The following is a 108,444-nucleotide window of genomic DNA, read 5'->3' as shown; positions in this document are numbered from 1 at the left end:
ATGCGCCCTGCTCATTAGTCCGTTTAAATCATCACGTCTCCCAGGCCCCGCCCCTCCCCCTGGCAGGCCCCGCCTCCTCCGTGAGGTCCTGTTAATCAAGATGCTCTGAGAGCGCACGGCCGCAAAACAAAAATGGTCGCTGCTCAGCCCGCCCCCTGGCTTCCACTCCAAAGTTGCAGATTCGTCTTGAGCTGTATCTTGAAACGACTAGAAAAAAAGATGTATATAGGGTTCAGCATCGCTCAGGATTCATGCAACGGTATTTCATTTCGTCTGCTTTGATCACTTAGAAAATCTGTTAATAGCAAAACCCGTGGGCTAGGCCGCAGATTCGTCACTAAGGGGCTGCTTTAGAATTGGAGGGAAATTCCTTAGGTTCAAAAAATTTGACCTTAAGCCCGCAAGCTCTTTAACCTGGCTCCGGCGTTACCACTCAGGGGCCCAATCACGCCGCTGAAGTAGAGAGTCAGGATGATAACAAAGATGTCTTCGTCCCCAAATTACGTTCTCCGTTCTGGACCTTGAGATCCATTTCAGGGTCATTAAAGCCCCAGTCTAGAACGTTACTATTCCGAGGAGCGAGAGGTATATAATACTTTGGAGAATGAGCTTTGGGATCCTGAAATGTTTACTGTGGAGTCCCAGGTCCACCACCTAATAATTGTATAACTGTCCCTGTGCCTCAGTTTTCTCATCTGTAAAATGGGAAACAAGTACCTATCACACAGGGTTATTAGGGGTAAATGAATTGATATGTGAAAAGTCGTTAGGACAGTCTGGCACACATAAGCCCAACGTTAAGTGTACTCCCTTGGTGGAACTGGGTGGGGCTGACTCAAGACTCCCAAATCATAATTGAAGGTAACTCTGAACTTTCTGTTTAAATCCACAAACATTTGTTGGATACCTAAAATTTTCAGAGATCGCTATGGGAACAGCTAAAGTTTACCCCACCATTCATTGTAAATAGTCTTCAATCCCTGCCACAGAGTGTTAATAACCAACTGGAGATCCAGTCCCCAAACTACAACAAAGCCTGGCTTCTCTAAGGGAAACACACAGGGAACAGCACAGTCCACCAGTAAAACATCAAACAAGTTATCTTTTGTCAATCCATGTCATGCCAACCTCTCCCTTACCCTGCTTTTTCAAAAATTGTGGCTAAAATATACACGAGGTAGCAGCCCTTGTAAGTATAATTAAGGGTACGGTAGGTAGTATGGCATTAAGTACATTCATGTTGTGCGATCATCACCATCATCCATCTCCAGAACATTTCGTCTTCCTGGAACAGGAACAGAGTCTGTACCAGTTCAACACTAACTCCCCACTTCTTCTCTCCCCACCCAGCCCTTGGCAATCACCATTCTACCTTCTGTGGGTATGAATTTGACTACTTTATGTAGCTCATGTAAGTGGAATCACATAGTTTCTGTCCTTTTGTGATTGGCAAATTTCACTTAGCATACTATCTTCCAAGTTCATCTACATCATAGCAGGTGTCAAAATGTCCTTTTAAAGACCAAATTGTATGTATACACCACATTTTGTTTATCATTTATCCATGTCTGGACATATGGATTGCTCCCACCTTATGGATATTGCATGCACACAAGTGTACAGATATCTGAGTCCCTGTTTTTGCTTCTTTTGGGAATATACTCAGAACTGGGATTGCTAGATCATGTGGCAATTATGTTTAATTTTTTGAGGAATTGCCATATGGTTTTCCATAGGAGCGGTACCATTTTACACTCCATCAGCAATGCGCACGTGTTCCAATTTTCCCACATCCTTACCAGCACTTGTTTTGGTTTTTCTTTCTGTTTTATAATAGCTATTCTAATAGGTATCCAAATAGGTTTACACCAAGTGTTTTATCATTGGTATTATTGTCAGAATGCCAGTGCTGAGACTGGGGTGGTGCAGTGATCACAAAGTGGTTTTGTTGGAGTCTGTTTTATTAGAACAAATTGCTATTATTTTAGCAAACACCGTTATTTAGTATTATGAATGAGGCAGAAGTATTCTTGTTACCAGATTATTAGGTAATGAATGGAACTAGCCATAGTCAACATGTCCAGGCAGGCAAAAAGTTCAGAACAGACCTTCCAGGACTTGGCCTGGTAGTATAGTCCAAGGCCAATATATGGATGGCCACTGAATGAAGACTCTCCCCACCCAAGGTGAGAGTCATATTCTACCTGTCTCCTCACTGGAGCCTCAGCTGACACCTCTCCTCTATTTGCTCATTTATTCATTCAATATTTCAGCCAACAGTGGCCAGGTGCTTGTAATCCCAGAGGCTCAGGAGCCTGAAGCAGGAAGATCAAAAGTTCAAAGGCAGCCTCAGCAACTTGGCAAGGCCCTATGCAACTCAATGAGACCCTGTCTCTAAATAAAATATAAAAAAGTGCCGGGAATGTGGCTCAGTGGTTAAGTGCTCCTGGGTTCAATCCCCAGTATCAAAAAAACAAAAGAAAACAAAAAACCAGAATTTTCAACCAACACTGTCTCCTAGGAAGGAAGTAACTTAATACTTGAACTTCTAGTTCACTTTTTACTGGACAAGTTCAGAACTTCTGCCTACTAGAGCTTACAGAACCTGGAATGCAAGCTCTGAGATACATTCCCATTTGATAACTCTGAAGAGACAATATGTGTAATAAAACTATGAGAAGCTATGCAGACAAAAAAGGATCCATTGACAGAAAAGGCAGTTATTCCTTTTCTCTGGAAATGAAATATAGAGTTGGATGTGGTGGTATATGCCTGTAGTTCTAGCTACTTAGGTGGCTTGAGGCAGGAGGATCACTTGAACCCAAGAGATGGAGGCCAGCCTGGGCAACATAGTGAGACCCTGTCTCAAACAAACAAATAAACAAAAACCAATCTGTGGGCTTGTTGTCATACCCAATGCTTAATTTCCCCTTTGATTTTAGTTGTATTTTGAGAAGTAATCTTTTCCTTCTTCATTGCTTATGTTAAAGACAGTAAAGGCAGGGATAGAGCATGTGCTTACCAGGCCCAAGGCTTGAGGTTCAACCCCCAGCAAAACACACACACACACACACACACACACACACACACACACACACATAGGAGGAGCATAAGTTCAAGGCCAGCCTCAGCAATTTAGTGAGGCCGTAAGCAACTTAGTGAGACCCTGTCTCAAAATAAAAAATAGAAAAGACTAAGCCAAGCGTGATGGCACATGTCTGTAATCCCAGTGACTCAGGAGGCTGAAACAGTAGAATCACAAGTTCAAGGCCAGCCTCAGCAACTTAGCAAGACCCTGTCTCAAAATAAAAAATAAAAAGGGCTGGGGGTGTGGCTCAGTGGTAGAGTGTCCCTACCCCAGTACAAAAAAAAAAAAAAGAAAAGATTGAACATGTACCTCAGTGGCAAAGGGTCCCTGGGTTCAGTCTCTAATATGAAAATAAATAAATAAATAAAAGGACAGTCCCTGTTTTACTGATCATAGGAAAACAGAAAGGTACTACTCTTTGAAGACCCTTCTAGGAAGTTAAAGTAAGCCTCTTTAATTTAAAAAAAAAAAAATGTCTATTTCCAATCTACTGTCCTGTCACTCTAGAAGAAAGGACAGGACAGAAATTCCATGTACCTTTGGTTGGTTCCTGTATAACACAGAGACTGAATAGCCTGCTTGAAGATAATCCCACAGTTAAGGCTCCTTTGTCTTTTTTTTCTCAATGTTTCTTTCTTTTCTCCAGACTGCCATCTTTCTGTTGGCTTTGAAGAATGTTAAGACCTAAGTTTTGGTAAATTTCTGCTGCTAAAACAAAAAAGATGTACAACTTGACATTCCTTTTCAGTTGAAGAAAAAAAGTCAAAAGACCAACACTTGCTGTTTTATTGGATACCAACAGAATCTATAGAAAATTTGTACTCATAATACTAGGTAGCTTTACTATATGTCACTGACAAATGAATATATGATGTGAACATTGTTGAAAAGAGAGGCCCCAAGGTATAATAAAAAGAGCACAGAACTTGTAATCAAGAACATCTGTCTCTGAATTTTGTGACTTACTACCTAGATGATCTTCAGCAAATTTGAAACACCCTGTGCCTCACCTTCTTCATCTATAAAGTGGGGACAATTATGTTGGTTCTGACCTACTTTGAAAGGTTAGCATAATAGCAAGACAAGTGGTTTCACTGATGCAAGCAGTGATATGAAGCTTTTGGTTCACATTGTCTTCACTAAAGGAAAAACCCAAATTCCAACAGCAGGTTCACTCCTCCAACAGAGCACTACCATCCCTGAATCCTGGGAACAGTTACAAAGACTGCCCATAGCTTACAGATAGAGGAAAAGTGACAGCAATTAGTGGTGACAACCAGCTTGCAGCACTGTTAATGTCTAAGTTATTGATTCTTTTTCTCCAGAACGCCTAACTATTCCTAGGAGAACTGGTCCATTCCAACCATGACCAGGATGGGTGATTCCAACGATTGCCAACCTCTCAGCCTCTCTGTGGAGTCCAGCTCAGGACCCCTAACTGCCCACCACATATTTCCACTTGAATGCCTAGTAGCTTATTTATCTGTGCCAAATGAATTCTCTCCTACCCACTTTCATTGTCTGACTCCCTCATTTCTGTCAGTAGTATCATCTTCCTCCTGCCCCAGATTTGCTGAGGGATAATTGACAAATAGAAATAGTATATATTCATGCTGAGTACAGTGGCACATGCCTGTAATCCCAGTGGCTGGGGAGGCTGAGACAGGAGGATCAAGAGTTCAAAGCCTGCCTCGGCAATAGTGAGGAGCTAAGCAACTCAGTGAGACCCTGTCTCTAAATAAAATACAAAATAGGGCTGGGGATGTGACTCAGTGGTCCAGTACCCCTTATTCAATCCCCAGTACAAAAAAAATATATATATATATATATAAATATACACATATGTGTTTAAATCATAAAGCATGATGTTTTCTATACATTATAAAACTATTACCACAATCAAGCTGATGAATATCTCCACCCCCTTGCCCAGTTACCTTTTTCTTTGGTGTGGTGAGAATCCTTCAGATTTATTCTCCCAGCAAATTTCAAGTATGCAATGCATTTTTAACCATAGTCATCATTCTGGGCATATGTCTCCAAAACTTATTGATCTTCTGAAAGTTTGTATGCATTAATCATCTCCCCACTTCCCCCACACCCTGGCTCCTCATTGCTACCTTTCTACTCTCTGCGAACTCAATTTTTTGAGATTCCACATATAAGTGAGATCATGCATTTTTCGTCTGTGTCTGACTTATTTCACTTAGTATGACGTCCTCCAGCTTTGCTAATGGCAAGATTTCCTTTTTTTCTTTTTAAAAGCTGAATAATATTCCACTTTTACAGATGTCACACTTTCTTTATCCATTCATCCATCAACAGACAGGTTGGATCCATAACTTGGCTATTGTGAATAATAACACAATGAATGTGGGGGTGCAGAGAGCTTTCTGAGATACTGATAGCATTTCCTATGGGTATATAACCCAGAAGTGGGATTGCTGGATCACAGGGTAGTTATGTTTTCCATTCTTTTGAGGAACCTCTATATGTTTCAATAATGGCTGTATCAATTTACATTCCCAACAACGATACATAGGGTTCCTTTCTCTCCAACTCCTTTACTTGCTCTCTTCCAATCTTTTGATAACAGCCATCCCAATAGGTGTGAGGTGATATCTTATTGTGATTTTGATTTGCATTTCTTTGATGATTCGCAAGGATGAACATGTTTTCAGATACATGTTGCTCATTTGTATGTTTTCTTTGGAAAAATGCCTGTTCAGGTCTTTTGCCCATTTCTTTATGGGAGCATTTGGGTATTTTACTATTGAGGTCTTTTTTTGGGGGGTGGGGAGTATTTTGTATTTTGATTTTATTGTGACTCCAGCTCCATACCTCACTGTTAATCCACAATATGGAAACCTCTTGATTCCTTCTTTATTACATTTCTCAAATTCATTTTTTGTTTACTGTCTTAGTCCATTTTCTATTGGTATAACAAAATATCCGAGGCTGAGTAATTTATAAAGAAAAGACAGCACCTGTAATCCTAGCAGCTTGGGAGGCTGAGGCAGGAGGATCGTGAGTTCAAAGTCACCTTCAGCAACTTAGCTTAGGCTCTAAGCAACTGAGTGAGACCCTGTCTCAAAATAAAATATAAAAAGGGCTGGGATGGCTTTTCACCAAGATGGCGCCGAAAGCTAAGAAGGAAGCTCCTGCCCCTCCCAAAGCTGAAGCAAAAGCAAAAGCTTTGAAGGCCAAGAAGGCAGTGCTGAAGGGTGTCCACAGCCATAAAAAGAAGAAGATCCGCACATCACCTACCTTCCGGCGACCCAAGACGTTGCGGCTCCGGAGGCAGCCCAAATATCCTCAGAAGAGCGCCCCCAGGAGAAACAAGCTTGACCACTATGCCATCATTAAGTTCCCCCTGACCACTGAGTCAGCCATGAAGAAGATTGAAGACAACAACACACTTGTGTTCATTGTGGATGTCAAGGCCAACAAACACCAGATCAAACAAGCTGTAAAGAAGCTCTATGACATTGATGTGGCCAAGGTTAACACCCTGATTAGGCCTGATGGAGAGAAGAAGGCGTACGTTCAACTGGCTCCTGATTATGATGCTTTGGATGTTGCCAACAAAATTGGGATCATCTAAACAGAGTCCAGCTGTCTAATTCTAAATATACCCTTTTTTTTTTTTCAATCTAAAAAAAAAAGGGCTGGGATGTGGCTCAGTGGTTAAGCATTCCTGGGTTCAGTTCCTGGTACCCCCCACCCCCGCCACAAAAGAAGAAAGAAAAGAAAAAAGACAAGATGGGTTATTTAGTTCAGTTCTGGAGGTCCAATAGCACTGCTCCTGCATCTTAGTTTCTGGTGAGGGCCTCATGTCATATCAACTCATGGTGGAAAAGTGGAATGGAAGTAGGTACATGTGTTCGAGGCAGACAGACAGCAGGCAGACCCACTTCAACCACCTAATCTGTAGATAGCTAACCTAGATGCACAACACCTAACTCACTCACACAAGACCTAATTCAGTCTTGAGAGAGCAAACCCAGTGTCTAGGGAACCCCCTCCCAACTTTTATAAATTTTGAGATAGGGTCTTGCTAAATTGCTAAGGCTGGCCTTGAATTTGTGATCCTCCGGCCTCAGCCTCCTGAGTCACTGGCATTATAGGTATGATCCACCATGCCTGGCTTGAGGTTCTGCTTCTTAAAGGTCTCATCGCCTCTCAATACTGTCATGTTAGGGGCCAAATTTCCAGCACATGTGTCTCTGGGGTACAAACCACAGCCACACAATAGTGCTTGGCACTTCTGTTGTCAACATTCACATGTGAACTACTGTAACCACCTTTTTTCTCTCCTTTTTCCATAATCTGTGGTAGGTACAACAGACAACCCTGCCTCCATAAAGCACAGCTCTCATGTCCATACTCAAATTAAGTGCATACAGCTTCCACAATAAAGTCTAAACTTCTTAAGCCAGCATTCAAGCTACTACAGAGAGATTTCTTTTTAAAAAATTTTTTTTAGTTGTTGATAGACCTTTATTTATTTATTTATAAACAGTGCTGGGAATTGAAACCAGTGCTTCACCCAGGCTAGGCGAGTGCTCTACCACGGAGCCACAACCCCAACCCCCAAGGAAGATTTCTTAATCATAAATCTAATAAGACTTTGCTAAAATCCATCCATGAATTGGGGGAAATATTTGCAATGCATATGACAAAAGATTAATGTCCTTAATATACAAAAAAATCACTAGAAGGGGCTGAGGGTATAGCTTACTGATGGAGTGCATGTTTAGCATGGAGAGGCCCTGGGTTCAATCCCCAGCACAAACAGACACAGGATAGAGACAGGTGACTAACAGAAGAAATAAAAATGACTAATATATTTTAAAATATGCTCACTTATAACAAAATAAAAATCAGACATTTTTTTTTTCATTTTTCACATCAGTAAAGAAAATTATCTTGTTAAGGGCATTGGAAAATTGGTCTCTCTGACCCTAGTAGTGGGGGTATATATATTGATACATTTTAAAGGGAAACTTAATACAAAATTTAAAGTGTATATAGCCTTTTGGAGTATTTCTAGGAGTTCCTAAAAAAAGTTTTCACATAAATTCATAAATATACAAAGATATTAGTTCATAATAGAAGAAAAAGGAATACCCCAAGTATCCAATGACAGGTAACTAGATATATAAATTATAAGACCTCCATACAATACTATGTAGCAAAGAAGAATAAGGGAGAACCCTGTCTTCTTAAGTGGAAAGATATCCAAGATACATTAAAAAGAGAAATGTAGAAAAGTAGGGGTTGGGGTTGGGGCTCAGTGGTAGAGCATTTGCCTAGCACGTGTGAGGCACTGGGTTCTCCAGCACCACATACAATGAACAAAATAAAGAAAGGTATTGTGTCCATCTGCAACTAAAATATACACACAGACACACACACACAGACACACACACATATATGCAAAAGAGAAAAGCAAATTGCCAAAAGCCATATATGAGCATGTTCTTATTTTTTTTTTGGGTGGGGGAGGGGTTCACAGCTGGGACTGTATATGTAGAGAAATACCTATAATAATATTCAATCTCTTAAGTTTTATTTCAGAGATGAAATTACAGAATCCTATCACCTTTTTTAAAAAAAATCTGTATTATTTGAATTTTTTAAAAGTCTTGGCCAGGTGCAGTGGCGCATGCCTGTAATCCCAGTGGCTCAGGAGGCTGAGGCAGGAGGATTGCGGGTTCAAAGCCAGCCAGCAATGGTGAGGTGCTAAGCAACTCAGTGAGACCCTGTCTCTAAATAAAATACAAAATAGGGCTGGGGATGTGGCTCAATGATCAAGTGCCCCTGAGTTCAATCCCCATTACCAAAAAAAAAACAGTCTTTATTCTTGGTCCTACTACAAACTACACAAGTTTCTTACCCCTTCTACTATTTAGTTTTTCCATCTGTCATAAACACTATGATCCCTGAAAATTTTCTGTGTCCTCATTCCTAGAAACTATCGCTATGTGAGGGCAAAGTAAAGCTGCTTATTAGTTGATCTTGAGATGGAAAATTAATCTTGATTATCCAAGTGGACCCAATGGAATCACAGGGGTCCTTAACAGTGGAAAAGGAGGGACTGGGGTTCAGCTCAGTGGAAGAGGGCTTGCATAAGGCCCTAGGATCCATCCCTAGCACCACAAAACAACAATAACAACAACCAACAATCAAAAAAAACATAGGAAAAGGAGTCCAAAAAGTCCAGAGTGATAAGACGAGAAATAATGGCCAGTTATTTCTGCTCCAAAGATGAAGAAACAGGGTCATGAACCAAAGAAAAGGGGCAGCAAGAAAAGGGTGCATCCCTATAACTGAAAGGAATGCTGTCCAGCCCACACCTTGAGTTCAGCCCAGTGAGACCATGTTGGACTTATGACATCCAGAAAAATTAGGTTAAAAAACAGGTGTTTAAATATGACACTTAAAAATAGTATTTATGTATTTTTCAATAAGAAAAATATTTTTAAAAATCCCTTCATAGGTACTACATCCCTTCACTTGGTACTACAAGATGAAGTCCAAATGCTTTGGCATGGCCTGCAAAGATCTCCTTTATTTCACCCCACTTTCCTCACCTGTATCCTCACAATGGCCTGACTGTGCCCATCTAAAATACATATGTTGAAATCTAATCCTGTGTGATGGTGTATCGAGGTGAGATATTTGAGAGGTGACTATGTCATAAGGATGGAGCCCTCCTGAGTGGCATTAGTGCCCTTAGAGCACTTGCCTAGCATGTGTGAGACACTGGGTTTGATCCTCTATACCACATAAAAATAAATAAAATTAAGGTACTGTGTCCTACAACTAAAAAAATAAATAAATAAAAATTTTAAAAATATACCAAGTCTAACACTTTGTTACAGCAGCCTGGACAAACTAATACAACCTTACAGCCCACTTCCGGCCCTAGCTGTGATGAATATCCACTACCTTCTGAGCAAGTTGCGCTGTACATTTCCCCGTGCCTTCATTCCCTTTATTCCACCTTTCTGAAATGCATTTCCTCCCATAGCCCTCCAGTTGGCTTACTTCTTACTCAGTGTGGCTGTCCTGTCTTTCATAAAGCTTTCCTCATCTCTCTTCTCAAGCTCTACCACTCTAAGACGTAAAGACTTGGCACTTATGACTCTGAGACACAATTCTTTTCAGTCCCTCTGCTTCCTGATCACCCTTCCTGGACAATAGCCTTCTCCTCTCCAGCCTTGCATCCTACCTACCTAAAGAAGTATCTGGCACAGAATGGGCATGCCATATTGATTAAATGAATCACCTACACAGCTGCCAATCATTTTTCTAACCTTGTTTTTAACACAAACCCTTGGGTCTGTTGGCCACTTTCCAAACTTGCATGAGCATTTTAAGCTCCCTTTGTGCCCAACCTGAAATCTTTCCTCAATCACTATCTATCTCGAATCCTACTTTAAGAACTCTTTCTTGACCTCCTTCTTCTTTGGATTTCTAGGGCACAGATCTTATATCTCCTACAACTCCTGCTGCAACCCTAGATACATAAATAGCAGGCAATCAAATGTTTCAAGTATGAAAACAATTGAACAAAAAAAAAATCTTTGCATTAAAAAATTAACTGAAAGCAAATGTACTGAAATAAAAATAGAGGTCTTGGTTGGGTTGTGGAGCTATGGGCAATTTGGAGTCTTCCTTCTCATTTCCTTAATGAGCAAGTTTAAACATATTTATCATAAAGGTACTGGAAAATGTATCTACCCATTTAACATGTTACTCTTTCCACCACACTGAAAACTTGTTAAATGACAAAACTTCAAGGATGCCACCACACACACACACACACACACACTGCAGAAGGCAGTGTGTAGGGGTAGAAAAGATCTATTCCTGCAGTTGATTAAATTTAAAAATCACAATTTTGAGAAGTCATTTTTTGGCTCCAGTTTTCTCATATATTTATCTCATAAGGTCAGTGCGAAATAAAAATTATCCATGTGAAGTGCTCAGGAGAGTATGTAGTTTACAGCAAACAGGCATATTAACACAGTGACTGGCAGCAACAGTTGAAAATAGAATGACTGCTAAAATTCCTGCACTTGCAAATAAGGAAAGTGACATGCAAAATTAAATGACAGTCACTGCACATGGTGACACATCTTAGTAAGTGGAGTCTGTCAATTAAAGATCTCAGGACACGTGTACGCTGCATGCTATTCAGGTTGCACTGAATTTGGCCCCCAATTTAACCACATGCCACTATACCACATATGAGCATGTTCTCAAAAGTCATCTTTATACAAACCAAGAGTTTCAAACCCCAAAGGGCTCAGTTCTATTTCTCTAAATGTCTGGGCTTATTTTCTAAAATGGGTTTTCCAGACCAAATGTTTCCCAGAAACCTAAATGACAGAATGGAGATGGGGAGTTAGAAGACGTGCAGTCATGCCTTGGCTTTATTACAAATGCAACCAGCTGCCTTTCAGTCAGTCAAATTTTGAGACATTTGTTCCCTCAAACGGAAAATGGGAAGAACTGTTGGCTTTCTTATTTCAAAGATAGTATAAGAGGATATACAGCTTGAGGATCTGAGGGAAGAGTCCTGTACAGAATCAGGTGTTGGATTCCAGTGCTTTGGGCCAACTTTGGATCGTTAGTACTGCTGAGGGCCTTCCCTGCCCTATGATGGCTTTGTCTCTACTTATTTGGTCACTTGCTATTCTGTTCAAACAACAAAGGTGGGGCAGGCATCGTCCCCCAGCTCTGTTCTCAACCCTTCCTTGGGTTACTCAGAACACCCTGTAGAGGATTCTTATGACTTTTTAAATTTTTTTTGGACCAAAGATTAGCTGAATGACTAGAGGACATTTTGACTCAAACACAGAAATGTCTCTAGGTAGGGACTACAAAAATGTCCATGTTCTAAACAATTTTACCAAAGAGGTAGCATCCAATGATATGACCTAATTATTTTTAGGTCACATTTCCATTCATGCAAATATTTTTTTCTTCCTTCCCACCTCCCATGGTACCGGGGATTAAAAACAGACCCTTGGTATGCTAGGCGAGACTTTGCCATTGAGTTATATCCCCAGTGTTTTTTATCTTTTTAAAATTTTTATTTTTGGTACCAGGGATTGAACCCAGGGACACTTTACCACTGAGCTACATCCCCAGCCTTTAAATAAAATTTTTTGAGACAGGGTCTTCCTAAGTTGCTTAGGGCCTTGCTAAGTTGCTAATGCTGGCCTTGAACTTGCAATCCTTCTGCCTCAGCCTTCAGAGTTGCTAGGATTACAGTCATGTACCACCATGCCTGGCGTTCTTTTATTTTGAGACAAGGTCTTGCCAAGTTGTCAGGCTGAACTTAGAATTGGTGATCTTCCTGCCTCAGTCTCCCACGTAGCTGGGATCAAGGTGGGTGCCTTTTCTTTATGGATAGGGGCATAGAGTAGAATTACTTATATTTCAGTTCCTTCTTTAATGGTTTTCAGGCCTATAATTCACCAGTTGGGAGAAAAAAAATCCAGAAGGGCTGGCAGGCCAGCCTTCAGCAATGTTCAAAAAAGCAGGCAAATCCTGAGTCAGGAAATGGGAAAAGAAAACATATTTGGGTTTAAAATGGTCCCATCTCCAAGCAGTATTTGGGGTATTACATCAAGTTCTGAACTGGTACTAGGCATCTGGACCTAAGCACTGGTACTAGCAAATTAACAGAAAACAGAACATTTATCTTCCTTTAAAACAGAGGTTATAAAGATAAAAATCTCTATTTCTACAATATTCTTGAACTATTGTTATAAAATTGCACCTTAACAAACTGACATTAAAGGCCAATAACTACTAACCACCATGAATATGAGACCTACTTCCCATTTATTTGTGATCTTGCAGGGATTCAAGCCAGCGAATAAAAATCAATTTTCTCTACACATAAAGGGAATTTGTTACTCCACTATTATCTTCAGAATCACTGTCATCAAAATCTTACCTGAAAATGGTAATACGAAAAAGAACTTCAAGGTCTTAAAAGATCAAGCAAATTATACTAACTGGCACTAAAATACAACAAGGAGCTGGGCACGGTGGCACAGGGCCTATGGTCCTAGTGACCTGGGAGGCTAAGGCAGGAGGACGCAAGTTGTAGGTCAGCCTGAGCAACTTAATCAGATCTTGTCTCAAAATAAAAAAATGATAATATTAAAAAAGGGTTAGCAATGTGGCTCAATGGTAGAGAGCCCTGGGTTCAATCCCCAATACCAAAAAAGAAAAATAAGAAATGGGCTGTAATGTAGCTTAGAGGTAGGGTTCTTGCCTTGCATGTGGGAGACCCTGGGTTCAATATTTGCACCATAAATCAACAATACACCACTGAAGGCTTGGCCCACTATGTCCTTCTTTTATTTGGTTTCTGGCCTCTTCCTAGGGACAATGGCTTTCAAAGTCTGGGTGTATGAGAATCACCTGGAAAGTAACCAAACAAAAGCAAACCCAGGATTTTTTTTTTTTTTTTTTTTGTACCAGGAATTGAACCCAGGGTGCTTAGCCAGAGTCACATCCCCAGTCCTTTTTTGTATTTTATTTACATACAGGGTCTCGTTGAGTTGCTTAGGGCCTTGACAAGTTGCTGAGGCTGGCTTTGAACTTTCAATCCTCCTGCCTCAGCCTCCTGCGCCTCTGGGATTACAAGCATGCACTATCGTGCCAAGCAAACCCAGGATTCTTTACATAGTAAAGACCTGACTCTCAATTTTTACAAAGTTCTCCAGCTATGGTTTCCAAATCTGGTCATTTAGGACCCACCTGGGAAGTTTTAACAAGAACAACACATTGCCAAACTGGGAAGTTTGATTCACTGATTTGAGACTGGGATCCCTAAAAATCTTAAAACATTAAATTTAAAAAAATTTCCCAGGTGGTTCTGATGAGCCAGATCTGGGAATCAAATAATTTAGGACACTTACTGAAGGTCTATCAAAGAACTTCAGGCCTATGAGTTCACTAAGAATATGCATAACATTGGGTAGGTTGTAAATCACTATCTTAGGAAGAATTGAACAAGTTAAACTGTCTAGAAAGTGACTCGATACTAAAAACTCTGCTCAATTTAGCACTTAAATTACCTAATGATTTTCTATCTATCCGCTCTCCACCCCCAGGCCATGGCCTGTAAATAATATTTGTTTTTTATGTCTAAGTGCTAGCCAATCACACTGCTCCTAAAGTTGAAGCAGTGGATTCTGTTCTGTTAATCTCGCCCCTTTCTTCTTCCATTCAGATTCTTCAAAGCTGCAAGGAACAAGCCTCCTTCAGAGCAAGCCAACTGACAATACTCACAGCATCATGCCTCAGAACATTAACCCAGAAACCTCAGAAAATCCTAAGGTGGATTAATTTCTTTGTGGAAAGAAATGCTCTCATCACACAAGATAGGCAGTTTAAAAGCTTGACTCTTTTTGAAGCTGAGAGAGAAATTAATCATGACTAGAAGTTTCAAAAATACAGTGACTATGATTCACCACCAGTAGCCCCCAAACCATAGATGTTCAGCCTCCACCTTCTATATCCCAGAATCAGATGTTTACATTCCATGTTCAGGACAGAATCTGAAAGCAATGACCTATGAAAAGACATTTGATTTTATTTTCCTCTCAATCTGAACATGGTATCATCATACAACAAGTGGTATAATAAGGTCAAAAGTAGGTGACCATTATGTGTGTGTGTGTTTTTTTTTCCTTTTGTTACTGGGAATTGAACCCAGGAGCAGTCTATGGAGTTACAAATCCAGTCCTTCTTATTTATTTATTTTTACATTACTGGGATGAACCTAGGGGTGTTTTACTACTGAGCTATACCCCTCAGTCCTCATTATTATAATTTTTTTAAATTTTGAGACAGGATTTCATCAAGTTGTCCATGCTGGCCTCAAGTACTTCTTGTTCTTTTCTTTCTTTCTTTTTTTTTTTTTTTTTTCCCCTCCTGTACTGTGGTCTGAACCCAGGGCTTTGTGCTAGTCAAGTGCTCTAACTGCTGAGTTATATCCCCAGTCCTTCTTTTGTTTTTTTTTATTTTGAGACAGGGTCTTGCTAAGTTGCTGAGGTTGGCCTCAAACTTGGGATCCTCTTGCCTCAGACTCCTAGGTCCCTGGAGTTTCAGGTGTGCACCACTATACCTGGCAGAGAATTTTGACTTTTAATTTCTAATTCTTCCCACAAAGTTCCAGATCACAAATTGAGGTGATCATTCTTACATAGAAGTCACTGACTGGGCCACATGAGCAAGTCAGAGCCAACATCCAGGGGATGTAGAAATACACGTGTCCCAGGGGTATTTTTAAGTCACAATGGCCCTTCTTACTGGATCACTGGCAGGAGACAGTTCAAATGTTCTTAATGAAATTGCTGGGTGGGCCCAATGGGAATAAATGGAAAGACCTTCTAGAACTGGGATGGAAACAAGTCAAATTCTACTAGCAGCAGGCCCAGCTGGAAGAGGACTTGGTTTGCAGATTGATGTAGTTCCCTTGGGTGGACAAAGACATAGTGTCTTCTCTGGAATTGCTCATCATCTTTTCAATGAGGACTCTGCAAAAAGAAATAAAAAATCCTGAGCAACTGGATGGAGAAAAAGGAGATATGGTAGAGACAATTTTATTAGCAGATGACATACTATAAAGCTATAGGTTTAAAAGTCCTTGGTCCCCAGTCATAATGGGAGAGAAGACAGTATTACTGATGTTCAGGAGTGGGCATTCCGGTGGCTCAGTCTGTTCTTGTTTGCTCAAAAGCAAGAAAACATGGTACATAGGGCCACAGTAGAGGATGGGTAAATCTCTGCCTGTCCCCAGGTCAGCATGAACTACTCACCTCATGGCTTCATTAATATTTTTGTTCTCCTTGACAGATGTTTCTGTCCAACCCGTGAAACCATTCTCTTTACTGAACCGGTCAATCTGGTCCCGGTTTACTGCCCAAGGAGACAGATCACACTAACAAAGAAAATACATAAAATGCAACACTATAAACTTCCTAGGAAGAGGAACATACCACAGATACATCTGGGCTTAAAACAATTCTCCACCACTGGCTAAGAACATCAGTATCTAAACTCTGCAGTCAACATTGTTCCCAAAGTCACGTTCTCCCTTGGGGGAAGGGATGGGGAATGGGAATGGGAAAGAGCAGAATGAATTGGACCTAACTTTCCTATGTTTATATGTGAGTACATGGCCAGTGTAACTCCACATCATGTTCTATCATGAGAATGGAAAGTTATACTCTGCATGTATGATATGTCAAAATACATTCTACTGTCACATACAACTAAAAAAAGAACAAATAGAATAAATGATAAAAAGGAGACTAAGTGATAAAATAAATGGTGAGTTAAATGGAAAAATAAGTAAATACATACACACACTGGACCAGAATACATGTAAAACAGCTATAGTTTAATTGTTAAAATATAGAAACAACCAAGTAGTTGATGTATTCTAGAGTGGATAAGTTTTCTTTTTTTGTTTTTTCTTTTTATTTGTTCTAATTAGTTATATATGACAGTACATATGTATTTTGACGTATACATAATTGGAGTATAACTTCACATTCTTCTCGTTGTACATGATGCAGAGTTACACAGGTCATGTAATCAAATATGCACTTAGGGTAATAATATCTGATTCATTCTACTATCATAGAATGGATAAATTTTCATCTATATAATGAAATGCTATAGAACAATGAAAGTGTGTAAACTTTTGCTGCATTAACCCATTCACCCACGATATGGGTGAATTTCACAAATGTGACATTGAGCAAAAGACACACAGTAAACCGCATGCCATGTGATCCTTATGCGTAAAGTTCAAAGAGGCAAAAGCAATGTGTTACATTAGGAATTAGGATGAGGTCACCTTTGGGGAAAAGGAGAATAGTGGTTAGGAAAGATCACCAGGGAGTTTCCTGGGGTTATTTCTGTATTTATTTATTGTTCCAAATGCAGATGAATAGGCATATCCATTTAACGACAGTTCATTAAATGTCTACATTGCAATTAGTATAACTCTTGGTAAATTGTAAGAATATAATACTTTAATATAATATTTATTATTATTAACAAAAAGAAAGAAAGAAAGAAAGAAAGTCACATTCTCTATATCCCTTGAAAGAAGTAGAGATGATTCTGCCAACTTTGAAAGGGGAAACAGAGGCCCACGATCAGAGAACATTTTAGATTCACTTTTTGACCACAGAATCAGAGGTCATTTTCTTTTTCTTTTTCTTTTTTTTTTTAATTGTAAACAAATGGGATACATGTTGTTTCTCTGTTTGTACATGGCATAAAGGCATACCATTTGTGTAATCATAAATTTACATAGGGTAATGTTGTTTGATTCATTCTGTTATTTTTTTCCCTTTCCCCCACCCCATTCCCTTCCCCTCTACCCCTCATTTTCTTAAGATTGGCCATGTACCTTGTTGGCCAAGAGCAGGCAGGGCAGGGGCTCTCCATTGGGCAGTGTGATCTTGCTGTCCAGGTCCTGTTTCCATCTCTGGCTGTTGCTGAAGGTAGTGGCATTGGTAACATCAAACATAACAACACAGGCTGAGGCATCTCGGTAGTAGAGTCGTGTCATAGATGTGAAGCGCTCCTGCCCTGGGGAGAAAAGAAGCTCTCAAGAAGGTGACCCTGACAATCACTTTTAGTGCCCTCTGTGATGCCCTGCCTGTCCTTCCTTCACTGTGGGTGAAAGCAGTTTGCATATAGGTGGTAGAGGACTCCTGGCTTTCTACTTTGGATTTTCTATCATTATTAAGTCCAATTATCTACAAGGCAGATTCCACACTTGGATTGCCCTAAGTCCAAATCCCTGCTCTGCCATTTGTTATCTATGTGACTGAGCAAATCAGACTCGGTGCTTCAGATTTCTCATCTGTAAAGTGAAGATAAAAGCTTTTATGATAGGGCTATAAGAATTAATGAATCAATAAATCTGAAATACTTAGAAGAATGGTAGCACATAATACAGGTTCGCTATTATTATTGTCTCTATTTTCTGGGGATCTTGCTTCTAAGGTCAGCTGAAAACCTACACAAAGCACCCACCCTCTGCTGTGGAAGCATCTACCTAGGGTCTGGACAACCCACTACTTCACAAACTCTTCCATACAGACTGCTCTTCATTTATTCAGGGCAAAATATCTAAAAAAAAAAAAAAAAATCTGCAAAAGCTCTGTCTACTCCATCCACATGTTCTCAGAGCAGCTCAATCATTGCAGCTTCAGAAAAAAAAAATTCTGGTTCTGTTGCCCCCCACTTTTTTTCTCAGATTTTGCTGGTTAAACCAATATTTCTTCCCTTGTTCCTCTCTGGCCTTCCCAGTTTACCTGCAATATCCCACAGCTGCAGCCGTACCATCTCGGAGTCAGACCACTGGAGAACCTTCAGAGCAAAATCCACTGAAAAGATATGTTTATTAAACTTTAATAAAATTTACCTGTTAAAAAATCCAGGGATAGGCCAGGCACAGTGAGTGGTGCACACCTGTAATCCCAGTGACTTAAGAGGTTGAGGCAGGAGGGTCACAAGTTCAAGGCCAGCCTCAGCAACTTAGAGAGGCTGTAAGCAATTTGGGGAGATCCTGTCTCAAAATTAAAAAAATAAAAAGGGCTGTGGATGTGGTTCAGTGGTTAAGTTCCCCTGGGTTCAATCCCTAGTACAAAAAAAAAAAAAAAAAAAAGGAAGAAAGAAAAAAAGAAAAAAAAAAGAAAAATTCCAGGGATAAACTCAGATCACAAATGCAGTTACAACCCAAGAGACATGCAACTCCAATCCCATTTATGAATTTGTAAGCCCTCATTAAGCTGAGTTCACACTTGTACCTTAAGTGTGGGACAGATAATTCATACTCTCCAAAGGTATCTCCAGCTCTTCCCCTCCTGTCAAGCCAATTTATTTGAAACTACTTGTCTCTAAGTCTGAGGTCAGAAGGTGACAGTGATTATGAGTTCAACTATCCTCAAGTTAAACAGTTTCAGGAGACTTAGGGGATTTTCTCAGGGAGGAGTGGGGCGGGGAAGATGGAGGAAATGAGGTGGACATGGTCCCTTTTCTACCTTCCACATTCAATTTCACTGTTGGTTTCTAATCAAATTGTATTATGAGAAAACCACCCTGGGGAATTCTACATCCATAAGGCTGTAGGACTCCAGGTATGAGTGTAATAAATGGAGAAGGTCCCCAAGATTCCTAAGAAGAGAATACTATGTAGATGATGCTTAAGAGTTATGCTGAAACCTACCACCAAATCTGGAGATGCTGAGACTCCAAGAATTAGGGATGAATAAGTATGGGGTGGAGGAAGCTTTTAAATAAGGAAAGAGAATAATTCCTGAGGTTTGTAAATATATTCTTCCACATCTGTGTTAGGAATAAAAGCCAGGGGGAATTGAGGATAAACACAAAAAAATTAGCCAGAGCCAATTATATTCTTTGCTACGGGAAAACTAGAACAATTCATAAAAATGAATTAGCAGGACATTTTAACCTAAATCTATGAATTAAGAACATTCACAGTACTTAGGAGCAGTCGGCAGAATGGTCAGGAAACAGTCTGAAACTTAAACAATTCTGTTGGATATACATATACATATATATATATATATTTTTTTTTTTTTTTCAGTACTGGGGATCAAACTCAGAGCCTTGTGCTTGCGAGGCAAGCACTCTACCAGCTGAGCTATCTCCCGAGCCCTTATTATTATTATTTTTTAAACTGGGTTTTGCTAAGTTGCCCAAGCTGGCCTTGAACTTGTGATCCTCCTGACTTGGCCTCCTGAGTGGCTGGAATTGCAGGAATGTGCCCAGTTGCTGGATATTCATAAGGAGGATGTTTTAATTGCAAACTAGGTGGTTATTAATTAAAAAGAAAAGAATTTCATATGAACACCAGGACACATTTTCAAAATTTACATTAGTACAAATTTTTTTCTTTAAAAAAGTTATCGGGTGTACATATGTGTGTGTGTGTGTGGGGGGGGGTTACTGGGGATGAACCCAAGACCTTGCACATACTAGGCAAGTGCTCTACCACTGAGCTACATCTTCAGTCCAGAATATTATTTTAATAGAGATAGGTTTTTAAGTTATTCTTTCCATCACCAGCTCTTCCTAGTTAAATACCTTCTAATTAACAAAAAGGCTTTGTGTGTGTGTGTGTGTGTGTGTGTGTGTGTGTGTGAGATGTTGGGGACTGAACCCAGGGCTTTGTGCACAAAAAGGCTTTTCTACCTCTAGAAAACAACAAACTGTTCAGTTGATTAGCAAGGCTGCACTGAGAAAGAAATGAATTAACTCTTAGTGCTCCCTTTCTCTCTCTCCTCCCCAGTGTGAGGGAAAAAGGGGTGGGAAAATAGGTCAGAGAACGGGTATATTTTACTTACTTTGAAGAATTCCTCACATTCTTTAAAGGATCCCTAGGTTACCTTTATTTAAGCGATCAATGGATAGAAAGCACACAGCTCAAGCTCTGATGGGCATCTGACAGTGTGGAGTGGGGCGGGGGCTTGTTTGTGTCTCCAATGCTCCCCCGATCCTTGAGTCCTTCAGACCAGTTCGCTCCCTAAATTCTCCTCCCAAGGCCATATTAAATCCTTCTGTTCCTTCTTCAACAGCTGTCTGTAACCTCCCGTGAAAAGACGGGCAAGAGCCCCCGCTGGCACCTAACCGGCCCTACTGAGGGTCTCAGCTGCTTCTGTTCTTCAGATTGGCCCTGGACTGCTGGAAGGCTGCGGAGTTCGCAGTTCGCCGGCGGTAAATAGCAACTGCTCACTTTGACTCTCCCCCATTTTTCATCTTTACACCTTTGCCCTCTTTCCGGGCAGTCGGTTCCGACTGAGAAAACCTGGCTGGGGAGACCCAAGAGAGGAATACAAACTAAAACTCGGTAATTACTCCCTTGAGGATCCCAGACACCTACTTCCTGACCCCAACAAGGATCCACGGACACCACCCGCCCCACTTGGGTCCCTGTTTCGGGTCCTCGTGGGGGCCCGGGTCCTGCCCGCCCCTCCGCCTGGCGACGTCTCACCTCCCACGGTGGACTTGTAGTGTTTGCTGAAGCTGTCCTGGGAATATCGCTGGACCAGCGACGTCTTGCCCACTGCGGCGTCCCCCACCACCAGCACTTTAAACAGGTGATCTCGGCTGCCCATGGCTAGCAGGGTGAGCGTTTTCGGGAAGCGGGAAGTTGCTTATTTTAATCCCTTTGGCTTTGGGCCCTCTTCAAACTAAAGTGAGGCATTCTCAGACCCCCGCCCTTTGAAACTGCTCTGACGAGAAAGCAGAAAAGGAAACTTTGCGCCAAACCTATGTGCGCTTCCTCCCCGCGCGGCCGCAACCTGGGTGGGGCGCCGGGCTCCAGCTCCAGTTCCAGCTCCGCGGTTTGCACCTTCTCCCCCGCTTGACCCGACTGCAGAGAAATCGGACCCGTACCACCGAGCCAAACCCACCGGGATTTCCCCCGAGAGGCTCCAGGCAGCGCCTGGGCGCGGGCCAGCTTATTATACGGCTAAGGGACAGACGATGCGGCCCTTCCCTCACTGCACACAACAAATTAGGTAAAAGGTGTAGCCCACACCTCGATACCCCAGACCCAGTCCTGCCCTGCAGCGCAGTGCCTCTTGCCTTCCTACGTAAGCGTCACGTGCGGGTCTGTCCCGAGAACTACATTTCCCAGCGTACTTCGCGGAGAAGAGAGCTAGCCGGGTGCGGACACTTGACGCCAGGCCTCCTGGGAAATGTAGTTTCTTCACTACTTTTGTTTTGGAAAACCCACTAAGTTTGAAGTCTTTCAACCTTCAACCTTCCCGAATCCCGTTTTAAAACAATTGTAGGTCGGTAAAGATCCTTTCAGGAATTTGTTTATCCATTCATTCTCCCCCCCCACCCCGCTCTCTCTCTTTGGTGCTGGGGTTTGAACCAAGCACTACCATCTGAGCTTTATCTCCGGCCCCCTGGAAATTTATTCGATGTGATCTCGCCTGCCTAAATCTATACCCAGATACTTTTCTCATATCTTTAAACGTTTTATAGTGTTAAGATTAAAAATTATTCCACTAATAAAAGCCCAAGCTGACACTGGGCTGGTGGCACACACTTGTAATAATAGCTACTTGCGAGGTTGAGGTTGGAGGATCTTGCAAGTTCAAGATTAGCCTCCGCAACTTAGCGAGACTGTCTCAAAAAGTTTTAAAAGGCTGGGAGTGTAGCTCAGTGGTAGAGCGCCCCTGAGTTCAACCCCGACTACCGCAATCAACAAAAGAACAAACGAAACACCCAAGCCTCATCCATCCTGCTCCAAAAGAAGTTCATTTCCTGTTCCTTCAATTAGAAGGACAAGTCTAGGACCTTGTGAACATGGCCTCATATTTTCCGTATGACTCTATGCCAGGCAGATTCAGAGAAACTTGACCCATGAGACTAACCCTTAGGAAAACTCACACTAAAAGTTATAACACTTAATAATTGGCCATAGCAATAAAGACTGGCAAAAACAAGAGACAGTTCCTCATTCACACTTCCATAATCCCTATAGCTGTATACTAATCATATATCATTCTAGATGAAAGCCAGTTTGAGTACACATCTCCATTTGTTGCTACTATTGCTCCTGCATAATAATAAAACTACAACTTGGCAAATAATTTTAATTTTTCAGCCTGTGATTTTTCTGATCGGCCTGTCATATAAGTAGGTGTTAGTGAGACATGAGTTCCATGACAAGCAAAATGAGGTCCACTTTCAATGTTTTTCTGAGGAATAGAGGAAGAGAACCTTGGGGCTGTGGTATAACAACCCAGGGCCTAACACCATGAAATCCTACCCAGTGCTCTTGATAGAGAGGCACTCTTTCTTCCTGAGTTGTTCATTCTATGAACTCTTTTAGGGAATTGCCTTTGGCTTCAAACATCTCTCTTTGTCCTCACTTTATTTATTTTTTTTTTGGTACCAGGGTTGAGCTCAGGATCACTCAACCACTGAGCCACATCCCCAGGCCTATTTTGTATTTTATTTAGAGACAGGGTCTCACTGAGTTTCTTAGCACCTTGCTTTTGCTGAGACTGACTTTGAACTGGAGATCCTCCTGCCTCAGCCTCCTGAGCAGCTGGGATTACAGGTGTGTGCCACAGGGCCCAGCTATTTTATTCTTTATCTCCAATCAATTCTGTTCAACTGCCGAAAAGGTATCCCCACTGAGATGTCTGACTACAGCCTCCCTCACACTATGTTACTGCAAAAACAACTCCTTTTCTCAGCTTCCCTATTTTTGACTTTGGTCTCATCATTTCTTCCCTCCAGATAGATTTCTGACTTGGAGCATTATTAACATTTCTTTTTACATACATCCATTTATAGCCCCTTCCCCTTTTAGAAAGTCAGTTACCGCAACCTACTGATTCTTCAAAAAAATTTCTCCCACCCATTCCCTCTGCTCCTTATCCAGGACACTTTCCTTAGGCATCCTCATCTCACATCTGGAGATAAGACAGGCCATCTCAAAATATGCCAGATTGGTATAGATCCTTTCAAGCTGAGATCACTTGAGTTTGTAACTGCAGGAAGTGCCATTTGGTTCATCTTTTCCTATATGCAGCAAGTCATAAAGATCCTTTTGGATCGGACATTATTACCCTATTTGACTACAGGAGGGGTGTGATTCTGCATCATATACAACCAGAAGAATCAGAAGTTATATTCCATTTATGTATGATGTGGCAATATGCATTCTACTGGAACTGTGTTTGTGATTCAGTGGTAGAGTACTTGCCTGGCATGTGTGAGGCCCTGGGTTCAATTCTTAGCACTGCCTATAAATAAATAAATAAATAAATAAATAAATAAATAAAATAAGGGTCCATTGGGAAAAATATGCATTCTACTGTCATGTATAACTACTTAGAACAAACAAACAAACAAAAAAGATACTTTTGGGAGGAATGTTCTTCACACACCAAAGCTGGAGAAGAGTTTTGATAATCAAAGATGAGTAATTGGGGCTACAGTGAACCTGAATAAATAGTTTCTCAAGTAACCCTTGTCTTCTACTAGTTTCTACCTCCCCTGCATAGATCTCTTAGTAGTAGTCCTAGAATTTACTACCCTAAACCAGATATCCACCTGTCTTGTCATTCCTTTACAAATATACACCATTGTTTGTTCCTTCATTGTCAACCAACTCTCTTCCCCACACTGGTCAATCTCCCCGCCTGGTGTCAGAGTTTTCTATGCACCTGCTTCCTTCCTCCCCCAACCAACTTTATCTCACCTGATCTTAAATAGGAATTTTCCTCCTCCAACAAGATGAGGTCCCTTATACTCTTTGAATACTCAGTTTCATTTTGTATCTTTGTCTAGGATGCTTCACCTATCAGAGTACTCCAGGTTTTAGCTGAACATGGTGGCACATGCCTATAATGGGAGCTATTTGGGAGGCTGAGGCAGCAGGCTTTTAAGTTCAAGGCTAGCCTTGGCAATTTAGTGAGACCCTGCCTCAAACCAAAAAAAAAAAAAAAAAAAAAAGATCTGGGAATGTGGCTCAGTGGGACCACTGGATTCAATTCTCAGAACTGAAAAAAAAAAAAAAATACTTTCAAGTTTCTTTCCACACATCTAAATCTTACCCCAACTGAAATTCTTAAACATCAGCATGCATAAGGATCATCTGGGGGTACTTGGTAAATACGGACATTCTGCATTCTGATTCTGTAGGGCTACGGTAGGGCCCAGAGGAACCTGTTTTTGGCAAATACTCATGTGATTTTCAGTTCAGGCTCTGTGTTGAAAAATGGCACTTTAAGACCTGACTTCAACATCAACTCATTTGTGAGTATTTATATCAGCCATTATTCATCACCTGTGGATTTACATTCTATTTGACTTTTGGTCACCTAAATATGTGACCAGTTTATAATTATTTACCTTATAAATAACCCTCATGTTGCAAAGTAGAAAGACTTCACAATTTTGGCTTTGATCCTGGTCATCTGTGAGAGGAACTACTAGATCCTAGAACCACAGGGAGTCAAGACTGGCAAGTCTCAGCTCCTCCCCTAAATCAAAGGGTTTTTATCAAATCAGTAACTTTATCATTCTTTCGGTGGAGATGGGAGGTGCATTTCTTCCATACTAAGTTACAATTCTGATTGTGATTTCTCAGAGAGACAGTTATAAATAAGAGAGGGGAAACACACAAGGTGCCAAACAAATGCTTTGCATCTGCATGTTTGGAACACTGTGCTTTGGAGCCAGGCCAAACTGTGAGCCTTGCTCTCTTACCATCACGCTTCTGATGGGTATCTGCCCCTCTCCTTTTATGCTTCCAACTTTTATTTCAAAAAAATTTTAAACCCATAGAAAAGGTAAAAGAGGAGTACAATGCATACCAGTATGCCTTCCACTGGTTTACCAGTTACTAACATTGTATGATATCTGCTTTATCTCTTTGTGTATGTGTTGAACCGTTTGAAAGAGAATAGTAGACACTCCAGCCTTAAATGTGGTAGCATACAGTTCCTAAAAATGAAATTCTCCTACAAAACCAAAACACCATAGTCACACCTAAGAAAATTATCCTTGGGCTGGGGCTATAGCTCAGTGGCAGAGTGCTTGCCTAGCTCTGGAGAGGTACTGGGTTCAACCTCAGCACAGCATAGAAAAGTAAACAACATAAAGGTCTGATGTCCAACTACAAAAAAATTAAAAAAGGAAATTACCCTTAGTTCTATAATGTCAAGTAAGTAATTTACGTTTATATTTATTGTTATGATTTGGATGTGAGGTGTCCCCCAAAAGCTCACATATGAGAGAAGGTTCAGAGGAGAAATGATTGGGTTGTGAGAGCCTGATAGGAATTAACTGAGTGGTAACTGAGGGCTGGCTGGTAGGGTGTGGCTGGAGGAGAGGGCATTGGGGGCGTGGCTTTGGGGTATACATTCTGTATCTGATGAGTGGAGTCTCTCTCTGCTTCCTCATCATCTTGTGATCCACTTCCATCTGCCACACTCTTCTGCTGTGATGTTCAGCCTCACTTGGAGGCCCCAGTATGGAGCGGGACTTCTGTGAACTGAGACCTCTGAAACCGTGAGCCCTCAAATAAACGTTTCCTCCTCTACAATTGTACTGCTCAGGTCTTTAAGTCACAGCATTGAAAAAGCTGACTAAAACATTTATCTATGGTTTTCAACTATTTCTCCCCCACCAACTGATCCAGAATCCAATCGTGCCTTATGCATGACATTTGGTTATTCTATTTCTTCAGTTTCTTTGAAATCTAGGACTATGCTTTATCTAATAAAGGACCCAGTAGCCATGTAGAATTTACATTTACACTATTTAACATTAAATATATTTAGAAACCAATTCATTAGTCACAAGTCACATTTCTATGCTCAACAGCTACATTAGGCTAGTGGTTACTAATCAGACTGCATGGATCTACGCTATTTTTATCATCCCAAAAGGTCTATTGGACAATACCAGTCAATAACACTCCCTAACCTTTTGTTTGTTTGCTTTTTATAATATTGACTCTCTTTTTAAAGACTCCAGGCCAGTTTTGTAGAAAGTCTCACATTCTGGCCAGGTTGCAGTAGCATACACCTATAATCCCAGCTATTCCAGAGTCTGAGCAGGAGGATTGCAAGTACCAGGCCAGCCTGGGCAAGATAGGGGGAACCTGACTCAAAATAATTTTTAAAATAAGAGAAAAGAAAAAAAAAGGAAAAAAAGTCAAACCTCACATTCTGTATCATCTGTTTCCTCAAGATTAGGAAAATATGAAAAACTTTTTTTGTCACAGAGGATTTGGTGTGCACCTTAGTGTGTCACTCATGTCAGGTGATGCCTGTAGAATGAATTCAGCAAACATTTGCAGAAAGGACCTCGTGCCAAGCCATCTCCTAAGGGCTTGGAAACTTGATTTCAAATCACTTATGTGGGCTCCAGAGCCTGGAGATTCACCAGTGTCCTAGGAACAGAGTGGAAAAATGCTTTGAAATATGAAGTGAAGACCCAGGTCAGTGGCCCTGCAGCACAGAGGAGAGGGATGGACCCAGAGAAGGGTCAGGCTATGAGGCTACAGCTGTCCCCCAGCCCCATGCTGCAGACTCCCTTCAATGATCACAGCATTTTGGTGCTGCTGTGGAGCCCAGAAGGCATCTTGGTGAAATGGCCAGGGCCTAGCTAAGCATTCAGCAGGAAAGCTGTGCCGCAAAGTTCCAAGGACACTCTCTAGAGAGTTCAAAGGGCAATCTGCTGATCACTCCTCTGCCAGTTTGTGCCCCAGTCTAGCGCTAGTTTTGAGGCTGGGAGTGTCTAGGGGAAACACCAAATTATAGTTTTTACTGATTTTGTTGCCACATTCCTCCTTGTGTGGACACCTTCCTTCCTACTCCAAACAAAGGCCAGGGAAAGAAGAGAGGAAAGCAAGAGAGAAGTTTGGTTTAAACAACTGCATGTGTGGTCCCAGCTGTCAATGTAGCAGCTGTCAAAGGAAGGAGCTGGAAGGATTCCGTTCAAGTTTCCCATGTCCTTCAAACTCCCTGGGACATGAGGAAGCAGAGATTGTTGTTCCTATGGGCCATGCACAGCTCTTAGAAATACTAAGGGACAACACTGACAGAAGGTATAAATATATCTAAAGAAGGAGTGTTGATCTGAAGGGAAGTTAGTGAGCCTGAAGGCAGAGAAAGACTCCACAAGAATCCTGCCACATGTTTTAGGGTTCTGTCTGGCAGAGGGACCAGAGTCTTCCAGGAATAGCTGGCCCTCTGTTAGATGTCCCTATTAAAGAGACTCATGCAGTCAACCAATAAGACTTAGAAGTTCTAAAACGAATTTCTCTGTTAGAATTTCAGACTTCCCAGGTGCCTCCTGGTCATTTGCCTTCCCTTGTAGCTTGCTTCCGGGGAACAGATGTGACTGGCAGGCCGATGTGTCTGTCTCACCCACTGACCGGTTGGCATCTGGGCTTATACACAGGCTTCCATGGGGTTGTGGGTCTGGGTCAGCCTCCCGGCATGAGATAACTTCTACACGGACCAGGTTTCTGAGCCTCAGAGGATAGGCCAGACTCAGGGTCATGGTGCATGTACCCAGTGGGGACCTCTCTGTGAAGTTGGCTGTTGTTCCACTCTGCAGAGCTGTGCCCCACTTCAACTGTCCTCATGTCATGGGTGAGTAAAATCCCAGGTTAGCAGCACGGTAGTGCATGCCTGAAATCCCAGAGAAGAGGTATCTGAGGCAGGAGGATCACCAAGTGTTATGGTTCAGATGAGGTGTCCCCCACAACCTCACGTGTGAGACAATGCACGAAGGTTCAGAGGAGGGTTGTGAGAGTCTTGACCCAATCAGTGAATTAATCTCCTGATAGGGATTAACTGGTAACTGAGGTGGTAGGATGTGGCTGGAGGAGGTGGGAATTGGAGGTATCTGGCCAGTGGAGTCTCTCTCTCTGCTTCCTGATCACCATGTGAGCTGCTTTCCTTTGCCACATTCTTTCACCGTGATGTTCTGCCTCACCTCGAGTCTCGAGGAATGGAGCTGGTCTTCCATGGATTAAGACCTCTGAAATTGTGAACCCTCAAATAAACTTTTCCTCCTCTACAATTGTTCTGATTGGGTCCTTTAGTCACAGCAGCAAAATAGCTGACTAAAACACCAAGTTTGAGGTCAGCTTTGGCAATTTAGTGAGACCCTGTCTCAAAAAATAAAAAGGACAGGAATGTAGCTCAGTGGTAAAGCACCCCTGGGTTCAACCCCCAGTATCAAAACAAAAACAAACCCCCAAACAAACAAAACCCCAAAAGTAAACAAACCCAGGGTAGTACCGGGTCTACCAACTTCTTCACGTAACAGTTCATTCACATTATCCTACTCTTATATTCTGAATATTTCTCTTCTCACTGTGTTAATTCAACCAATCAACCCACATTATATCATCATCATAATAAAAGTATCTATTTATTGACTCTTTCGTGTGCCCAACCACCCCACAGAGAAAGCATGACTGTCCCATGGTCACACGCTGAGAGAGCTGGGATCCAAATCTTTGTCTAACTATAGACACCCCTAATTATTACTATGTTTTAAAATGAAGCTGTGTGTGGGAACTTCAGACTTCCCAAGAGAAGAGTTTACCATCTTCCATGTGTTTTTTAAGTTTTCTCATTCCAAAAGTGGACAACAGGATCCTTACTTACTGAAGGAAAAAGAGTAAGAATATGTCCTGTTTGGAGAAGGCAGCCTGGCAGTTGGATCTAGCTGGAGGAGAATTCTAGGAAGGCCCTGGTGTATTGCAGAGGATTCTGGCTGCCAACTTTGACCCTGATACAGAAAGGAGATAACCTAGGTGCTGAGCCACGCAAGAGAAACAGAACCGTGGGTAGAACAATCCATCTGAGTGTGTTGCATGATGGATCATTCTGTCTTCTACAGAATGGGAGCACAGGGTGAAAGATGAGTGGCTACACTTAGCTTGGGAGTGGCAACCCCAAGACTACCTTGGGTTGAAGTGACATCTCCCTCCATCTTTCTGAACCTGTATGAAAGGGCAGTTTGGTTTTTGGCCTGCCACCCAACAGACCATAGTTAATGTTCTGTTTAGTTGGTTTGTTTGTTTTTTGGAACCAGGGATTGAACTCAGGGGTGCTTTCCACTGAGCCACATCCTCAGCCCTTTTTATTTTTATTTTTAGACAGGGTCTTGCTAGGTTGCTTAGGACCTCACTGAGTTGCTGAGGCTGGCTTTGGACTTGTGAGGCTGCCTCAGCCTCCCGAGTCACTAGGATTACAGGCATGTGCCATAGCACCTGGCTAATGTTCTGTTTTTGACACTTGAGGCAGGTCGGTTGTTCTTTTACATATTAGTTTCTCTTTCTTTAGGTTTCTAAAAATCAAACACTTCATTTCTGCATGAAGTTATGCATGTGACAGCTGGGGCAGAGTCCAGGGCAGGTAAACATGTGAGTGTCTCAGCAGGTCACAGCCTGGAGTTCCCTTAAAGCAATACTCTCTATTTGTTCATTCCTCTACCTCACATTTGAACATAATGCAAAATATTTATGTTCAAAATAATGAATTCATACCATATGAAGATGATGCAGTCTGACATAACATTCAAACTTACTTGGACTTATTTTTCATTTACCTCTTTTAAATGTCATCAACAACTAGATAGTATTAGTCATCCATACTTAACTAAGCATGAATATAACCATAAAGACTTTCAAATTATGTTTAAGAATTCTTTTCTGGTTGGCCAAACTGTCTTCACTTTTCTGCAATTTCTGTTTTCTTTCTAGTGCTTAAAAAAAATTGAAGTCAGACATTTCCTTGGGAGCCAAATTAAAAGATTTTATATTTAGATAATAAAATACAGCACAGTGAAAGCACTGTTCTGTGCATTATTCAGTTTCTGAGTGTTAGCTGAAGGAGACCACTAACTTCCGGACACTGTCAACTGACTGCACTCAGAGTTGGAAATGTTGCTGTAATTATGTTGCCAAAATATCATCAGAGATAGGCGGGTGCCTGGGAGGTGTGTTTTAAAATGTCCATTGGAAGATACTATTTCAGTAGGCAATTAACATTTTACAGTAATGTAAGGTGTCTTATGAGCAAATGTGAGATAGTAGGTACCATATTTTTTATTATTTCAGCAATGTTCCGTGTTCTTTATAGAGCTCACCCTGGCCAGTCATTTCATCTGGCTTTAAGCAGAGTAGGAAGACAACAGGCTGAGAGAGACCTGGGTGTGAGTGTATGATGTTGGGCCAGATAGTTAACCTCTGAACCTCAGTTTCTCACTTATAAAATGGTGATAATATCTATTTCAAAGTTATTAGGGGCTGGGGAGATAGCTCAGTTGGTAAAGTGCTTGCCTCATAAGCACAAGGCCCTGGGTTCAATCTCCAGCACCGCAAAAAAAAAAAAAAAAAAAAAAAAAGTTATTAGGGATAATATTGAAGTTGTAAATAAGGCTATTATTATTTAAAAACATATTATATAGCATAATATGCTATATTGTAAAACATTATATAAATAGTTAACAGGCAATTATCCTCTTTCTCTAACTTAATAGCCTTGTTAACACATGGCTACTTTGAAGAGTTTTCTAGAGCCCAGGCTTGCTATAAAGACTGATTTCTGAGATCAGCATGTGTTCAGTACCCAGGATGTGCCCTATAATATTTTGCAGTCCCCTGTAGGGGCTGTGTTCTGGGGCGACAGTGGTTCCTATCAGAGGCTTTGCAGTCAGACAGACCTGGGGGGAGCAGTACTCTGACTCTGTCCTTTTGTATCTGCCATCTTCAAAACATTGCCTCATCACAAACACCTGCCTCTCCTAAGGTCGTGTGGTTGGTCACCCGCGGCACTCGGGCTTTACGGTACTATCTGTGGTTCCCCAAAGCATCAGGCTCCCTTGCTTGCATAGCGCATTGTTTCCTCTGCAGGATGGCTCTTCCTCCTTGTGCTTTCTGCTAGGTTAACTCCCGTTCTTCTCAGCAGCCTCTAAGAGGCTTACGTTCCTGACCCCCATGACTTGACTAGGTGCCCTTTCTATCTATCTGCTCCCTGAGCCTCCTTCCATTTGGTCCTGTGGTCAGCGTATGGACGTGGCTTAGCCATTGGTCTACAGTGCTTTCCCACTGCTATAGCTTGGATCTGGAACATCTCCCAAAGGTCTCTGTGTTAAAGGCTTGGTCCTCAGCCTGGCATGATTGAAAGGGAGTGGACTGTTAATAGGTGGGGCCTAGTGGGAGGTTTCAGATCATTGGGGGTACGCCCTTGAAGTGGACTGTGGAAAACTGGTCTCTTCCTCTTTGCTTCTCAGACACTAGGAGGGGAGTACCTTGCTCCACCATGAGCTCCCTGCCATGATGTTCTGCCTCACCACAGGGCTGAAGCAATGGGGCCTACTGACCATGGACTGAAACCTGAAACTGTGAGCCAAAACAAATCTTTCTTCTTTAGAAGCTGATTATCTTAGGGATTTTGTTACAACGATGGAAACCTGACCAACACATTCACTGTAATACTGAATAACAATTTTGGGGTTCGTATATACCAGGCACAGAACTTGGTGCTTTATGTTCACTATCTCGTTAAAGTCTCCTAACTGTCCTATAAAAAAAGTTATTTGTACAGATGAGGAAACTGAAGTTCAGAGAGGGTCAATGATTTGTTCAAGGTCCTACAAATACAAAGCAGTAGAGCTGGGATTGAGTCCAGGACTGTCTTGACACCAGACCTCTTGCAGTCAGTTGCATCTTTTTTTTTTTCCAGAGCTGGGGATTGAACCCAGGGCCTTGTGCTTGCGAGGCAACAGTTGCATATTTCTGAGGGCTCATGAGGTTGAGCACAGTGAAGACACATAGTAAATAATCAACAAATAATAGCTGTTATCATGTTGACCCTGCCCAGTTATAGATCTCTGAATGGAAGAGACCATAACTCAAAGGTACTCACACCCTGGCACAAGAAGGCTGAGGTAATGCCTAGTGACCACAAGATGATCTCCTGAAAGCAAAGATCCTGCCTTTGCCTTCCTGGAATGTTCCAGAGCACCACTGTTTCTCAACAAATGACTAATGTGTGTTTTCTGTCACACAATTTTTGTACTGAAGAGATGTTTCAGCGCTCATTCATTCACACTTTGGTCTCTTCCCACTTCTGAGTGTGGAGGGGGTGTGACTTCAGAGGGAGCCCAAGAAATGGTTGGAGTTGCTTTTTGATGAGCCACACAAGAACATCAACCATTTAAATAAACGTCCTCTTTATTTTACCAAATATAATTTATCAGTTAAGTTGACATTTGTCAATTCAGTTATAGTAACTATAAATAATTCTCTTAAGACACAGTTCTGTAACTTTTGAAGGATACAAGAGTAAACCAATATTGCTCCTTGCAGCCAGGCCAAAAGTACATGCAGTTGGTGCAATCAGGGGGAAAGAAATGAAATCTTCTGTTGACGTCAACTTCATTTTCCTTCCCTCTTGCCCCATAGTCCTCCTCTGCTCACACACTCAGACCCTGGGGTCTTTTTGCTTTCTAGGCAAAGGAGGACTGATTCTCCAGGGACAGCCTGGCTGAACTCCAGAGATGAGGAAGGTGTGAGAGGCTGGGGCAGGGGTGGCTGGAGATCACAGGGGCACAGCCTCAGGGTTTGGTGTCTGTACAAGTCTGTGGGCAAGTGTGTACTGAGGTGGAGGAAAAGATGAAAGGAGGTCAGAGGGAAAAGAAGGAACAGGCCCAGGTTGGTGTTAATGAACTCTGCTGGACACAACTCCAACTAGATAACCTCTATGACTCCTTCCAGTTCTAAGGTTCTATGATTCCAGAAGGTGGACTGGGAGAAAATGGGAGAGAAAGGACAGTCTCTAGAGGTCTAGGGCAAGTTCCCAGGGTAAGGCCTGGTGCTGGTAGAAGCAGGCCCATGGCCTAACCTTCTTCCCTTGGATGTGGCTCTGTAGGTTACAGAGGAGAGTGTTTATGGGGAGGTACCTGACAGGCTAGAAAAAGTCTGCATCCTGATGTCCAGATTGGCACATGTGAGTGTGGACAGCTTTCTGAGCTGTTTGGAGCTATGTGTTGGGAAGAGGCAGAGGCTCTAGATTTCTCTCAATTTTTTTTTTTTTTTTTTTTTTTTTTTTTTGCTAGGCTGAGAGAAGCAGAAGCAGCCAGTTGGTGTCCGGCCTGCTAGTTCTAAATCCTCTTTTGGGTGCGTGGGGAGGAGAGGAGGAAGGGAAAGTGAAGAAGGGTAGTTTAGAGATACAGACACTAGTTAAACAATGGGACTGGTGGCTTGAGTTATGGTCAGCACTGCAGGGTTACAGTCTAGAAAGAACAAGGCGGACCTGGCTTGGTGAAGTAGAAGCAAATATCTACATTGAGGGAACTTGTCTGCCATATTGAAAGGGGCATATGACCTTTGTAACCTGGGGAATGAGGCGAGGTTATAGCTGTGATTCCCTTACCACCGGCTAGTCAGTGCCTGGCATAGTACCTAACACATAGTAGGCACCCAATAAACATTGCTCAGTACACGGTTCAGAACATGTTAGAAGAAGAGCTCATCTTGGGGAGGCTGGGAATTTGTTGAATGAGTGAATGAATGCGGGCAGGAACCAAGAGAGAGAACAACTGACCTCCAAGGAAGGATAGAATGAATGATTTTTAGGAAGTAATAGAGGCCAAGGTGACCACATGATTACGTCCTCAGGAAAAACAGCAGCAACGAAACACCCCTGGTTGTCCTCAACCTCCTAGTCATTCTCCACATAGCTTTGCTCAGTCCCTAATCTTGGAACCCCTCTTGGCAAGCTCTAGGGAAGGTAGTGCTTAGATGTAATTAGAGAGAAGAGCCAAACAGAGACAAAGAGTCCTCGGGCCCAGGGAGGATGTGGATCTTGGGAAACCCATGGGGAGACATGAATTCGCAGGGAGATTAGGCCACTGCTTATTTCTTCCTGGATGACATTCAACTGAAAAACAATCAGAAGGAGCACTGGTGATGTTGACCAGGCAGTCAGGCAAGAGGCACGTGCACAAATTGAACCGTTAGTCCACCTTATTCTTTCTGAGAGCAGGAGGGCTCAAGTTCAGAGGGCAGAGAGTAGGGCTGGGATTACAGGGGGCCTGAAGCAGCTGTCTCTTGCCCAGTGCTTTGAAGTTGGTCCATTTCTACAAGTGTGTATGCATGTGTGTGTTTGTGTGTGTGTTATTTATTTATCCCTCTGTTCAACCAAAGAAAGAAAAAGAAAACAACATAACCAAAAAAAACCAGAGCCCACTCACAAAGGGTTTCTCATTAGGGCCACAACTGAGGTTGCTAAAGCTAAGTCATATACCCCCAGATTCCAGACAAAAACCCCCTGTCCCAGTCCACCTCACCTGGAGGCACCCACCATGAAATTGCACTTGGTGATTGTCTCAAAAATCTACTTGTAACTGCTTATCTCAGTCCATCTGTCCTTCCTGAATTCTTGCTATTCAAACGGCTCAATGTATAAAAATTCCCATTGAAAATAATGAGAATTTGGTATCAAAGTGAAGTCCTAGAAAGAGGTGAGAGTGGTGGGGTGGGTTGGGGAGAGGGGAACAAAAGAAAAAATTCAAATACGAAGTGCAGAGGGAAAAGGTTGAGCGGCCAAGTTAGTCCCCGACATCTGTGTCTCGGTCCCCAATGAGCCAGAGGACATGGAAGCTGAGTGCCAGGAGCCCAGTGCCAAGCAGGTCTCCCAGAGCAGTCAAGTACGGGATGGAGAAATTGTCCGGGTCCAGGCCCCGGCCCCACATCCAGTGCACCATCCAGTCTGCGATGTACAGGAGAATCAGCACCTGGAGAGACAGAGGTCCTGCTTGTAGCCATCCACTCTCTCCAGGGGGAGCCAGAGGCCACACGATTGGACCCATTCAGCGTATCACGAGGCTTGGCCAGCCACAGTGACTGTGCTGGGACAGTTCACTTTCCCACCGTGTTCCTTCACCCACAATTACCAACAGGCAAAATGAGAGCTGTTTAAAGGGAAGATGCTGCCGTGGCCAGCAGTGGCATCACGTTCAGCTCCCAAACTTACCAAACCAGGGGCTTCCTAACCTCAGTCCTTCCCCACAAAGGCATTGAGCCCTCTTGCCTCTAATTCTGGGTCAGCCCATTCTCGGGTCACTCCTTCCTTGCCAGGTTGGCCTCTCTAGGAGCCTGGCAGGAAACTGGCAGTGAAATGAGCTTTTCCTGCAGGGATTTCTCCTCTGGGCAGAGTGGCACAAGAATATTGTTTGAGGTCACTGCAGGCATGTTTGTCTGAATAACAGCTGACCATTCCAAGCTGGCTTTCTCCTGACTCTTCCCATTCTGCTGCTGTGGGCTCAAAGATGCAAGTTTATTTTAACATTAGTTCTAGCAAAACAGAATTGTGGATAAGTCAACTAAACATAAAGCAAGACGATGCACTGTAATTCCAAAATATGTGAATCATCTGGTGCTTTGATTTACTGGTGCCTTTACTTACCTTCTATTACTATAGATAATTAAGAATGATCTAGAGCAGAATCATGCTAGGGGGCCCAGAATCAGTGGCACCAACTACAGCTGGGAGTTTTCAGAAATGCTGGATCTCCTGAATGAGAATCTGCATGTTAATGAGATTCACGCACACTTTAGAATGCACTTTGACCTAGAACACTGTGCTGGGGCAGGCCTGTATCTGCATGGTGCCTGACATTTGGGTTCCTTAAGTGACTGCACTGGTGTGAGAACATAATGGTGTCTGATGGTTAAACCTGACATAATCATCTGGGAAGTTTCACTCTCGACTCTACTTTGCAAATACTGTGGTATGAAAATTTTGCCCTAAGGGACTCAGATGCAGGAGCAGAGCCCTTAACAGAGGCAGAAGCCAGAGCTGTTACCTAGTTTTAGACAAATGTGGTTGCTCTCTTGTCTTGTCAAGGAAGTCAGGGGTGACAGTTCCAGCACCTTTCACGTTCTCCTTGCCCTCCACACAGGTGCCTTGAGCTATAGCCCTGACCCTGGGTGAAGTTCAGCGTCCCTTAACTTCACACCCTTTCCAGCTGCTGCAGAAGAGTCCCAAATAAGGAGTATAGCCAGGGGGCCTTTGGGACATGCTCCAGGATGGGAACGGCAGCAGCTGTCCTCACTTCTAGCCTCCAAGCAGCCTCAGGACACATGGCTGGGAGGCGGCGGCAAAGGGATCAGGGAGAACTTTATAGGGGATTAAGTGTCATATTCTGCTCCTCCACAGATCCAGAGAAAAGAGCAGAGGCGAGAGTGTCCCTAGGGTATTCATAATGGGTAATGGAGCCAAGGCTTAGCCTTCCAACCTCAGCCAAGAGATGAACTGAAAGCCTCCCCTGCAGACCGTCGGCACACACGCCCTGCCCTTTCCCACAGTGGTTGTATGTGACCCCACTTGCACAGAAGCGTGGCCACCTGAGTAACTGCTGGGAAACAGTATATGCTTGGTTCTAAGCCTAGCCCACGCCAAGATTCCTAATGTACAACCTTTCTGAAGTTGGGGGTGGGGAGGTTTAGCAAAAGGGGAAGGGTTAAATAGAAAGTGTCATGGCAGGGTGGAGGGGATCTTATAGATGGACTACCCAGTGCAAGGGTTTTGACACTTCTTCAAGCGGTGGAGCCCTTTATTTAAATGAAGCCCAGCATGCAAAACAGAGGGAGCTCCAGGTGGAACTCTGTGGCCAGTGGTGGTGGTGGCAAAGCACACTGGCTGAGCAACCCCACCTCTGGTCCCTTCCTCTCAATTTGCAAATGTACATCGCTGAGGCTCAGAGAGGTAAACAACTAGGTCAAAGTCACGCAGCATGTTAGTGATTCTGCTGGAAATACTGTCTGTTCTTCTGAACTCTGTTCAGTGTTTATCAGCTACCCAGAGCCAGAGAAGGAGGTGCCTGATGGGCCAAGACCAGGCCTCCTTTCCTAGCAACGCAAGGCAGCAGCCTTGGCCCTTCCCTGTACTCCTGCTCTTGCTGGGCTGTACCTGGAGCAGTGCAGCTGTCATGTAGAAGATGATGAAGATGAGTGTGAGGGTGGTGTGCCCGCCCTGCATACAGCTAATGGTGTAGAGGAACACCAGGTGTCCTGGGACCACAAGGAGGAAGAGGACCCGGGCTGAGCGGGAATTCACATCTGTAACCAGAGAAGAGAGGGCATGAGGTGGGTTGGGAGAAAAGTCCTGGGCCCAGGCCACAGTCAGGAGGACCCTCACCACACTCCCAGGCTGCAGACAGCTGACGGTCTCTATTTCTCCATCCTGTGGTCCCCAGTTCTTAGGGTGTCCCAGGGAAAGACAACCTTCCCACCTGAGCTCTGCCCTCCAGAACAGATGGCACAGTTTAGCAAAGGAGAATCCTGTACCTGGGCCTCCCCAGCTGTTTCTTAAGCAAATGGCATGATTATCCCTCCACTCCCACCCACCCCAACTCCCAGGCTGGAATGGACCAGCAGGCTATGAATCTGCTGTTACCAGGACTGAAGAAGGTGGTACAAGGGCTGGGGCAACGGCGAGGAGCTTGCTCAGAGTTCTCCCCTGGCATCCCATTCATGTGGAGGAAAGTGGAGATGCGGCTGGCCTGCACTGCCACCAGATTGCCCCCAACACCTGAGGAGACACACAGGACTTAGGCTCAGGGTGGTGGGGAGAAACGACCTTACTTTTTGGCGTTCTTCTGTAAAGGCACTGCCCTCTGTCTTCATTTACGGTCTCGGTAGGCACTGCCTAGTCCCCAGTCCCCAAGAGAAGAATGAGACACTAAGAAGGAAGACAAATACACTCCTGCTCCCAGGGATCTTCCAGGGTCCACCCTCCTGTGGTGATGTGGTGGTCCCAAGGGACCCCAGTGTGGCTATGAGAGCAATGGCAAGGAAACAGGCAGATGTGCAGACTCAGAGCCTGACGTCCCACCAGGACAGAGTGCGCACCTGCCTGCCCACAGAGCAGAGGGGACAAGGCCCTGCCTCGCCTCATTTGCTCCAGTGCTCTGAGCAGACCTGGGCACCTAGTGCTCATGATCGGATTCCAGTAACAAGTTTTAAGCAGGTTTGAGCTTCAAGCTCTAATCTGGTGCTTCCAGGAACTGTGCTGGTCCTCTCTTTGCCTCACACCCTGACCAAGTCTTGCTCTTCAGCCTTGCCCTGAGTCCTGGGTCCTGGGAGGCTGGCCTACAGACCACATCCCCTGGCCTCCTGTGCTGGCTGCTTTCACTTGGGTTTGTGCAGTGGGAGGTACCCGTAGGTGAGCAGATGGTGGGGGGCAGAGGGGTCAGGTATTTCTTTCTGGATCCTTCTCTGCTTTTTGGCAGGGGCTTACCCGTGTTGGTGGGCTCCTGCAACACGATTCCCCAGTCTCCTTGGCCTTCAGGACCAGAGGCTCTTCCCTTGTTGCTAATCTCTGCATGCCTCAATATCCCTTTTTGGTCCTTTTACCCTGCCCCTACCTTGTGAGCAGTCTCTTCAATAAAGTCTTAAGCTCTGAGCTGAATTCTCTTGCCTGCTGTAACTTTGACTGAAACAGAAATCTACCCCCTATATCCCCTTCCTCTGTCCCTCTCCTGCCCCTTGGTAGCTGATGCCCAAACCTTACCATTGATTACAGGTGTGAAGACAGCCATCCCTGCAAAGTTGGGGTCTGAGACAGTCTTGTCCAAGATGAGGCCTCCCACACTACAGAGACACAAAGACAAGATGACACCAAGACCACCGAAGCGTTCTGCCCTGGTCTCTGGGATGAAAAAAGTTCACTTAGCCTTGGGGACAAAGGAAAGCACCATGGCTCCTCATCTTTCAGTTCTCACCTCCCTTGCCAGAACTGGCTGCTGCTCAGAACACCCTGACTTGGCACCATGAGCCCAGAACAAGCTGGTGGTGCCAGGTCAGGCAGCCACCTCACATACCCATCCCCCAAGCTGGTTTGAGGAGCTGCCTGTAGGACTGCCTGCCTGTGAGGACCCCTTCATTCCGACTGCTTGGCATTCATTTTCGTTTCTGGTAACAGTACTCCTCAGGGAACCACCTCTCTCAAATTCAGTCACTGCTGTCCACATGACACTGTCAATGATGGCCATGCATTGGTTCAGGGATAGAAACGTGACCAGATGAGAACCAGTAAAACTCTATTCTAGGACTTTGTGCAAGTGTTGGGGTGAAGAATCTCTCTTCCTGCTGGAACCGGGTCAGCAAAGTGTAGACCTAGGCTGTAAGCCATCACTGTGAAAAGCAGACCCAAGAGACAGACTCTCCTGGGGCCCTGATGACATCATATGTGACCCTGAATCCAGCTGTACTTTTTCAGTTTCCTTGGTCAAAACACAGTGCTTTGGGGGCTGGAGTTGCAGCTCAGTGGTAGAGTGCTTGCCTAGCATGTGTGAGGCACTGGGTTCGATTCTCAGCATTGCATATAAATAAAATAAAGATCCATCAACAACTAAAAAATATTTTTAAAAAAACCCCACCTAAACAAACAAATAAAAAACCCCACCATGCTTTGGAATGAAATCCAGTTCAGATGGTTCCTATTTGTTGCATTGGAAGAATGTGTGACTGATGTACTACTGAGTGCATTTCTGGGGTATTCCCCATATCCCTTCTCTCCGGGGTTTAAGTAGAGTCTAATGCAGGGCGTAGGTGTGAACTCAGCGCCTGAGCCTACCTGCTGATGGCCATGGCAATGATGACAGGCTCCCAGCCTGAATATAACACCTCCCTCGTAGCTGGGCTCCGTCGGGCCAGCACCACCCAGACAGGCAACAGGGCCACGAAGAAGGCACACACCAGGGGATAGATGTATCTCCAGTGATCTGAGGGGGCAGAAATCAGAGGGAGATGAGCACTGTGGCTCTCTGCTCCCCGCTTGCCCCAGGTTCAACCTGCACATGTCCCCATAGACCAACAGATCACCAGCAATACTATGCTAAACACCCATACAACCTCATTTAGTCTTCACTGCAAGCCCAGGAGGTAAGCAGCACCAGCCTTGCCCATTTTGTAGACAAGGAAACCAAGGTAGAGAGCTACCCAGGCACTAAACTTATTAGAGGCCGAGACTAGACAACAGGCCTCTTGATCTCAGAGATCATTATTTCCTATTTGCTTCTTCAGTTTGCAAGAAGGTGCCAACCTTCAGTTCCTTCCTTTATCCTTTCTGTCTTACGCCTCCCAGGGAAACAAAAGCCACAGCACCAGGTGGGAATATATTTCAGATACCTTATCTCCTGTCCCTGCTGCCTGCATGAATTTGAGATGAGTTCTTAGCCTCATCTCCCTAAGGTCAGGAGGAATGACGAACTGTTCAAACCAAGCAGTTTTGAATACACAAGAGACCCCTGGCACATGTGCACAATGACCACATCTCCCAATCCCACCCTAGAGTCCACCTGAGCCACTCTTGGTGGCCTCAGCCTCACTCAGTTCCAGGTAGAGTCCCCAGCTGATGCCTGAGAGCAGTGCCAAGGTGATGAGGTCACCCAGGCTGGCAGCAATGGGTGTGGCCACGTTGTCTGGGTTGATCCCAATCTTTCGAGAGCCAATGATGACTCCAATCATGATCATACCTAGAGAGAAGGGGGAGGTGGGCCAGGAGGGGTGAGTGGAAATAAAGGGGTACCAACAAAGGAAAAGAGAGTAGAGGTGCCAGCCATAGTCAACAACTTTGGGGCAGCCCTCCTTCCTCCTGCGCCCCCTTTCCCTCCTTACCCAGCACCAGGGAGGCAATGAAGGCTGTGGCTACACTGCTGGCACACAGGAGGAAGGCATGTGGGATGCTAAAGTGGCCATCAGGGATCCAGCCGAAGACGACGGCTGCGATGGATGCCAGGAAGCCCACCACCGTGGCCTGCACCTGAGGAGGAGTGGTGTGGAGGCTGCTAGCCGAGGTCACCGAGCACTCAGCAGACTCTTCCTGGCCCTACGCAGCCCCAGGAGGCAGCCTGGACTGGACTGTTCAGTCCTCCCATGCTGGAAGGATGTCTTTATTTATTTAGTTTCACACCAGACACTCGTACTGGGCAGGGCACCCTGCGGGAGCCCAGGACATGTTACTGGCTGAATGAGTGTTCCTCTGGGAATGGGGGTAGAGGTCAACAAACCAAAGACTTCAGCCAGAGTCAAGACCTGGGACTCAAGGGGAAAGATATCCAGTCTGGAACCCATGTGGCCTCCTGGGGAGATGGGACAACAGTGGCAGAGGACACTGCAGCACTCCTGAGACAGCTCCTATTACAGGGGCTTAAAGGCCCCTACACCCCGTGGATGGGAGATGCTAGGGCTCTCTCCATTTTGGTCATTTTTCTAGTTACTTCCTAGAGCTACTCTGCAGAATGCTGGAGATTCACTCAGGAGCCAGCTGGGCCTGACCTAAGTCTTTTAGAGATTCATGATTAAGGGGAAAGCTTAGTTCACTGGCTTTTATAATGGCTCTTTTTTTTTTTTTTTTTTAATAATTTTTTGGATGTTGACAGACCTTTATTTTATTCATTTATTTATATGTGGTGCTGAGAATTGAACCCAGTGCCTCACACAGGCTAGGCAAGCGCTCTACCACTGAGCCCCAGCACCAGCCCAGTGCCGGCTCTCTTACCTGGATGAGGGCCATGTTCCCAGTGATCATCCTCCAGAGCTCCTTGGGTGTGTCCATTTGCCCAATGTTGGCCTGAGAGGAGGAGGAGGAGGGGCTGAAGTTTCAGGCTGGAAAAGGCCTGGGGCTCCATGTGTTAGACCCCTGACCAGATCAAGAGGCAGTGCATGTGGCCTAAGACTAAGGCTAGGACATGAAAGTCCTAGAGAGTGAAGCAACGGTGGGCCCAGTGGCACACACCTATAATCCCAGCTACTCTGGAGGTTGAGGCAAGAGAATTACAAGGTAAAGGCCAGACTGGGCAACTTAGACCCTTTCTCAAAATAAAATTTTGATACTCCTAGTATCACAAAAGCAAAACAAAACAACATGGTGGAGAAGAGGGGACCTGGGGGAGAGGGAAAGGGCTGAAGAGTCTGAGCCCCTAAGCTGAGAGGGTTGGGAGCAGGGCTCCCAAAGCAGGTGCATCTCTTTCTTACTCCCAGGACAGGTGAGTGGCTGGTGTAGGGCTGGGGCTGCGGTGTTTGGGAAGTACGGGGTGGCATGGACCAGGGGCAGGGTAGAGGAAGTTGGATGCTTTAGGTTGGTGCCTCCCTCGCTCTGCTGCCTTCTTCAGACTCTTGGCCAGTAGGGATATCCCTGGCCACTCGAGTTTTACTGCCTCCCACTCAGCAGCCCTGTATCTGGCTCAGTCCCTGAATGGTCACAGCCGATCTAAGGGATTATAGGAGGTGGAAGTAATCAGCAGTTCCTCCTTGACTATTTCCTTAAAGAACAAGCTGCCTGGGGGAAAGGGAATGGGCTGGGAGCGGGGCTGGGAGGGCCTGGCTCTGCTCCTGCCCAGCTGCAGAGTAGGGCTGGAGATCAGAGGAGGCCCCCACCTGTGCGGGTTGAGGGACCAGCATGGTGCCCGCCTGTCAAAGCTGTACAAACAGTCACGAGGCAGGTTGCAAAGCAGGGGTTGGGGCAGGCATCCAGCGAAGGTTGGGACATCCAGAAAGCAAGCCTGGGAACCACCCATCCTGGGATCTCCCTACACCTGCCCAGCCAGGCCCTCCCTTCCCACCCTAGCCCTCGCTCCAGGAAGGCAGTCGAGTGGCCCTCTGTGCTATCCAGAGTCGTCTGTGTCCCTCCTCCCAGCCAGGACACTCACTGCGGTAGACAGCCTTGATGCCAGGGTCATTTCCAGGTTCCCCTTGAGCCCCAGCAGTGCAGGCACCAGGATGAAGACCTCCGTCACCTTCTGGAAGACCTCCCAGTGCTACAAGGTGAAAGCAGAGCTCAGGAATTTCAGTGTCCCAAAGGACTGGCGTTGAGGTTGAACAGATGGTGTGGGATCAGGGTCTTGGGAAGGAAATGGGGTCAGAAGGGAGACAGCATCCAGCACCTTCCCTCCAAGAACCCTGGAAGCAAAGCAAGCTTCCTAATAACATAGTTCCCATTCCGTCCCCAGATTGGGGTGACCCTTGCATGGCTCTACTTCCTCTGCCTGCTCTTCTGCAGCCAGGGGAGAAGGTGGTGGGGACCCACATGGCTGAGCTACCTCAAGCTGGCTTTCACCCCAGAACTCCTTTGCAACCCCCTTCAAATTGCGCTTCCAGCCCTTTGCCTTTAGTCTAGTTTCTCCACAGCCTCAGCTTTGGTGGTGTTGTCTCAGCTGTGGAAAGCTGGGCTCCACGGGGCTGGGGAGATTAGAGCATTTGTTTGGTTTCTATCTCCAAGGGCTTTGGGCCTCAGTCATAGCGACGCTCCTGGGCAGGCTCTGAATTCAGACTGTGCCCCTTGGCTCTATATGCTGGTTGGCAAGGGGCTTTCTTATGCCTTGTCCGCACTCCCTCAGTCTATGTCCCCTCCCTAGCTTCTTAGATAGGAAAGGAAGTGCACCCTTGTGAAGACCCTAGCCTGGGAGTCAGGGGACATGTGTTTTAGTTCCCAGACAAGTTCAGTACTGGTTAGTATTGTGTTGTAGTTCCCAAACAATCAGTACTGGATCTTTTTACCAATTTCTTTGGTTCACGTCTATTAATGTACTTTCTCATCTGATCATCTCAACAACCCAAGGGAGGGAGGGGCTATTTTAATCCCCATTTTGTGCATGTAGAAACGGAGGTTCAGAGAGTATTACGCTCACTAATGCTAAGAGGGAACAATGCAGAAGCCAGGATGGGCTACTTGAAAGTCTCTTTATTATAATTCAAACTTGCAAAAATAGTCTGGGAATGTGTCTTCCCTGCTGGCCGTAATGGGCAATGTGATTTCCTTTATTTGTTTTAAGAATGGAAAGTCTCCAGGTTTGGAGAGGGAAGAGCAGGTGAGCGGCAGGTGGCCAGGTGGATATGCACAGGTTGGTCTGGGTATCGTGGCCTGGGGGTAAAGTGCTGTAATAGGCAAGGGCACGGGTTGAAAGCCTGGCATCTCCTACAACAGATGCAGGGAGGGCCCTCATGCTAGCTCCCTTCAACTGCCCAGCTGGGTATCTCAGACATGTCACAAGTGCCTCAAACTCCTGACTAAAATGCTCAATTCAGGAATGAGATTAAATGGTCTCTGGGGCAATTCCAGGGTCAGGACTCTATCATTAAATATGAGCAAGGTTGCAAGTCACCACTGCAGGGAGATATCACCCACACCCATTAGGATGGCTACTATGAAGCAAGCAAATGAACAAACAGAAAATAATGAGTGTTGGCAAGATGTGGAGACTGGAATCTTTGTGCACTGTTGGTGGGATTGCAAAATGTTGCACTAAACAGGGAGATGGGGCGCCGTGGTGCAAGCCAGTAATTCCAGCTACTCAGGAGCTGAGGCAGGGAGAGCACAAGTTCAAGGTCAGCCTGGGCAGTTTAGTGAAATCCTATCTCAAGTAAATAAATAAATAAGTAAATAAAAATAAATAAATAAATAAAGAACTGTGGACAGAGTTCAGTGGTAAAATGTTTCTGTGCTAAATTCCCAATACTAAAAAACAAAACAAAACAACAACAAAAAAAGAATTCAAAGCAGGATCTTGAGTTATTTATATATCCATGTGCAGAGCAGCATTATTTACAATAGCCAAGATAGGGACATACTCAAGTGTCTGATGAGATGAATGGATCAACAAAATGTGGTACTTACACACCATGGAACATTACTCAGACTTAAAAAAGGAAGGAAATCCTGTCAGATGCTACTTCATGGATGAATTCTTATGACATTATAATAACCTAGTCAGTTGCAACAAGACAAACATTATATGATTCCACTTATATGTGGTCTCTAAGGTAGTCAAATTCATAAAAAGGAAAAGCAGAACAGAGGTTGCCTAAGACTGGGATGGAGGAGTAGTTAGTGTTAAATGGATATAGAGTTTCAGCTAGGGAAGATGGAAGTTCTAGAGATTTGTAGTACTCCAAACACTTAAGACACTTCAAAATGGTTAAGACAGTAAATTTTATGTTATGTGTTTTTTTTTTTTTTTTTTTTAACCACAATAATTAAAAAAAATAAGTTAGACTATCAGAGGGGGCTGAGGCCAGGGATAGGAACTAAATGGGCTGGACACTGGGCAGTCCCAAAAAGCAAAGATCTCTCTTTTTTTTATGACCTCTTTTCTCATCAGAGTTCTGTGTGTGTATACTGGGGACCCTAATAGGACCCTGGGGAAGGAATCACGTCAATAGGGTTAGAGCATACACTTGTCTGTAGACCCTACTAGTTTGAGCCTCCTAAAGGACCCAGGACTCTCCTCAGGGAAGCCCCACTTTGAGGATGTTGGAGGGGGAGGAGGCACCTCCCACCTCAACAGCAGTTCCTGAGCTTTCAGGCAGCCCCTAGAAGAGGCGGCTCCTTCCAAACACTGGAGGGATGCAAATCCCTTCTCACCTCTGAGGCAGCCCCAGTGAGCCCCATTGGTCTGGAGAAGCTCAGGGACTGTTACTCTTGGACGTGGCTGGTGCACACCACTGGGCTTCCAGCTCCCTGTAGTCCTGACCTCATTTGGTTTTACGGGCTCCTTCGTCCCAAACTGGACAACAGCTCCAGGAGGGGGAAGAGTTTCCCTCCTTGCCTCTCCCCTGATGAGGGTGCTGACTTTGGGCTTTCAAAGCACAACCTCACCTCCTATCCTCGCCTCCACACATCTGCCCTGTCTGCTTCCGAGCTGCCAGCTCCATGCACAGTTGAGCTCCTGGTTAGGTGTGTGCAGTGGGTATGGGTTGGCAGAGTGAAAAGCCTAGAGGGCTTTTCTGAATTGTTTGTAAGGAATTATTGCTTATCTTTATTTTAAAAATATTTTTAGGTATAGATGGACACAATACCTTTATTTTATTTATATATTTTTATGTGGTGCTGAGGATTGAACCCAGTGCCTCACATGTGCTAGGCAAGTGTTCGACCACTGAGCTCCACCGCCAGCCCCTCCTTGTCTTTAATTTAAGAAATGACCTTATATACATGTATGACTGCATGAATGGTGTGACTGTACAGCATGTACAGTCAGAGAAATGAAAAGTGGTACTCCATTTGTGTACAATGAATCAAAATGCATTCTGCTGTCATGTATAACTAAGTAGAACAAATAATAATAATAACAAAGAAATGTATACAGTTTAGCAAAGCCCCTCTGGCTACCATTTTAAGCATCCCCAAATCTTTTTAGTTCCTGGCAAACATGTACCCTCTCTTTTTAACTACAGAAAGACCTAGAAGGAATGGAGTTTTAGGAGGGATAGGCTGAGATATGCAAGGAGAACAAGCAGCCACAGGAATAGCCCCTGTACAACAGCCTGGAACTCACTAGCTGACCCCTGGCCCAGCAAAGCCTGTAGCTGGCACTTGGGTAAGAGCAGTCAGTTCCTACACACATACATTCTTCACCCACAAAACCCTCTCAAAGGTGCAGCTCAGTCAGGGGAGGCTGTGACGTGCAGGCATGCACAGGGCTCCGGGAAGAGTGGCTGGGAGGCTGGTGATGTGGAACCAGCCTAGGAAGCAGGCTGTCCTGGGGTTAGGAGTGGGTAGGATGTGGCAGGGACAGACAGTGAGTTGCTCTTCTTCCTCCTTTGACCTATTTCAGGCCCATCCTGTTCATCCTGGTTGGGAGTGTATCTGCCACTGAAGTCCAAGCAGTTGGCCAAGGTGCCACCTACATTTTTCTGCTCTGCTGGGGATGGAAAAGGGTCCAGGACACCCGGCTCTGCTTGGGGGCGAGGGGAGCATCTATGGATTTTCACTGCTTTTCAGAAGTGCAGCCCCCTTCCCTTCTCTCTCTCCTTGGGGTGGAGGGCTCATCACTCCCTGATGTTCTAGAAGTGAAGGATGAGACTGTGCTTCCCACGCTCAAAACTAATCTTGATTCTGTGCAATCACCCTAAGTCCTGCACCTCAGTGGCCCCACCAGCACCTCTTCCTTACACATCCAACCTGACTCTTCCACCCCTCATCTCCTCCAGCCTCACACATTCACCCCAAGCTGCCTTCAAGCTTTCTGGCCTAAGGCTTTCTGCTCCAGGAGGGGAGCAGTGAGGAGGAAAGTCAGAGCCAGGAAGAGATGGAATCCAGACATTAAGAAGACTTGAGTTCTTAGACTGAAGCTTGAGGCACCTGGCTGCACAAGAACCTGGGACATTTGGGCTGGAGGTGACCTTTCAAGGTGAGGAATGGGTGGGACATTGGATTACAGCATCCCTGCCTCGACAGGTCTGAAACGTGTTCCAGAGGCATCCGTGAAAGGTCTCAGGGTAAGACCTGGGCAAACAGTACTGTACCAAGTGTGAGAAGAGCAAATGGGGTGTCCTGACATCAGGCAGATGCAGAAGGGTGGTCAAGGGAGACGGGATCTGAGTGTCCTGCCCAGGAACAGTGGCAGCCATGAGGCCAGCTGCCAGGGAACTGCTCCCCACTCTTCCCTGAGGCTACACAGTCATCCATTCTCATCTCTGTAGACTCTTTGTAGACACAGAGGAGAAGGTAATGGGGCAGGTGTCTGTCTACTTTTCTTGGAATCCTTTGCAAAATGAGGAGTTAAAATAAGGTCCTGGGAGTTCCCTATCCTCACCTAGCTGAGAATTTTAGTGCAGGTCGCCCATCTCTTGCCATCTCCATCCCCCACAAAGGCTGACAGATTAAGGGAGTGGGATGCCTTGCAGGGGGTGGACCATAAAGTATTGGCAGCATGGAGTTCCCTATATAATCCCCTTCTGAAGCCGACACTGGGCCCAAGCCTGCTTCCCTTCCAAATGCTGCAGGAACTTCTGGCTACCGTGGTCAAGTTGGAGGGAACTGCAGTCCACTTAACCTTTTTTCTACTCTGGCTGGTACACCAGCTCCATATTCACTGCTGAGGCTGCTGTGCACATGCACAAGAGGGTAGTTAAGAGGAGACAGAAATGGGCCTTTCAGGAACAGACTGGGTCTTCAGCAGCAGGGGGACCCTGGACCACGGAGGCATCTGAACCAGGGCCCACACAGACTTCTGTCTGTTGCTCTGACACTAGAATCCTCTACAGCCACCTCCTCCAGATGATCCCTGTCTCTTAGATACTTTCAGACTGTCTCAGTGACAGCCATCTTAGTGTATGAAGGGGGAATATAGGTGTGAACTCTTAGAAATCCTTCTGTATCTGAGATCATTAGAACAAGAGTCTTCCTGTAGTGCCACATCCCTGTCCTTATGCACCCACCCGCTTCTGTCTGTGATCTTGCAGCGGCCATCTGCAGGGCCTGCTCCAGCTCAGCTGTAGTGGGAAGGCTGGGGGAGGGGGATAAGGACAAACCAGCCATTGTCATCCACACCAACTGGACCCTCTGGGGTGAGGTGAAGTGCCACACTGAGGGCAAATGCTGGTCTTCTGTGGGCACATCAGGCAGCATTAAATGTCCCCTACTACCTAGGCTTCTCAATGGCTCAGGTTGACAGGTATAGGGCAATATGTCAGAGGCTGTTCAGCTCTGGAATCCTCTGACGTGTAGGATAGGTGGGTCACAGGTCCCTCCCTACCCTTCAAGAACTTTTGTTCTTGCTCCTTTCAGAAGCTAGCTCCATTGTTCCAGATTCCAGTAACTCTTCTTCAGGGGAAGATAAAGACTTAGGCTTAACTTAGCTGGCAAACCTCGGCCATGCTGAAGGTCTCAGAGGTTAGTGACACAGGCTCTGGGGACAGATGACCAATGGCCAAGTTACCTACTCACTTTAAGCCATAGTTTTCCTATCTATAAAATAGAGGTGATTATACTTTCTACCTCATGGGCCTACAGAAAAGTCCCCAAAATGCTCCTCACTGTCATTATCCAGAAAATAAAACAACGCTCTAAGTTCACCAGTGGATCTTGGTTTGGCATCCCTCCCCTTTTCTTTCTTTTTGTGGTGTTGGTGATCAAACCCGGGACCTTCTGCATGCTAGGCCAGCACTGAACTACACTCCCAGTCTCATACCCCTCTGTAGGGCCAACCAGCCCCAAAACGCAAAGAATGATACCAAGGCCACAGGAAAGGGATGGAAATGGTGGAGAAACAGCATCCTAGCTCATTTCTTCTCTTTCTCCTTCTCCAGCTTGCTACCCTAGGAAGGGAACCCTAAACTCTGCACTAGCTGCCTCACCTCTATGTAGAAACTATCCTCATGAAAACAAGTTTGGGGAGAGGGGAGGCAGTATTGGGCACTTTGACATAAACACCATTTTCATTAGCAACCAAATATACAGGGTCCTCCTGAAGGGTTCAAGGTCTATGTGGACAGTGCTGGAGGAATCACCTAGAACCAACCACCTTCAGTACCCTGGGACATAGGGTGAACTCTACTAGCAGTCATTATATGCATGGTTGTAGTGCTGACGTGGCACAGGGGAAATAATGCCGAGCTTTGTGTTCCTCTGGGAGATGTCACAGTCAGGAAATACTAGGCGAGTGGGTGGCGACATTGGTGGGGATGTCCCAATAGGCGCAGGCCAGGTCTCCTCCTGCTTCCTTATTTCTCTGAGTACCTAGGACAGAGCCCAGAACTTGGCAGGAACTTGAAACACATTGTTGACTGAATTAGATAAACCTAGCACCTGCAGGGCTGGTGGCTCACACCTGTAATCCCAGTGACTCAGGAGACTGAGGCAGGAGAATCATAAGTTTGGAGCCAGTCTCAGCAATTTAGTGAGCCCCTGAGCAACTTATTGGGAACCTGTCTCCAAATTAAAAATTAAAAGGCACCTTCATACTGTGCTTCAAAACTTTTACCCAGAAATGCAACTTTCTCTCTCCGACCTGGAGTTTTGGGGTAAGTCCTAACTCACAATAAGCTAAGCATGTCCCCGGCTTTTAGCTTCCAGGTCCTGCCAACATCTATGCTTCATTCTACCCAGTACCCTCATAAATAGCCCTCTTTGCCCAGGGCAGGTTCATGACAGAGAGTTGAGAAGCAAAGAGGAGAGACAGTTCTGCCCAGGCCTGGTCACACCATGTTCCGATTTACAGCACATAATTAGCTCTTTTAGGTCTTATTATGCCAACGCCCCAAATCGTGTATTAGGCTGCATGTGCCCATCCCCATTCCCCAAGGAGACTCTGCCAAGGTTGCAGGAAGATAAGCAGCACAAATGCCTTTAAGAGCTTTCTCACTTCATCTGAGACCCTCTTGGCAGCTGAACAAATTCCTGCCCAGCAGGGGAATGGAGGAGAGACTTGAAACCGAGCTTTCTACCATGGGTATCCTTGAAACCTCAAGTGAAGGGGAAAGAAGGCACCACGAGGAGACCCAGTTAGATGTCTCCTACTGAGTTGGGTTTGGCAGGAATGCTCAGGAGGCAGCCCTGTCTGTCCTCTCTTCCCTCCCCAAGCTTGAGCTCTGGAACCAATTCTGTTACCGTTAAGCAATACTACCCTGACTCCTCCCCACGGCTACTCAGCTTCCTCGAGGCTTCTGTAGAAAGTAAAGAGACCAAGAAGAAACTGAAGATGTGATCCAAAGGGAAACAGTATTCTAGGAAGCAGCAGATGCCCCTGACAGGGAGGTGGAGAGGAAGTTCCAAAAGCTGTAGTTTCCCCGAGGCAAGGTGGCCCTGGTTCCCAGGGAGGAGTCGCCCTGCTCAGGCCCTACCTGCACGATGTCCAGCACCATGCCAGCAGCCACAGTCCCGAAGCCTGCCAGGAGGAAGGGGAACAGCACTTGCAGCCCGATGGAAAAGGAGGTCTCTTTGAGTGGGGAGGGTGGTGCAGGGCCACGGTCCGTGCTGACGTCGTCACTTTCATTGCTCTGGCTGCCGTTCTCCAACAGGGCGTCCTCTTCCCGAACCCCCTTGGCATTGGCACGAGACTCAATCACCACCACCTCCACCCCAGCCCCATCAGGCCCCAGGAACTCTGAGGTCCCGGCCAAGGGCTCTCGCCCGGGGCCATCTGAAGAGCAGGGAGAGGGAGTAGGGCCAGTCCCATTCAGTTGGTGGACGTCCTTCGGCTCCGGCTTAGAGGACATGACGGGCAGGGAGGAGAGGAGGGGAGAACTTTCTTTTTTCTGCTTTTTCTCTCCCTAACTCAGGAAAGAACTTAGTCTTGGGGGAAACCCAGGCTTGGGTGCCGCGGGTCCTCTTCCCACGGCTCTCTGCTGCTACCAGGCAGTGCAAAAACTGATCCACCAACAAGCAGCCCCATCAAGCACTGGAGCCGGGAGCTGGAGGGGAGAAGAAACTCCTCACCAGGCTCAGCAGCCCACCACTAGGGGTGCAGATGCCCGCCTCCAGCCACCCGGCCCAGTGCCTGGGGGAAGTCTGTCTGACCCCTTATCTTCTTTGGTTCTCAGCGGCAAGCTCCTCAGGGAAGGGGGCATCCAGAGAAGGGCCCAGCCCAAGGCTGCAGTGCCCCCTGAGGCAGCCCCTCTCTCGTGAAAAGTAGACCAAATTCAGATGGTTCAGAACACAGCTTCCACCTGGGTCTGGGGCTCCTTCCTGCTCCTCCTGATTGATGCCTTCGGTTTCCCACAGCACCTCAGGCTTGGGTGGTCCCAGGGCAGTGTCTGCTGTCTTTCCCCTCTCTTCCAGAGATTTCCTCCCTTCCTGGGAAGACTTTGTACCTCCCCAATTGCCTGGTCCTTAAAGTCACGAGGATCTGTGTGGAACACCTTATGTGGGAAGGAGAAAAAAAGACAGAGAGAGAATGTTATGATAGAGCAAAGAACAGCTCATACTGGCAGAATTCTTCCCCAAGGCAGTTAACAGTTTGTTATAGAGTCTGCTATTTGCCTTCCTCTTTCCAGTTAAATTACTCAGTCCAGCACTGCTACATCTGGAGGCCCAGCAGGTGCTATTCCCACCCATCCTCCCAACCAATCACCCACTGCCACAGGAAAACTGTGCAGAAGACCTAGTCTTCTCAGCAGCCTGGGGTGGGGCAGGGGTGTCCTCAGGGAGATCCCTTTTGAATTCCAGTAAGATTCAGGATTATTTAAGTGTGAGTTCTCCATGGGTTAAATTGCAAATTCAGTTGTAAACTTCCTACACAGCCACCTGGCTACAGAGAGTTACTGTTTATCATCACAAGACAGTGGGGACACAGGATCAGAGTAAAGGCCCCCAGGCCCCTAAACGCTGTAGCCCCCAAGGGGAAAAAATACAACACAACAAAACTAGGAGGACTCCCTGGGCAGTGGGGCAAGCCTGCCAGACCAAGGCCAAGAGCCAGAGGCCTACCCACTCCTGCCCTTGAGAGTCAACAGTGTTACAAAAAGCTCAGACGCTGACTTGGATCCAGGCCTCTGTCTCTGCTTATTTCCCCCTGTGCTTAGCCCCATGAGCTTGTCAGATAGAACAAGGTAGTTATCTCCGTTTGAAAGGAGAGGGTAAAACCATTCTTCATTATCACTCATACATTTCAGTAAGCTAGGCTCCCCCCTGTTCTCCAGGATTACTGAGAGTCTGATAGAGTGTAATCCTAAAAATGAAAACAAAACCCCCAAAATATCAATAAAAAAATAAAAAGAAAAGCAACGAAGCAAAACAAAAACTCAAGCACCACAAGCAAACACACACTTGCTCCCAAAGCAGGTCTCTGGCTGTGGTGGTCCTACTTTTCTTTGCTTAAAGGACTCCCTGAACCTTGATTCCATCGTATTTCATTTCACCAGAATGACTCTCACTAGTAAAAAATAAATTGAAAGAGAGTTTCCACAGGTAGGATGAACAGGCCCTTAAGTATTCCGAACACTCACAATTAGTCAACCCCAGCTGGGGAAAGGCTGGATCAAACCCCAGGAACTGATCCAAGAGAATTCTTTCTCTTCCTATCAATTCAGTCATCACCAAGACCCCTTTTCCAATCACTGTACTGAGTTTCTTTCAAAGATCTTCACTTAGAGGGCCAGGAGAAACCTCTGAGTTCACTGCTCCAATGCCAGAAAAGTTTCTGAGTTCGGTAAAACCTGACACCCCGCCCCCTCTTGGTTTCCTGGCAGGCCACTTAACCTGAAAGGGGGGCTCGCAGGAGAAGCAGCCAGTCCTTCACCCACTCCTGCAGAAAGGAAACTTGGGACGGCCCTCAGGCCCAGGGATACCCCATACCCTCCTCCCTTGCGAGGACAAAAAAAGACCCGTTTTAGTGTTCCCCAACCCCAGGGAGGGGGAGAAGTAACCGGGTGGCCTCCGACGTCTCTCCAGGACTCACACTCAGCAAATGCGCTGCGCGCCAAGGCTCCCGCCCTCCCGCCACCTACGCACCCCCACAGACTCAACAGCACTGACCTGCCCCTCGCTTGGGAGGAAAGGGGGCGCCTGGCGAGTGGCAGCAGGGGCCCGTGGTCTCGGGGGGTGCAGGGCACACCCTCTTCTCATCACTCCTCTTCCTTGGCAGTCCTCCTCGGCCCCCCGTGTGCCCCCCCACACCCCCAGCCAAGGCGAGCGTCCAGCCGCGACACCCGGCTGGCTACATTTCGCTTCTGCGTTACAGCGAGGCCGCGGCTCCGCTTCCACGAGTGGGAGGTGACCGGGGAGGGCAGGATATACCGCCTCGGGCCCGGCGGGGGGGGACCCGGACCGGGGACTGGGGAGCCGAGCTCACTCGCCCCCAATCGCTTGCTGCCCGAGGACTTGGGCCCGACTGGTTGGCTGCTGGTGGCAAACGTGATCTGGGGCAGACTGGGAGGCACCCCCTCCTCCATCAAAAAATAGATTCTGGACGGACAACTGCAGCAGCCAATCCGGGGCCAGAGAGGGGGCGGGCCGAGCCGAGGTTCGGCCCCTTTCCTTCGCTTTGTACTCTGGAGGCGGGGCGCCGGGGAAACGCAGTGTGAGGAGTGACGGGAACTGGGAGCCGGCTGTTGCGGCCGCGGCTCGCAGGTCCCAGCACGCATCGGCCGGTGGCCCCAAGTCCCCGCTGCCGGAGGATCACTGCGCTCTCCCACCGTTCTGTCCTCCGCTCCGCGGTGCCGGAGCTCCGGCCGCCTTCGAAAGGCGAGTGCGCCTGTGCGCGTGCACTTCTACATCTTGAGTGTTTCCTTTGAGCCTGTGGCCTTCCAGAAGACCGGCAAACGTCCCTGTGGAGCAGCCGGCCAGCTCTGATCCCGCGGGTTGCAGCAGCCAGGCCGTGCTCCTTCCCCGTGTCTAGTATCCTGACCCAACCGTCCTTACCCTGTTCTTGCACCCAGTCCTCTCTCGCTGACTGGTCACTTCGCTGTTCCTCCAGGTTCCGCGTTCCTCAAAGCAAATGACTTGGCCCTTACGGATCCGGTCTTAATAAAGTCCCAGCCTTCAAAGGGGTGGGGATGGCGGGCGGGAGGGAAATAGAGGTCAGACACACGGCCGGGGTCCCACACATACCTCCTGAGGTAAGGGCGGAGGGACCCCGGCTTCCTTTGACTCTCTGAGCCTCGTGGCCGCACGGGTGGGAGTGGTGGGGGGCATGCCTCCATCCCGAGCGAAATGAAATCCAACTTTCCCTGACGCACCTTGTGGGATCAAAGAGGGGTGTTCCCAAGCTCGCTGTTGCCACTTCCTCCCTGGGGTGTCCCCACCTCTCCAACGCGAACTCACAATATTCATTCTCTTTGGGATGTTTTCGCGCAGGGGATGTGACATCCCCCTTCCCCCCCACGAAAGGAACCCCCACTGTCAGGTTTTCCTCTTTTGTCGGTGGAACCTGTGACCAGAGGTTCCTTCCTGCCCTTTTCCTCCTGGAAAATGGCACAGGGGGCATTTGTACAGGGTTTGGAACAGAGATGTACCCGAGAAGAGCCAGTGCTGGCTATGGAGTTATCAGCACACGTACACATCGAGAGTACATACAGCAACTTGAGCAGGTCATTCCTTTGGACTGCGATCATAAATATATGTACTCAACCAACCCCTACCCTCCAATCCAGTACCCTGGGGGAACAGTCCAACTCAGCTGCTGGGGCATTTGCATTAAGGGCCTACAATCTTTTGGGACCTAGCAAAGCAAATTTCAGCGTCTTAGAACCCTAATTTTGGCTTTAAATAGCCAGTCACTCCTCCTGGAGACAAAAGTAGCTCTGAGACTAGGAAACACTGGCCTCCTCCAGAATATCAGGTTTGTGAATCCCTAGGGTTGGGTTGGGAATTAAAATTGATGTATCTGTCCAGTCAGGGACTGGAGACAACTTCTCCCCTACTCCATTCAACAGTCCCCCCACTCCACTTAATCTTGCCAGCTTGTTCAGCTACCTATGTATAAAATCTTAATTTCCTTCCTACTTCTTCCTATTTTCCATTTTTTATCCACCTGAAAAGTGGTGGATACTTTTTCAAAAGATTGATACATATTAGACATGTAGGATGGTGTACAAAATCTAAGTGCACAGATCAATGTGTTGTAACAGTGAACAGACCCACATAGCTACCACCCAGATCAAGAATTTGATCATTATGTGTATCCCAGCAGCCCTCCTTCTGTCCCCTCCTGGTCACTTACATCACCTTTCTTCCCAAAGGAAACCTCTGTTTAACTATTGATTAATTTCATCTGGCTGCTTTTGAACTTCATATAAATAGAACCATGCAGTAGGTGTTATTTTGTGTTTGACTTCATTCACTCAATAGTATGTTTGTGAAGATCATCCATAACATGTGGTAGCAGTAGTTCACTTATTTTAATTGCTATATAATATGCCATTAAGTGAACATACCACAATTCATCTGTTATTTTGTTGATGGTCATTTGGATTGTTTCTAGTTTGGGGTTATTACATGAGGCTCCTATAACCTTTTTGTTGATATCCTTTGTGCACTTGTGTTCATATTTTTATTGGAAATACCCACAGGAATAGAATTATTAGGTCATAGCATCAGCAAATGTTTAGCTTTAGTAAATGCTACTAAACAATTTCCCTTTGTGCTTATATTAATTTACAGTCTTCCAACAGTGTCTTAGCATTCCAGTTGTTTCATATCCTTATCAACACTTGGTTTTTATCAATCTAAAAAGATTAAAATTTTTAATCATTCTATTGGGTGTGTAGTGGTATTTCACTGTGGCTTAAATGTGCATTGCCTATAGCCAGGTGTGGTGGCACACACCTGTGATTCCTATGACTCAGAACACTGAGGCAGAAGGATTGCAAGTTCGAGGCCAGTATGGGCAACTTACTGAGACCTTCAGCAACTTAATGAGAACTTGTCTCAAAATAAAGAATGAAAAGGACTGAGAATGTAGCTCAGTGATAAAGTGCCCCTAGGTTCAATCCCTAGAACTCGAAGAAAAAAATTGTATTGCCTACTAACCAATGAGGTTGAACACCTTTTCATACATATTGCCATTTGGAATCTCTTCAAGTATTGTGTCAGTTTTCTATTTGGTGTTCTATCTTTGTGCTTTATGGGAGTACTTTATATACTCAGATATGAATCCTTTCTTAGTTATTAACATGAATATTTCTGAGTATATAAGTACAGAAGACTTTATTTGGGGATCTTCTGAAGTGTCAGGGTCACTGGGACAACACTATAATCTCTATATTTTGATCACTAATATATCCTTGGCTCTTGGCACGTAGAGATTTTCAATAAATGTGTTGAGTGAATGATGGAGGAGACAGAGGAGACTTATCTAGGTAGTGTGCCCTTCATTGTGCTTATCCCTAGATTCAAACACCAAAAGGCCTCGGGGGGAACAGATTTCTTTCCAGCCCAGGCAGCTGTAACCTTGGGAAGGGGAAAACATCCCAGCCCTTCTTTACTAAAAGAGCAGAAATAGCTGCAGTCTGTAAAGCAAGAAGCACAGATGTAGGGAGCAGAGGTCACAGATGAAAAGACAGGAACTAGCAGCAGGTAGCAAGCCAGTCAGATACTTCAGAAGGAGAGACTCGGTTGGGGGTGTCAAGAAGATAATGAGGGTCCACGAACATTGTTGTGGACTTTTGGGACAAGAACCTTCAAAGATCATGAACTCAAGACAAATCCACTCAAAGTTTGTTAGCTGAGAGCTCTTCCACACTTAGAAACATGTTCCCCCTGCAAAGGAGGTCCCCTGATACTTTGGTTGCAGGTTCTTACTCCTAACTTCTCACTGGGACCTCCCCACCCCATCTAGCTTGAACTTCCTTATGACTTAAAATGTCCATACTGAAGATGGAAGGCCATTAAGTCACTGTTAGTCCCTTATTCTTTACAAAGTCTTCTCACAGGCCTGTTGCATTCTGCAACACTTCCTGCTTGCTGGTTTTCTCTCCAGCATCTTCTGCTCCTTCAGCTATAGTGCAAAGACCAGCTCTGATCAGGAGTCTGATTCCTATTCCTAAGGGGAGGAGAGATTGCCCCCTTGCAACACCTTAACAAACTCACAATGTCTTTTCCCTAGATCCACCAGAAGGTAAGGTGGAATTTATCCAGAAGCTAATGGTAGCTCTAAAAATTTCTGAATAGGATAGGCTTGGGGCAGCAGCTAGTTAGAGAGAAACTGAATGATTTGCCTTGAAATTGCATTTATATAGTAAGTGCAGAATTCTCACTTAGAATATGATCTACTTGGAGGTGGGGGGAGTGTTATGGGAGGAGGGAATCATTGATCACTATCAGGGTCCTGTGAGTACCCTATGAGGGAAGGGCCTTTTTGGGTAGCCTTCTTCAGTCTTGCCTGAAACTTGTCAGTCAATTAACCTTTATCCTGAGGTCCTCTGGCCCCATGACCTTCCTTTAGGGATATCTACTATCCACTAAGGGCTTCTCCATGGACTACATGGATAGTGAAGCATCATTAAATTCCATAGCCCCATGGATCCTAGACCCCCTAACCAGTGTGGCAGAGTCACAAGACTAACCTAACATAGTTGGAAACTTTTCTTTTGTTTTGCTGGGAGAGGGTGCCCCCTCCCATTTTCCCCTTGCTGTAACCCCTCCCCTGCTATCTCCCTCCCAGAGGTCAACTTCTTTCCTGCTGCCCAGAGCTGAGGTGATATCCCCTTCCGGCTTCATTCAGTTCTAGGAGGATGTAGTGATGGGGGTGGGATGGGGAAGTGTAGCCATCTGTGCTCAGCCAGTTTTGTCATCATCCCCTTGACTTTTCTCTAATGGAGTTCCCCTTTCCCAAAGCCCCCTCAATACCTACCCTAGGATTCTTCTAGGCAGGATGGTTCTGGTGTTTGGAAATTGCTGAGTATAACTGAGAAGCCTCAGCAGCAAGCAAAATAGTCTAGTGAGTTATAAGTGGGGATAGAAATTAATCTTTGAGAGGTAAGTGCTGCAGAGCGGAATGTGCCACAGCTGTGTAATCACATGGGCTGGATTCATGCTCAGCCACGTATTAGGTATGTGACCTTGGGCAAGCTCTTTTATGTTTCTGAGCCACATCTATAAAATGAAAACACAACTCACTTTCTTCAAGATGCTGGGAGGATTAGTGATAAAATAACATTTGGAAAATTCTCTGCACACAGTAGGACAGCTATGATTTCACCAAAGAGGAAGAGCCACAAATAGGGATTAAGCATCCTGAAGGGGCAGCTCAGGTTCTCTCTGGGCCTCATATTGAATTCTGGACCTCACCGTGTATGTGGGCATGACTAATTGGACAGGGTTAAAGATGAACAATCTCAGTTAATCAGGGCAGCACCGCTACAGGGGTCACAAGCCAAAGACAAGTAAACTTTATCTTGTGAGAACCAAGTTGCAAGAAGACATATCTTGCAAACCAGATGATCTAGTTTCAAATCACCCTCTGTGTTTATTGCCCTTTGCTTTCCCTAGCCCAGGGTTTCCCGGTCTGCCCTGATCATAGAAATCACCCATGGGCACTTTTTTTAAAATAAAGATTTCCAGGCCTCACTTCTGGAAATGGTGTTTCCAAAAGTCTGGTGCTGGGCCAGAAAATCCACCCTTTTAAAATGATCTGAGTTGTTTGGGGGAGCGGTGCCCCAACTTGGTGGTTCTCCATACTGGCATATTAGAGCCTTCTAGGGAACTTTAATAAAAACATACCTTTGCTGTTGGGGGACATGCTGATCTTTGCCTGGGAAGGCTCAGGAACTCTTCAAGGGTATGGAGGTGCTTTGATTGAATCTGACTGTGTGGGTTTATATGTGAACTCATTTGCTCTGAGTAATCACCCTAGGAAGTAGTGTGTTGCAATATTACAAGTGGAAAGTGGATTGAAGAAAAGATTGATTTAAAAGTTATTGAAATTACTCATTAGGAAAATGTAAATCAAAACCACAGCCAGCCTGGTGCAGTGTAGCACACCTGATTTCCCAGTGATTTGAGAGGCTGAGGCAGGAGGGTCACAAGTTCAAGTTCAGCCTAGGTGATAATAAAAAATAAAAAGGGCTGTGGATGTAGCTCAGGAACAGAGTGCCCCTGGGTTCAATCCCTAGTACCAGGGGGAAAAAAGCATAGAACTACCATATCACTGAGCAATCCCACTCCTTAGTATGTGCCTAGAAGAATTGAAAAGAGCCAAAAAATGATTTTTATTAGAGGAAACAGTAAAGTATTCGGCAGGTAGAGAGAATGTGGCGTTTTCATGGCATAGCAGGTTATTCAATGTGTCTGGGTGCACATAGAGAGGTCCAAGATGAACAGGTAGATTTTGATGATAAGATCAGTTATACAGCTTAAGACTTCTAACATGAACTTTATTTTGTGGTGCTGTGGATTCAACCTAGGGCTTTGTGCATGTTAGACCAAGTGCTCCGTCTTTGAGCTATATCCCCAAAACTTCTTGCTTTATGTGTTGGTTGGGTTTTCATAGCTAGATGAAGTCCTTGAGCATGGGGATTTATATTTTTAAAATTATATTAATTTTTAAAAATTACTTTATATTTAAAAATTTCCACCATTTTGTTGTCAACATTCATGCACAAACTTTTGAGTAACTTTTGTTTTCATTTCTTATTCTCTCTCTCTCTCTCTCTCTCTCTCTCTCTCTCTCTCTATCTATCTCTATCTCTCTCTCTCTCTCTTTGGTACTAGGGATTAAACCCAGGGGTACCTTACCATTGAACTACATCTTCAGCCCTTGAAAACATTTTTTTTTTAAATTTTGAGACTAGATCTTGCTAAATTGCTTAGAACCTCGCAAAGTCACTGAGTCTAGTCTCAAATTTGCAATCCTCCTGCCTCAGTCCCCCAACTCACTGGGATGACAGGTGTGTACCACCATACTCGACTACCTTTTTGAATATGACCAAACTAGTGAATGTAAAGTGGTATCCCACTGTGATTTTAATTTGCATTTCTCCAATGTCTAATTTAAATAAACTTTTAATCTACCTTTCTTCAATTCATAGCCTGCATTTTCCATGCATTTCTATATTCAGTTTTGAAGTCTTGGGCTAAATCATAACCTTACCACAGAGGTTTTCCTGATTTCTCAAACCAGGCACAGTATATATGAGGTATATAGAATAAAACCTTTTTGTGGGCATGGTGACACACACCTATACTATAATCCCAGCTACTCGGGAGGCTGAGGCAGGAGCATTGCAAGTTCAAGGACAGTCTGGTGAAATTAGTGAGACTATCTCAAAAAATAAAAAGCGCTATCTCTCAGACTTGGGTAAGAGAGCCACCTTCCCTGGGCTTCTTACTTTGGAAGCCACCATATATTATAACCACAAAATAACTATACATATCAAAAACCAGGGGATGTCTTTCCACTTGGGGTTCAACACACAGTGCTGACACAGAGCATCCAATAACCTTGGTCACACATTCCTGAGGATAATAAATATAGTTTAGACTGAGGGAAACACTTTTCACTATATTGCCCTATTTCTTATTTATTTAAATTGATAAGAATTGTATATTTTCTGTGTACAGCACATTTTGAAATATGTATATATTAAAATTATGAAAGGCTCTATGAATTTTCATGCCATCCTTGTGCAGGGGCCTTGCCAATCTTCTCTGTCTCATTCCTTTTAAAAAAAAACTGGGGATTGAACCCAGGGATGCTCTACTACTAAGCTACATCCCCAGCCCTTTTTAATTTTTATTTTAAGATAGGGTCTCCCTGAGTTGTCCAGGCTGGCTTCAAACTTGTTATCCTCCTGCCTCAACCTCCTGAGTCGCTGGGATTACAGGAGTGAGCCACTGCGCCTGGCTCTTTGTTCCATTTCAGTATGTGTGCTGCCAAGGCGAGAATGCTGTAGGTCTTCAGAAAGCAAGGTAACCATGTCTGAATGCCCAAAGGTTTGTGGGTTGTATGGCTGTGAACTCTGGAGACAAATGGCTTTTGAGTGCAGGGAGGAATTGAGCTGTTAAAGTGCTTAGCTAAGAGAAAAGAAAATTAACTTGTCAAATCCTTCCTTTCAGATAGTATAGATTCTTGCATGACCTGTTATTTACCCACAGTGCTAAGGGGCCATTTTCTTGCTTGTCCTTAAGTTCCAATTTCTGTTTCTAGAGGTAAACATGAAATACTGTGCTGTTTACAAAACTGCATGATGGTTTAGGAACATTTTGTAGTATAAAATAATTTATATTCTTCTCTTTCTCTCTCTCTCTCTCTTTCTCTTGTTTTTTTTTTTTTTTTCTTTCTTTCTTTTGGGTTGAACCCAGAGGCACTTTACCACTGGACCACTACATCCGTAGTCCTTTATTTGTTTTTTGATTTTGAGATAGGTCCTCACTAAGTTGCTGAAACTGGTCTCAAACTCCAGATCCTCCTGCTTCAGCTTCCCAACTCACTGGAATTACAGGCAGGCACCACTGCACCCAGCTTCTTATTCTTTTTTTATTTAAATTTTCAAGAATATTTAATGAGCTGGACTTGGTGGCAGAGGCCTGTAAACCCAGCAGCTTGGGAGGTTGAGGCAGGAGGATAGCAATTTCAAAGTCAGCCTAGCAATTTAGCGAGATTCTGTCTCCAAATAAAATATTAAAAGGGCTGGGATGTGGCTCAGTGGTTAAGTGCCCCTGGGTTTAATCCCCGGTACCAAAACAAAACAACCCACCCCCCCTAAATTTAATGAAATATTCAGCTCTTAGATAAGAACTTTTGTTTCCCCTGAAAGAAAAAAAATACTGATGGCCATGTTTTTAACAACCCAGGTTCAAAATCAAGGGACTCCAGTTTTTACACCCTTCCTTTCCCATTCTCTCTGCTTATGAGTATTTTGTTTTCCTCCCCACAAACAGGTGAGGTGTAAGATAGTTGAACCAAGTCTTTTTTGGGGCATAGGGGGATGTGTGGGTGCTTACCTGCTGGAACTCTTTCAAGGTAGATTTGGGGAGTGGTAGATGGGTGGAGGCCGGAGTGGGGGAAGGCCCCAGATTCATGGCCCCATTGAAGTAGCCCCCTTACCACCAAAGAGTTATGATTAAACTTTTCCAAAGACCCTCCCCATAATTGTTCTTGTCAACAGGATTTTGCAGGGGGCATCGACAGGATTTCACGAGTTCTGCAGAGAGTTCAATGTGGCTGGAGCCTTCCTCTCACTGTAAAGGCCTGGTTTCTCTGTCTTAGGTCTGCGAGCAAGCTTGTTGCACCACAATTACTATCTCCATTTTCCGTAGCAAAAACTTGTGAAAACCTCTCTCTAGTCTAAGAAAGTGGGAAAAAAGCACCTGCCTGCCACGTAACCACTCACTGTTATATAAATCCCCTCCACTGGATATTAAGTTCAAAGAATTTTTAGACTCTGGGGTCCAGAGAATTTTAGGCAGTAGCTTCTATGGATGGCAGCCACTAAAATAAAACTACTTCCTGGAAATTCCTCAGGTGTTCAGCCTCATCTGACCTACATCAACCATCCTGCCCAGAGTCTCGGGGCTCACGTTTCCTGGCCAGGCCAGCATTTTGAGCCATTCTCTTCAGAAAGCACCCAGGGACCACTAGGCAGGAATATGTGGTCATAGAGCTGGGATTTGGAGCAGTTCCCCCTCAAGGACCTTCCTTCCCACTAGAGGGTTTGATTTATAAAGGAAGATTATCCTTTATAAAGTTGGAAGATGTGGTGAGGCTGGATGGGGACAGGGTTCCCTGTTCATTCTTCTCCCAGTTACTCTGTGGATCATCAGAGACCTGGCTTCCTCAAACTCAAAGAAGGGAAAAGAAGGTGGGAGAAGCCGGAGGTTGGGGTGGTAAGAAATGCCAACAAAGGGAGAGGCGTGCATGAGAGGTCAGTCAGGGAAACTCAGAGCTAGAGCTAAGAACGAAATCCACTAGAACAGGCTTTGTCCTTACAGCTCCCTGAAACACAACGAATGAGCCAAGTGCCACCAGTTCTTGGGGTAGACAGCGTGGTGGAATTGAGCCATCACTGAACTTGGGGGGTTTTGACCTGCATTTTAATTCTGGAGTTGCCCCTTAAGAACCATGTCATCATGGGCAAATGGCTTCTCAGAACTATTAGCACAGGCTTTGAATTCAGAAAGGCTCTGGCCCTAACACCTCCATGACCTTCGATCACCTTGAAGTTACCTAACCGTGGAGTCTTAGTAAAATGGGCAATAACACCTTAGAGTTGTATTATTTTCTGTTTCCAAGAACAAAATACCACAAACTGGATGAGTTATAAAGAAAAGAGGTTTGTTTTGACTCCAGATTCTGGAGGTTCAAGGTTCAAGAGTGGGTGGGACAGGGGGAGGTTATCAGGTGGCCCTCTGGTGAGGGCTTTCTTGCTCGCAGAGTACCCAGATGGAGCACACAAAGGCATTTTTCTGTACCTTCTGCTCTCTTTGTTTTTAAACCAGGTGCCATGTGATATTTTGATACACGCATACATTGTGTAATGTTTAAATCAAGATAAAAAACACATCTCTTCAAATCCTCTTCTTAAAATGCCAGCAGTAAAACAATCATGGTGCTCCACCCTGATGACTTTCATCCTAATCACCTTCTAAGACCCCACCTTTAAAGACCAGAGTCAGAGTAAGTTTTCACTCTCTTAAGACCATTCACATATGACTTTGGGGATTAAGTTTCCAACTCGTGAATTCTGGGGAGACACTCAAACCATAGCAGTGGTTGTGAGGATTAAATAAAAGAATTGATGGAAAGTAGATTCCCTCGGTGACTTGGGACCATGTAGGAACTGAGCTCGGGGCCTGGTCACGTGGGTTCGAGCTGATTACCCCCGGCTGGATGTGTAACCACTCTGAGGATCCAATGGTCCCCTTCGAGAGGGGAAGCATTACCTTCTTCATGGGGTTCTTGTGGGGCTCTGCGGAGATAATTGAGGTCTATGGGACTACTTTGTACAGCTCTGCACAAATGTGAAGGATTATTTTTGTTCTTCAGCTTGCCCTCTAACAAAGGCTGAATAAGTACTGAATTGGCCAAAAAAAGGGAGGGCTGGGGAAGGAATGTGAATCTTAGCAGGAGCAGCAAAAAAGCCGGAATAATCCCCACTCTGTGTTTCTAACACTGACAATTAAGACCCAGCTCCAAGGAGCAGCTCACATTCCCAGGAGGGAGGTAAGGAATTGGGGGTTGGGGGGTGCTCAGCGGGGTTATGAGGAGAGGGCAAAGGAACCCACTGCTATCAAGCCCCAGGAAGGCAAGCAAGGTCCTTGCGTGGCGAGGGAAAAAGAGAGGGAGTCTCTCAAGTCCCAGTTCCCTGTGTCTCCCTCTGTGACCCTGACTCCCTTGTGATCCACAAAGTACAGCTCCTGGCCTTGAGCCAAGAAATGCTCTTTCCAATGCCCCCCACCTGGCAGCTACTGAGCAGATTCAAATATGCTCAGGAATGGAGTCCAGGAAAAAAAAAAAAAAAAAAAAAGACAGAAGCTTTGCTGTCGCCTAATGGAGGCTATCTTGTGCCTCCTTCTACCCCACTGGCCCAGGGCAGAGCCCCTCAAGCCAGTCTCCCCCCCACCACTCCTGCATGCCCTCCATTTCCCCTCGATCAGTCTGAACTAGGACCTGGCCAGGGCCAGGGTTCTGCTGGTCCTGAGCTCCAATGAGAGGCTGGGTCATGAGTGCCCTTCCCTGGGAAGCTCAGCCCCGAGATGTGCCAGGGAAATGTTTCCACAGATTAGTGCCTCCTGGGGTGGGACAGCAGCAGCAGGTGGCAGGAACAGGGCAGGGGAGGGAGCAAAGCCCAGAGAGCCCTTGGGAGGAACCCAAGGACAGAGGATTTCTTCTCTAGGCCCCAGCCTTCAGAGACAGGAGGTATGGGGTCCCCCAAAGCCCTCACCTGAGGTTCACCCCTCAGTGTTCAGTTGGTGCTGCACAGATCTCTATTTGATCATTGTGGTGGCAATGACGGTAGCACCCGTTTGACTAAGTCCTGTTCCAGACGTAGAATAAATCAGAGGGTACAGGGAGGAATGCAGAGGCAGGAGAGAAGAGACGAAGAGGCAGCTCATGAGTTTGAGGAGAGAGGGATGACAGGGGAAAGGAATTTCTAGCAAGAAGAGATACAGGAGCCTTGGAGAAGGCAGTCCAGCAAGAGTGCCCTGGATGAACACTTCTATCAGGTAAAACCAGTGGAGAAAAGTCAGGTCTAGAGGTGGAGAAGTGAAATAAACAGCAGAAAGCAGAGGGGTCCTGTCCCTTCCAAGATAGGAGGGACAGGAGGCAGTAAATGCCAGTCAGTTGACTGGCCCTGTCTTAGGTGAGTTGAGGAATGGGCCACATAGTGAGAAGTGGGCGAGGTGAGCCACGTATTACAATGTGGTTTTGACCATGACTCTCATCAACCTTGGGTTTGTCTGGGCACTCCTAGCCCAGCTGGCTCCTTGACTTCACAGTTCATGCAGGTGAGGAATGGGCTTCCTGTCAGTGTCAGAATTCTGGATCAACTCAAAGATGAATTTCACCTGGGTCTGGTAGGCTTGGACAGAGATTTTCTCGTTGACTCCATGGAAGCTGAGGGAAAAACAGATGCATTGTGGGAGGAGGGAAGAGCCCAGTGCTATCTCGCGGGTCTTATTACCCAGCACTCTCCCCACCTCTTTCCATTCTCTGTTATTGCTGGCCTTTGACCCTTGGGGAATGGGAGAAGCCATTTGTGAGGTTTCATTTGACATGTTGGTCATCTCTAAGGGGGCAGATAATGAATCAAATCCTGGGAGTTCAAATCTTTTCCTGCTCTGAGGTCCATTCAATAATTTCCCTTCCAGGGGAGCTATCTTTCTAATTCTCTTTCTCTTAGGATAGAATCCCCAGCTAGACTTTTCTTTAAGCCTACCACCCCCACCCCCTGCATCCCTCAGCTTACTAAGGGCAAGAGAAGGTAGGGAGGGCAATGCCCAGGGCACCTGTTGGGTTCTCTCTTCACCAAGGAACCTTGCTATCAGATCACATGCTCACTAACCTGCCTCCCACAATGGAACACAACAAACAACAGAGTACACTTGTAACCTCAAAGATGGTGGAAAAGAGATAGCTCTCAGCCCTCCCTACTTGGTTTAAAAAACAAAAACATGAAAGCTATTCTTAAGTTCATATTTAAATATTTTTCACTCTGTTTATAGGTGATGTATGATGGGGAAATTTTGTCTGGATATGATAAGTATCAGAATTCAATGGAAATTATCATCCCATACCCCAGGGTTCAGAATTTGCTGACGAACCCACAAAATAGTAGATTACACTCAGAAGTTAAAATTAGTGTCCTATCTTGAATTTCCATAGTATTTCTTCTGAGAAGGCAAACCACATGCCTACAGTTGCCCTCGTGTGTGTTTGCCTTCTCAAAAGAAATACTATGGAAATTCAAGATAGGAGCACTAATTTTTGTAGGTAGAGGAAATGGGGTCCAGGGGGTTAGCATTCTTTCAAAGGGAGGAAGAGCACCCAAAGATCCTAATTCCACCAGGTTCTTGCCAGTCACCTGATTATCTCTATTCTTTTTATTTTATTTTATTTTGTGGCAATAGGGATTGAACTCTGGGCACTCTACCATTAAGCTACATTCCCAATCCTTTTTAATTTTTCAGATGGGGGTCTTGCTAAGTTGCTGAGGCTGGCCTTGAACTTGTAATCCTCTTGTCTCAGCCTCCTGAATCACTGGGATTACAGGTATGTGCCAACCTGCCTGGCTCCATTCTTTGAAAAGAAGGGCAATTCATATAAATTCTGGGCAGTGACAAGACAGGCAATGAAGACAGATGGCTTCTAAGATGTCTCTGTTTTAATTTGCTATACCCTGGCTTCCTCTAGTTTGTGGTCTGAGTGAGAAGGTACAGGTCAGATGTGTCTTCTCTCTCCTCACTGAGGCTCGGATCTGTTCCACTCACCTTTTGAAGGCCTGAGGCTGCAGGTAGACAGGGTTGAAGAGATAGATGCCAGTGGTGAGGTTGGTGTAGTGTCGGCTATCTGTGTTGCCAATACAAGTACCTAGAAAGGGAAGATTAAGAGGAAGAGGGCTTTCCATGAGAAATCAAGCCAGAAAGTGGCAGCAGTCTAAATGGCTGGAAAATTAGGACCCCCCTAGGTAACTATAGGGCAATGGCTGGGCTCACTTATGAGCTATGGCTATGTTTGTTTTGTCTTCCAAGCTGCCCTTTATCAAAACATCAAGAAGCATCATTTTTGCCAGGAACATGGAATCCTAAGGGCATTGGTGAGATAGCCTTTGAATGGTCTGAAACTAAGTGTCCTCTAACTAAGTGACCTCCAGGGAGGTCAATATCTTTATTTCATCCCCACAGCCATGGTCATTTGCTATTTTAGAACTCAAAAATGTGGCTAGGCATGGTGGCACATACCTGTAATTCCAGCAACTTGGGAGGCTGAGGCAGGAGAATCACAAGTTCAAGGTCAACCTTAGCAATCTAGTGAGGTCCTAAGCAACTTAGAGAGACCCTGTCTCAAAATAAAAAATAAGGGCTAGGGATATAGCTCAGTTGTGTAGAGTGCTTGCCTTGCAAGCACAAGGCCCTAGGTTCAATCCCCAGCACTGAAAATAAATAAATAAATAAATAAATAAATAAATAAATAAATAAATGGGGCTGGGATGTGGTTCAGTAATAAAGCACCCCTGGATTCAATTTCCAGTACAAAAAAAAGAAAGAAACCATAAATGTTCTTTATCACTGGGTCTATATTTTGTATGCTAGGTCAGAAATAAACCCTCTGGGGAACTTTACTGCTATAAAATCCAATCTTCTCTAAGTGGAACATGATTTCCTGTCATTCTTATCCTCAGTTTTAGAGTCAAACCTCAGATTTGGAAAGTTCCAGAATGTTTTCTTCTCCTACTCTTCTAAAGACAGAGGAGTAGGTAGGTCACCCATCAAGGGCTGGGATTTATCCCTGAAATGTACAAAAGACACCTCAGAGCATCAATTTAGGTGCAGTGGGATGATTTGAAATGGTAATTTGTGTTTTGTTCTATTTTCTTCTTCTGCTTTCAAATGTAGTTTCATGTGTGGGAGTTTCTGCCGGTTGATATCTGCCCATCTTTTTTTCCTGTAACAGCTTCACTACAGTGATGAGATGACTGTAAGTGTCCCAAAAGATAAAAAAGTAGGGGTTAGGGAATCTTTGAAGGTCAAGAGGGGTAGACCTGAGACTGTGAGGGCCACGGTCCATAGATGTTAGCAGAAATCCATGATTAAACCCAGATAGCAGGAGAGTGGACATAGGCCTTTATACTAGAACATCTCCTCCCACACTGTAGACCAGAGAGTCTCACACTGGTTAGCCATTGCTCATATCAGAACCACCTGGGAGTATTTGTCAGAAAGGTAGGTTCCAGGGTCCCATCCAGATCTGGCTAACTGGAATCTCCAAGAGTGGGTCCAGATGTTCTCTAGGTGATCCTCTTCCACTCTTCATTTTGGAGAACTACCATCATAGATTTGGATGATATGCTAGAAGCCTGAGGTGGAGAGTTGCAAATATTTGGGTCCAGGAGGTTTCTCTGGACTGATAATTGAACCCTGCTGCTGAGCTGTTATCCCAAAGTGAATCAGAACTAGAATCTGGGGGGAATCTTGCCCCTTTGTGACTCTTCCAGAGGGGGAGAATTTTATTTTATTTTATTTTATTTTTATTCCAGATGTTTCTGTTTTTTAATTTATTTTTATTGTAAACAAATGGGATACATGTTGTTTCTGTTTGTACATGGAGTAACAGCATACCATTTGCATATTCATACATTTACATAGAGTAATGATGTTTGATTCATTCCGTTATTTTTTTTTCTTCCCCCCCACCCCTCCCACCTCTCTTTTCCCTCTATACAGTCCCTCCTTCCTCCATTCTTGCCCCCCAGAGGGGGAGAATTTTAAACCAATCCTCCTTTCTCTGCCAGAGGGGCACAGGTCTTTGATAGACTAGGTTAAGTAAGGACCCAGGCTGGGCTATTTAGTTTATTGTTTCTGCTCTTTTCCTGTTTGCTTTCTCACTTCCACCCCAAAGGGAAAATACAGTTCCAGTCCCATCAGGAGGGGAAGAAGCCAGCTGTTTCCAGGATGAACAGCTGGGGTGGGGGGTGGGGCAGTGGACTTTGGATAGGAAACAGTTCCAGCCCCCGCCTCACTCCAACCACAGCTGATGAAGTCATTACCTGGAGTAACAATATTGACTTCCGGGAAGACAGACTGTATGGTCTGGCGGAGCAGCTGGTAGCCCAAGGCTTGGTCATCCGTGGGGCTGATGGGTAGCGGGTCAAAGGCTTTCAACACGTGGAACTGGACTCGGTCATCAGCCACAATGTTCTTGATGAGTTCTAGGACCTCCATTGTGGAAACAAAGAGGATTAGATTTCTTACTGAGCTGCAAGTACCATATGAATTTACATGATCCTGATTTCTCTCCAGCAGAGCCCTGGAGTTTACAGAAAATACCCTTTTTATTTTCGGTACTGGGGATTTAACCTAGGAGTGCTTTACCACTGAGCTACATCCCCAGCCCTTTTTATTTTGAATGTGGTCTCAATAAGTTGCCCAGGCTGGCCTTGAACTTGTGAGCCTCCTGCCTCAACTTCCTGAGTTACTGGGATTATAGGCCTGCACCACCACACTTAAAAGGACTCATAATTTTTAGCAGTAGGACATCAATTTCAACTGACTGGCCATAGCTGGTGTAAGAGATAAGCCTTTCCTACAGCATGGTAGATTTAAGTTAAATATTTGGGAGGCTTGTCTTCTAGTTGTGAGTCAGGTGGGGAAATTTTGTGACTTTCCCCTTAGGTCATGAGCCACAGACTGGGTTAAAGTGCAAAAGAGTCTGCGGAATGGGAATCTTGACAGCAAAGGGGATGATCTTGCTTGTTCCAGAGAGTCCCAGGTGATGAAAGTCCATACATTTTTCTTTCCCTTCTCTGGGCATTCCTGCTTCCTGTTTGTTACCAACTGCACTGGAGCCAGGAAGATGAATGAACTCAACACAGACAAAAGCCAGGAGTTGGGATGCTTGTATTCAAGTCTTCTCTCTTTGCCTCCTTTCCACAGGAAGGAACTTTAAGAAACTCTAGAAAATTCAGCCTAAAATGACTCAAGGCAATCCAACAAAATCTCCGATCCCAGGAAGAATGCAGAGCAGACCCTGATTCTCCCAGTGGCCTACTCATTGAGGGCCATTCAGAACAAACCTCCCTTTCCACATGGTGGCCTGTTAAACTTCTGAAGACTCTTGTTCCTTACAGAGAGGTGTTGGAGCTGATCAACATCTGGAACATGGGAGAGACCAGCGAAAGATGGAGAAGGAGGACTCTTGGGGCTGCCTGTGTTCCCACCAGGCTAGCACGAAGCTCTTTGCATGTGGCCTTAGCCCATGCTCCTGACCCATAGGGCTGGGGCCCTAGGGAGAGCAGTGACCATGATGAACGGGCCTTGTGAGCTTTGATGGATGGAAGTTTTCCATTCCTCTCTGGGCAGCTGGGCAGGGTGGGCCTCGGGATCCCAGGGGTTTCATCAGATAGGCAGGGAAGGAAGGCCTCTGTGGTGGGAGAGAGGAGGGAGAGTGCCAGGACCTGGGGAGACGGAAGCCTGCTGGGTGGAAATCAGCCCTTGCAAAGGGCATGGAGTTGGAATGAGGCTGGAAAAAAACTGGCGGAAAGAAGCTCAGTGAGGGGAATTCAGTGATTTCCTGGCCGTATGAGCCCCTAGGGAGTGGACAAAGGCTGGCACCTGATGAAAAGCAGCAGAGTCAGGGCTCACACTGGTCCTGCCTACGCCCTCACCCAATGCTGGGTGGCTCTGGGCAGGCCAGGACCCACTCCCCGATCTGCAATGAGGAGTGTGTTTCCCTCCCTGTGCGAGGACAGATGAAATTCTCCAGGGGAATAATTTAGGGGAAAGGACCACAGAATGACCCCTCATGATGTGTCAGGGACCCGTCCCTAACCCATCTGATAGTCGTTGGGTTGCCTTTTTTTTTTTTTTTCAATACTCTAATAACTTTTGTTTTCCAAGATAAAAATGATCAGTGTTCTTCATTACAGTAAACCCATGTGCAAGCTGTTGTGTCATTTATAAATCCCTTGGTAAGAGACCAATTCTATTTATTGCAAAATAGAATGTTAGCACTAGAGGATATTTTACAGTTGATCTGATGCAGGCTTCACACTTGAATCCCTGCAAGAGCTTCAGAAATACTGATGCCAGGGTGCATCCTACACCAATTGAATCAGGACCAATTAATCACCAGTTAGTCCAATTTAATCAGATGGGACACTGTCACTGTATTTCCCAGGTGATTCTAATGCACAGTAAGGATCAGCTACCACTGATCTGGTCCAAGCACTCTCATTCTCCAGGTAAGAAAGCTGAGGTACAGAGTGGTTACATGACATCAGTAATGTCACAGAAGTAATTAGTCACACAACTGGGATTAGGATCCAAATCAGATTCTTTCTTATTACATTATCATCTTTCATAACTCTTTCTTCTTATAAAATTAGATCTCAGAATTTGATTCCAAAAAGGGACCACAATTTGGACAAGATTTCCTAGAGCTTCCAGAGACCAGCTATTTAAGAGCCAGCCTGACTTCTGCTATAATGCCAGCAGTTTACTGCTGGTATGACAACTAGATCACCCAGGAAATGAAACCCATCCCTCCCACCATCCTCCCCAGAAAATAGCAGCCTAATTTTCAATGGTTTTCTTTACTGCTTCCATCATGGGTTGCCTTTCTGGTTAATTTTTTTTCCAGTGCTGGGGATCAACCCCAGGGCCTTATGCATGTTAGGCAAGTGCTCTACCACTGAGCTACATCCCCAGTCTATTTTCAGTTCATTTTTGAAGGGTCAGGTTAACCTTTTGAATTCTTTTTGGCTCAACCAGATAAGCTGGCAGATTAGCTTACAGATATCAAACATTTTGTGTAACTTCTGCTCACCCTTAAACTTTCAGCTCAGATGTCACTGACTCAGGGAAGCCTTGCCTGACCCCCAGAGAAGGTCTGGTTCCTTGAAATATTCTCTCATAGCACCAGGTTCCTTTATCATGACACTCATTGCTGCCTAGGAGGTTCCAATCATATTAATAACACTCCAGTTTGTACCTCTGGTTCATGTCTCTCTCCAAACCTGAGGTATTTATAATTGCCTATTAAAATGTTATACACGTCTTGAACCTCAAAACCATTGTATTTCTCTTTGAACTTGCTCTTCTTCCTGAATTTGCAATCTTGATCAAAGGCATTAGTGCCTGTTCAACTACTCAGGTTAAAGACTTTGGAGCCATCTTGCCATTCATTACATATCCGTATACATACCCTATCCCGTTAAACCTTTCTCTCTTGAAAGGGAATGCTCCTTCTTCACCCTGTGACCATGGCCTCAGTTCAGACCTTCACATGCCCTGCCTGAGACATTGCGGTAGCTTTCTGTCTCTACTCCAGTATGTCCTCTGCATTGCCACAACATTATTTCCCTCACACCAAATCTATCATGGTGCTTTCTGAAGATTTCTGAAAGTTCACTCCTGTCCACAGATTAGAGTTCCAGTCCTTAGCATGGCACACAAAGCCTCCATCCCCAAGCTAACAATTCCATCTTCTACCAAATTTTCATCTCCTACTGTTTTCCCCCAGTTTATCTTCCTCCTTAGTAACAAGGAATGTCTTACTTCTAGAAAATTCCTAGTGATCCTTTAAGGCCCCTACTCAAATTTCCAGAGGTCAGAAGAGGTTTTTGTTGACTCTTTAAGGTAGCATCAGTCTCCCTTGCAAAGGTCCTATGGTAATTTGTTCGTCCCTAATTGTTACAATCATAGTGTCAAGCTGTGGTAAGAACACTCTGGAACTGGACTGCTTGATGTGCACTCATTGAGTGTACTGCTCAGCTGCTCCGTTGCTTTCTCTCACCAGGCCAAAGAGGATAACGCAGTTGCCACTTCACCGTGTGGTGGTGAGGACCTGATGAGTGTGTGCACGTGATACCTCAGGATGCTACCTAACACATGGCAATCCTGCTGTATATACTTACTACTATTGCTATAATTCATATGTACTTGTCTCCTACCCCCAGACTCCAAGTTCCCCAAACCAGAGGTCTCCTGTCTTAGCCAAGTAGCAATAGGACACCTTTAAAACAAAAGGTGTAGCTTGAACAAAGGAGAGACTAGCTCTGTCCTATGATCATAGTTTAACCCAGGTCCTAAGGGCCCCACCTCTTTGATGATGAACCTGTTGTCTGGAACATATGACACGTACCTCCGTGACTGTCTGTGTAGGGTGAATCCGGATGTTGACTGTGGCCTTGGCCACTGGGGGGATGACATTCACCTAAGGAGAGAACCACAAACCCTGGCCTGAGCCAACCTCAAGTTTTCCAAAGCTCAGCTCCGCCCAGGAAATACCAGTTACCATCAACAGGGGCAGAGTAAGCTGATTTGATTTAAAGAAACTGCATTTAATATTTTTAGTCGGCCCTTGTCTTCTCTGGGTCATTGGCATGTGGTTATATTCAGGCCAGATCTCCATGTTTCTTGGTCCTGGAGGGAGTCAGAGCTGCCCAGATAGGATTGCTTTCCTGTGATGGCCCTGTGTTGTGCCATTGGGAGCCTTCTGTATGCACTTTCTCAGGGCCATCTGGACATTAATGGGCTTCCGTCATAGTGTGTTTGAACCTTATGAGGATAATGTTGGGGTGGGGGCTTCTCATGCCCAGTTGTGAAATATGACTCTGTTTTTTTGTCTGAAGAAGGACACAGGACTACTAGGAGAAGATAGACTTTGGAGAGATTATTTTTCCTTAGAGACTGAGAGAGAACAGGTTCCCCAACTGTATGTCTTTTTTTGAATAGGTATGGTGCATAAAAACACTCGGCTAGGGAACGATGAACTGGGCTGTTCCAAATTGGCTGTGTGAGCCAGGCAGGGTGGCATACACCTATAATCTGAACAGGAGGTTGAGGAAAGAGGATTATGAATTTAAGGTCAGCCTGCAATTTAGTGACACCCTGTCTCAAAATAAAAAAATAGAAAGAGCTGGGGATGTAGCTCAGTGGTAGAGTACCCCTGAGTTCAATCCTCAGTACTTTAAAAAAATTAGCCATCCATCACAAATTGGCTGTGGGATTTTTAATAACTGCAACCTCTTTGTGCCTGTTTTCTTATCTGGTAAGTGGGACAGTAATACTCCTACAGATCTTAAAAGGATCAAATGGAGTTAACAGATGTGAAAGCAGTCTGAGGATGAAAACACCATTCAAATGCAAGGTCACAGTACTGCTATTCTGGTGAACACTACAGGCAGCTGGTACAGATGACCTGAGTCAGGTTACACCCTGAACTCACTGGTCAGCTATGCCAGGAATTGATTCTGAAGCACCATTTACTTATATCCAACTTGAGCTCCAGGTTACAAGAACTTCTCAAGGTCACACTGTACTCTTGTGGCATGGTGCCCCCAGAAGTTGTGATGGTGGTACTGATAGTTATAGGAGTAGTATAACTTCCTTCAAGATTTCAGAAAGGGACCCAGGCACAATGGTGTATGCCTGTAATACCCGCAATTTGGGAGGCTGAGGCAGGAGGATCACAAATTCAAAGCTAGCCTCATCTACTTAGCAAGGCCCTTAGCAACTCAGTGAGACCCTGTCTCAAAATAGAAAAATAAAAAGGGTTGGGGATGTGGCTCAGTGGCTAAGTACCCCTGGGTTCAATTTCCAGTTTGGGGAAAAATTTTTTTCAGAAAGGCCTATTTGTATGTGCAGCTAGGATTGGACCTTTTAAGAGAGATGCCCCTTAATGGCCAATCTAAATGGAAGTGAACCAATTTGCTGAAAAATAATTTTGGAATAAAAATTTATCAAAGTATTGAATAAACTAAAACTTGTTTCTAGAAGAGTAAGTTTCACATAGAAATTAAGAATCAGGCAGGGTGGCTCATACCTGTTATCTCAGTAACTTAGGAGGCTGAGGCAAGAATTACAAGCTTGAGACAGCCCTGGCAATTTAGTAAGATCCTGTCATTAAAAAAAAAAAATCCCCAAACAAAAGACACCAAAAACCCAAGAATCAAAAATCAAAATACCAAAAACAAACAAACAAACAAACAAACAAAGGGCTAGAGATATAGCTGTAATAGGGTACCCCTCTGTCCAATCCCTACTATGCACCCCCCAAAAAAGAAAGAAAGAAAGAAAGGAAGGAAGGAAGAAAGAAAGAAAGAAAGGAAGGAAGGAAGAGAGAAAGAAAGAAAATCATGTTTGCTAAGCATAGCCAATATTTCATAGATTTTGGGAAATGATGATATATAAGTTTTAAGTGTTGTATATCTGTCACACATAAGATAGATTTTATTTATGGCAGGTGAGTTTCTCTTTCAGTATAGAGTAACACTGAGAGAGTACATTAATTATTCATTAGTTATGTGGATAAATCTTTCAAAACATAGGGAAGACTTAAAAAAAAAGATCCTTGATGGTAAAAAGCTTAGAAAACTTCAGTCTACATGAACAAGGTGCTAGGTAAATGTAGTCTGTTGAATTACAACTTTAGTACAGGTTACAAGAGCCAACTCCCAAATAACCCTTTTGCACACTAGTGTGTGTGTGTGTGTGTGTGTGTGTGTATATATATATATATATTTTTATATATATATATTTTTTTTTTTTTGGCATGGGGTAGACCCAAAAGGTAGCATTTCCACTAAAATGTGCGAGCATACACACACACACACACACACACACACACACACACACACACATTTTTCTGGTAAACCCAGGGGTATTCTACAACTGAGCTACATCCTCAGCCTATTTTTTGTTTTGAGACAGTCTTTCTACATTGCTGAGGCTGGCCTTGCTTGTGTTCCTTCGGTCTCAGTCTCCTGAGTTGCTGGGATTAGAGGCATGCGGCACTATGCCCTGCCATATATAAAAAATTTGGTCAACAATTTCAGAGGGTTTGAAGACCTTGACCAGACCTTGCCTTTGAGGCTTACCCAGTGATGTCACAGGACAGTTCAATATGGGCCTATTCAAATTATAGTCAGAGAAGGAAGAAGCCCTAGATAGAGCTGAGAGATGGAGGTGTATGGGAAAGCCAGGTCATGTTACCTTGACTCCTGCATTGAACATGGTAAGCGCTGTGGTGGTCCTGACCATTGCATTGGTCATCTCATTTTTCTCCAGTATCCTAAAGCAAAAAGACTAAGGTCAGACATTAGGAAGAACTATCCAATGAGGAAAGGAAGTTCACTCACTTTTCCTGAACCTCGAAAATCTTTAAGGCTGAGAGAGACATCCTATACGTGGATTTGATGTAGTGTCTGTGGCTGAGTTGATTAGTCAGGTTCAAGTGAGACAAGGGGAGGTACAGGTTTGGGTGTGGGGTGCAGAGGAAGATAAGAATGCTTACCTGCTTACCAGAGGCTGAAACAACCACAGGTTGCTCAAGACTATATTGAGAGGAAAGGGAAACTGAAAGGGAAAGAGTGAGGTTAGCAGGATCAAAGGGCTCAGCACCATAGCGTCACTGTTCCTGCAGTTGTCTCTTCCTACTTCAGACCTGCCAAAGGCCAGGAAAGCAGTCAGTTCATTTGACTCAATCTCTGCTAGAGAACTAGGCAATTTCTGCCTGGCTGGGTTAACTGATTGGCCAGAACGATTGTTCAGCAACCTCTAGGCTGAGTGGGAACCAAGTCCCAAAGGGTGCCTGGGTGAATTAGGTCTCAGGGTCGCAGGTATGCCAGATTCCTCATCTTGGCTCAACCACTGACTGTGGTTAGGTGAGAATGGGCAGAGCACTGGTCAGCACGAGGGCCCTTTTATTACTCCAAAGGTGACTTCTTTGCCACCATTTCATTCCCCTCCATGACTGGTGAGGAGTGCACTCCTTCCCGTACCTCGCTTGCCATTTGCTGCAATGCTGTCTTCAAGAGCCCACTTCCAAACATGTTTGGCATTGGTGTCTGCTCCAGTCTGGAAGAGAAACAGTTCTCGGGACTTAGCTAACCCTAGTCAAAGATCAACACCCTGAAGAGGAAGAGGGAGATAGGCAGAAGTGTTACCCATACTGGTTAGGAGTTCTGCCATCCATGTCCAAATCATCTCCACCACCCAACCATTCTGAAGAAATCAAGTACTCACATGACCACCTCCACCTCACTAGCAGGAGCTTTTCCTGTTCACCATGTCCAAGTCAGAGTCCCTTGTTACTCACCTCACCCTATTCCCCTCTCTGACATCCTGTCTCATAGTACCTACGACACTGGGGCAGAATTGTCAGCCTCCTCTGCTAATTGTGAGTTCCTGGAGGACATGGATTATTTCATTCCTTACTGTACACCTTTCCCCTGGCACAGAGCCTTGACCATGAGAGCTATTCATTTTGTATTTGTTTTTTTTTTTTTTTTTTTTTTTTTTGCGGTACTAGGGATCGAACTCAGGGCCTTATGCTTGCAAGGCAAGCACTCTACCAGCTGAGCTATCTCCCCAGCTTCATTTTGTATTTGAATGCAAGTAGTTCTCTTTCCCATTTTGCTAAGACAACCCAACCATAGGTGAGTGTTGGTATAGACCCTGCTGTTCTCATCCACAGTCAGCAACCCTTTATTTATCTTTGTCCTCTTCCCAGGGAAGACAGAATTTAGCCGGTTCTACTAGTCATTGATGATCTGTGATTTCAAACTGCTTAGCTGGACTCTGGACTACTGAGCTACCTGGCCTAGCTTTGATCTGCTGGTCTCTGCTTGCCATAGGGATGCACGGATGGATCCTCTTCTGACCCAGCCCTTGTCTGGGCACTGGTAGCTGGGTCCCTCCTGTGGCCTGCACCAAGGCTTCCTAGCTCAGCTTCAGGGAAGGAACTATATCCTTCTTGAACCCAAAGTGGAAAAGTGCCGGGTCTTCATTCCCAAGTCTCACATGGGTCCAGGTCCAGGAGCTACTTACCTGCTGACAGCAGCTGAGAGGATGCCAATGCTTGTCTCCTTCGGAGGAGCCGAAGAGTGGCCTGAAGTTGTGTTTACTTGCAGCATGAGGTCAATTGCACCCTTCTCTGAGACTGAAATCCTGTGGAAGAATATCAGAGATGGCCCTTCTGATTTCTTCTCACCACAAATTGACCTATAGGTCCACAGGACATTCTGCATGGTCTGGTGGGCTAGGAGGATGGCTTCATATTGTTTTAAGAAATCTACACTAGAGGAGCAAAGAAAGGGGAAACCCAGGACAGGCTGAAGATCAGGGTGGTTAAGGCAACAGAGGTAAAATGGAGTCTCAGCTTGGCTTATAGATACCAGGCTGGGGTCCCCTCAAATGGGGTGGAAACTTCTTCCAAGATGGGGAATGGGTGCTTTACTCACATGGCAAAGGGCTTATTGAGCTTGGAAATGAACCCATCCAAGATGAAGCCACCCTCATCTACAATGAAGGCTAGTTGGACACCCCTGGCCTGTAGCAGTGCTGAGATCTTTTGAGCCCCATTTGTCCCCGACACCTGTAGACATTGAACCCAGAGTCACAGTCCTTCTTGACCAGAAACAGACCTCCATAGATACCTGAGACAGTTCTGTTTTACAGAATACTGGAATGCTAGAGCTGGAGGGACCCAGCCCCTCTCATTTTCACAATGAAGAAACTGGGACCCAGAGAGTACAGTGATTTGTCCACAAAGTGGCACTCCTGGAAATAAAACACCGTCATTGATTTCCCTGTTTGGTTCTTTTTCCATTACACCAATGTTTTGCAGGGTGCAGTTGATGGTGCAGTTGAAGTACCTGCCTCCCCCAGTAGGGGCCCTAGAGATAGGTTTAGGGTGAGTTGCCTCTACCTCCTCATCATGGCCCAGAGCAATGAAGAAAGATCTTCGAGGCTTGTAGTTCCTGCCTTCCTCAGATATCACCACAGAATTTGCTAAATATTCAGATCTATGGCACAAAGACCCAGGAACCTGAGATTTGGTCATGGTCCTTAGATAGTTCTGGCCCAGACACACAGAGAAGTTGGCAAGCCACTATGCCGTATCAGAGACCCTGGAAGAACACGATGGACTTGGGTGAAGTACCTGCCTCCCCCAGTAGGGGCCCTAGAGATAGGTTTAGGGTGAGTTGCCTCTACCTCCTCATCATGGCCCAGAGCAATGAAGAAAGATCTTCGAGGCTTGTAGTTCCTGGTCAGTAGGAGTTCCAAGGCCTGAAGGATTGCCTAGGGTTCAGAAGTATCATGGAAGAGAAGAAAGACTTATTATCTGAGTAGGGTATCAAAGACAGCTTCTTGAATCAGGGCAGGTGGAACTAGATTTCATAGAGTCTCTTTAAAGAATAAATTTGCAGGTCCTAGGGGACTAGATATGAGGAAGCAGAACTCTGAATAAAACATTCCTCTGGAGAAAAGAACCAATTTATCGGTGTCAGAGCTGAAAGGGTTCTGGGGGACTATCTACTTTAATTCATATATAGTTGAGAAGTCAAGATCCAGAAAAAGGAAGTGACTATCAGGCATGGTGGTCCATGCCTGTGATCCCAGTGATTGGGAAGCTGAGGCAGGAGGATCACAAAGCTTGAGACCAGCCTCTGCAACTTATAGATATCCTGTCTCAGAATAAAAAATAAAAAGCCCTGGAATGTAGTTTAGTAGTAGAGCACCCTGGGTTTAGATCCGTAGTACTAGAAAAAAAATTAAAAAAGGAAGTGACGACTGATGGCTGGAACCCAGTCCTCCTGGAACCAGGATTTTTCCTATCATAACCTCCTTCCTCCCAGAAGTCAGCCATACACTCCATTCCCAGTTTGATCTTTAGGGCCCCAAGGCAGAGGAAACAGCGTTTCAGACCATCACAGAGTTCTTGTTGTCCAGCGTTCCCCGACCATGGATGAAGCCATCACGCTCCAGCCCCGAGAAGGGGGGCACTTCCCAGCCTTCTTCAGGGGCAGGTACCACGTCAAAGTGAGCCAACAGCATGTAGGGCTGCAGGCTGGGCTCTGAGCCTTGGACAGTGAACAGGTGGCTATAGTTTCCCACAACTTCATGCTGGATAAAGTTGGTTTTGAACACTGTAGGAAAGACTGGACACCAAGGGAGAAAAAGCAGGAGAGAAAACCAGGTTTAACAATTGCCTTTGGATCTGTTTCTTGATTGCTCACTGTCAGGCGCCTATCATCCGCCATTCGCCTGCCTCTCGCCTGTCCATCGCCTGCCTTACACCTATCCATCACCCAACGCACCAGGTTTACCTCCCGATCATCCGACAACAGTCAGCAAACTGATCGCCGACTGCCAGTGGAGCACCAGCTGCCTGCTGTTGCCTGGAAGTTCACCATCACAGTACTTGCAGGTTTGATTACACGTGGCTGCCACCATTTTGAGACAACAGCCAGGCCCCGTAGGACCCCTGGCCAGACTGACTGAGCCCCATCTCCAGGATCCCTCAGCCAGACCGATCACTCCCTGCCTCTGGGACCCTCACATCCACTGACTGCTCCCTGCCGCCAGGACCCCCAGACCAACTGATTGCACCTGGCCTCCAGGATCCCACAACCACACCAAACACATCAGACATCCAGGACCCCTGCCGGACCAACTGCATCCCGTCTCCAGGACCTCCAGCTGACCACGTCCACCCCTGAGCTGCAGCTCCCCATTTGCCAACACATTTGGAAGCCAGAGCGGCCATCTTGGATAATCCTGGAAGCCATAGCTCCGATCTTTAGGTGGCGCAAAACCCATCCTGAGACGCCTGCTGGAGGCTTGAAGCTCATTGTCAGGTACCTCTCCTGCATTAGGCTACTGAAGACTGGGAGGTTTCATTACTATATGACTGTTATACTGTATATTTTCTTTTTTCTCCTTATTGAAAAAGTTTAAGTTTTTATTTCTTTACTTTTCTTGCTCTCTTTTCCTTTTGTTTACCTGTTCCCTCAGAGTCTCTTTCTCCCTTTTTTGCATGCTGACATCCGATTTCTTTGGATTACACTCTCACCCTTTCTATTTTCTAGAACTTCTGTATATTCTTTTCTTATCCCATTAACAGTCACATTCTACATCCCTCTGCATCCTGTTTGTCCTCCATTAGAAACTGCAGACCTTATTGCAAATCTGTTTGTTTTACTGAAGATAATATTTGAACTCATTCTGTTTACTATGACAATTTTGTTGTTGTCCTCATAGGGGCTATTTGGTCTAGGATTGCATAGTGTCTGAATTGGGCACTGCTAATATTGATCTCCCCTTAAAAAAGGGGTCTTGGAAACCTATAGGGCCATTATAAGCCTATGGGGGAAATCTGCATACCCCAGATCTGCACTGCTAGAGGGGAAGATACATGAACAACATGAAAAAACAGTTGCCTTTGGCCTTCTTATTATTTTGTGCTATTTTTTAAAATGTGCATCCTCCTTTAAGAAACCTCTGGGACAAAGTTAGTCTAAATTTTGATCTGCCTGTTCAATCTCTGAATTTCCTATTCCACATATTTTGATGTGTTGTTACCATGTAATGACATGCAAAGTTTCCACTATCTCCAGACCTGGCTCAGTCTGACCTGTAAAATGCTACTACATACAGAAATCTCTGCAGTTGAGGATTTTGTTAAATTTTGAACATAGTAGTTCCCCATATACAAATTACTTAGAGCCAAACATGAGCCCTAAAATTTGGAGTTATTTTTCTTTTAAGAAAACATCATTTTTACAGTTTGTGTTATATGGAGATAAAATATACTGTGTTTGGCACAAGGTCACACTTCTGCATGCAGGTGTAGATTCCCCACGGTTAATTATTCAGATTATTGGTAGATCTTAACACAGGTGGCCTTAGATTCATGTGAGAAATAGCTTATATCTCCTTCTGGGCTTTATTGGAAGGATCCACATATTTCTCTTCAGATACCTAGAAACAAAATGGAAGAAGAATGTGGTTTTAGTGTGTCACAAAGATAATCTAGTTTACTGTCACTGTGCATTTCTCCCTTTTTATCAGCTGTTTGGTAAACATTGCAGCCTGTTCCTCCAATCTGATGACTTAGCCATTTTTCCCAGAGTGCTGACAGGGGGCAACTTCCTGCTCCTAGGCCAGATTCTGCCCCCTGACAACTTTGGAGGGGCTGCTTTTTATAGAACTTAGGAGGGGGTCCTCACTGGTCTCCATGAGATTTTCACAGGTGGGCAGGGGAATTCTAATGCTCCTTTTCTCTTTGGATCTATCCTTCTTAGCTTGTACTCCAGGGGTGATGGGGATGAAGGGAGGAGGGCTAATGTGACAGCCCAGTGTCAACTCTCTAGAGGCTCAGAAATGTGTTAGTAATGAATCTGAGCAGGCCTCCATAGGTGGAGTGCATGCATGGAGTGCAGGTGTGCATGTGCAGGTAGGGATGGAGACACATGGGGCATAGGTCTGAACATTTGCACAGGTGGGAGGAATTCCTAGTTCTATCTTTTGATTATGTAATTTTGTCTAATGACACATATTTAGGGCAAAGATTGGGAGAGTTCAAACTGCAATCTGACAATTACATGGCTTAGTTCTTCAAAGGGAAAACCTATAGTCCTATTCTGCCTCCATTGGGATTCTCCCTTTTATACTTTCCCACTATGTGCAAACTCAACAAAGACCTCTAGGAATTACAGTTTTCTCTGATCAATGACAAAATATGCTTCTTTATCACCTTGTCAAAGAACCATGTCCAGCCCTACCACTCCTCACCCACAGTGGGCAGCTGACCTTCACGAATGTATTCTCCAAACTCAACCAGGGCTGTGGTGTTGGACTCCTCGTGGCTAAAAGACACAGTTGGAATCTGGATGGCACCTGTCAGAGTTAAAGTCAGAGATGGAATATTATAGATGATATGGATTGAGCATTCTTGATTAAAAAAAACACACAAAACAAAACAAAACAAAAAACCCTGAAAGCCCAAGTGCTCCAAAAACTAAAAATATTTAAGTGTCAACAGGACATTCAAAGCATTTTGGACTTTGGAGCATTTCAGATTTAGGATTTTCAGATTAGGGATGCTCAAATGGTAAAGTCAATGTAAATATTCCAAAATATGAAATGCTCCAAAATCTGAAACACTTTTTTTGGTCCCTTTTGCATAAGGGATAGTCAACCTGTAACAACCATTAAAAAAAAATTAATTTTAGGTGGACACAACACCTTTATTTTGTTTATTTAGTTTTTATGTGGTACCAGGGATTGAACCCAGTGCCTCACATGTGCTAAGCAAGTGCTCTACCACTGAGCTACAACCCCAGCCCCAACAACCATTGTTTTTCCCCAAGTCTTCTGTGTATGAGTTGTTTATTTTTATTTCTAATAGTACCAGGAGTGCTTTACCACTGAGGTATATCCCAGTTTTATTTTGAGACAGGATCTTACTAAGACCTTGAGTCTGCAATCTTCCTGCCTCAGTCTCCTGAGTTGCTGAATTACAGGCATGTGCCATCTCACCTGGTTTAGAAATTTATTTTGCATTCATTATTTATTCCAGAGGGCAAAACAATCCTGTGAGGACATCATTGTTGTTTTCCCTAATTTGAAAATGAGGAAACAAACTTAGAGAGGTTAGGTGAGCTGCTGGAGATTGCCCAGCAATAAGGAGCAAAACTGGAATTTAAAAGCAGGTCTTTTGAGTTTGTTTAAACAAATATAATTCTTTAAGGAAAACTAAGTCCAAGACAGGAGAGAAGTAAATTTTGGTCTCTGACCCTGAATGGAAAGTTAATACAAATTGCTTCCTAAGGCCTCACTCTGCCTCTTAAATCATCACTCCCTTTGATGAGTCTAGGTTTTATCAGTCTCAAGGTGCCCACTGTCCTGGGCCCCTACATCAATGAGGCTTGTATGCTTGTCTGTGTAGAGGGTACATTGTTCCTCATGAACTGGCTCCTCCAGAGTCTCAGTGACCTTTCAACCAAGTCAACATTTTGGGCACATGATGTCTGGGGAAATGAGGATTAAGATGCTCCTAAACAGGTTCTTCAGTCATTAAATGGTTTCATCCTACCCAGGTGTTTCAGTTCCTGAATTGTCATGAAGCTCATCCCTTTAAATCTTGAAGTCTTTAAAGACTGAAAGAATCCATTGTCAAACTAAACACCACTGGGGGAAACACAATGAGTCATGACAACATCTGATTATATAGTCACCTGAGAACACTGCTCAGACACACTCACTTGGACCATCTTGGTCTCCAGGGAGTGCCTCTGAATGACAAATAGACTTCTATGTTCAGTTTTGCTAAGGTTCCTCCCTATAATATCATAGTCTACCACATAGATGGGAAATTCAAGGTTCAAAAGCATTAAAACTGCCTATCCAAGAGTTCAGAACTCAGATGTTTTGCACCTTGTTAAGAGTTCTAAGCCACATTGTTATTAGGTCTTTTCTCTAGGTTTGTTTTTGTTTTTGAGTGTGTGGTACTGGGGATTGAATCTAGTAGCGCTCAGCCTCCAAGTCACATCCTCAGATCTTTTTTAAAATTTTATTTTGAGGCAGGGCCTCACTAAATTGCTCAGGTTGGCCTGGAACTTGTGATTTTCCTGCCTCAAGCTCCTGAGTAGCTGGATTACAGGTGTGTGCCACCTACGAAGTCCTACCTCAGGTTCTTAGGTAAGCATTTGCCTTCTGTGCAAAGAGAATCTGAGCAACTGCCCAGTAACTTTCAAAAAACTATTTATACTATGCTTAGGGAAAGCCCTCTCTGCCTCCCAGGACTATCACTCCAGCACGTGCACAATCCATCTCCAAACAGAGGGGTTAGCATTTGTTCCCTACATCTGCCTGCACATGTTTATGTAGGCAGTTTCTCTTAATCCACTACTTAATGAAAGGGAAAAGACTGGAGTGAAGCCCAGTGGGAGGAAGGATCTCATTATCCCACAGGATCTAGCACTCAACAGAAACTTTTCTCTTTCCACCTGGAAAACAGATTAGGATGAATGAGTTGTCAGCATTGTTAGGCTCTTCCATTAGAAGAGGGAATTGGGAACATCCCACACCCCAGGAACATTCCACACCCCTAGAGCAATCTGGAACCCAGTGAAACCTATAGGACACTAGATGTTGACATCCAATGCCCATTCCCTGTTGTGGGACCTGGAGAAGGTCACTTGACCTATGCCTCAAATTCTCTCCTCTAGAGATAACACAGAGATCATTTAGTTTTAAGATACCACAAGGATTTAACAGACATGAAAATTTTCAAAGTCTGAAAGTGCTGTTCAAACAAAAGCTGTTGTAACACTGGAGACAGTGTAGGGTGGGAGGCGGACATGACAAGAGGAGCGAAGGTTGAAGCCTCTAGGCGAGGCAGGAAGCACCAGAGTGGAGTCGCAGAAACCAGGTCCGGGGGAAGAGTGGCAACCCCAGGTCAGGGCATGAGGTACTGGGACCGGGGCTGGGTGTGGGGAGGAGCTCCGACTTGAGCAGCGGCCCTTCTGCCAAGGGAAACGGGGGTCATGGGTTGACCGCAGAACCGGGGGACCCACGTCTGAACGTGTCGGTGAAGGGGACCCAGGTTCACCTTTCAGCGCCTCTTTCATAGCGACGTGCTCCTCTTCGCTGAACTGAGAAGGGATTCGCGACGCCCCCTGAAACTCCCTGCCCTTCAGGTCATTGGACCTGGAGACGGGGGCAAAAACCAGCAGCAACACAGCCGTCAGGGCCATCACGCAAACGTTACACCGAGTCATGCTTCTCTGGAGTCTCTGCTACCAGTCGGCCGCTGAAGTTTGGACCTAAACGCCCAGATCGCCTGTCTTGTCCTGTCACTCTTCCAATTCTCGCTGTGCTTTAGCTCCACCCCATTCCTAGATCTGACCAATCATCTCTTGGCTTGGGCTGCGGAACAACCAATCGACGCAACGACCCCGCCCCAGCCCCCGCAAGGCCTTTTGGGGGTTGTGGTTTCTCGCCCAGTAGCAGATTAGTGAAGGGCAGAGTTGAGGCAGGGCTTCAGGTGAGAGTCAAGGTCTTGCCCGCACTTGATTTTTCTGCTTTGAGGTACTAGTAAACGTCTTACTGCATGTCCGCAAATCCAATTAAAGAGAGAAAAAGCAAAATAAGATGAACAAAATTTATCAGACCTTAATATGTTTTTTTGGTTTATTCTGAAGTTTAGGACAATTCATTCCCTAGGCTCTGTGGGGGAGCTCTGCGGGTTCCAGGCTTGAGTTCATCTGACATAGAAAGATAATTGCCCTGTTTATAGATATTGCTTTGAAATACCAACTTACCTGGGTGTGGCGGCACACTATTCTAATCCCAGCAACTTGGGAGGCTGAGGCTGGAGGATTGCAAAGTCAAGGCCAACCTCAGTAATTTAGTGAGGCCCTCAGCAACTTAGTGAGACAGTAAGAAAAAATCAGAAAGAAAGAAATACCAGTTTACCAGCTTAGTGGGTTTGCTCCTACTCAGGTATTTCATTGAAAGTTTTGTTTTTGTACTGGGGATTGAGCCCAGGTTGCTTTATACACTGAGCTACCTCCCCAGCCCTTTTTATTTTTATATATTGAGACAGGATCTTGCTAAGTTGCTGAGGGCCTTGCTAAATTGCTGAGGCTGGCCTTGAACTTCCAATCATCCTGCCTCAGCCTCCTCAGTTGCTGGGATTACAGGTGTGTACCATTTCACCCAGATTTAAAATATCCTTATATTAATGCTAAGTATGCCTGTTTGTTCCTCTAGGCAAGTTACACTAAGACTGAAGAATTTTTAGGTTACTGTAAATATATTTAAGAAAGTTTTGGCATATGGTAATTTCCACTTTCCATGGTTTTATTTACCCTTGGTCAACTGTGGTCCAAAAATGTTAAATGGAAAATCCAGACATAAACAACTAAATAAATTTTTACTTGCTTGTCATTATAAGTAGCATGGTGAAATCTTGTCTTATCCCTCTTCTTCTCACACAGGATGTGAAACCATTCCTTTGTCCAGTGTATCCACACTGTGTAGACTGCTTATCCATTAGTTACTTAGCAGCAGGCTCAGTTATCAGATTGACTTGTGGTTTTGCAGTGCTTGAATTCCAAAGTAACCCTTTTTACTGAATAATGGTCCCACAGCAGAAGAGTAGTGAGACTTGCCAAAGAGAAGATTTAAAGTCGTCCTTTATGGAAAGGTAAAAGTTCTTGACCTTATAAGAAAAGGAAAAATATGGTATGCTCAGGTTGTTAAGATTTACATAATTTGTTTGTTATTTATTATAGAATAAATCTTCTGTGAAGTTTTGAAGAAGGGAAAGGAAATCCATACAAATTTTGCTGTTAGAATTGAATCTGAAATTTGAAATGCTTCAAATTTAAAAAATTAAAATTAAAAATACTTTAAAAATTAAATTAAAAATTTAATTTAAATTTTTTAAAATTAAAAAAAAATACTTGTACCCTGACAGGATGCCACAAATAGAAACTTCCACACCTGACTTCATGCAACAGGTTGCAGTCAAAATGTAGGCATACTAAAAATATCGTATAAAGTTACCTTCAGGCTAACTTGGGGGCCTGAGGTAGGTGGATTGTGAGTACAAAGCCAGCCTCAGCAACTTAGTGAGGCCCTAAGCAATTCAGTGAGATCTTGGCTCAAATAAAATATTTTTAAAAAGGGCTGGGGAGGTGACTCAATGGATAAGCATCCCTGTGTTCAATTCCTGGTACTGTCCCCAAAAATGGTATATAAGAAATGTAAGTGAATTTTGTGTTTTGACTTGGGTCCTATCCCCAAGACATCTCAGTACATATATGGAAATATTCCAAAACCTAAGAAAAATCTAACATCAGAAATACTTCGGGTCTCAAGCATTTTGAGTAAGAGATACTCCACCTATACCTAGTAGTAAAACTGCTGGGTTGTACTGTGTGTCCAATTTCCTAAGATGATAGAATTACTTTCCAAAGTGATTGGAACAGTTTGTACTCCCACCGCACAACAAATGGGTTCCTGTTACTCCATTTTCTGACCAGCACTTGGCATTTCAGTCTGAATTTTGTCCACATAGTGGCTGGCAAATGATACCGCGTTGTGAGATGAATTTGTACTTCCCGGTTGATTAAGATGCTCAAGCATCTTTCCACGTGATTGTTTGCCATTCACATTTTTGCAGTAAAATAACTGTTAATGTCTTTTGCCCATTTTATTATGAAATATTTATGGACTTTTAGAAGTTTCAATATACTGCTAATAGTGGGGAAGTTTTATTTCTATGTCTTTTGCAGGAAAATGTTGAGGAAACCTAGACTGGTTCCATGGGTTTACTATTATGAATTTGTGAATCGTGCTGCTATAAACACGGGTATACATGTTTATATCACCATAGTATTATGGCTTTAATTCTTTAGGATAAATACTGAAGACTGGCATATTTGGGTCCTACGATGGTTCCATCCTAGTCTTTTGGGAAACCTCTATACTGATTTTTATAGTGGTTGTACTAATTCACCATCCCATTAACAGTGTAAAGTTGTTCTTTTTCTCTGCCTCCTCTCCAGCATTTGGGGGAGTTGGGTGCTGGGGATTGAATTCAGGGGTACTTAACCATTGAGACACATCCCAAGCCCTTTTAATTTTATAAAATTTTATTTTGAGACAGTGTCTTGCTAAGTTGCTTAGGTCCTCACTAAGTTGCTGAGGCTGGCTTTGAACTTGTGATCCTCCTGCCTCGGAGTCCTGAGTTGCTGGATTGCAGACATGCACCACTGCGCTGGGTTTATTGTGTGTATTCTTGATGACTACCATTCTCATTGGAGCAAGGTAAACTCTCAGTGTTGCTTTGATTTGCATCTCCCTTGCTGCTAACAATATTGAACATTTTTTTTCTTGTATTGTTAGCATCGGTATTTCTTCTTTTGACAAGTGTCTGTCTAATTCGTTTGCCCCTTTATTAACCAGGTCAATATTCTATCTTTTAAAAGCATTAACCTTTCATCTTTTATATTAATGTTCTTCTTCCATCTGGAATTGAATTTTTGTATATGGCATGAGGTCAGGGTCCGATTTATTATTTTTTCCAACTAGATAACCAGTTTCCTCATTCATTTAACAGTTTGTTCTTTCCCCAGTGATTTTCAATGCCTACTCTATAATTAACTAGTTTTCCTATTTAAATGGATTCATTATTGGGTTAATTATTTCACTGACTGTTTTGTTCATTACTATGCTAATATGACTATCTTAATTACTATAAACTTTAAAATATGTTTTAATATCTTGATAAAGCATGTTACTTATATAATTGGTTACTGTAGTAAATTACATTAATAAGTTTAAAAAACATGAACCACTGTTAGGTTCCTCAAATAAACTACACTCGGATAAATCCACTGTTGGATTTTCTTTTAGGATTTTGACAATTCTGTGTATGAACTTCATTTGGCCTGTGATTTTTTTGTTATATTCTTGTCTGGCTTTGGCGTCAAATGTATGGTAGCCTCAGAAATCTAATTAAAGAACACAGTAGAAATTTCGAACTGCTCCCAATATCCATCCTTCCTTATTTCTAAGCAACAAGAATCGGAAGTTTTAGCTCAGCATGATTAGTCACATTTCTCAGACCCTGGTGCCTGGGTTTTGCCATATGACTATGTTTGGAAAATGCAAGATTGGCACAAGTGTGGTATGTAACCAGGGACATCCTCAGAGGAGGATACACTCTTTCTATTGTTATTTATGTCCAGTGTTGGGGATGGAACCCATGGCCTTGTGCATGCCAGGCAGATGTTCTGCCATTGATGCACTCTTTAAAAATCCTTTTCTTCTTTGTCAGCTGTAATGGCTGCAACTCTAGCAGCTGTGTTGTACCATGCTGACATGGTCCACACAGGGGAAAGGCAAGAGGTGAGCTAGAAGAAGCCTGAGTCCTTGGAAGCTTCCTGAACTCGCTGTACCAGCTGTGTACAGTACAGTCTACTTCTGGACTATTTTAACACACACTCACAGAAATTTTTACCACATTTAAACTGCTAAAAAGGGGTGACTTTACTCCATTTTGTATTCTTTTGGTTTGTGTTTTCTGGAAGAGTGTATATAAAGTTGGACCAAAATTCTAATTTATTTTTCTAATAACTGTACAAATAAAATCACCTGAACTTAAACTGGGATTTCACTTAATGGCTATAAGACTTTTCAGGCTTTTGGTTCTTTTTTTGATTCCATCTTGGTAAGTTGTATTTTATTAGCAGTTTATTCATTTCATCTAAGTTTTTCATTTGTAGTTAAAAGCTTAACCTCTGGAGCTAGCCTGCCTGGCTTAAAATCAGCTTCTTCACTTACAAGGTGAATAACCTTTGGAAACTTAACTCTCTCATCTCAGTTTATTTTTCTATAAAATGGGGAATTTAATAAGAACATGAGCCTCTTAGGGTGTTGGGGATGATTAAATGAAATGAAACATGTAAAGCACTTGGAAGAGTTCATAGCACATAGTAACCATTCAATAAACGTAAACTGTACTATTTTTTATTGGTGCATTGTAATTAAACATAATAGCTGAATTCATTTTACCATATTCCTACATGCATATAACAATTTGATCATTCTCATTTCCTAGTATCTTTCCTTTACCTCCCCTTCTCTCTCCCCAAATCTGCTTGCACTACTCTACTGATGTCCCTTCTATTATTGCAATTTTAATTAGTGCATTATAGGTGTGTGTGTGTGTATGTGTGTGTGTGTGTTTGTGTGTGTGTGTGTAGGATTCATTGTGGTAAATTTGCACATGAACATAGCATAGTTTGGTAGATTTCATTCCCCAGTATTCCCCATGCCCCTCTCTGCTCCCAACCTCTCAATCCCCTTCCTCCAGTGTATTGATCTCCTGTTTATTTTACAATATTCCCCCTTTTTATTATTTCTTCCTCTCCCCCTTACTTATGCATATGAGAAGACATTACACCATTGACTTTCTGAGACTGGTTTATTGCACTTAGCATAATGTTCTCCAGTTCCATCCATTGTCTGCAAATGACATCATTTCATTCTTCTTTATTGCTAAGTTGTACATAATATATATATATATATATAAATTTGTATATATAAATATATATTTGCATATATATAAAGATTTCAAAAAAGTTTTGAAAAAATATATATAGTATTATCTTTATTAATACCATATTATTAAATTATAGGACACCTAGGCTTGTCCCATAATTTGACTATTTTTTTAAAATTTATTTTTATTGTAAACAAATGGGATACATGTTGTTTCTGTACATGGAGTAATAGCACATCATTTGCATATTCATACATTTACATAGAGTAATGATGTTTGATTCATTCCGTTATTTTTTTCTTCCCCCCCACCCCTCCCACCTCTCTTTTCCCTCTATACAGTCCCTCCTTCCTCCATTCTTGCCCCCCTCCCATCCCCCATTATGTGTCATCATCCGCTTAGTGAGATCATTTGCCTTTTGGATTTTTGAGATTGGCTTATCTCACTTAACATGATATTCTCCAATTTCATCCATTTACCTGCAAATGCCATAATTTCATTATTCTTTATAGCTGAGTAATATTCCATTGTATATATATATACCACAGTTTCTTTATCCATTCATCAATTGAAGGGCATCTAGGTTGGTTCCACAGTCTGGCTATTGTGAATTGAGCAGCTGTGAACATTGATGTGACTGTATCTCTGTAGTATGTGATTTTAAGCTGGGTCAAATGGTAGGTCCATTCCAAGTTTTCTAAGGAATCTCTACACTGCTTTCCAGAGTGGCTGCACTAATTTGCATCCCCACCAGCAATGTATGAGTGTTCCTTTTTCCCCACATCCTCTCCAACACCTATTGTTGCTTATATTCTTGATAATCGCCATTCTAATTGGGGTGAGATGGAATCTTAGTGTAGTTTTGATTTACATTTCTCTTATTACTAAAGATGGTGAACATTTTTTCATATGTTAGTTGATTGCTTGTAGATCTTCTTCTGTGAAGTGTCTGTTCATTTCCTTAGCCCATTTGTTGATTGGGTTATTTGTATTCTTCGTGTAGTGTTTTTTGAGTTCTTTATATATTCTGGAAATTAGTGCTCTATCTGAAGGATGAGTGGCAAAGATATTCTCCCACTCTGTAGGCTCTCTCTTCGCATTGCTGATAGTTTCCTTTGCTGAGAGAAAGCTATTTAGTTTGAATCTATCCCAGTTATTGATTCTTGCTTTTATTTCTTGTGCTATGGGAGTCCTGTTAAGGAAGTCTGATCCTAAGCCAACAAGGTGAAGATTTGGACCTACTTTTTCTTCTATAAGATGCAGGGTCTCTGGTCTGATTTCAAGGTCCTTCATTCATTGTGAGTTGATTTTTGTGCAGGGTGAGAGATAGGGGTTTAGTTTCATTCTGTTGCATATGGATTTCCAGTTTTCCCAGCACCATTTGTGAAGAGGCTATCTTTTCTCCATTGCATATTTTTGGCACCTTTGTCTAGTATTAGAAAATTGTATTTACTTGGGTTTGTGTCCGTGTCCTCTATTCTGTACCATTGATCTACCTGTCTATATTGGTGCCAATACCATGCTGTTTTTGTTACTATTTCTTTGTAGTATAGTTGAAGTTCTGGTATTGCGATACCCCCTGTTTCATTCTTCCTACTAAGGATTGCTTTAGCTATTCTGGGTTTCTTATTCTTCCAGATGAATTTCATGATTGCTTGCTCTATTTCTGTAAGGTACGTCATTGGGATTTTAATTGGAATTGCATTGAATCTGTATAGCACTTTTGGTAGTATGGCCATTTTGACAATATTAATTCTGCCCATCCAAGAACATGGGAGATCTTTCCATCTTCTAAGGTCTTCCTCAATTTCTTTCTTCAATGTTTTGTAGTTTTCATTGTAGAGATCTTTTACCTCTTTGGTTAGATTGATTCCCAAGTATTTTATTTTTTTTGAGGCTATTGCAAATGGGGTTGTTTTCCTCATTTCCCTTTCAGCTGTTTCGTCACTTGCATATAACAATGCTTTAGATTTATGCGTGTTGATTTTATAGCCTGCTATTTTGCTGAATTCATTGATGAGGTCTAGAAGTTTTCTGGAGGAGGTTTTTGGATCCTCTAAATATAGAATCATGTCATCCGCAAATAGCGTAAGTTCCTCTTTTCCTATTCGTATCCCTTTAATTTCTTTAGTCTGCCTAATTGCTCTGGCTAGAGTTTCGAGGACAATGTTGAATAGAAGTGGTGAAAGAGGACATCCCTATCTTGTTCCCGTTTTTAAAGGGAATGGTTTCAGTTTTTCTCTATTAAGAATGATGTTGGCCATGGGCTTAGCATAAATAGCCTTTACAATGTTCATGTATGTTCCTACTATCCCTATTTTTTCTAATATTTTGAGCATGAAGGGGTGTTGTATTTTGTCGAGCGCTTTTTCTGCGTCAATTGAAATAACCATATGATTCTTATCCTTAAGTCTATTGACATGATGGTTTACATTTATTGATTTACGGATGTTAAACCATCCGTGCATTCCAGGGATGAAACCCACTTGATTGTGGTGCACGATTTTCTTAATATGTTTTTGGATACGGTTTGCCAATATTTTGTTAAGGATCTTTGCATCTATATTCATCAAGGATATTGGTCTAAAATTTTCTTTCCTTGATGTGTCTTTTCCTGGTTTGGGTGTGAGGGTAATACTAGCTTCATAGAATGAGTTTGGTAGGGTACCCTCCTTTTCTATTTCCTGGAATACTTTGAGAAGTATTGGAATGAGTTCTTCTTTGAAGGTCTTGTAGAACTCCGCTGAGAATCCATCTGGTCCTGGACTTTTCTTGGATGGTAGGTTTTTAATGGCTTCTTCTATTTCATTGCTTGATATTGATATGTTTAAATTGTGTATGTCCTCCTGGTTCAGTTTGGGAGGAGCATATGTCTCTAGAAATTTGTCAATGTCTTCAATAGTTTCTATTTTGTTGGAATACAGATTTTCAAAGTAACTTCTCATTATGTTATGTATCTCAGTGGTGTCTGTCGTGATATTTCCTTTTTCATCACCAATTTTAGTAATTTGAATTTTCTCTCTCTTCTTTGTTAGTGTGGCTAACGGTTTGTCTATTTTGTTTACTTTCTCAAAGAACCAACTTTTTGTTTTGTCGATTTTTTGAATTGTTTCTTTTGTTTCAATTTCATTGATTTCAGCTCTGATTTTAATTATTTCCTGTTTTCTACTACCTTTGCTGTTATTCTGTTCTTCTTTTTCTAGGGCTTTGAGCTGTAATGTTAGGTCATTTAGTTGTTGACTTTTCATTCTTTTCTGGAATGTGCTCCATGCAATAAATTTTCCTCTTAGTACTGCTTTCATAGTGTCCCAGAGATTTTGATATGTTGTATCGTCATTCTCATTGACCTCTAAGAAATTTTTTATCTCCTCCCAATGTTTTCTGTTATCCATGTTTCATTCAATAGCATATTATTTAGTCTCCAGGTGTTGGAGTAATTTGTTTTTTATTTTGTCATTGATTTCTACTCTCAGACCATTATGATCTGATAGAACACAAGGCAGCATCTCTATTTTTTTGCATTTCCTAAGGGCTGCTTTGTGGCATAACATATGGTCTATTTTTGAGAAGGTTCCATGTACTGCTGAGAAGAAAGTGAATCCACTCGTTGATGGATGGAATATTCTATATATGTCTATTAAGTCTAGGTTATTGATTGTGTTATTGAGTTCTATGGTTCTTTGGTTGGATTTTGTTTGGAAGATCTATCTAGTGATGACAGCAGTGCATTAAAGTCATCCAGAATTATTGTGTTGTGGTCTATGTGATTCCTGAAATTGAGAAGGATTTGTTTGATGTACAGGGATGAACCATTGTTTGGGGCATAAATATTTACTATCGTTAAGTCTTCCTGATTTATGGTTCCCTTAAGCAGTATGAAATGTCCTTCTTTATCCCTTATGACTAACTTTGGCTTGAAGTCCACTTTATCTGATATAAGGATGGAAATCCCCGCTTTTTTACTGAGTCCATGTGCATGGTAGGTTTTTTCCCATCCTTTCACCTTTAGTCTATGGATGTCTTTTTCTATGAGATGAGTCTCTTGCAGGCAGCATATTGTTGGGTCTTTCTTTTTAATCCATTCTGCCAGTCTGTCTTTTGATTGATGAGTTTAGGCCATTAACGTTCAGGGTTATTATTGAGATATGATTGATATTCCCAGTCATTTGGCTTATTTTTGGTTTTTAAGTTGGCTTGGTTTCTCCTTTGAGTGGTTTTTCTCTAAGGTAGTTCCTCCCTTTGCTGACCTCCATTGTTGTTTTTCATTTTCTTCTCATGTAATATTTTGTTGAGAACATTCTGTAGTGCAGGCTTTCTATTTGTAAATTCTTTTAACTTTTGTTTATCATGGAAGGATTTTATTTCATCTTCAAATCTGAAGGTTAGTTTTGCTGGGTATAGGATTCTTGGTTGGCAACCATATTCTTTCAGAGCTTGAAATATGTTGTTCCAGGCCCTTCTAGCTTTTAGAGTCTGGGTTGAGAAGTCGGCTGCTATCCGTATTGATCTCCCCCTATATGTAATCTGATGCTTTTCTCTCACGGCCTTCAAAATCCTATCTTTATTTTGAATGTTAGGCATTTTCATTATAATGTGCCTTGGTGTGGATCTGTTGTGATTCTGTGCATTTGGTGTTCTGTAAGCCTCTTGTATTTGATTTTCCATTTCATTCTTCAGGTTTGGGAAATTTTCTGATATTATTTTATTGAATAGGTTGTTCATTCCTTTGGTTTGTATCTCTGTGCCTTCCTCAATCCCAATAATTCTTAAATTTGGTCTTTTCATGATGTCCCATAGTTCTTGGAGATTCTGTTCATGATTTCTTACCATTTTCTCTGTTTGGGCAACTTTATTTTCAAGATTAACTATTTTGTCTTTATTGTCTGTCTTCCAAGTGGTCTTGTCTTTTGGTGATGCTTTCCATTGAATTTTTTATTTGGTTTATTGTCTCCTTCATTTCAAGGATTTTTTTTTTTTTTTTTTTTTTTTTTTTTGAGAATCTCTATCTCTTTGTTGAAATGATCTTTTGCTTCCTGCAGGTGCTCTTTCAGCTTATTGGTGTTATCATTCATTGCCTGCATTTGCTCTCTTATCTCATCCTTTGCTTTGCAAATCATTTTAATCATGTATAATCTGAAGTCCTTTTCTGACATTTCTTCTAACATACTGTCATTGGATTCTATTAATATAGAATCTAGATTTGTTTGGATCATTTTCTTCCCTTGTTTTTCCATGTTGATCATGTATCTTCCCCTCTAGCAGTGCAGATCTGGGGTATTGCAGATTTCCCCCTATAGGCTTATAGTGGCCCTATAGGTTTCCAAAACCCTTTCTTTAAGGGGAGATCAATATTAGCAGTGCCCAAATCAGACACTATGCAATCCTAGACCAAATAACCCCTATGAGGACAATAACAAAATTGTCATAGTAAACAAAATGAGTTCAAATATTGTCTTCGGTAAAACAAACAGATTTGCAATAAGGTCTGCAGTTTCAAATGGAGGACAAAGAGGATGCAGAGGGATGTAGAATGTGGCTGTTAATGGGATAAGAAAAGAATATGCAGAAGTTCTAGAAAATAGAAAGGGTGAGAGTGTAATCCAAAGAAATCGGATGTTAGCATACAAAAAAGGGAGAAAGAGACTCTGAGGGAACAGGTAAACAAAAGGAAAAGAGAGCAAGAAAAGTAAAGAAATAAAAACTTAAACTTTTTAAAAAGGAGAAAAAAGAAAATCTACTGTATAACAGTCATTTACTAATGAAACCTCCCAGAGTTCAGTAGCCTGATGCATGAGAGGTACCTGACAATGAGCTTCAAGCCTCCAGCAGGCGTCTCAGGATGGGATTTGCCCCACCCAAAGATCGGAGCTAAGGCTTCCAGGATTATCCAAGATGGCTGAGGGATCCTGGAGATGGGGCTCAGTCAGTCTGGCCAGGGGTCCTACGGGGCCTGGCTGTTGTCTCAAAATGGTGGCAGCCATGTGTAATCAAACCTGTAAGTACTGTGACAGTGAACTTCCAGGCAGCAGCAGGCAGCTGATGCTCCACTGGTGGTCAGTGATCAGTTTGCTGACTGTTGTCAGAGGATCGGGAGGTGAACCTCGTGCATTGGGTGATGGATAGGTGTAAGGTAGGCGATGGACAGGCGAGAGGCAGGCGAATGGCGGATGATAGATGCCTGACAGTGAGCAATCTGCACTCAAAAAAGGCATCGATATGCTGGTAGACTGCAGGTCATCACAGCAGACAAATGGGGTAAACACCAGGGGATCAATAAGCAGCAAAAACTGCCTCACTGAGAAACAGATATCCTCTGCTTGAAACCGGAGTTACGGAGCGACAAGGAATACAGCCTCCCTCTAGTCCGCCATCTTGGATCTCTAATTTGACTATTGTAAATTGCACTTTTATAAATATTGGTATGCATGTATCATTATAGTGTACTGATTTTAGATTTTTTTGGATGAATTCCAAGGAGTGGGATAGTTGGGTCATATGGTGGTTCCATTTCTAGTCCAAAGACCAGGAAGTACTGGTAGTCTTTGGAGATTCCTCGAAAGGCTAGCTTTCCAAAGTGGATGTGCCAATTTGCGGTCCCACCAATAATGTAGATGTGCTCATTTCCACCCATATCCTTGCCAGTAATTACTGTTATTTGTGTTCTTAATGATTGCCATTCAAACTGGAGTAAGATGAAATCTCTGTAGTTTTGATTTGCATCTCTCTGATAGTTATGGATGTTGAATGTTTTCTCATATATTTGTTGGCTATTTGTATTTCCTTTTTTGAGACAAGTCTGTCTTAGATCTTTCACCTATTTATTCATTTGGGAATAAAGCTAGCCAAGGAGATGGAAAACCTCTACAAACAAAACTATAGAACGCTGAAGAAAGAAAATGAAGAAGCCCTCAAAAGATTTGGAAAGACCTTTGTGGTTCATGGACAGACAGAGTTAATATTGAAAAAAGGCCATAGTACCAAAAGCAATCTCCAGGTTCAATGCAATCCCCATCAAAATACCAATGATATTATTCACAGCACTAGAATAAAACAGTCCTAAAATTCTTATGGAAGAATAAAAGAACTAAAATAGAGCAATCCTGAGTAATAAGAATGAGGCTGGAGGCATTGCAATACCTGACTTCAAATTAATTTACATAGTTATAATAGCAAAAACTGCATGGTACAGGCATAAAAACAGACATGAAGACCAGTGGCATAGGATAGAAGATGCAGAGACAAATCCACATAGATACAGTCATCTAATCCTTCACAAAGGTGCTGAAAACATACATTGGAGAAAAGTTAGCTTTCTAAACAAATGGTGTCAGGAAAATTAAATATGTAGAAAGATGAAACTAGAAACTTGTCTCTCACCCTGTACAAAAAGATCATCTCAAAGTGGATCAGAGACCTATTAATTAGACCAAAAACACTGAGACTGCTCGAAGAAAACATAGGGGCAACACTCCAACAGATTGGCATAGGCACTGACTTCCTTAATAAGACTCCTAAAACTCAAGAATAAAACCAAGGACTGGTGTTGTGGTTCAGTGGCAGAGTGTTTGCCTAGCACACGTGAGGCACTGGGTTTGATCCTCAGCATCATATAAAAATAAATAAAATAAAGATATGCTGTCCTACTAAAAAAAATAAAATAAAATGAAGCCAAGAATCAGTAAGTGGGATGGCATCAAAGTTTAAAGCTTCTGCACAGCAAAGGAAACAGTTAAGAGGGTGAAGAAAGATTCTACAGAATGGGAGACAATCTTTGCCGGCTACTATGCCTTCAAGGGATTAATATCCAGGCTATATAAAGATCTCAAAAAAACTGTGATTGCATTTGTTTTTCCAACCTCCAATGTGAACATTTGACATTAATTTTCATTTTTTCCAATAACAGTATTTAAGGATATGCATTTTCTTTGAAAGTATCATCTTCCCTGCACACTACAAATTTTATATATATAGCCAGGGACAATGGTGCACATCTGTAATCCCAGCTACTTGGGAGGCTAAGGAAGGAGGGTTGCAAGTTCAAGGCCAGACTGGGCAATTTAGTGGGACCCTGTCTCAAAATAAAAAAATAGGAAGAACTGGGGATACAGCCCAGTGGTTCAATCCCCAGTATTGCAAAACATAATGGAACAAAAACAAAAACATCAAACAAAAGCTTTGATATGTAGTATTTTCATTATTGTTTAGGTCTAAGTGTTTTTAACTTTCCATGTGATTTCATTTTTCGCTATAAGTTATTTAGAAATTTTTTAAAAAAATGTAAATGTGTATTTTTTGGTTTAAGTGTATGTTTTAGTTGATTTTAACTTCCACGCACTGTGGTTTAAAAAAAATGAGTGTGTAGTGGTGCATGCCTGTGATCCCAGCTACTCAGGAGCATAAGGCAGGAGGAATTAAAGTTCAAGGCCAGTCTCAGGAGCTTAGCGAGACCCTCAGCAACTAAGACCCTGTGTCAAAGTTTAAAATAAAGACAGGGGGCCTGGGGATGGGATATGACTCAGTGATAAAGTACCCCTGGCTTCAATCTCCAGCAACAAAATAAATAAATACATAAAATAAAATTTAAATAAGCAAGCATACTTATTCTTTGAAATTTGTTGAAACTTACTTTAAGACCTAGATATGGCCAATGTTTGTAAATATTTGATATGTGCTAAAGTAAAGGTCTAAATTTTAATTGTTATGTGTAGGTTTCAATCAAATCAAGTGTGTTTATTTTATTGTTTATCTCTCCTAGACTTAGTAATATTTTTGTCATATGATTTATTTGCAAGAGAGGTATATTAAAATCTTCCATTGTATTGTTGATTTTTTCAGTTTATAAAAAATCAAATTTGCTCATATATTGAGACTATTTTAAGTTTTGAATTATTAGACCAGTTTAGTTTAGAATTTTTATATTGTCATGTTGAAATGAACTTTTTAACATAATACAGTGACCTTTTCATGTTTAATAATCCATTTGTTTTAAAGCATATTTGTCTAAAATTAATATAGCTACCCCAGGCTTTTGGTTAGTATTTATTTTGTATGTCTTTGTACTTTCTTTTTTGTGTCATAATGGAAATATCTCTTATCAATAGCTTGATTTAATGTTTATCTAGTTTGACAGCTCCTTTTACTGATGGTATTCATTTGTTCACATTTATTGTGATTTCTTGTATATCTGGACCTCATTTTACCATCTTACAGTTTTGTTTCTTTTTGGCAGTACTGGGGGTCGAATCCCAGCATGCCCTACCACTGAGCTACATCCCCAGCCCTTTTTAAATATTTTACTGAGACAGGGTCTTGCTAAGTGGCCCACCTCCATCCTCCTGCCTCAGCCTCCCAAGTAGCTGGGATTATAGACATGTGCCATTATGGCCAGCATCCTTCTTTTCTTAATTTATTTTAAAACTTTCATTCTTGAAAGACAATTTTTTTTGAATATCCAATCTTAAATTGATGGTTTCTTTCTCTTAGCACTTTGAAGATACTATTTTATAGTCTCCTGGTTTCCTTTTTTCCCGTTGAGAAGTCCAACAATACGTATGTATGTATGGTATGTATGCATGTATGTGGTACTGGGGATGGAACCCAGGATCTTGCACATACTAGGTGAGCGCTCTACCACAGAGCTACATTCTTAGCCCTAATAATTGATTTTTTGTAGTAAACTCTTTTCTCTCTGGTTACTTTTAAGAACTTCTCTTAAAAGATGACCAGATGTCAAGTGTTTTCTTTTTCTTTTTAAAGCATTCAGTGGTTTTATTCTATTCACAGTATTGTGTAAACACCACCACAATCAATTTTAGAACATCTTCACCAAATCAAAGAGAAATCCTGAACTGAGCCTATGGTGATGCCCATAGTCCCAGCAATTCCCAAGGCAGAAGGATTTCTTGAGCCCAGGAGTTCCAGGCTAGTCTGGGCAACATAGCAACATCCTCATCTCAAAAACCAACCAACCCTGTACCCTTTAGCTATTACCCCAGAATCTCCCTCTTCCTCTCCTAGACAACTAATTTATTTTACATTTCTGTATATTTGCCTATTCTGGACATTTTATTTATAATATGAATACTATTTATACTATTATAAATAATATTTTATTTATAATAGAATACTACGGTTTGAGTGTGTCCCCCAAGGGATCATGTATTGGAAGACTGGTCTCCAGTGTGGGGATATAAAGGGGTGGTGGAACCTTTAAGAGGTGGGATTTGAGGGTTTAGAGATGTAGCTTGGTGGTAGAGTGCTTGCCTAGCATGTTCAGGCCCTGGGTTCCATCCCCAGCACCACACCCACACTTACACAAAGGAAGGTGGAGCCCACTAGTGGGAGGTCACAAGACTGGCCCTCCCCATAACCCCAGTTTCCTGCTTGTGATATGATCTCTTCCTCTAGCACAAGCTCATGCCATTGTGACACGATTTGCCAAAAGGTCTTCACCAGAGCTGAGGTGCTGGTGCATGCTCTTAAATCTCCAGAACTGTGATGTGAGCCAAATAAACCTTTTTTTTTAAAAGTGATCCAATCTCAGGTATTTTGTTATAGAAATGAAAAACTAATACACAGAATCATATAATATGTGATCTTTTATGACTAGTTTCTTTCACTTATCATACTTTTCAAGGTTCATTCATGTTGTATCCTGTATTAATATGTCATTCCTTTTTATAGTATCCAATAATATAAAAGTATCATCTTTCTTTTACACAGTTGGATTGTTCCTACCTTTTGGCTATTATGAATAATGCTGCTATACATATTCACATAAAAGGTTTTTGTGCACATATACTTCCATTTCTCTTGGATATATATCTAGGTGTGAAATTGCTGAGTCATATAACAACTCTGTTTAGTCATTTAAAGAACTGCCACTGTTTTCCAAAGGGATCACACCATCTTGCATTTCCACCAGCAATATGTGTGGATCCCTGTTTCTAACCCAGATCTGACTTTTAGATTCTAGCCATCATAGCAGGCATAAAGTGGTATCTCTTTGTGGTTTTGGTTGCATTTCCCTGATAACAAATGATTTGAGGATCTTTTCATGTGTTTATGGCCCCTTGTACATCTTTCTTGGAGAAATGTCTGTTCAGACTTTTTCTTTTTAAAAAATTGGGTTAGTGCAGGGCATGGCTGTGCACACCTTTAATTCCAGTGACTCAGGGATTCAAGGTCAGTTGCAGCAATTTAATGAAATCCTGTCTCAAGAACAAAACAAAACAAAACAAAACAAAAAAATAAATAAATAAAATAAAATTTAAAAAGGAGTCCGGCAATGGAGTTAGTGCTCCCTGAGCTACATCCCCAGTCCCTATTTTTCTTTTGTTGTGTGTGCTTTTGATACCATGTATAAGAATTTTTTACCAAATCCAAGGCCGAGAAAAATTACCTCTATGCTTTCCTCTAATGGGGTTGTAGCTTTTGGTATTAGGATTTGGACTTTGTCCAATTTTCGATCATTTTTTTTTTTTTTTTTGGTGCTGGGAATTTACCCAGGGGTGCTTAAGCACTGAGCTTCATACCTGGCCCTTTTTATTTATTTATTTATTTTTCAAATTTTGAGACGAGGTCTTGCTAAGTTGCTTAACTCCTTGCTAAGTTGCTAATGCTGGCCTCAAACTTGTGATTTTCCTGCCTCAGCCTCCCAAGTTGCTGGGATTACAGGTATGCTCCACTATGCCCTGTGCCTTTCACCAATTTTTTAAATTATTTTTTTATATTTTAAACTTAAATTTTTTTTTGTATTTGTAGATGGACATCTACAAATTTATTTTATTTTTATCTGTGGTGCTAAGGATCAACCCAGTGCCTCACATGTGCTAGGCAAGCACCCTGCCACTGAGCTCCAGCTCCAGCCCATTTTTTTAACTTTTAAAGTACAATTTAGAATCCAGAGTGTACAGTAACAATTATTACCGGTCTGCCTGGGTTAACAAAAGTCAAAGGATAGCCTTAAGTCTCTTATACATGTAGCAAACTGTGTTAATCATTAAACTGACTTAGTCAAAGCAAACAGATAAGATAGGTCTTCAAATGACAGTGTAGCCCTTCTATGTCAGATACAATGTATAAAAGAGTACTTACTGGTTGTCTTGCCAGTAAACTTACATAAACTTTCATTTTATACACTTTTACATAACACTTAGACAAGGCTCAGACAGATAATTCTTAGATGCATACATATACCTAGTCACATATATTTTGGGTGTCAACAATATTGTTATAACCCAAATAACAGTTGTTTTTTTAACCAGTTACAAAGTAATAATTTAAGACTTTAAAACAGGTATAGACCCTAATTCTTTTAATACTGAGTTTCCCCAACTATTAAAACCTAACAAATACAAGAAAATCATTAACTAGAAAAGACCAGACTTTGCTTCATATCAGCACATCAAAGTTCAAATAACTTTAACTGAATGTGCTAATTATAGCCAATATAATAACAACTAATTTTTTGAGATTTACCTTCCACAAACCTTCTGTGACTTACCTTTCACCAATTTGAGTTAATTTTTGTACATTATGTGAGATAAGGGTCAATTTCTGTTTGTAAGTGGCTATCTAGTTGACCTAGCACCATTTATTGAAAAGGATATTCTGTCCCCATTGAATGGTTTTGGGTGTCAACAATATTGTTATAACCCAAATAACAGTTGTTTTTTTAACCAGTTACAAAGTAATAATTTAAGACTTTAAAACAGATATAGACCCTAATTCTTTTAATACTGAGTTTCCCCAACTATTAAAACCTAACAAATACAAGAAAATCATTAACTAGAAAAGACCAGACTTTGCTTCATATCAGCACATCAAAGTTCAAATAACTTTAACTGAATGTGCTAATTATAGCCAATATAATAACAACTAATTTTTTGAGATTTACCTTCCACAAACCTTCTCATTGACAATCAGTTGACCATGGACATATGGGTTTATTCCTAAACTCAGATGTATTCTACTTGTCTATAGGTCTAACTTTGTGCTATTACCACACTGTCTTGATTACTGTTGCTCTCGTAAGTACCACTGCTTTGTATTGAGTTTTGAAATCGGCAAATGTGATAGATTTTCCTATGTTCTTTTTCTTTCTAAAAGTGTTTTGGCTGTTCTGTATCCCTTGCAATTCTATATAAATTTCATAATCCACTTATCAATTTCTTTCTTTTTTGGGGGGAAGAATACTGGGGATTGAACCCAGGTGTGCTTAACCACCCAGCCCTTTTTATTTTTTATTTAGAGACAGGGCCTAACTAAATTATGTAGGGCCTCCATAAGTTATTGAGCTGACCAAACTTGTGATCCTCCTGCCTCAACCTCCTGAATTGCTGGGATTACAGACATGACCTACCATATCCAGTGGATTTTTAAAAAAATCATGGCCATTTCTATGTGTCCTAGACCCAAAAATACATTTACACATATTCTTGTGTGAAATTACATTTTAAATCTATTAAGAGAGGGTAGGAGAAAATACATGCATCAGTGGTATCTTTTATAATTCTATAATTACATTTGTTGGTGTTTTTTATTTTCCTCATGTGGGTTCAGATTACTGTCCATATTCTCTTGTTTTCAGGCTGACGAACTTCCTTTAGAATTTCTTGTAAGGTGGGTCTGCTAGCAACACATTTTCTCAGTTGGTGTTTATGTGGGAAAGTCTTTATTTCATCTTCATTTTGGAAGATAACTTTACTGGATGTAGAATTCTTGACTGAGAGTTTTTTCCTTCGAGCACTTTCATATCCCATTGCTTCCATTGTTTCAGCTAAGAAGTCCGCTGTCAGTCTTATTGGAGTCCATTGTGAGTTATTTTACTCCTATTGCTTTCCAGTTGTTCTCCTAGTCTTTGACTCTCAGTATTTTTATCACAGTGTGTCTGTTTGTGGATCTCTTTACATTTATCCTGCTTGGAGTTCACCGAACTTCCTGGATGTGTGGATTATTTTTTTAATAAATTGGGGGACAATTTCAGCCATTATTTCTCTTCAATTTTTTTTTCAGTTTTTTTTTTTTTTTTTCTCTCTCTCCTTTCCTTCTGGTACTTCCATTATGCATGTGTTGGTGTGCTTTGTGATGTCTTACATTTTCTGAGCCTCTCCATTTTTTAAAAAAATCCTCCTTTCTCTCTGTACTTTGTTTTGAATAATCTCTATCTTCAAGTTCTTGTTTTAAATAACCTATCTTCAAGTTCACCAACTCTTCTACCAGTAAATCTATTGTTGGACCTCTCTAATGAATTTGTGTGTGTGTGTGTGTGTGTGTGTGTGTGTGTGTTGCTGGGGAGAGACTCCAGGATCTCATACATGATAAGCAGATGCTTTACCACTGAGCATATTCCCAGTGCTCTAATGAATTCTTTAAAAATTTAGTTAGACTTTCAACTCCCTAATTCTCACATAAAATAATTTCTCTTTATTGACATTCTCTATTTGATGCAACATTGTAACCTACCTTCACTTCTTCATTCATGGTTCCCTCTCAGTTCTGTGGATATATTTATAATGGCCTTTTTGAGGCCTTTTTTGGTTAAAACTGATATCTGATTGCTCTCATAGGCAGAGTCTGTTACCTGCTTTTTGTCTGTTGTCCATTTGTCTTTCTTTCTTGCCTCAGGCCTCATAATTTTTGGTTGGAAACTGGACATTTAGATAACATATTTTAGCAACTCTAGCTATTGGTCTCCAGCCCCTGGGGATTGTCATTTGCTTGTTTATTTTTTAAGTAACTCAACAGATCATTGTAGTGAAGTCTATTTCTCCCCTACAGCTTCTCAGGAAGGCATAATTTTTGTAATGCCCACAATTGGCCCTGGGAAGACAGTGGTATTGAAAGGAAGATTATAACTTCCTCTCTTTCCTGGCTGTTAATCTCTATTAATTGCTGGCTGATTGTTCTATGGTTTTCAACAATGCCTTGGGGCATAAATTGTTGTACAAACTAATCCAATTATTTCTTGGCTCATTTGAAGGAATAGTTCCTGAGTTGGAGTTTGATATTTGTTCTGACTCATGTAAGCTCCTTACAGCTGTGGTTTTGTCCTGTAAACTAGCTGACCTACTGATTAGGCAGAATCTTCATTAAATCAACAAATCTTCCAATTGCTTTTTACCACAATTTCTATCATTCTCTGTGTGTTTGTGTGTGTGTGTGTGTGTGTGTGTGTGTGTGTGTGTGTGTGTGCATATGCATGTATGCACATGGGTGTGTGTGTGTGTGTTGCTAGGGATTGAATTTAGGATCTTGCACATGCTAGGCAATCACTTAACAGTGAGCTACAACCCCAGTATTTCTGCTGTTCTTGAGAGCACCCTTAGGTTTTCTTCTCCATGCTCTCTTATGAATGATGTCAGTTCCTTTCTGAAGAAATTAGGACCTGTTTTATGGTCAGCTTATTCCCCCAGGAAAAATCTCTGATTCAATCTCTGAACCTGGAGGTGGGGCCAATGGAAAGTTTTACCTGAGTGACCTCTCTGCTCTAGGAGCTCAGCACTTGCTGAGTGGTGGTGGTGGTCATCAGCATGAAGTCCTCTTGACTTGCCCCTCCAGCAATGGAATCACCACCTCACACACTGGGGCAAGGATTATTGGGAGCCCAGTATTCTTAGCACACTGCTCCCAAGGTTGAACCTCTATCGTACATACTGTGAATGGGAGGGAGAAGGGAAACTCCTGTCACTTGACTACCTCACCCAGGACTTAGTCTCAGCAAACAGTGGCTGGGGGCAGGATGAGACATGCTGAAGTTATGCTCTTCCTGGGAAGAGAGCCCTCTGACTGGGAACTGGGGAGAGAGGAAATCCTGTGTTCTTGGCTGCAGCACCTGGAGTGGGGTCATCACCTTGCTGGGTTGGAAAGTGGGAGAGAGATGGTTTTGGTTTAGATGTCAGAGTCTTACCTTACTTGTTAAATTTTCATGTTTTTCCCCCCATTTGCTATTAGCCCCTAACTATTTATACAGCCTTTAACTTTTTAAAAATAGTTTTTACCAGTGTCACTGGAGATTTGGTCAGTGGAGCTCCTCATACTGTCTTGCCAGGTGTTGAACTCTTCTTTATTCATTCTTTTTTTCCCTCCATCTATTATTGACAAAAATCTTAAAATGATAAATTAACTTTTTCAATGAAGTGAAAATGATGTTTAATGAGAAAAAAGCCCTAGAAACATTTACATTACAGTCAATAATAATACAAGAATGACTACTAACACCATCAAACATTATATTATAGGTAGTAATCCATGCAATTAGACAAGAAAAAGAGATTTTAGGTATAAAATTTGAAAAGAAGGTAAAGTTATAATTGTTTGCTGACATAAACTGTATACCTGGCAAAACTATAAGCACTGTCAGAGCATTTAGTAAGTAATATACAGAAATCAATAGCTGTTATGTATACTACAGAACAATCAGTTAGAAAGTACAATTAAAAAGATTTCTATACATCAGTGATGAATCCACTGAAAGATAAATTAGGAAAACTACCCCATTCACAATAACCTCAAAA

The 108,444-nt window shown here is 43.4% G+C and overlaps 4 protein-coding genes and 1 non-coding gene across 14 annotated transcripts; 1 reads left to right on the top strand and 4 right to left on the bottom strand.

The window, feature by feature from the left end:
* The first annotated feature begins 6,215 nt into the window (after nt 1-6,215).
* LOC124962140 (60S ribosomal protein L23a-like) lies at nt 6,216-6,746 on the top strand. Its single transcript, XM_047521305.1, has one exon. The coding sequence runs from the start codon at nt 6,222-6,224 to the stop codon at nt 6,690-6,692; it is 471 nt and encodes a 156-aa protein (XP_047377261.1). The 5' UTR covers nt 6,216-6,221; the 3' UTR covers nt 6,693-6,746.
* Nucleotides 6,747-15,161: 8,415 nt separating this feature from the next.
* Rab29 (RAB29, member RAS oncogene family) lies at nt 15,162-21,781 on the bottom strand. 8 transcript variants are annotated; one of them, XM_047521556.1, is made up of 6 exons: nt 21,168-21,780; nt 20,521-20,985; nt 18,466-18,537; nt 17,553-17,729; nt 15,946-16,067; nt 15,162-15,663 (listed from the first exon to the last, which is right to left on the bottom strand). In XM_047521556.1, exons 4-6 carry the CDS (start codon nt 17,712-17,714, stop codon nt 15,549-15,551), a joined length of 399 nt encoding a protein of 132 aa, XP_047377512.1. In that variant the 5' UTR covers nt 17,715-17,729; nt 18,466-18,537; nt 20,521-20,985; nt 21,168-21,780; the 3' UTR covers nt 15,162-15,548. The 8 variants fall into 8 exon arrangements, with proteins under 8 accessions (XP_047377512.1, XP_047377511.1, XP_047377509.1 ...); XM_047521555.1 differs by lacking the exon at nt 18,466-18,537 and adding an exon at nt 18,576-18,719 and having other exon boundaries at nt 17,553-17,734; nt 21,168-21,779; XM_047521553.1 differs by having other exon boundaries at nt 17,553-17,734; nt 21,168-21,779.
* An 11,108-nt stretch (nt 21,782-32,889) lies between these two features.
* Nucleotides 32,890-54,331, bottom strand: Slc41a1 (solute carrier family 41 member 1). Of its 2 annotated transcripts, none has more exons than XM_047520515.1 (11): nt 53,941-54,331; nt 51,309-52,325; nt 43,397-43,504; nt 42,247-42,318; nt 41,364-41,508; nt 41,045-41,221; nt 40,321-40,468; nt 39,256-39,335; nt 38,140-38,274; nt 37,654-37,802; nt 32,890-35,476 (listed from the first exon to the last, which is right to left on the bottom strand). In XM_047520515.1, exons 2-11 carry the CDS (start codon nt 51,681-51,683, stop codon nt 35,291-35,293), a joined length of 1,575 nt encoding a protein of 524 aa, XP_047376471.1. In that variant the 5' UTR covers nt 51,684-52,325; nt 53,941-54,331; the 3' UTR covers nt 32,890-35,290. The 2 variants fall into 2 exon arrangements, with proteins under 2 accessions (XP_047376471.1, XP_047376473.1); XM_047520517.1 differs by having other exon boundaries at nt 41,075-41,221.
* Nucleotides 54,332-61,487: 7,156 nt separating this feature from the next.
* On the bottom strand, nt 61,488-61,593 carry LOC124962539 (U6 spliceosomal RNA). The gene has a single exon (XR_007104543.1). It is a non-coding gene; the product is annotated as a U6 spliceosomal RNA (small nuclear RNA).
* A 2,535-nt stretch (nt 61,594-64,128) lies between these two features.
* On the bottom strand, nt 64,129-86,709 carry Pm20d1 (peptidase M20 domain containing 1). 2 transcript variants are annotated; one of them, XM_047521754.1, is made up of 13 exons: nt 86,462-86,709; nt 83,659-83,745; nt 80,773-81,005; nt 80,006-80,145; nt 79,500-79,718; nt 78,892-79,011; nt 77,844-77,919; nt 77,357-77,418; nt 77,056-77,134; nt 74,204-74,275; nt 70,110-70,278; nt 67,834-67,933; nt 64,129-66,460 (listed from the first exon to the last, which is right to left on the bottom strand). In XM_047521754.1, exons 1-13 carry the CDS (start codon nt 86,628-86,630, stop codon nt 66,337-66,339), a joined length of 1,650 nt encoding a protein of 549 aa, XP_047377710.1. In that variant the 5' UTR covers nt 86,631-86,709; the 3' UTR covers nt 64,129-66,336. The 2 variants fall into 2 exon arrangements, with proteins under 2 accessions (XP_047377710.1, XP_047377711.1); XM_047521755.1 differs by lacking the exon at nt 79,500-79,718 and adding an exon at nt 79,305-79,438 and having other exon boundaries at nt 64,133-66,460; nt 80,059-80,145.
* Between the last annotated feature and the right edge of the window lie 21,735 nt (nt 86,710-108,444).

Source organism: Sciurus carolinensis, chromosome 12 (assembly GCF_902686445.1).
Source record: "Sciurus carolinensis chromosome 12, mSciCar1.2, whole genome shotgun sequence".
Taxonomy (NCBI): domain Eukaryota; kingdom Metazoa; phylum Chordata; class Mammalia; order Rodentia; family Sciuridae; genus Sciurus; species Sciurus carolinensis.
Note: the sequence above shows the minus strand (reverse complement) of the source record. Positions and strands in the feature narration are given on the sequence as shown.

Excerpts from the sequence above, each read along its gene's own strand:
- LOC124962140 (XM_047521305.1), top strand. The coding sequence starts at position 6,222 with ATGGCGCCGAAAGCTAAGAAGGAAGCTCCTGCCCCTCCCAAAGCTGAA.
- Rab29 (XM_047521551.1), bottom strand. The coding sequence starts at position 21,291 with ATGGGCAGCCGAGATCACCTGTTTAAAGTGCTGGTGGTGGGGGACGCC. Across the intron at positions 17,735-18,465 it reads GCAGCTGTGGGATATTGCAG|GGCAGGAGCGCTTCACATCT; the intron begins GTAAACTGGGAA and ends TTTTCTCCCCAG. Across the intron at positions 15,664-15,945 it reads AATATTAATGAAGCCATGAG|AGTCCTCATTGAAAAGATGA; the intron begins GTGAGTAGTTCA and ends TTCTTTTTGCAG.
- Slc41a1 (XM_047520515.1), bottom strand. The coding sequence starts at position 51,683 with ATGTCCTCTAAGCCGGAGCCGAAGGACGTCCACCAACTGAATGGGACT. Across the intron at positions 42,319-43,396 it reads CATCAAGGCTGTCTACCGCA|GCCAACATTGGGCAAATGGA; the intron begins GTGAGTGTCCTG and ends TCCTCCTCTCAG. Across the intron at positions 35,477-37,653 it reads TGACAGCTGCACTGCTCCAG|GTGCTGATTCTCCTGTACAT; the intron begins GTACAGCCCAGC and ends CTGTCTCTCCAG.
- Pm20d1 (XM_047521754.1), bottom strand. The coding sequence starts at position 86,630 with ATGACTCGGTGTAACGTTTGCGTGATGGCCCTGACGGCTGTGTTGCTG. Across the intron at positions 74,276-77,055 it reads TGTTCAATGCAGGAGTCAAG|GTGAATGTCATCCCCCCAGT; the intron begins GTAACATGACCT and ends TTCTCTCCTTAG. Across the intron at positions 66,461-67,833 it reads CAGCCTCAGGCCTTCAAAAG|CTTCCATGGAGTCAACGAGA; the intron begins GTGAGTGGAACA and ends TTTTTCCCTCAG.